This window comes from Neofelis nebulosa, chromosome 2 (genome assembly GCF_028018385.1).
Source record: "Neofelis nebulosa isolate mNeoNeb1 chromosome 2, mNeoNeb1.pri, whole genome shotgun sequence".
Lineage (NCBI taxonomy): Eukaryota > Metazoa > Chordata > Mammalia > Carnivora > Felidae > Neofelis > Neofelis nebulosa.
In genome coordinates, this window is record NC_080783.1 from 198,070,319 (window position 1) to 198,193,447 (window position 123,129).

The following is a 123,129-nucleotide window of genomic DNA, read 5'->3' on the forward strand; positions in this document are numbered from 1 at the left end:
AGGTAATGATCTCGCCGTTCGTGGGATTGAGCCCTGTGTCAGGCTCCAGGCTGGCAGCGCAGAGCCTGCTTGGGATTCTCTCTTCCCCTCTCTCTGCCCTTACCCCACATGTGTGTGCATATGCGACATGGGTACTTACAAAATAAACATTAAACAATCAGATTTAAAAAAGCAGAGAATTTGTCAGATTGTTCCTCAGCTTAGTTACTTGTCTGCCCTTAGGTAATGCTCAAACATTTCAATCTGACACACAGGCTGGTCCTTATTCACTTCTTGGGCTATTCTCCACTAAGCCACCCAGGTTCCATTCATATTTGAGGAACCCCTTTCCCCAAGTATGCATCTTTTGTGCCTTTGCATATGCTGTTTCCCCTGCTTGGAATGCAATGCCCTCCCTTCCCCCTTGACCATAGGGTGAACAAATTCACTTTCAAGATCCAGTTCAACTCTCCCCTCCCTAAAAAAACCCGATTTTTCCAGAGCCTGGGTACCTATCCTCTGCTCCCCAGTGCCCTGGACACACATTTTCCTCAGCACTTAGCACTCTGATTTGCTTACAAGGTATGTTTCTGTCTCCTGGTTGTCTAAGGTACATCTTTCTTTTTATCTGTCTCATGCTTACCTAGTATGAGGCCTTCCTCGACACCAAAAAGTTTTTGTTGCAATATTTGTCTCCCATACACCGCCACAGACTCATCTGCATATCCTGTGGCCAAAAAAGGGTTCAGGAAACGGAGCAGACGAGTGGCTATGACTGTCCTTTTTTCCCAGTGTGAGCCCTCTAGCCTGTCCAGTAAGAGCCAGGTCGTCCTCCAAGCAGCTTTGTTTCCACTCTAGCGCTGGACCTTGCTTACACACCCTCCCTGGCCTAGAACCATTGGTCCACCCTGATCCATCTCCTGCAAAATTTTCCAGCTCTACCCCACCCCCACCCCTTGTTCCCTATCCTTCCTGCTCTAGGAACCATTCTGCTTACCTGCCCCAAATACACCAGAATGTTCCAAATCTCTGTATTACATGTCTCCTTTACTCTGCTTGAAGTGCCTTTCCCCCAGTTTGCCCACCTAGAAAGTGCCTGACAACTCAGACTGTCCCCTCCTTCGAGAAATTTAGAGCATTAAACATGCTCTCTCCTGCGCTGCTGTCTTGTAATTGTTAACACCCATGCCAGTGTAGTGTGACCTGTCTGTTTCTGTCTTGGCGTCCTGTCTACCATAGCACCTGACACAGAGCAGGGTCTCAGTGACTGCATGCTGAGAGAATCAGGACATCACATTTTGAGAGGATAGTGGTGTTGTCTTTTGGGAGGGTTTTTTGGCTGCTGTGTTACCTTCGGCAAGTCACTATAGCTCTCTGAGCTTGTTATTCACCTATAGAATTAGAGTGACAGTACCTACCTCCTAGGGTTGACATAAAAGTTGGATTGAAACAAGGCTTATAATACACATGAGAGTAATGTCTGATACACAGCATTCAGCCAGCGGTAAACACCATGACTTCTGGTGTCTCATTTCCTCTCCACTGGAGCAGGCAGGACCCATGAGGACCCCAGAAGCCACACACAGGGCTTCCTGGCCCAGAATCCTAACCTCTGCTCTCTGCCTGACAGGCAAGAAGGGAAAGAAACACAGGACACACAGGCTTAATGGGAGTATAAAAATAGGACTTTTTTCCCCCCTCATAATCACATCAATTATCAAAGAAAGAAACAGTATGTAACAAAAATACAAAGCTCTGGTCAATTTTTTTGTCTGTTTTTGTGTTTTTTTGCTCCCTCACCCAACCCTCCCCAACAGCCCCTTCCCAGAGAGCTCCTGGCTGAAGCCTGGATGCTGTCCCTGGGGTCACCCTGGGGCTTAGGAGAACCGGTGGTCCAGGTCCCTCTGGGGGCTGGCCGAGTAGGAGTAGGCCTTGCCCAATACCAAGCGGTCCCGCAGCAGCTTGAAGAAGGCATAGTAGTTGCTGAAGAGGATGAGCGCCAGGGAGATCGTCTGGTGCCACTTTTCAGAGGACATTAAGGAGTACAGCTGGTAGACAATGACAGCACCCTCCAGCAGCAGAAGGATGTTGAGGATCCTCAGGGGTTTGCTGAAAAAGAACTGCCCAGGAAAGGGTAGGCAGGGACTGGAAAGTATGTTCGAGGAGCCTGCCTCCCGGATGGGGGTTTGGGGTGGGCCAGGGAAGGGGACAAGCTCTGGGGGACCCATGCAGACTTGGGTGGGGAGGAAGACTGTGAGGTTGGACACGGACTTTGCCACCTCTCCGCCTCTGCCTGTGGTGTTTCTTTTCTGGGAAGCTTTTCTTGAGAGATTTCGCTTACTCCCTCAAACTTTTTCTGGTCTATAATCGACACCTTTTTATATGTGATCCTCCTGGGTATAGTCAGGCCTGAACAAATTAGAATCTTACGACACAGGCATGGAAAGTCATCATAGACTCTACAGTCTGAGAAACCCACTTCTTCATGGGTAGCATCCCGATCTAGGCCAGAAGCTTCTAGGGCATGTGGCGACACCTCACTCTGACCTGGTATTTACAAAGGAAGACAGAGTGTGGGGACTCGAGAAAAATGTTCTCATCCATTCCAAAGTGCAATCAACGTCTTAGGGAATTTCAATTCTGCAGGGACCAAGGTACCTGACCTCAAGAGCTACTTAAAGGATGGGAAGAGAAGTGGCAGGAAATGGGAGTCCAAGAAACCAGCATGCCAGGCTCAGTTCTGAACCTGACAGGCTACAGGACCTTGGGCAAGTCCCTTTCCTGTCGGGGCCTCGGGTTTCTCTACCGTGAAGAGATGACCCAGATCAATGATTCCTCAAACTGTGTTCCTTGGAACTCTGGGTTCTGAGGAGGTCTTTTAGGGGCTATAGCAGTGGTGAGTGGGAACTGAAGGGAGTTCCAACTCTTTCAAATAGAGTAGTGCCAGGAGGTCCTATATACCAGACTTCAGTCTATGACTGTGTTGGAAAAAAGGCTTTTGAGAGTAAAATAAGTAAATAAAATGGAGACCACTAGCCTCAATGATTTTGAGCAACCTTTTCCATAATGCTGAGTCCAGGAGTCATGACCATCAGATCCCAAGTTTCCGAGCAAGGCACCCTTGAACGAGTTAGACCCTCTGAGCCAATTTCAGTCTCGGAAAATGGGGAGAGCCGTGGTGTTTCTCTCACACACAGGCGAGGACTGCACGGAGGCTACATGGCAACTGCTTACCACTGTGACTGGAGCACCATATGGAATGGGGATAGTTCTTATTTTCGCCACTGAGAACCTCTTCTTTTATTGTATCATCCTCCCCGCCTCCACCCGGTGTTTTCGAGGATCAGCCACCAAGTGAGCTGCAGTTATGAAGTCACCACTGGTATGGCTGTCCTTGTGCTGCACAGTGTGTAGTTTCCGCTGGATTTGGGAAATGCGGAAAATAGCTGTCTCTTGCTAGGACATCACCTTCCCGTCAGGGATCCTCCTGCTCTCCAGATCAGGCCCCACCCCTCCTTCCCAGGGGAGGACACTCACGTGGAAGCGGAAGTGGGAGACGTCAGAGGGGATAGCCACGTTGTAGTGGCCCACTGCCTTGTAGACGTTCTTGCTGTGTTTCACCAGCACGCCCTGCGGCCACATGCATTCTTCCGTCCACCTGGAGGCACAGCCCAACAGTGCCCCTTATGCCCAGCTCACCCTCAAAAGGGGGTACCAGAAGCCTGGGCCTGGCGTGATCACCAGGGCCCCCGACTCCCATTTCTATCATTTAGACACAGTGACTTTCCTTTTCTGGGTCTCAGCTGCCTCCTCTGTAAAATGGGGTAACAATCATGAGAAATTGACTGCACTGGGAGGCAGAGGGCCTAGGGTTGTCATTCATGTCTGAGAGACCGTCCAGAAAACCCTTTTCCCTCTTTGGGTGCATTTTCCTCACCTGCTCTTAACCTCTAGCCTCCAGCTGGTCTACTACACAGCTGCCTGAGTGGTCTTTGTAAAACACCAAGCTGAGCCTATTCTCTGCTCGAACCCCCTTAAGTGTTTTCAGTGCTCTCGGAGTCAAGTCCCCAGGGATGTGGTGTTGCCGCTGAGGCCCTTCCGTGACTCCCACCGCACAGCTCAGGCACAAGCCATTCAGAACTGTCTCTAATTCCTCCAGCACAGCTTACCGTTTCATGTCCCTGCGCAAGTCTCTCCCTCCGACTGAACTGCACTTCCTGATGCCGTATCCTTCCGGCAGGCTCTTTCCAAACTCAGGATCCTCCAGAAACCCTTCCTCAAACTCCCCACAGAGTTCAGCATTCTTCAACTGCTCCCTGAATCTCCTGCTACTGGTCCACTTTCCCCAGTGTTTTATCACTTATGTATTTCCCTGTATCCCTCACTAATCTGGGAACCCTTGACGGAAGAGATGGTATCCAATTCATCTCTACGACCTCAGAGCATGACACAAGGCCTGGCACAGAGGGACTTCAATAAGCATGTGATTGAGATGGTGGGATCTTCCAATTCTTCCAGTGTTCTGCCAGATATCACAGGGACTCCTGGGGTCCTGGGCCAGAGGACAGAGAATTGCTGTCTACAAAAAACTCATTCCTACCCTGTTGATTCATTCACTTAAAAACCAGTCATCAGGGCACCTGGATGGCTCAGTTAGTTAAGCGTCCGACTCTTGATTTCAGTTCAGGTCAGGATCTCAGGGTTGTGAGAGCCAGCCCCGCATCAGGCTCCATGCTAGGTATGGAGCCTGCTTGAGATGTTCTCTCTCCCTCTCCCTATGTCCCTTCCCTGCTTGCATGGTACTCTCTCTCAAAAAAAAACCAAACCAAAACAAAAAAACAAAAAGAGGGGCACCTGGGTGGCTCAGTTGATTTAACGTCTGACTTCAGCTCAGGTCATGATCTCACGGCTTGTGGGTTTGAGCCCTGCGTCTGAGCCTGCTTCAGATTCTGCGTCTCCCTCTCTCTCTCTGCCCCCCCCCCCAAAAAAAATAAAAAAATAAAACTTAAAAAAAAGAAAACAAAGAAAAACCAGCTATCACATTATACCTAATAACACAGATGAAACTCACAGGGATGTGCTGAATGAAAAAGAAACTGAACCCAAGATTTCATTTACATGAACTTGTAGAACAGCCAAAACTAACCTGTGGTTAGTTTATTTATTTATTAAAAAAAAGAAATTTTTTTTTTGAGAGAGAGAACACGAGCACGTGTACACGCATGAGTGAGGGAGGACAGAGGGAGAGAGAATCTTTTTTAAAAATGTTTATTTATTTTTATTTTGAGAGAGAAAGTGTGTGCAGGGGAGGGGCAGAGAAAGAATCCCAAGCATGTGGGGCCTGATCTCACGAATCGTGAGATCATGACCTGAGCCAAAATCATGAGTTGGGACACTTAACCAACTGAGCCATCCAGGCACCCCGAGAGAGAGAGAGAATCTTTTTTTTGAGATTTATTTACTTTTGAAAGAGAGAGGGCAAGCGGAGAAGGACAAAGAGGAGGGCAGAAGATCCAAAGCAGGCTCTGTGCTGACAGCAGTGTGCCCAATGGGGGATTCGAACCCATGAGCCGTGAGATCATGACCTGAGCCGAAGTCAGATGCTCAACCAACTGAGCTATTCAGATGCCCCAAGAGAGAGAATCTTAAGCAGGCTCCATGCTCAGCACGGAGCCCGATGCGGGATTTGATCCCACGACCCTGGGATCATGACTGGAGCAGAAATCACGAGTCAGATGCTCAACCAACTGAGCTACTCAGGCACCCCCCCTATGGTTAATTTTGAAAGAATGTAGAAAAATAGTTGTCTGGGTGGTGGTGGTGAGGGGGCGGTCATTGGCAAAAGCTAGGAGGAAATTTTCAGAGGCTGTAAATGTTCTACATCTTGATTCGATGTGGGCTATGTGGGTATATATGACCATCAAAACTCAAAGAATTATACACTTTAAGATCTATGCATTTCACTATATGTAAATTTTACCTTATAAAAAGACTAGACACGAACCACAAAAATTTACTGTGGCCCTATTATAAGCCAGGCACTCTGGGAGTGAGATGGCTGAGTACTTGACAGGCCAAGGACCCTGACGACCAGGAGCTTTACTCCTGGAATAACAGCCAAGTAACTAAGGAAACACAGCAGAGTGTTAGGTGCAATGATCATGATATTATGGGGTTGTGGGAACACAGGGGAGGGGCGCCAAACCCATCCTGGGTGGTGAGGAAAGTGTTCCTGGAGGAAGCAAAGTGCTAAGGAATGCATAAGAATTAATCAGGAAAAGAATTGGAAAGGGTGTTCCAGGCAAAACAAGCATCATATGCAAAACCCTGGATACACACATGCATATAGAATTTGAGGATCTGAAGCAGTTTGGTCTGGCTAAGGCAGAGTATGAGTGGAGGCATGGTAAGAGATGAGGCAGAAAAGGCTGGCAGGACCCAGTGTAGCGGCTGGGAAGCCATGTGCAGGAGCCTGGGTCTTCTCTGTGGACCACGGTGAGCTACAGACAGGTACCTCCCTCATGTTCAGCTATATTCTTATTTTTCTCATTTTATTTTTTTATTTTTTTATTAGTGGGGGGGGAGAGAGAGAGAGAGAGCGCACACACATAAGCAGGGGAGAGGGGCAGAGAGAAAGAGCATCTTAAGCACACTCCACGGTCTGCGTGGAGTCCAATGCTGGGTTCCATCCCATGACCCCACTGAGATCATGACCTGAGCCAAAATCAAGAGTCAGACACTCAACTGACTGAGCCCCCCAGGTGCCCCTTAGCTATATTCTATCTTTCTACTCCTCGCTCCCCTCAGAGGCTATGGCTAAGCCGAGCCCCCTTTGAGCCCATTTGGCAATCTTTATCCCCTTTCCTGGACCACCTGGACAGAGCCTGGGAGGGTCCCTAACTAGCGTTGACAGCCAACATCAGGAAGCTTGGCTTCTGTGGCCTTCCTTTGCATCTCTGCTTCTTGGTGGGCCTACCCCTACAAATCTGTCTGGGGGCCTCTTCTCTGCCACACCTTGTGCTCGGCCCACGGCTCAGATAGGATTCAGGTGGGCCCAGCCTCAAGGAGCTTCCGGTCTACTGGGGGAAAGCAGGCAGGAAAATTAGGGTAACCTGGGCGAAAAGTACTGCGGTAAAGGCACCATGAAGGACGAGCCAGGCTGAGGGGAGGCCGGCCCAGTACCTCAGGGCTCCTGAGCAGGTGACTTCTGCCTCTGCAGGGCCGTCCTGCAGCTGGGCTTCTTTCGGCCCATCACCCTAACGATTTGTGTACGGCTATCACCCCCACCAGACTGTGAATTCCTCAAGGACCTTGTCTCAGTCATTTCCTCCCCGTGGCTCTGCTTCCCTGGCCAGGGCTCACCATAACCACGGTCAGGGCTAACACAGCACATATCCTCTGACCAGACAGATAGAATGGGTTCCTTCACTGTTCAAAACCCCCCCAGCCTCCCTCTGCCTGTAGGTCAAAGTCTAAGCTCCTCTGTCCAATACATAGCACCAGGCTGTTTATGGCTTTGGTAGAGGTAAATGCCTGCTGGAAAGGAGGTGACCTAATGACTGAATGGATGAGTGAGCAAGGGACAGAAGGAGAGAAGCAATGAATGAATGCAAGAGCATATTGGTCAACGAGCTGAATAAAGAACAGTCAGCGAATGAGAAAGTCAACGAGTCTGTGAATTTACTGCCTGGCCTCACATCTCCAGCACACTGCAAGTTACCTAAGGACAGAGGACATGTCTGCCTTGGGTCCTGCCATACCCTCCTCTGGCCACAAGGCCCAGCACACCAGATGTGCTCAACAACCACCTGCTGACTGAATGAATGAGTTGGTGATGGAGGAGGGGACTAACTCCAGACACTGACCAGGAGGGCCGGGGTTGGGCAGAGAAGGGCAGGGCGACTCACGGGTGCTGCAGCACGTTGGAGCACAGCGCTGGGTCCACCTTCTGCCAGCAGCCCAGGTGGGCAGCGGCCTTGTGCAGTAGGTCACAGTAGCTGGCAGGCAGCAGGTGCTGCATGAGGATGACTGAGGTGCTGATGGACACCAGGAGGAAGAGCTCGCAGGACCAGCGCTTGTCATAATAATGCGTGTTCTGGGGGCAGGGGGTGGTGGGTTAAGGCCTGGGATGTCCATAATGGCCTCCCTCCCTCCCCCTTCCCTGATTCTGTCTGCCTCGGAAACCAGGACAGCCCTCAGTGGGGGCCTGAGACCAAGGATCAAATACCTAACGAAGAAGGCTTAATCATGGGCTTAGACCCTGTGCCCACTACTCAGTTCTCCACAAGCTCCTCTTACATAAAAACTGCTCCCGCTGCCTACGACTCTGAGCCAGAGCATAGACTCTGGGGTCCAACAGACATCAGTTCAAATCTTGACTCTGCTGCTTTATTAACTATGTGATGCTGGGCAAACCATTTCACTTCTCTGTGCTCTAGCTGCCTCATCTGTTAAATGCGGATAAGAATAGCTACCAACCACCTATGAGAGGCGTTAGGGGGATTATCACACTCCTGAAAGCTCTAGCACATTGTAGGTGTTCAAGAAATATTATGTCCTCTCAGCCTCAAATCATTCAGCGCAGTCTACCCCTGGAGAAATGTTTCCAGCCTACTGTCAGCTGGGGAGGTACCTTCCCAGAAGGCCAGACGAGCAAGAGAGAAGGCACAGGCTTTTGGAGTCATTCAGGTCTGGATGAATCCTGGCTTTCCTACTTACTGATGAAGCTGGACATTGTGACATGCCTGTGCCAAAACAGCCACAGTGAAATACAACATCACTGCTTTTTGTTATCAATCAAGTATTATGAACAGCAATATCATGTCCCAATCATTGGCTGGGTGACCTTGCGCAGGCCACTCCCTTTCAGGGAGCCTTGTGCTCTCTACTCTAAAATCGAGGTAGCGGTCACTCTAGCCCTCAAGAGAACAGATGGGAATCTTGTCAAAAACGGTCCAGTTATTTACGCAAGGGGCAGGGCTCCTGCGGGGCAGCTCCCCCCCACCCCCACTCCACGGGCTGAGCTACGTACCTTCACAAACCAGACAGGCACAAAGGCCACGTAATAGGCACTCAGCATGGAGCTGACCAGCACTTCCTTCATGCGCCAGTTGAAGTCCATCTTGAGGAATTCTACCTCGCTGCGGATGAGGCTGGGGGACAGGCAGCAGGCGTGGGTGGGCATGGCATCTGGGCCGTACAGCTGTCGCGTGTGCTGCTTCCACGTCTCCCGCAGCGTCAGCAGGTAGTCCCGGCTCCGTGCCAGGCCACTGACCGCCTCCCGGGGACCCACAGAGGCCATGTGGCTGAAGAGGTTTGTCTTGCGCAGGTCACAGTTCAGCTGCAGGAACGGAATGTACATCCCAAACCTGCTGGGGAAGACAGTGGTGAGGGTAGGCCTGCCCATGGGCCACAATCCCAATCTTTACCCACGGAGGGAATCTTCTTTGCTCCCTGGGCCTTAGCTCTCCCGGCTGCTCAGAGGAGAGAATTTACCCATCCTTCTATACAGCCATCCTCCGGTAAGACATTCAACACACGTATTAGCATCGAGTGCAGGCCAAGCATTGTGCCGAGCGTCGGGAACAAAGTAGGAAGTAGGAGACAAGGCCCTGCCTCACAGTCTATTGCTGACCAACAGTGATCCTAACAGCCCACATTCCTTAGGCACACTCCATGCTCTAGACACTGTACTAAGTGCCTCACACACGTTCTCTTCTTGTGTGTCTCCTAAGAACACAATGCATTAGGTACGGTTATTTTGTACCCTTTTGAGAAAGCTGTGGCTCAGAGAAGTGAAGCGGATTCCCAAAATTTACCCAATGATAAGGAAGCAATAGAGCTGGGATTCAAACCCAGAACTGTCTGGTACCAAAGACCGAGACGCATAATCAACAAATACTAAGAGTAATTCATTAGTTAAAAAAAAAGGTACAAGGGGTGCCTGGCTGGCTCAGTCGGTGGAGCATGCAGCGCTTGATCTCAGGGATGTGAGTTCGAGCCCCGCACTCAGCACAGAGCTTACTTAAAACAAAACAAAACAAAACAAAACAAAACAAAACAAAACAAAACAAAACAAAACAAAAAACGGACGCGGTACCACAAGAGCTCTAAGTTGTTATGGCTGCATACATTAAAGGCAGCTCTTCAGCTTGTGGAGGAAAGCAGTTCAGGGACAGTATTTACCGTGTGCCTATTATGTGCCAAGCACTGAAATGGGCCCTTGAACAGTACAAATCCCTTTCCCTGAGTAGTACCCTTAGGGTTGGTGCTACTCAGTGTGGGGTATTTTGAGTGTATGGCTGGTATCTTTTGAGGAGAGAACTAGATAGACCTAAAGGCCAGGAGAGTAGATAATTATAGAAAGTAGCTGAGTGCCAGGGTGCCTGGCTGGCTCAGTTGGTAAAGCATGCAGCTCCTGAACTTGGGGTTGTGAGTTCAAGTACCACATTGGGCATAGAGATTACTTTAAGTATAAATAAATATGTAGGGGGAGAAAAGTAGCTAAGTTAGCCTAGCACGTGTCCATGGAACAGTGCAGTAGGTGCTATTTTGAGGCGTTCCTTTTTTCAGCTTGGGGCTTGTCAATTTCCCCAGGTCCTCAGACACAGTCCCAGAAAGGTCCCTGGGCTGCCCCTACGAGTTAGGGCCAATGAGAATGCTACATTTTCTTCCCCAGAGTAGCGTTTTTCTTCCTTTTCCCTGATGTTCCAAGAAGGAATACATGAGTATCCTTGGGTAAGCAGTTGGCCTTTTTGGGGTTTTGCTTTCTGGTCTATAAAATGGGGATGCTACCATTCTCCCTGGTATAAGGTTAAGTAAGATTACTTTGAGAACTGTGGTCAGCAGCATAACCGTTAGGGTCAAACAGGCCAGGATTAAAATCCCAGCTCTGCTATTGACTAGCATTCTGATTTAGGGCAAGTCATTTCATCTCTATGAGCCTCAGTTTCCTTAATTTGCTTTAAATTACATAGCTTGTACTGATCCTCTACACTCAGGTATTACACCTAGTGTTTTCATAAATACCCTCTTTCAAACCTTGTAACAACACCCAGCATGGTGTTTGACCCAAAGCAGAAGATCCGTAAAATTTTGCTTAGAAAAGAGAGACCAGGGATTCTGTGGGACAGAAAAGAAGACTGTAATGGGACTCCCAAAATATTCTTCAGGATACCCTGTGGGAACGAAGGAGTGGAGCACCAGTGGGATCAGGGTGATACGAGGGATTCCGACTCAAATTTAAGGGCAAGTACTCAAGAATCTCCCTGGTTTTGCCTCTAAGGAGGACTGCAGATACAATTACGTTATTTGGCAACAGCAAGTGACTGCTCCGCGGGTCACAGGTTAGAAGCAGCTTCACTGCAAGATGGCAGATTCCCTCTCACCTTCTCCACTCAAGACGTGACCGTATAAGAGTAGGTAATAAATTCATATCAGCAAAAAGAATGGGAGTGGGGTTATTGGTTCACAAGCGATTTTGACAAATTTAGAAAGCAGCGGGAAACATGTTGGCAGAGGAGGAAGGAAGCCATCAATAGAGCGACGCTGTCCAACAGAGATATAATGAGAATTACGTATGTAATTTGAAATTTTCTGGTAGCCACTTTGAAAAAAAATGAAATTAATGTGAATGCTCTACTTAACCCAATATATGCCACACATTATCATTTCAACATGGCATCATTATTTACCAATGAGATCTTTACTTACTTTCTTTTTTTGTACTAAGCCTTCAGAATCTGATGTGTACTTCACACTTACAACAACACATTTCAATTCAAACGAACTTCTCTCAAATGTTCAATAATAACAGGTAGCTAGAAGCTGCTCAACTGGATGGCGTAGGTCTAGAATATGCTGCGAGGGCTGTACTGGGGGTAGGAGCTTATCTGCCCAGTGACCCAAGAGAGACTCTGGCTTGAAGCAGACACATCTGATAAAGGGTAGAAGTGAGCAGCAGGACTGAACAAATGGGATTAAACAAAGATCTGTATTTATTTATAAGAGTCAGTCCATTTATTCCCTTATTCACCTCACACAATCTACCCTGAAAGATTCTTCTGTAAAGAATGTGAATAGGGGGCGCCTGGGTGGCGCAGTCGGTTAAGCGTCTGACTTCAGCCAGGTCACGATCTCGCGGTCCGTGAGTTCGAGCCCCGCGTCAGGCTCTGGGCTGATGGCTCGGAGCCTGGAGCCTGTTTCCGATTCTGTGTCTCCCTCTCTCTCTGCCCCTCCCCCGTTCATGCTCTGTCTCTCTCTGTCCCAAAAATAAATAAAAAATGTTGAAAAAAAAAAATTTTAAAAAAGAATGTGAATAAACTACCCTGGGGAGAACTGATATCTCTAATGGGGGCATCCTAGGGTAACCCCCTCACCCTGGTTTCTGGCCTATGGGGGCGCACAACTCACTTATCCTAAAGCAAAGTCTGCCAGTCTGTTGTGTCCTGCTCTTATAGTTAGAATCCCTGGCCAAAGCTCCCACTCATATATACAATGGCAGAGGGAGAGGAAGTATGCTCCAACCTACTCAGCCCTTCATTTGTAAGTGTAAAGAGACAACTGAAGAAACTAACGATGCTTAGAAGCCTAGCAGCAGGAAATGAAAGATTGACCCCAGTGGAAAGACAAAATTGAGGGAACATGAGAGATTTTTAAAACAAGAACAGAATGCTATGAGAAAAGGACAATCAGAAAACAAGAAAGAGGTCTGAGAGATAAAAAATTTGACTGCTGAAAAACTCAATAAAAAAGCTGGAAGATAAAGTTGAGAAAATCTCCCTAAAGGCTAAGTAAAAAAAGAGAGAGAGGAGAAAGAGGGGGGAGAGAGACAGAGGGGAAGAAAGACGGGGATGGGGGGGTGGAGAAAGGGAGAGCGATGAAAAATATGAGGGAAAATATAACAGAAACAGATGATCACTCTATGAGGTCTACCACCTTAAGAACAGAAGAATAGAAAAAATGGAAGGGAAGATATTATCAAAGAAATAATAGGAGAAAACTTCCCTGATCTGAAGAAATAGCCAAATCTCCAGGTTAAAAAGTCCTAGAGTACAGATACGATGACTGACGAAGTCCCACACCAGACACCTCCTTATAAAATTTCAACTAATCAAAAGACAAACAGGCTACCTCTAAAAGCTTTTAGAAAGGAAAAAACAAGTCATCTACAAAGTAACTGGAATCAAACTGGCATCAGACTTCTCACTGGATGCTAGACACAATGGAATAAGATCTTCAGACTTCTGGGAGAATATGAATTTGAACTTAGAAATCTACATTTAGCTGAACCATCAATCAAGTATGAAGGCAGAATAAAGACATTTTTAGACATGCAAGGCCTCTAAATGTATATACCTCCCACACCCATTGTTAAGGAAATTACCTGATAACGCACTCCAGCAAAATAAGGGAGAAAACCAAGAAAGAAGACACGGGATCCAGGAAACAGTGGATCCAACCCAGGAGGGCAGCGAAGGGAAGTCCCAGGCTGAGAGCTGTACAGCAGGCCTAAAGAGCAACCACTCCAGACTGGAGCAGGAGGATGGAAGGCTCCAGGAAGGATGTCTTTAGGGGGAAAAATGGACTCCAGGCAACAGGTAGCATGATTGAGAGGCTGGATAAACTTGAGGATATGTTGAAGGCCCATCACTCTTTTGTCAACAAGAAAAAAGAAAGGCAATTAGAACTCCAAGGAAAAAAAAAGAGCCTGTATTAGACAGTTACAATCTAAATACGAAGCAAACTAAAATGTGGCATGATTTAAGCAACTGATGGAATGTAAGAAAAGAGAAACCATTTGACTTTGACATGAAGAACTTTCTTTTTTAAGAGGTCCAAGATTATAACTCAGTAACCACAGAGAAGGAACGTTATCTATGCACACTACTTGGTCCTGAAGTGAACGGTATTTTCATATTCATAATAACATCAAGGCTACTTATTGCTTTTTAGCTTTTAGAATTAACCTTAAACAAAGAATGGAAGACTTAAATGTGGTTATATAGGAGAATGTGAATGTCAAGCTTAACAACATAGGAGTATAGCTGCCAGGAAGTGAGAGGAGGAAGAGGGGAGGAAAAGTGGAAGGGTAGAGTTCCTAACATTATTGTCTACATTAAAGGGATTAAGATACTATTGTTGATGAGATAAAAAATACAGGCATGGTGATATTATTGGAAAAGATAATCAATAGAAAAATAAAAATAATAAGTTATCAAATACTGGGAATAGTATGGATGGAAGGGTGAATTAAGTAAATCTTCACCTGTCATTGAAGGGAATCAATGTATGTATTTGTGTGTGCTTGTATATGCATAAAACATTTATTTCCAGGATATACAAGAAACCAGAAATGGTGGTGGTTACCTCTTGGAAGGGAAACTGGGTAGCTAAGAGACAGGAGCCAAAGAGAGACTTCTTCATTCTATGTTCTTTATACATTTTTACACATATTTATACATTTTGAATTTTAACTATGTAAACCTATTATCCAGCTATAAAATCAATGATAAATTTTTGAAAGGAATAAAGATACTAGAATTATGGAGGTAACTCCTTTTTGAAAGGAATAAAGATACTAGAATTATGGAGGTAACTCAAAAAACACTGAAAGTCAGAAACAGTGAGAGAGATCGCTTTGGAGAAGTGGGACTAAAAAGCTAGTAAGTAGGGCGCCTGGGGGGCTCAGTCAGTTAAACGTGTCTGACTCTTGATTTCAGCTCAACTCATGATCTCATGGTACAGGAGTTCAAGCCCCGCATCGGGCTCCGTGCTGACAGTGCACAGCCTGCTTGGGATTCTCTCTCTCCCTCTTTCTCTGCCCCTCTTCTGCTCGTGCTCATTCTCTCAAAATGAATACACTTAAAAAATAAATAAATAAAAAGCGAAAAAGTGGGGTTGGAGGCTGTTGTTCATCATAAGCTTTTTAGCACTACTGGACTGATTTGTTAGGCTATGTATGTCTTATGTTAATAAAAATTTAAACATTAAATAAAAAATAAAAAAAAAAAAAGGCAAAGTATGAATACTAAATGATACCTGTCCCCAAAGAGAATGGATTCACTGGATAGCAACCAGAAAGTGAGAAAATTAAGGCAACTATTGACGGCTCTAACCATTTGTTATCATCTATCAAAAATGTACTGCACCTTTCAGTACAGTCATTCTACTTCTGGGAACCTGTTGACAGAAATATTGGACAAGTGGGCAAAGATGTATGCAAAAGAATGTTCCCTACCTCACGGTCTCCAATAGGGAAAGCTAGGAACACCTCAAAAGGGCACCAATAGAAGACAAGTACAACTGTGAAACATCTACACAATGGAATACCATAGGCTATTTAAAAAAATGAGGCAGTGCTCGCTTCGGCAGCACATATACTAAAAAAATGAGGCAAACCTGTATGCATCGCCATGGAAAAATACCCAAGTTATATGATGATGCAAAAAAATGCAGTAAATTGTACAATATCATGCATAGTTTAATTCCTTTTTTGTTAAAAAAAAAAAAAGTATATGTGTGTATGCTCGGACAGAAAAATTTGGAAGGATATGCTGCAAATAATGGTTTTCTGGAGGACTGGTGTTCTATAGGACTTTCATTTTCTACATTAAAAGCTTCTGTAAAGTTTAATGTTTTTATATGACACATGTGTCACTCTTATAATTAAACACTAGTTATAACTGAAACAAGTGTGATGGGGCTCCTCCCATGACAGTGCCCTTTTGGTCATGCAAGGTACAGAGGGAGGAGTATCCAGCTCTGAAGCTTCCCGGGACACAGAAATGGCCCAGCCTGAGGAAGTTCATGAACCAGAAAGCCCAGGGGTTGGGAAATGATTGTAAATGCCCAGGCAGCCAGGAGCCTGCCCCAAGAACAGCCAGCATGGACATCTTGCCAAAGCTTTCCCCGGTTCTAGGTCAGAAGGGGGAAGTCCTGGGCTCTTTCCAGACACTGTCTTTCCGTCCTCAATAATCTGGGCTCTGGTGAGATGGAGTGAATGAGCAAAACAAACACAAAGACTGACATACACGCATAGACGTGTAGATATGCACACACACTTCATGCATAGACACCCACACAGAGAGACATGCACACACGCAGGTGCTCGCATGCACACAGACCTGGGGGAGGCACCGAGAGATTACATAAACATTAACACACAAAAAAAGACAGAGAAAGAGAAAGAACCAGAGAGAGAAGAAAGAGAGAGGGAGACAAAGCCCATGCACCCCTATCAGGAACTGTTCCTTTGGCATATACACTCAGATCTGAGTCCCATTCTCACCTCCCCCTTGGTGGCACCTTGGGTAAATTAGGCCTGCTGTCTCAGTTTCTGCTCCTGCAAAAAACTAATCACCTTAGTCTCAGGGGGATGTTCTCAGACAACGTGAGAGGATATTGCTGCTGCCCTGCCATGAGTCTTCCAGGTATGGGGGCCTGCTGACCCAGCCACACTCAGGGCAGATGTCAGGAGCCAGGTGCTAGGCAGTGAGGGGTGGAGTGAGGGGTACTCACGGATAGCAGAGGAACAGGAGGTTCAGGAAGGAGTAGGTCCTGAAGAGGTGGATGAGGGAGCGGCACAGACTCCAGCCTGTTGCCGTGAGAACGGTGAAGCGGGTGAGGAACAGCAGGATGGAGCGAAAGAGGGAGACCTTCCCCCTCTGAGAAGCCTGGGTCAGGGCGAGATAGGACAGGATGGGGCCTTGGATAGGCCACGGGGACTGTGCCCAAATCCCACCCAGCGTGACCTGTGATCCCACCCAGGGAACCATGGGGCAGCAGGCCGGACAGAACCTGGCAAGGTGAATGCTTTTCCTTGGCGCCCAGGAAACTCCAAGAGTAACGGGATGTGAGTAATGTTCTTCAACCAAGTTCAAAGGGAGCCCCAAGGAAAATGCCTTGGGCTTGAAGGGCTAGGCGTGTTTCCTTGGTACCCCCAGGGGAAAGGCGAGTCCCCAAGTCCCCGGTCATCCTCTAGGACCCAATCACCTCCTTCACGATGGACCCAATGAAGCGGCGGCCCAGAACGATGGTGGTCACCATCAGCAAGTTGAAGTCGATCAGGTGGAAATTCTGTCAGGGGGCAGAGGCTGGGGGTCACGTGGGCCCCCTGCCCATATACGGGCTTTTTTCAAACCCACCTCCCCCTGCCCAGTCCTTTCCACAGGGACTATCCCCACTCTCCGACCTTCACAAGTCTCTGAGTCAGGCCAGGAAATTACCTAGAGGAGTAGAACAGGACCCAGAGGAGGGAAGTGGGACAGTCCCTGGAGATAAGAGAGTGGTGTGTGAGCCCTGTTGCTCTGATCACCCATGCTCCGGTCCCTGAACCTCTCTTTCTACATGGAGATCTTTCCACTCCTTAAAATACTCAGGTATGCCTGTGGCTCTTCTCCCCCACAGGACTTAAGATTCTGCCTTCCTTTAGGCAAAATCTATCCGATTTATCTCCACTACCTTTGAACCGCCTAATGCAGTACTGAGCAATTCGGGTGAGTGTTCAGGAATCATTCATTTTCTGTTCCTTCTACATGTTCTATGCCCGGCATGAGGCCAAATGTACAGGGCACTCGGTAAGCTGTGTTAAACTGAAGCCAAACGTCACACACACACACACACACACACACACACACACACACACACACAGCTGGTCCTAGCTGGGCACCTACCAGGGAGGTGTGGGATGGCGGGTGGGAAGGTGGATACCACCACACTGTCTTGTAGATGTTGATGTAATGGACGAAGAGGGCTATGAGCTGGCAGAAGAAGAGCTGCAACTCAAACAGAATGCTGGCCTGGACTGGCAGCTCGGGGATCTTGCAGTGCTGTAGGGGCACGACCGTCTGGGTGGCCAGAGGGGGGCTGGAGAGGCCCGTCCCAGAACTGCTCCTGGGAGGTGGGGAGGGAAAAAAACATCAGGAGCTGTCCTGAAAACCCCACCAAGAAGGGCTTCTGGGGCAAAGGATGGTGAGGTTGGGTCAGAAAAGCAGCACAAGGCAAACACGGAGTCCTAACCCTGCCTGTCGGACAAAGGAGCCGACAGACACTTTTCCTATCCCTAATCTTATTCAGGCTTTCCAACATTCCCCAGGAAGGAAAGAATTACTAGATCCATTTTACAGATGAGGAAAAGGAGGCCCAATGAACGGAGACAACTTGCTGAAGCCACCAGAAAATCAGGAGCAGAATTGTAAGTGGAATCCTGTAACTGGGCTTACTATACTATGTTCCTCTGCATCTGCCCAAGTGACCACCACTCTGGGTCTTTTGCTGCTCACTGCACTCTAAGCCCCCGTCTGGGATCTGGGGTATCACATCCTAGAGCCCAGTGAGAGAGAGCTTTGTTCATACTGCCCCTGTGAGCCCACAGTGAGGGGCAAGACACAGAGGTGGTTTACCTGGTGCGGGAGCGGACACTGGTGACTGATGCGCTGGAAGTATGGCCCCCACCAGAGCCCCCTGACGATCCTGGCTCACACAGTGGATTTCGACAGTAGGATGTCCTGTTGGGACCTCTTCGTCCTCCTGTGGGACTCAACATAAAATAGATCCTCAAGCCGGAGGGCATATATCAAGGATAACAGCAATGATACTGGCTACCAGTTACCTGGTGTCTCGTTTTATCATTCAATCACAGAGACCTCTGATCTGGCCCCTGCCTACGGCTTCAACCTCATCTCCCATTCCCTGCCTGGCCTCCAAGCTTCGGCCATCCTGTCCTTTCTCTCCTTAAGCAAATCAAACTTGTTGCTACCTCTTATCCTTGCTGTATGTCTGGAGAGCCCTCCCCTGACTGCCATTTTTTAAGCATCTGCCCCCATAACCCTCTTATTTCTACTTTTTTCACAATTGAGTCTTAGAATTTATCTTATTCACTTGTTAACATATGTATCGTCTTTCTCACTAGAGCAGGAAGTCAGTGAGGTCATTAACTTTAGCCGTCGTTTTCACTGTGTATCCCCTCCCCCTACCACAGAGCCCAGCATAAAGTTAAGTGCTCTATAAGTCTGTCTTGATGAGTGGCTGAACCCAGCAAAATAGGTTTCCCACAGATTAGGAAACTGAGTTTACACTGTGTCACGGGTAATTGGTGGGTCTGAGGCTTGAGCTCTTAGCTCCGGCGTACGCTGTCCTGTTCAGATACTACAAGCCTCTCTAGGCTTATGATTCTGGGCACCCTTGAGGTCTTTTTCTCAAGAGCCCAAGATCCAGCTCAGTAGGCATCCTGGGGTTTCATGGTCAGGACCAGGACCTGAGCACAGGGTCAAGGATGTGGGTTCTGGAAGAATGCTGTGGTTGTGGACCCAAACCCTATTTCTCTAAGCTTGTCAGTGTAGCCCAAACTCCCAGGCACCATCCTGCACAAAAGCCCTGCACAAAGGTCCTAAGCACCACCCCAGTCCTAATCAAAATTACATCCCTGTTCAAACCACCTCATGGCAACAGAGCCTGCACTCGCCTAGCTTCCCAGCTCAGAAGGTTTTCTCACACGTGTCTCCAAAAAGTACTTGTTCAGCTCTGCCCCCAGTCAGGCTCCAACCCAGAAGCTCTGTTCATACACTATTACACCTGGCTTAAAACATCCCACATATGCACCTTCAGTCCAAAAGCTCTGCCCACACCCACTCTCCTCTCTTTAGAAGCTCTACACCCACGTAAAGCCCCTAGGCCCAGAAGCCCCGCCTACACACAGTTGTCAGCCCAGAATACGCTCCCACAAGCCAATAAAAGCTCTCTTCGCCCAGAAGCGCGGCTCCAGAATGGGCTCCCTAGGTCCGGAAGGTCTTCTCGCCCCGCCGCCCCTCGTGCAAAGCCCGAAAACCCAGAAAGTTCGCCCCCGAACAAACGCCTACAACCCAGGAGCTCCGCCCCAGCAGTAAGGCCCCGCCTACCGCTACGCCCCGTCCCCGCTTCTAACCCAGGTGAGCGGGTCTTCACCAAAGCCCAAGCCCCCACGGGCCCGCTCCCTTTTAGAAGCCCCGCCTACCGCGCCAATGCCCCGCCCCTATAACCGAGGCCCCACCCTGCAAAGCGACAGGAGGGGGCGGGGCCCCTCTGTGCCCCGCATCCCCTCCCCCTTCCCTCGCCGGGATCTTGTCCGCGTGGGGGAGCAATCAGCAGCTTGGCCATCCCGACCCCCACGTCTGCCCGTTCCCCGTCCGAGCCGGACCCGCTCCGCTCACCCATCTCCTCCCCCCGGCGCTCTCCGCTCCGCCGCCGCAGCTCCTGCGGGCAATATGTCGGAGGCGACGGCGGCCGGGAGAGGACTAACCGCCGCAGCCCAGTCCCCGGGTATCAGTCGCGCGCTCCCGCCTGGCCGCCAAATTTGCATACAAGGCGGGCTGGAAGCTGGGAACGCGCTTCTTAAAGGGGCCGCGCGGACAAAGGCGGTGCCTGCAAGCTCTCTTTGTCTCCAGGTCCCCTACGCCCTTGCCGCAGCTGCTGCTCCGGAGACCCCAGAGGGAGGGAAGTCACCTCCTGCTTTCCCTTTGCGTGCCTTCTCCCACCGTCTCTTCAGGCCGGAGGGAGGGGACCGGAACCGTCCCTCGGCTCCTGCGCGAGATGGACTGTATCCTTGAGTGGCCCCCAGGCGGCTCACATTCAACGCGTCCCAAATTGGGCTTTCATTTGTCTTTGGCCTTATTGTTCTCTGGTCCACCCTAGCGAAAACCTGGGAGTCGTTTCCCTCGACCCCCCACACCCACTCTTTCACTTAGTTTTGCTGACCCTAAATCCTAAATATTTCTCCTGCCACCACCTTAATTCAAATCCTGCTTCTGCCAATTCTGAGCCTTGAAATCTTTTTTCTTGCTCTTTACAATGAGGTTCGTAATATTCACCTTATAGGTCTTGGTGAGGATTGAATGAGATAACGCTCACAGAACAGGGTCTGTTTTTAAAAATGTTAGCCATCATTATTATTAGGATGCATGGCAAGCACTTAACACAGGAAACAGTCAGTGAATGAGGTACTGTTACCAAGTGTTATGATTTCTTCCCTCACAAGACCTGTAAACTGTCTTAATCACCTGGTAGCTCCATGGCTTAGCACAGTGCTTGGCAAGTAATAGACATCAATATTCAATTAATTGAATGAATTAGTAGATATTTGATATTCATACTTACAGTTAACTGGGAGGAGATGGACATAAAATTAGTAAATTCTGTAGTATATCAGGAGGGAATAATTGTGGGGGTAAACAGGAGAGGGGTATGGGAGGTTGCAATTTTAAACAGGACAGTCAGAGTAGGCTTCACTGTGAAGGTGACTTTTGACCAAACACTTGAAGGAAATGAGTGAGTCATGTAGATATCCAGAGAAAACGGGTATTCTGGGCAGAGGGAAAAAAAAAAAATCAGGTATGAACCCAGCTAATGTGTTTAAGAAGCGGCAAGGTCAGGGGCACCTGGGTGGCTCAGTTGGTTGAGCATCTGGCTTCGGTTCAGATCGTGATCTCACAGTCTGTGGGTTTGAGCCCTGCATCGGGCTCTGTGCTGACAGCTCAGAACCTGGAGCCTGCTTTGGATTCTGTCTCCCTTTCCGCCCCTCCCCTGCTCACACTGTCTCTCTCTGTCTCAAAAATAAATTAATTTTTTTTTTTTTTTAATTTAAGAAATGGCAAGGTCAGTTTGGCTTGGCTGAAATAGACATGAGAGTGGGATGTGAGAAGGGGTGGACACTATAGGGCTCCTACTTACTCTGAATGGGATGGGGAAGATGGAGGGTTTTAACTTACATTTTATAAGTTTATTTTGAGAGAGAGCATGAGGGTGCGTGTGTGCACGTGGAGGGGAGAAGCAGAGAGAGAGGAAGAGAGCGAATCCCAAGCAGGCTCCGTGCTGTCAGCACAGAGCCCCATACAGGACTTGATCTCAAGAACGGTGAGATCGTGGATGAATTGAGCTGAAATTGAGTGTCGGATGCTTAACTGACTGAGCCACCTAGGCTCCTCTGAACTTACATTAAAAAAATATTTTTTAATGTTTATTTATTTTTGAGAGAGACAGAGTACGAGCAGGGTTGGGGCAGAGAGAGAGGGAGACACAGAATCTGAAGCAGGCTCCAGGCTCTGAGCTGTCAGCACAGAGCCCGACATGGGGCTCGAACCCACGAACCATGAGATCATGACCCGAGCCGAAGTCAGACACTCAACCAACTGAGCCACCCAGGCAACTCTGAACTTACATTTTTAAAGAATCACTCTGGCTGCTGTGTGAGAATAGACTGTAGGGGCACAAAGGTGGAAGCAGGGAGAACAGATAGAGATAGGGCAATGATATTAGCAAGAGATGTTGATGGAATGTACCAGATTGAGTGAGGGAGTGAGACATGTTGGATTCTGGATTTGAAGGTAAAGTGAGCAGGATTTGTGGACAGATTGGATAGGTGTGTGGAAGAAAGAGAAGATCAAGTATTACTCCAACATTTTTACGGATTTATTTTAATGTTTATTTATTTTCGAGACGGGGGGGGAGGGGCAGAGAGAGAGAGAGAGGGAGACAGAGAATCCGAAGCAGGCTCCAAGCTCTGAGCTGTCAGCACACGAACCAGGAGATCATAACCTGAGCAGAAGTTGGTGACTGAGACACTCAGGCGCCCCCTATTGCTCCAAGGGTTTTAGTCTAGGCAAAATGGAAACGTGGTTTAATTCAACTCATAGATATCTATTAAATTACAAATTTTACACCAAGTCAGGCCTTCCCATCTGGGGGAAAAGAGGCCAAGAGAGGGAGAATGACCAGCTCACAAAGTAGAGTAGGAATCAGTGAGATTTCTTGCTTCGGCCAAAGAAATTCTGATAGTAGAGCTGGTTCTGATCTCTTTAGAGTTCTGAGTTTGAAATGTATCTTGTTAATTTCTGAACTGCCAAAGCCTAAACTACCTCCCACCTGATAGGCATTCAAATGTGTATCAGTTCAGTTGAATTCAAGTAGTAGCAAACTGGTTCTTAAAAGGAAAGCCGCGGGGCGCCTGGGTGGTTCAGTCGGTTAAGCGTCCGACTTCGACTCAGGTCACGATCTCACAGTCTGTGAGTTCGAGCCCCGCGTCGGGCTCTGGGCTGATGGCTCAGAGCCTGGAGCCTGCTTCTGATTCTGTGTCTCCCTCTCTCTCTGCCCCTCCCCCATTCATGCTCTGTCTCTCTCTGTCTCAAAAATAAATAAAAACGTTAAAAAAAAATTAAAATAAATAAATAAATAAATAAATAAATAAATAAATAAATAAAAGGAAAGCCAGTTGGGAAGGGAAGCTAAGTGGTTTCAGGAATGGTCCATAAAAGACTGAAGCTGAGCCATTCCTGGGAACTCATTTTAACTCAGGTCAAAAAATGTTTTTGAACATCTATTATACGGTGGGCACTAGGGATACAGAAGTGCCGCTCATCCTTGGGAAAGACAGAAGAATCAATAAATTATGGCACAGTGTGATAACAATAGCAGTATGTACCAAGTTCAGAGGTGGAGGGAAGGTGACTGAGTCTGACAGGGGAGGTAGTCAAGAGAAGGCTTCTTGAAAGATGACATCAGAGCTGGTTTCTGAGAGACGAGTAAGAGTTTGTCTGTTATGCTCCTATGGGAGGAAGCGTAACAGTAATTGCCTTACTGGGGCTGGTGGCAGGGGCAGGTCTTGCTATCCGTCTATTATGTGGAAGGGCGCTGGACCTTGTACGTGGCAAATGCTCAGGAAATGTTTGCTTAATTGATTTGAGGGCACTCGTACGACCCAGTAACCCAGTGTAAGAGGGGAAGGCCATTCAAATGGGCTGCTCTGCATGCAACCCATTACCCGTGTCTCCTGCCCACCTTGTATCAGTTGTCTGTTGATTTTGCCTGCCCAACATCCATTCTCCTTCTGTTTAAAACACTTTGATTTTCCCTTGCGAAACAACCCTCCCTCCCACTCTCTCAGTCCATGTGGTCTGGTGGGGCTGCCTTACTCTGCAGGTTCAGTGTGGGCAGATAACCCTGCCTGGTGAATCAAAGCATTCCATCCTGCCACTCCAGGCTACAGTGACCAATTTTGGAGCAGGGGTGATTCCTGACTCTACTCAGGCCAAATGAGATGCTATCCTAGGACTTTTGCTAGAACAACTGGGAAATACTTCCTTCCCCTGCCCCCCAGGGATGTCAAAGCAAATAGGATATGAACTTGGAGCTTCTGGTGGCTACGTTGCCACCTTTTAGGGAGGGAGAACTCAGGCAATGAAGGAAACACAGAAAAGTAAAAAAAATCAGTTGACACTGTCTTGATAGCATCATTTGAACCCCTGGGTCCAGCCATATCTGAATCCTTTATGGACTTTTCTATTATAAAAAGCCAGTTTGTGTTTGGGGTCTGACAACTGCAACTGAAATAATCCAGAACAACGTACACTTCGATCCCAGCATCTAGCAGAAACATGTAGGGTCCTAGTCTTTTCACATCTGCCTCCTATAGGATCCCTGGGGGAAAGAATCGTAAGATGGCAGGATGTTGGTTAGGTTCTTGTTTTCCAGATCTGTGGCCACGTGTCCCAGCTGTTTTGTGACCCTGAAGCCCTTGCTTCCCTTCTTTGCATCTTCATTTCCTAATAACTTGTTCTCTATTGGCTCCTCCAGGAGTCTCGGTTCTTGAGGAAATGTCACTGGCTCTAGGCCAGTCCCGTGTCATTGAGTCTCTAGAGTTGGGCTCTCTTCCTTGGTCACGTTATTTTGGGGCCATGGCTGGCGATTCTGTCCTCTGGATCAGTAGTTTTCTACCTGGACTATGCAGACCTCTAGCGGTACCCAGTGGGGGTGTGCAACCACAGGATAAAACACAATACTGCTTTCTGGAGTATCCGTTTTATTCATGGAAACGTGAGGCAGTGTTTTCAATATTAAAGTGTAGTTATCCCGAGCACCTTCTCTGCTGTAGTTTAGAATCAAATCCTGGCTCCACCACTTATTAGCTACATGACCTTAGGAAGTTACTTGACCTCTCTGTGGCTCAGTTTTTTCAGTGTAAAAATGAGGGTAGTCTTAGTACCTATCTTCTGAGATTATAATGAAGATTAGTCTGTGTAAAGTACTTAGAACAATGCGTGGTGCACAGTAAGTGCTATTTAAGTATTAGTTACTATTATTATAACACGGATCTATTATGAAGTACAAAGAAAAGTAATGTGAATTTGATTGAAGACTTTGAAGAAATATCACCTGTAGCTCTCCCAGTTTCCCAGGAACTTGCTCTCTCTTCTGCCAGCAAGAATACTTACATCTGATTTTTATTACAAGCTCCACAAGAGAATCCATGTGTCTTCGTGTTCTTCTAATTCCCTGAGCCACTCTTGCTTCCATGTATATGTTAGTCTCTCCATCGAACATTCCACATCTCAGGGCTACTCATGCACCTGTACTCATCCAGACATTTGCTTTCCCATGTCTTATAGTATTACAAAGATAATAAATGCAACTTTAGAAAATACTGCATTTCTTTTAAAAATTATTTTAGAGACAGAGCATGAGTAGGGAAGAGGAGAGGGGCAGAGGGAGGGAGGGAGGGAGGGAGGGGGAGAGAGAGAGAGAGAGAGAGAGGAGAGAGAGAGAGAGAGAGAGAGAATCTCAAGCAGGCTCCATGCTCAGCACAGAGCCTGATGCAGAACTTGATCCCATGACCCTGCGATCATGACCTGAGCTGAAATTAAGAGTCAGATGCTCAACGGGCTGAGCCACCAGGCTCCCGACAATACTGTATTTCTTGTTTAGGTTTTCAAAAATGAATAGGGTTTTGGGAGGTAATGCACTTGGAGGGGGGTGGGGCGTGCAATGTGATACAGAGAACAGCACGAGCAAAGGCCCAGAGGTAAGCTATGTTCCAGAAGAGCAAGTCCATTTCAGCTTGGGACTAACTGAAGATGGAGGTGGAAAAATAGGTTAGGTTCTTGAAAACTACATACAGTGAAGAGTTTGGGACTTGATTATATTTTTCTAAGCCTGTTTCTTCTGTAAAATTAGGATGATTCCTGTCATTGAATTGTTGTGATGATTAATGACATAAGCAAACATGTAGGGGAGATATCCTATATAAGGAATGGAACGATTGTCATTACAAGTGGGGCACAAGGATTCTTCTCTCCTTGGTATAAAGCAAACTATTCCACCTCTCAGGTGGCCTGCAATTTAGCCTATTGAGAGCTTATTTCGCCGCAATGCACCTGTTAACCACCAGGGGGAGCTTGGCACAAAGGAATCAGAGCCCCGGACTCCAGACTCCACAGGAAAATTGTGGTGGGGCCCGTTGGGCAGGGCATGTGGAATCCTGCACCCTATCCAGAGCTGCTTAATGGTATGAATGGGCCATGGATCTAGGTGCCCCCTCTCTGGCTCTTTTCTTCTTTAGACCAATCACAAGATAGATCCACAACCTAGAGTTCAGCAGCTGACCAGATGTAAGCAGGGGGTAGAGGATGAGGGCCTAATCTCATCTGGGGGTCTGAGCATCTATATCTCAAACAAAAAAAGGCTTTCACCAACTTTCCTCCTAAGTCACTGGGCCCAACTCCTTCTTAGAACACCTCGTGCAGGCCAGGTAACCCAGCTAGACCTGGGAACCTTAGAAAAGGAGCTGGAGCTGCAGTGTGAGGAAGCGGAGGAGAGGCAGTGCCCTGACAGCCTTTAATGTTTGTTTCTTTTTGACAAAGACAGAGACAGAATGCGAGTGGGTTAGGGGCAGGGAGAGAGGGAGACACAGAATCCGAAGCAGGCTACAGGCTTCAAGCTGTCAGCACAGAGCTGGACGCGGGGCTTGAACTCACGAACCGGAGATCATGACCTGAGCCGAAGTCAGATGCTCAACCGACTGAGCCACCCAGGCGCCCCTGCCCTAACAGTCTTCAGAGTGGCATCCACACTGCTCTGGGACTCCACCTGTTAAGGTCTATCAAGAGAGGCCTAGCTTCTCCAATCACAACTAACCTCATATTTCATAGGATTTTCATAAAACCTCCTTTTCTTTGTCTTCTCCACTTAACCTGCAGAGAGTTAAGCAAGGACTTTTCTGTTACGGATGTTAAAACGAAGGCCCAGAGACACTTAGCAATTTACTCAAGATCACGTAGTTCTCAAGGGCAGAGCTGGGCCTAGAAGCAGTAGGAGCAGCTTGGAGGGGCCCAGGAAAGGGAAGGCAGGCAGACAGAGCCATAGCCTTCAGAACTGCTGTAGCAAGCACTGGCTCTTGACCAGACTTCATACCCGCCCCTCCAGGGCCAGCTCCGCTGCGAGGCCCCAGGCTGCCAGCCCTGCCTCCACACTCCCACCCCAGTCCCCTGAGAGCCCATCACCCTGGCAACAGCCAGAGAAAGGCCCAGCTAAAATATTTATGGCTCAAAACAGTTCAGAGGCTTCATCTGGGGGGAGGGAGGAAGGCTGATGTCATCCCTTCTCTGCTTGCAGGGCAAGTGACTGACATGAAGGGCAGCTGGGTGGGTGGGCCAAGGCCACTAGGTCAGGGCTCTCAAAGGAAGATCCCTAGGGCTGTAAGTGGTAATGGGAGGAGGCTGTATGTGACGGACGTGACAGGTGACAGGACTCTGGTAAGAATCACAAGCCGGGGAAAAAGGAGGAAGGAAACTTAAGTGTTGAGCAGTATTATGTATAGACCCCCATGTTAGGTATTTCACACACATTCCGTTTGCTTCTCAGAGCCCACTCAGTGGACAGGGATTACTATCCTTTTAGGAGTAAACAGGCCCAGAAAAATATACTGCAAGTGATGAGCTAGGATTTGAATGTAGGATTTGGCTTTAGCTCTTGTGAGCTTTACTGTAATTCCACAGCTCCCAGGTAGACATCCTGTGTCTGGGGGGGGGGGGGGGGGGGGTGCGGGGGTTGAGGGCGTGGCTTCCTAGGAACCTGGTGCTGGCTTTTCAGATAGTGACCCAGGCTCTGTGCCTCCATTTATCACTCAGATGCCAAGTGAATCCCTAACTCCCTGCCCCAAACTCCTCCTCTGCCTGCTGAACTGAAACAAGTCCTCAAATGCTAGATAAAGGAACTCTAGCCACAAGGTGACGCCTAAGAGACCCAGAAGCCAAGGAAAATGCAGCCTCAGTGGCCAGCTCTGGACGGTGTCTCAATGCAAACCTAAGTTGACAAACTCATCTTGGTTTGCCTGGGACTTTCCTTGTTTGGGCACTAAAAGTCTAATATCCCAGGAACCTTCTCAGTCTTAGGTAAACCTGGATAAGGTTGGTCGCCCTATACAAATATCTCACACAAACACAATACTTTACTGTTTCAAGGTACTTGTGGTGGTTAAGAGGTACAAACAGGTGAAAAGCAGGGACTATGAAGTCTGACAGCTCCTTTTTCTTAGCCTTACACAAGTTATTTATCCGTGAGCTTCTGTTTCCTCATCTGTAAAATGAGTATAATGGATCGGAGGATTGAGTGAAATTGTGCATATAAATACTTGACAAGGTGCCTGGTACAGTCTAAGCACTTAATAAATTATTAGCTCTTATTTATAGTAATCAATAATGAAGAGAAAACTGGGCTCAGAGGTTTAATAAGTTGCCCAAAGTAAATCAACTGATTTCAATGTCTGTTTCCCGCTAAGAACGAATCCAAGCTCATTAGAATGTCCTAGGCAATTAAAACGCAGACAGCCTCTCTTTCCAAACCCAGCCCTCTTCCTAGTTCCTTTGTTAGGATAAATGACCATAAGAGTTATTTTATTAAAGGAAGGATGTAGTATTAGAGGTCCCTAACTTCTGAGGTAGCTCAGGATAAAATCGGGCTAGACACAGGCCACTGGAAACTAGAAGGCTATCAAAGGCTGACTTTCTAATCCTTCAAGAGCAAGTGTTAGGCCAAAGAGCTAGCTCAATATAGCTGGAGGAAGAGCGGGAGCTAGACAAGGTGCCTTGGCTCTCTCCCAGAGCTGACAGAAGCTACCAGAGTGGGACCATTCTTCACTTGACCAAACTTTATTGAGCTCCTCGGTGCCAGAGACGTGTCGGGGAAGGGCTAGACAGTACAGAAGTGAAGTAGGAAAAGCCCTGCCTTTTAAGAGCCTTTTGGACAAGGTTAGTAATCAGCAATGAAGAGAAAAACAGGCCCAGAAGTTAAATAACTTGCTCAAAGTAAATGAACCTTCTCACTTGGCTTTCCTCAGACTGTAACAGAGGTGACAACCAGCCTTGGGCACCTCCAGAGGGCTCCCAGGCTGGCACCCATAGCGCAGGTGTGGTATGGCGGGAAACAGGAGGTGGTTCCATCCAGTTTTGCTGGAGGCTAAGGGGGAAGCAGGCAATCTGGGAACGGACACAGTGGGAGTGACCAGTTTATTCAGATCTAGGAAGCTGTGCTTGGGATACTGTTAGTGCCCTTCAGCTCTTTAAAGTCCTAAGCAGGTTTGTTAGCATCACAGTTCCCTGCAGCCCTGAGGACTCCATTCTGGGCCTACAGACTCTCTTAGGGGATCCTGGCTGGCTTTCTGTGGGCAAATCAGACAGATCAAGAGGTGGAGTGGGAAAAGACTGGTGATCTCTCCTGGGTTTCTCTGTGCTCAGCAAATGCCCTCAGGCCAGCCATGACACAGCAGGCAGCTCTCTTGGTTTCCGGAGTCCTCTGATCGCTGCAAAGACACAAGTAGAAAATTAAGAGACATGAAGCTACCCTATCAGGGGGCTTCTGGGCCTCCCATTCGGCCAGGCTGCCTCCCTTACAATCTCCTCATCCCACAGCGCAACTCTAGTTACTTCATTCAGTACAGGTTTCTAGGTGCACAGATGGGCAGGCAGTAGGAGCCCACAGCTTCTAAGAACTGTCTTTTTGCTGTTAGTCAGGCAATGAAGAATGGAGCCCCACTTCATGTACCTCCCATCCTTGGCTATGCCTGAGCTGAGCGATTCAGGGCAGAATCAACTAAACCACTAGGGCCTTTAGCTATACAAGCTTTGAAACCACTAGGCCTTTAGCTATACAAGCTTTGGGGCCTCCAGCTATACAGAGGGGAAAATGGGTTTTGCTTTCCCAGGGATGTGAAAATGATAAAGAGCGTTCTTTAAAGACTTTGGAGGAAAGAGAATGAGGAAAATAGGCATCTTCTTACAGCTATTGTTAGCACCTCGGTCCTAAGCTCAGGGGTCCATCTCTTCTGGCCTCACAGCCCCAAATACCCAGAGTTATCTGCAGGAGAGACACATCCTAAGCTTGGGCCACAGGGCAGGGCCCTGCTCTCATGCCAAAGCCTGTTAGCAGCGCTGCTGTTCTTTTAAAAAAAATGGCACCCCCCCCCCCCCCCCCCCCCCCCGCTCTGTTGGTCGTTCCAGCCAGCAAGTAGGAACCCTCCTTAATCACGTCCTCTTCTCCCACATCTGATCAGGCACCAAACTATGTTTATTGTAGCTCTGGAAAGTCCTTGGATCCATTCGCTTCTCTACATTTTCAGTTATCACCCTATTATAGGTCTTCCTCATTTCTTGTCTGGACTAAAATAAGGTTTCCTAACAGGTCCTCAAAATCCATAATCCACTTTCCACTTAGGAGCAAGTTTTTTTTTTTTTTTTTAAATGTTTATTTATTATTTTTGAGAGATAGAGACAGAGTGCGAGCAGAACAGGGGCACAGAGGGAGAGACAGAATCCACAACAGGCTCTAGGCTCTAGGCTGTCAGCACAGAACCCGACACGGGGCTCAAACCCATGAACCGTGAGGTCATGACCTGAGCCAAAGTCAGATGCTTAACCGACTGAGCCACCCAGGCGCCCCAGCAAGTGATGTTTAAATTTAATCATGTTGCTGCCCACACCTCACTCCTGGATTCAGTGGTCTTCAGTGACGGCCTCAGAATAAGGTCCAGGTTCCTACCTCGCCTCAAACCTGCCCTCTGGGTAGACTGTGCTATGTATCCTTTCCCCAAACCATCTCGCAAACCCAAACCGTCTGCTTAGCTAACCCTTCCTTTAGATGTCAGCTTAAACATCGTTTCTTTAAAGAGAACCCCCAAGCTAGGCTAGTGCGCCTGTTGTCTGTCCTTACAGCACCTTGTTCTTTCCTTTCATAGCCCTTGTCAAAACTGAGATGATGTATGTTATTTAGGAGGTTAATATTTGTTTAGTGTCTGTCTTGAGGACACTCAAGACATATTTGAGAAATATAAGCTCCGTGAAGGCAGGGACCTATTTTATCCTATTTACTTGCCACTGAATCTCCAGTGTCTAGCACATAGTAGGTGTTCTAATGATATATATCAGCCAATGCACTTATTTTATTTTTATTTGAGAGAGAGTGAGAGCGAGTGCACACAAGGCAGGAGAGGGGCAGAGGGAGAGAGAGAGAGAGGATCCCGACACACGGTTTGATCTCATGACCCCACATCATGACCTGAATCGATTATCAAGAGTTGGACGGGGGCGCCTGGGTGGCGCAGTCGGTTAAGCGTCCGACTTCAGCCAGGTCACGATCTCGCGGTCCGTGAGTTCGAGCCCCGCGTCAGGCTCTGGGCTGATGGCTCAGAGCCTGGAGCCTGTTTCCGATTCTGTGTCTCCCTCTCTCTCTGCCCCTCCCCCATTCATGCTCTGCCTCTCTCTGTCCCAAAAATAAATTTAAAAAAAAAAAAAAAAAAAAAAAAGAGTTGGACGGAGGTTCAACCAACTGAGCCACCCAGGCACCCCAGCTAATGCCTTTAATAAAATGAATGAAAGGGGTGGCCATTTATACTGACCTCTGGAAAGAAGCTTATGAAGAATCCTATCAGAGCACAAGGTATTTCTCTTTCTCAAAGGCAGATGCAGAACTTTTTTTCTGAACTCCAACCCCAGAGAGCCTAAGAAATGGAGAGCGTCCATTCTGTACCTAAAGCTTGGCCATGAATGGGAAGCATGAAGGCTGCAGGAGCCAAAAGCCTGAGAGGAATTAGTTGTATCTGAAACCCAAACTCTTCTATCTCAAGTTCTCACACCACAGTGTCTGGAGAGAAGAGACTGAGGTGCTAAGTGGGCTCCAGAGGTTAACAAGGGAACAACAGCTCATACAGGCTTCTTAATGCGGTATTGAGAACAGGAGGATGTCCCAATTTCTTAGCAACGTGTTCTACTTAGGTGATTGATCCGGGCTGATGGCCTGGCTGTGTCTCAGACTCTGCCTGGACACGTCTCAAATGAGCTGGCTTTTTTCAGGAGTCTTCATATCCTCCCCAAGTTTGCCCTGGAAATGACGAGGCCTCCTTGTAGCAACAAGCTCCCTGGGGGTAGGTGGGGAGAAGCACTGGGATAGCTTGTGTCCCTGTCTGAGAAGTTCCTAGCTGCCCATCTCCTGCCTGAGACAGCAGCCAAAGACTCTCACCACAGCAGTATACCCACTGCTGAGAAGCTGCTATGTGCGGTCAGGGAATGTCAAGGACCTGACCCTCAGCAGCATGGTTATGAAATCCAAGTCCCTTCCAGAGACAGTCTCCCTCCTTTTAGAATGGAGAGCTGCAGCTGGCGGAACACTGGATGAGAACATGGCCTCCGCCCTCGTGCCAGCACAGGTTACAGAGGAGACGACTTTCAGCCCAGGGGTCAGAAAATTGCTTTTAGAGGTCAGTGAACTTGTCTGCTCACTACCCACCCCCCCACCTCCCCAGTCCCCACAAGGTTTGGTCTGCTGCCTGAATGCAGCCTCCTTGGAAGCTCAGGGAGCAATCAGGTCACAACAGGACTAGGGTGCAGTGCCCACCATAGATAGGCCTTTGTTCCTAAGGAGCCTACGAGAGCTAGCCCAGGGAACAAAAGAACAAGTAGTTAGGCAGGGCAGTGCACTTCCTCCCCTTCCCCCCAACAGCTGCTGTCTCAGACAGCTGTATCCAGCCTGTCTGCTCAGGCTATTAAATATTCATCAGATGCTTGCTAGCTTTAAACATGCAATGACTATTAATCCAGAGAGCAAGAGATACATGAAGGTTGTGGAGAGAGAAAGGGAAGGCTTAGAAATATTCAATTCTTTTAATTTCACGAATCTGGAAACACAGCACGGGGTATCCATCCTGTACACCAAAGCTGGGAACTACTTTCAGTGTAAGCGGATCTTCTGGTGGCCACTGTAGGTACAGAGAAGAGACCAGGAGGCAGTTAAGTAAGAGCAGAGACATGGGTCTGAACTCCAGCTCTTGGGCCCTTTGGTCATCCTAGCCCGGACTCATCAGTTTCCCAGCCTAATCCCTGCTTCACAGGGTTGTCTGTGAGAATTAAGTGGGTCGCTGCATATGATAATTCCAGTGGAGTTAGCCTAGAATTAAGAGCTTAAAATGGAGGCAGAGACTTCACGCATTCAGGTCCCAGAGTGAGGAAGCAACATTCCTTAAGAGTGAAGTTTCTATCAGAGGGACTGAGTTCTCGTCTCCAATTCACAGGGTGGGTTAAAGGGACAGGATGTGGGAAGCCTCCCATGACATGTGGCAAAGGCCTAACATCCCACCCTCAAATAGCCCAAACGTCTGAGAGGAGACAGGATTCTTCTTTCTGAAAAAGGTTAAGAACCAAAAGGCTTCTGGTAGGAGGAGAGCAGAAGGAAGGCAAGGTGAGGGGACAACATCCCTTCACTCTCTGGCAAAGAAATGGTGCCACTTTACCAAACTCTGCCCTTCTGCTTTCCTTTCTTACCTACCTTGGGCTCAACTGCAAACACAGGTGTGTTCAAGTCACTTTCATGCTCAAGGCCTTTAACAGCTCCCTAACCTTTAGGATGAAGACCAAATTCTTTGCCTAACATTTAGCTTTTCAAAATGGGCAGCAACCTACTCGCCCAGCCTCTATTTATAGTTAACATTTACTGGGTGCTTGCTACAGGTCACGTTGACCGTTCTGCAGGCATTCACTCAATCTTTACAACAATGTTGTTCGATAAACGATAACCTCTCATTTTGCAGATGATGAAAGTGAGACTCAGGGAGGCTAGCTCACCTAAGGCTCCAAAGCTAGTGAAACTACCTCTCGAGGCAGCAGGCACTGACATTAGTCTGTTTAAAGCCATAATAAGGTGCTAGGTGAATCTGTCTGCCTGGCAAATTCTTGGTTATCCTTTAAGACTCGACTTAAATGTCACTCCCCTTCTCCGATGCTCCCTAAGACTCCTCGGACAGCTCCCCCAGCCTCCTTGATATTCAGTTCAGCAACAGAGCACAACCACACACTACGTGACTACTGAAGACTTATTCTCTTCCATTAGACTGAGCTTCTGAAAGGTAGACACCATAAACTGATGGAGACCCGTGACCTGTAACAGCCAGAATAAGGACCTCCGTGGTCTCAGCAATGTTCACTGCAGTAGCAATAATATACCTGCAGAAGCAGCCTCCTTCCAGAGTAGAGAATACTGTATAGGCCGAGATGGTTCTAGCTGACAAGTAAAACTCTTTTTAAAATTCCAGCACAATCTAGTAGTTGAAACTGATCACGGACTCTGAAATCAGACAGCTTGAGCTTGAATTCCAGTTCTGCTACTTAACAGCTGCATGACCTTGGACAAGTTACCTAATTTTTCTGGGCCTCAGTTTCACCATTGTGTAAAAATGGGACAATAATAGCTACTTTATAGGTAGATAAGGTAATACATACACATAGCAAAGAATAAATGTTAGAACTGACAAAATGCAATAGTTAAGATACATTTTCTTTTCGGATTTTAACAGCTGAAATCAGGATGCATCTTACACTTGATATGAAAACAAACTACTGTGTTGGTTTAATTGGCAGTATTTTTTCTTTCTTTGCAGTACTTGATACAGCTTATAAAAAATGGCCTAGTATCAATGAAATATGGTGTCATCTTACAGAAGCAGTGTGCTTTCAGCATAGAGAATTGACTTCAGTATATAAAAATCCTGAGAGGCACACCCCACAACTTGCTACGCAATGATGGTAAATTACTTCACCTCTCCCAGTATCAGCTGCCTCATTTACCAAATAGGGACACACAGGAGGCATTCGAATTAGAATTAAGAGCTCCTCCCTTAGCCAGGAAGAGCTGCTTATTTTCCGTATGTCACTTTCTCCTTCCCTTACCAAGTGGGGTCAAGATCACTGCATGGAAACAGACCAAGGAAAAATTGAATGTTTATTTTTGAGAGAGAGAGCATGAGTGGGGGAGGGGCAGACAGCGAGGGAGACACAGAATCTGAAGCAGGCTCCAGGCTCCAAGCTGTCAGCAGAGTCCAACGTGGGGTTCGAACCCACAAACTGCAAGATCATAACCTGAGCCAAGGTCGGACCCTTGGGCCACCCAGGTGCCCCAGACAGAGGAAAAATTTAAATGACTACTTAACAGTAACACTGCCAGCAAATAGCAGCCTGTACAGGCTCTCACAAGGCACAAGAACAGAGAAAGACGGAGCCCATGAGCCTTGAGGGACATAGAGCTTTGGGGTTTGAGACCAGGCAGGGAGTATTTAAGTTTCAAAAACCTCAGTGAAACATCTACTACCACACCACCCCTACTCCCCTATTCACATGGTACAGTGCAACTCTGTGTTATGTGCAGGCAAGAGGCTTTTGGGTCTTGACTCTCAGGCTGCTGTTCCTAAAACAAAACACAGTCTGAGTCTGTTTCGTGCTTAGTGGCCAGAAAGCCCTAGCAGCTGCTGAGGCATCCTTACCTTCATTCTTGGCTTGGGACACGGGGTTGAAGGGGGTGGGAGAGAAAGCAAGAAGGGACAAACCCTAAGGCTACTTGAATAACTGTAGTATCCCTAGGTAAGAAAGGGTGAGAGTGTTCCTTTAGCAGCAACAGTCATTGCCATGAACACCCTGGAGGTTCCACAGAAACCCTGGAGAGAGATGGGGACAGGAGCAAAGGATGTTGATAGTGGAAGAAAGGGCACTCAGAGCACAGCCTCTAAGCCTCGGAAGAACTACATATAGCCAGGCATGGCAGCTAGAATAGCTAGCCTCCTTTCCCCTTTAGCAGCCAGAAGTATAAATGCAGGGTAAAGACAGGGTTTGGAGATATCCATATGTGGGATCAAATCCTAGCCCCATGACTAACTATTAGCCTTTAGTGATGCCAAAATAATCCAGTCAGCTATTATTTATTGAGTAGCTACTATTTGTCAGAAATTACTCCAATTATATCAGTAACTTTTAGTAATACATATTTTAAAAGGTAGATCTATATCGCTGTGGTCCATTGGTGTGCCAGTATGGACAAGGGTGCCAAGATCATCCAACGGGGAAAAACAGTCTTTTGAATAAATGATGCTGGGACAACTGGATATCCACATGCAAAAGAATGAATATGAGACTCCCACCTCACACCATATGCAAAAGTTAATGCAAAATGGGTGACAGACCTAAACGTATGAAACTAGATGGAAATAGGTATAAATCTTTGGAACTTTGAATGAGACAGTGGCTTCTTATCTATGACAGCCAAAGCACAAGCAACAAAAGAAAATAGTTAATTCGGACTTCCATCAAAATGGTACTTTTGTGGTTCAGAGAATGTAAAGAGAAGGGTGTGTGGCTGGCTCATTTTGTAGAGCATGAGACTCTTGATCTCAGGGTTGTGAGTTCAAGCCCCACTTTGGGCATGGAGCCTACTTAAAACAGAATAAAACAAAAACAACCAAAGAAAATAAAAAGATAACCCATGAAATGGGAGAAAAATACTTGCAAATCACCTATCTGACAAGGGTCTAGCACCAGACCATATAAAGAACTTACAATTTAATAATAAAAAGATAGTCCCATGTGAAAATTGATAGAAGATTTCAACAGACATTTCTCCACAAAAGACCTACAAATAGGGGATCAGCACATGAAAAGATGCTCAACAACATTAGTCATTAAGGAAGGTACAAATCAAAACCACAATGAGATACCAATTCACGGCGAGCAGGATAGTTACAATAAACAGAGCAGAAAATAACTAGTGTAGGTGGAGAAATTTGAAACTTCATACATTGCTGGTGGGAACATGGTGCAGCCTCTGGCAGTCCCTCCAACAGTTAAGCAAAGGGCTGCCGTCTGACCCAGCAATTCCTCTCCTAGGTATACGTGCAAGAAACTGAAAACATATGTCCACATCAGAACTTGTACATTAATGCCCAGAACAGTAGTTTTTTAAAAAATGCTTAGTTTTGAAAGAGAGAGCACGAGCTGGGGAGGGGCAGAGAGAGAAGGGGACAGATGATTTGAAGTGGGCTTAGCGCTGACAGCAGTGAGCCTGATGCAGGGCTCGAACTTATGAACCATGAGATCATGACCTGAGCTGGTCCAATGCTCAACCAACAGAGCCACACAGGTGCCCAGTATTTTTTTGAAGTTTGTTTGTTTATTTATTATTTTTAAATGCTTATTTTTGAGAGAGAGAGAGAGAATGAATGAATCCAAAGCAGGCTCTAGGCTCTGAGCTGTCAGCACAGAGCCCAAAGCAGGACTCGAACCCATGAATGGAAGATCATGACCTGAGCTAAAGTGGATGCTTAACCTATTGCGTCACCCAGGTGCCCCTAAAGTTTATTTATGTTGAAAGAGAGTACACAAGCAGGGTAGGGGCAGAGAGAAAGAGAGACAGAGAGAGAGACAGAGACAGAGACAAAGAGAGAGAAGGAATCCCAAGCATGCTCCACATGCTGCCAAAGCCCAATGCGGGGCCCAAACTCACGAACTGTGATATGACTTGAGCCAAAGTCGGACACATAACCGACTGAGCCACCCAGGAGCCCCACAGAATTTTTCACTATGGCCAAAAAACAGAAACAACCTAGATGTCCATCGGTGGGTGAACTGGATAAATAACAAGTGCAATATACATCCAATGAAACAGCATTTGACATTAGAAGGAATAAAGTACTAATACGTGTTACGACATGGATGGAGCTTGAAGACATTATGCTAAGTGAAAGAAAGAAGCCAGTCAAAAAAGATCCCATGTTGTATGATTCCATTTACACGAAATGTCCAGAACAGGCAAGTCAACAGAGGTAGGAAGTACATGAGTGGTTGCTTAGGGCTGGGGAAGGCAAGTGGATGGGGGAGATGGCTAAGAGGCATGGGAATTCTTTTTGGGGGGTGATAAACATGCTCTAAAACTGAATGTGGTGATGACTGTACAATCCTGTATATATTAAAAACCACTGAATTGTACACTTTAAATGGATGAATGACAACCATGTGATTCTCAACAGGGATCACATCTCCATATGGTATCTCAATAATCCTAACATGTCTTTTAATTTGTATTAATAGAAGCTAACCAGAGGCTGTAAGCTGGTAGGCTTACGGGCAGCATTTGGCTTGCAGCAGAGGTTTTACAGGGACTAATACTGATCTGAGTAAACATTAACTGCCAGTATAGGGGTGCCTGGGTGGCTCAGTCGGTTAAGTGTCTGACTTCAGCTCAGGTCATGATCTCAATGTTCGTGAGTTCGAGCCCCGCATCAGGCTCTGTGCTGACAGATCAGAGCCTGGAGCCTGCTTCGGTTTCTGTGTCTTCCTCTTTCTCGGCCCCTCCCCTACTCACGTTCTCTCTCTCTCTCTCTCTTTCAAAGATAAACATTAAAACAAAAAAACAAAAACAAAATGAAAAAACCCAACAACTGCCAGCACATAAAATCCAAATTACTAGTTCTTGAAAATCAGATCTAGGAAGTCTAACAAAAAAACCTTCTGGAACTGGAAAAGAAACACGAATGAAAAGGATCTTCAAGTGCTTGACAGGCTATTTCTTCAGGTGTCCAAGGTAGAACCAGTATAAGTTACCGGAGTGACTCATTCAAAGTGAGGGAACACTTCTAATACTTGCAGCGGTCTTAAATGAAACGGGTTGCTTTTGGAAGTAGTATGCTTCCTATCACTAGTACAAAGTAATGACACAGGGGCACCTGGGTGGCTCAGTCGGTTAAGCATCGAACTTCAGCTCAGGTCATGATCTCACAGTGAGCTCATGTGAGAGCTCACATGATGACAGTGAGCTCGAGCCCCACGTCGGACTCTGTACTGACAGCTCAGAGCCTGGAGCCTGCTTCACATTCTGTGTCTCCCTCTCTCTCTGCCCCTCCCGTGCTCATGCTCTGTCTCTCTCTGTCTCAAAAATAAATAAAAACATTAAAAAAAAAGAGTAATGATACATGCTGTAATGATACGTGGATGATCCCTGAAAACATTATGCAAAGTGAAAGAAGCCTATCACAAAAGGCACATATTATGTAATTCCATTTATGTGAAACATCCAGAAGAAGCAAATCAGCATATAATCAATATCAGACTTAGGACTTCCTAGGTGCCCAGAACCATGACCAACACACACGGTCTTCTGGAGTCTCCAGATCTCAGAGGCTCCTGCGAGAAGCAGGTCAGGAAGACATGATCTCCCAAGAAGGCAGATATCACCGTCAAAGGCTGTATATGCCTTTGGCCTACTAGTTTGGTCCTTTCCCTTCAGTGCCCTCTTAACCTTAACAACTCTCTTGGGAGCAGAGGGATGAATCATCCACCTAGCTCCTTGACAGCTTCAATCCGCAGGAAGGCTTGCTCAGTTGCCGGAGCCCTCGCCTACCCAAATCAGGGGGTTAACCTTTCTTCCAGAACACCAATATTTACTATATATAGGACACCAAATTGATTGGCCTTATACATACCAAAACTCATTCAGTTTGCCAACCACTCTAAGGTGTACATTATCACCATCTTCCTCCCTAGATTTGGAAATAAGTGGTTTGTGTCCGGTCACTTAACAAAGCTTGGAGATTCAACTCTCTTTGTCATTGTCTCATGCCCTTTCTACTATGCCACACTATCCCTTCTGAGGGATACCTCAGGGTGAGAAATACCTCTTTCCTTAGATTAAAAGCAGTATAATATAGAGAGTTAAGATGTTAGGTTCTGGCAACAAACTTGGGCTCGATTACTAGCCATACTAATTATATGACTCTGGGAAGTACTTAACCTCATTAAGTCTCAGTTACTTCTGTAATATACAAATATCACTGGACAATTGTTTTTTGGCTTCCCAGTACCCGTTCCTTTTTCCTAATAACATTCTGGCTTCCTTTTGCATAGTTAGTTTTTTCTTCCCACATCCTGGTAAAGAATGAACATGTGACTCAAGCTAATACAGTCTGACATTCCCTCCCTAGAACTTGAATCTCAAGGGAGAAAGCAAACAAACACAGCTAGAGTTCATTCATTCTAGCAATAGCACCTAAATAGCTAGTCCTGTCTTCAAGAACATTCCAATGATCTACCACTGCTGTCCCAGTTCTCTGCAATCTGGTTCCCATGCCAGATTTTCTAGCCTTCACACTAAATCTGGAGCCCCTAACACATTTCTAATAAGTGCCCTTTTATTTACATTATCTAGTCACTTTGTTGCTTATAACCAATGAACTCCAAATGAAACACTGCCCCACCTCGTAAGTTATTGACAGGATAGAGTGGGATTTAATAAATAGAAGCTGACACTACGATCATAACAAGTAAATTCAGTATAGATCGTAAACCAACATATAAACATAGTTGTGTTGTAAATAGGATATGGATGACAGGCAAGAAAAGTGTGCCCACTGATCACCTTCCAGGCCACCGCCTGGCAAAACTATTTTATACTTAGGATAAAAGTCCCACATCCTTAGCAGAAATCACCTTAACCTACCTGACATGGGTCTTCACTACCCATTCTACTCCAGGAAATGCCTCAGGAGTTTTCAATCACCTGAAAATGGAGAAGTAAGAGGTCAGTCTTTTGAAGAGGAAGTTTTAAAGACATACAAAATAAAAGATAGAGATCCTGCATGCAGTTTACACATTACAGGAGAGAAACATGCAACTTTAAAGAAATTTTAAGTAACATTTCATTGTGAATATCAATATGGGGACCTATAGGGGCTCATCCTTGTACATTTTTAAATAGCTGAGCAGAAAGCTTGACTTTGGGGAGCAGCAGGTCTAATCTACATTCATTGAAATTTTACAATGTGTCATTTAAGATGTCAGACTTTGTGCCCAGGTTACATTACAGTTCACTTGTGATGGGCAGGATTATTAAGAGTTATGGCTAATTTATGCGGCAGCATATGGTTTTTCTTTTTACAGCTATTTTTATTAAACAAGTTTTGCAAAGTTTTAACATTAAAATTAACAGCTAAAGAATTGTTTATGCAAGTTGCTGTCACAGTTTATGTAAAAGAGAAATATGTGCTATTAAAATCAGACATTTAGGTTACCTTTGGTTTTTTGCGATGCATGTTAGCTTTACACATCCTGATTCTCTTGCGATAATTTTCCTTTAAAAAGGGGGGTATAGAGTGATCTCTTTTCATCAAAACAAGACATAATGCCCTGAAAGCTGACTTCAAACCATGGTTGAAAATTCAGTTATTTACACTTTATCACAATCTACAAATACATTTTTTTGTTGGTGTGTTTTAAAAAGAAAAAAAAAATGTCCATCATGCACTGCTGCAGGCAGCTTGGCACTTCATACAAGAGGATTTTTCACCCCCGAGCAGTTTAGGTGGCTCCCTTAGGGAAGGCATGAGAACCCCGAGAATTAACAGAGGAGTGGAAACAGGGCCAACCAATTCCATCATTTCCTCTCTTGGTCTCTCAGGAGGGAGTTCAGAGCCAGCCTAACATGCCAGATCCTGCCCCAGCCCGGCTGATTTGTCAACAGCATTTCTGGGACTGGAAGGGAAACCCTTAAGGGCACCCAGGGTTTGCTGAACTGTCGTATCTAAAGGCAGGTGCTATCTCTTTCCAAGCTCACAGAGGTTATTTGGTGTCACTCTTAGGGCCACCTGGGGGCTCTACAGAAGGTGCAAGCGAGGGTGGCTGGCACTTTAAATACTGAGGCCTATGTATGGAAACCAATCCAAGTTTCGGCTCAGTTGGGTTTTTTCTCTCCAGAAATTAGAGCTTGTGATATAGGACGGATAAAACTGCTGTCAACAACTTCCAGGGGGTGAAAAAGCTTTGGTTATTTTTAAACTAAAACTTAACAACTCGATAAACTTTTTTTTGGTAAACTTAAAATAAAATCCCCCCCACCACTTTTAAGAATGTCTCCAAATTTTTAACAAGCCCATTAACTTTAGAATTAATTTAAGTTTATTTGAAAGAGAAAACTATTTTATTGTCCACCCAAAAAAAATGACAATTCATCACATTTACTTTGATTAAAAAAGGACTAAACTTTATTGACAAACTGCTGCAGACATTTTGACATAAGTTTAAGCTACCTATTTAGGCAGACTTACACATGTAGCATTTAATCTTCCAAGAACAAAATGGGAGGACGGTACAAATCCAATTAGGACTTTAACTTATGTACAAAGTGGATTTTGATTCCTTTTTCATTCAGCTGCAGTGTCCCTTTTTATATCATGCTAGTGTTGAGACATACTTCACTAACTACCTTGGGAACAGTTCAATATTGACAACTGTCAACTTAAAAAAAATCATCAGCTTGTGGCTCTAAGTGTCCAAGTGAGCTTTACATGGAGTGCAGAATCTCAGATGGACAAAACACTTTGTCTTTTTAAATACTGAAATTTTAATTATTAGTATTACTATTGAAAGGTTTTTCATGGCTAAAAAGCTCTGCATCAAATTCAATCCAGGTGGCCAGCCCCTCTCCCCAAATCAACCTCTTCAAATCGTACTCCCCGCTAAGTATCTCTCAACACTGTATGTCTGGGGCTAGATTTCAAAACCCACATAATGAAAAAGTCAGTTTTACAAACCTAATTTTGTTGTTGCTGTTGTTTTAAATCAATTAACGTTAAAAATTGCATCAACTATTTAATTCATGAGGATCTTTCATATTAAAATTTAACCTTAAGATTCAACCGCCATGTGCTTTTAAAGGAAACATTTTTAGAGACGTCTGAGCTCACTTTTACATGGTGGCACCTACTGCCGTTAACGTTTGTGATTTTAAATCTTAAACAGCCCTGAATTTTGAAATGTAGCCTAGTTTGGGATTCTGCAACTACAACTTTACGGGATGCCTCAAATCAAAACTAAGAGAAAGTTAACAAGCCTTAAACTTCAGAACCTTTAAAGCAAGCAATGTCACTTTTGAAACTAACAGGTTTGTGGTGTTTTTTTTTTTTTTTACTCAACTTCTTTTTTTTATTATAAAAGGTACATTTCTGTTTATATTTAAACAACAAAGAAAAAAAGCATCTACACACTTAAAAAATTAATTCGATATTCCTAAATCTATTTTAACTCATTTTAAAATACTACATACAGAAGCCAGAATGCAGAGTTAAGAATGGAGTAAGGTGGGGAGAAGAAGGGGACCACGAAGAAAAACACTTAGACAATTACTTGTCTGTTGTGGGTAAAGCAACAGGAATCCTGGGAGATACAAGAAATCAGTAACAACTTTGCTCATAACTGATATTTTCCCCTCATGTGTGTTTTTAATAACGTCCATATGGGTGCTCTCTGTATGCTCCCTTCACTGGCCTAGCTGGAGGGGCCTTCAGCGACGGCCTGGTCCCATTCCAGTCGTCTTGGCCTGTGGGGAAAGCAAGAACAGTTTAATAAACCACATGCCACTGGCATCTTGGGATGAGCAGGAGTAGAGTATATGGTAAAGATCACCAGAAACACTGCTTCGCTTCCAGTGTCATGCCACCTCCCAGTGGTCCTTGCTTTTTTGCTCTGCTTGGACCTCCTGAACAGTTTAGTTCATTTTCCAGCTGTAGGGCAATTTGGAGTGGGCAGACGAGAAACAGCTCAGAAAAGACCTGGAGTCATCTACAGCAAAGAGGTTCTCCACAGGCAACATGATCTCTACTCCAGGATAACCTAATACCTGGATAAACCCGACACCTTACTCAAGACAGTAAAACAAAAATCAGTCTCAGTGGGTCCACGACGCCCTTTTTCCTGTTCCCAAAGGAATTTGGCAGAAAGCCTCAGGTAACGTGGCAACTTTGGGAAGTCTTTCAGAATGGAAGTAGGCAGCTCCCTTTCCAACAGCAAGTCAGGTTTCCCTGTTGAGGCGTGTCCTCTGGCTCTCTGGGAGAAGCAAACAAGGGCCACATTTCGTGAGGCCTCCTCACCAACAGAGCTGGTCCACTGCTCTGGTGGAGGGAAGTACAACAGAATGCGTTTATAGCACTGATGAAGAGAATTCACTATTTTCTTTCTTAGGCAATAGCCCAGACAAGCCAGACACCATGGTTGACATCCTCAAATGGTTTTCCTTTGTCACAGGGAAAAGCCCGAGGGAGGTATCACTTACTTCTATAGCTGACCTTTTAGGAAAAAGAGTTGTGTTTATGAGCTTATTCTTCCCACTTGCCCCCATACTTTACCCAAGCCAGTTCATCCCTGAAGTATTTCTCCAGCTGCCTGCATTCACAAATAAGAGCCTCCATCACTATAGGTCTCAAACCTCTATGTGGATCTAAAGTCCCAAAGAATCCTATCTAAGCTTGTTTATACCCTTAGTGTAATAGGTATATTACATCCATCACTTTCCAAGTGGCTTCTGGTACCAACAAGACGGTTTATTTTTCTAATTCTGTTTATAAACGCAGAAATAGTAACAGATTAACTGTGGCAACATCATACCAGGAGCAAAAGAGGCAGCCTGCCTCTTTCAGTCCAGTCTCTTCTCTGGCAAAACAGAAATGTAATTTAGTCAAACACATACAGAGGCCCCATTGTACTGTCTCGCCGATGGAGGGAAATACCCTAGGGCAATCCCACCACCCTTCTAAATAGTGGCATGCGAGCAGAGCGGTGCAGTGTTACCGATGGCAACTGTCCAGTACCATTTAACAAGAACTGGTAAAAAACTATTTCCCTGGGCAAGCAGCTGACTGGCTACTACATACTGTGCTGAGGAATTAAGCTCAGCTGGTCTCAGCTCGAAAAGGCTCCCCACCCCTTCTTTTCAACCAGGGGTAAGGGGAGACTGTTAACTAGTCTGTTAAGATGACCTGTCAACTGAGGAGCCCCTTGCCAAGGACTCTGGAATTCCCTCAGGTATGCTGAAAATACATGCATTTCAAAGGCTGCTCTCTCTGCACCCACTGCCACATGGCACTCCCTATGGGGCCCATTAACCCAGGGCCATAACTGGCTCTTGAGGACACTCTTGAGCAATGTGTTTTCAACTAAACCTCAGGGAAGACAGCTTGGTCCTGCTGCCATTCCAGCCTCTATAGCTCTCTTGGGATCAAGGACTGACCTGACATGTCTCTAAGCCAGTAAGGAGCTTGGTGCCAGTACTGCCCTGACCTGGCTCCAGCCCCTAAGGCCTCAGATCTGAGACTGACAGGCACTATTCTTGCATCCAACCTGCCCTGGCCAGCTACTTGCCATCTAGCTCCCCTTCAACTAACATTTCCTCTACATAGATTCTTTTTGATGAGAGCTAAAACTGTTCTTAAAAAACAAAGCGGGGCTGGAGAATAAAGCTAGATACGATGAAGTTCTTGTTATCTACCAATGTGGCCTAAGCACCAGCAGCAAAGGCCCTGCAACATGACTTAGGCCTAGCCATCTCTCCTGACCTGAAGTAGAAAACGATCAACACTGGCTTAAAAGTCTGTTGTTCCAACCAGGCCAAGCTGGACCTGGGCCCTAGTTTAAGACATCCGCTTAGCTTTCCAAGAGTAACAGTAACCCCATCTCACCTTAAGAGCTCCTCTTTCTATGGCACACCACACAATTTAAGTAAGAGCAGCACTGCTATTGTCACATCTCCAACATCTCAGCTTTCTGAAGTCTTCTCCTTAGGTGGGTGACTGGCGGACCCCCAATAATCCAGTCACCAGCACTCTGCCTGGCACTTACTTGCACATTCTGCCCACCATGGAAATAAAGACATACCATAAGCTTCATAAGAATCTTGAACCTCCCCATGTCCATAGTCATAATATTCTGAATCCCTGAAAGTCAAAGACAGAGTGTTAGAGAGCTCGAGAGTTAAGTCTGTTTTGGTTTCACTTCCCCCACATCTCAGTCATTCTACTACATGTGTAATACAGGAAAACGCTAATTCTGCTCCATCTCCAAACCAGAAAATACTTCCAAAACATGTATGCGCTATGCATTTATAAAAAAATGACAATAGCAGAGAAAAATGGATACCACATAATTTAAAGTGAAAAACCAAAATTCTAAACTGACCATCTTAATCACAGTGCACACAAACACACATTTATAGGGCTCGCTGGAAAAGAATACACAAACATGCTATTCTGTCCCCACTGTAGAATTATGAGACACTTACAATCAATCACAGATACAATGCATATACACAAAAAACGTTATTTAAGAAAAGTGCAGCAAATAACCTCACTTATGGTAGTGGGATTCTAGCTTCCTTTTAAACTTTAATGCACCTTTAATGTGGCTGTGATAGTTTTAAATAATAAATCAAAACAATTTTAAAGGCATTTTCCCTTTATTTCCATGTGGTCATGGCTCAGGAATTTTCCATCTGCTATTTCCAGATTCTACACCATAAGATTCACAGTTATCTAAATGAAACAGATCCGTGTGCCTTACTGACATGGAAAGCAAAGGAGATACCCTCCAACGAGAAGCCACATCGCTCCCTAGATGTGTGCTTCCTAAATCTCTGTTGCTCCAGCTCCCTCCATCCATCCCTAGGACACGAAATGGCACTTCTGTTGCCTGACTCACCCTTGGCTCTGGCTGTAATAGCCCTCGTAGCCTTCATAACTCTGTTCTGCATATGTATCATCATATCCCTAGAACAAATAAAAGGATACCGAAAGTCAGAATCACACAGAGTAGGGGAGGTAATTACATCCCATGGGAGTATGGCAGGCTTCTGGATTAATAGAATGTGGAATTTCCCTCCAAAATTAACACCCACTGTGGAATGGCTGAGAGAGGAAGGGTTATTTTCTTTTTAAATGAAACAAAACTGGACCACCAACCAACCAAACATGTGGGCAGGAAAACAAGGTAAAAAGTTGAACTTCAGCATTATCAGTAGTAACTAGTGAAAAAACCCCTTAGTAAGACACTGTATATATCAAGGCACAGCCTATTTCCTGTTTAATCTATTCACACATAGTAAACCATGCTTAAAATGGAAAAATCTTCTTGTAGTGTAACAGTCACTACAAGAGAGCAGACTCCAGATCTTACAGGCAGTCCCTGCCACCTACGTTAAGGGCCTAGGTCCTGTCATTCAACTGCCTTTGGCAACCTTCTAGGTATTGGGAAATGGCACATTGTTCAAACTTCTTACATATTCTTCATATGTTTCTGGTGCAGGGGGTGGAGGCAAAGGTATTCTCTGGATGCCTGCTGTCCGCGCTCTTGGTGCTGGCGCACCCCTCACTGTAGGTGGAGGTGGCACTCCTCGAGTCACGGTGGCACCTCTGGTGATGGCTCCTCTCACTGGTGTACCACGCACCAGAGCCCCCCGAGGTGGTCCAACACCACGGCCCCTGCAAAGGAGAATTTATTTTTATGTTTTTAAAGGATAAACTTAAAAAAAAAAAAGTATTTATTTTGAGAGAGAGAGAGAGAGAGAGAGAGAGAGAGCGAGCGCACACGTGAGGGCACGAGAGGAGCAGAGAGAGACTGAGAAAGAGAATCCCAAAGCAGGGTCTGTGCTGACAGCACAATATGGGGCCACATGGGGTTCAAGCTCACAAACTGTGAGATCATGACCTGAGCCGAAATCAAGAGTCAGACATTCAATGGACATTCAGTTGGACTGAACCACCCAGGCGCCCTGGAAAATTTACTTTAAATAGAGCTTTTAAAACATAGGTTAGTTTAATGTTCAGATTTCACGATGCCTTAAATCAACTATTATTACAACACACAGGAATGTATGGGTGGGTAAAGGACCCAGTCCCACTGTGGACCTGTGAATGTCTCATCAGCGGACTACCACTTTGGGAAGTCTGAACACTCTATTAAAGGTCAGTCACAGGTAAAATTCTAAAGTCAGAGACCATTTTGAAAATGCTAGAACTGTCCAAAATTAAAAAAGCAAAAGTTTCAACAGGACAGCTGCACTTGACTATGACCAAAGTGCCAACATCTACTATTCCACTCTTGATGGTACAAATCCTGAGGCCCCCTTCTAAGCTGGAGCACCACTAAGAGAGAGATGCTACTGGCAGTCAAATTTATATCCTGTTTCTAGTCACCTCCATTATTTTTACCTGGGAACAGGTGGAGGAGGAGGTGCCGCTCCTCGGCCTCTCACTGGCACCCCACGTCCGCGAGAGGGCTCCGGTACTCCGTTCAAGTAGGAGAGCTCTAGAAACTGCTCCTGGCAGATATCATCCATCATATCCTGCAAATGAAAGATAATGAGGAGTACTGTGCTACATCTCCACCTTCTGCTGAGAAGTCGTCCAGCCCACATAAGCCTTGGATCCTAAGACCAGATCTGAATGCCTGGATGAAGACTCAGGTCATGCACTCTCTGAAGTCAAATGGCACCCTACCTGTCACCTCTTTGAGGAAAGTCCTGATGGCAGACCCCCTCATTATTCAGCTGAAGCTCTTCATCATCGGTCCCTACCTAGCTCTCAAGATCACTTCCATCCACTCTCCATGGACAACCTCCTTTCAAGCCATGTAAAATAACTTGTAGTTCAGAACCTGGCATACTTGTACATCCATTCGTACAAATAGCTTCCTCTTCCTGGAACAGTAAAAGCCACTACCATTAGATAGGCTCTATGCATTGGGCACTTTATAATAAGCTCTCAATAGATTCTGCAGTTTAATCTTCAAGGTAACCCTGAATTAAGTAGGCAGATCTTCCCATTTTACAGTTGGGAAACAGAATCAGGGCATATAAAGCCACCAGCCTAAGGATATAGAGCTAGTAAGTGGCAGACTCAATATGAATTCAGAAATTACCTGTCTCCCAAATCTAGGCTTTGAATCATCAGACTATATTGCCTTTTTTTGTCCACCTGAAACACTCAAACTTACTCTTACAAGACTTAATCTAAAATACTACCCCCACTCCCTCCTCTTTTTCTAGAGCACTGTGTATTTTCCCTACCCAAGCACTTACCACGTCATTTTAGAATTGTCTGTCTTTCTCACTAGATTGTGAGAAAGGAGCCATTTTTGTAACTTCAGACCCAAGCATAGTATTAGGCACCTACCAGATACTTAACAAATGTTTGGGATGAACAAGGAACCTGAGGCTCAGAAAAGTGAAATAATAACTTGTCCAAGATGACGCAGATAAAGGTCCCAGTCCAGTGCTCTTCCTACTGTACCAGGAAGCCTCTCTGGTACAGTTAATGGTTCTAAGGGGAAAACGGAGGCTCTGGTCATGGATGAAAAAATAGGGTCACTTTTTTTGTCTTCACAAGAGAGAAGAACTGAGTCAAATGCCATTTGCATATCTTTTCAATATTTCCTGATGAGAGCCATTCAGTTTTAACACTCCATGCTTTTTTATATATCCCAGGTGGACAGAGCTTCGAGAATAGATGATTCTAGTTACCACAGAGATGCCCCCCGCTTAATCTTCACCTCCTTCCTACCTTACACATTACTGACGCTTGAGACCCACAGAGGAGAGTCAAATGACCAATGACAGCCCCCGTGCCTAGATTCTTCTGGCTGAGGAAACCCAGATCTGCCTGGCAGGCATCTTTTCAGAAGATCCACTTACACGAAAGCCTTGTAAAGCTACGCCTTTTGAGAAATATGCTGAGACTAAGGATCAAGAGGAGACGGGCATTCCCCCTATTCCTTCAGAAACCGGGTGGCTAGGATGCTTCAATAGAACACCTCAAAACGAGTAAAAAGAACTCCATCAAGGGAAAATTTACCGGCTCTTTTTTCTCTCAGATATTTTAAATCGGCTGTTTCGTGTTTAAACATTCTAACGAAGCGGAGGTACTTGGAAGCAAAGCCGCTGCTGAGACATCTGAGACGGGGCTGGACTTCGTGGAGCTCGACATTATAGGTACACACTGCCTGTAAATTTTTGCTCTACTTATTCTCACATCTGCTGACACCACGTTTAGTTCCAACTCCTCACTTGACATACACAAGAAAACCAAGAACTGTATCTCCAACTCCTCTTAGTTTTAGTGATGCAAACGTGATGCTTACCCAATTCTAGTTAATAGTATTTCAATGCTTCCTAAGGTTCCAGATTCATCCTTGGTCATTAAATATTCAACTGTAGTATGTTAACTCTGACAACTAGCAGGACTTGCTGAAAGGCAAGAATCACACCATTTTCTACTTATTCAAAGAATGGACCCTCTGACCAGGTGGTAATAATTATCCAAGACAGGTAACTTGGTCTGTCCCAACTCTTCCTGGGCCTCATTTACATTCCAGAAGGAGATGCACACCCATGTGTTTAATATCATCGATAGTCGAGCCTGTTAACAATCATGCCTCTTTCAAATCAAACTCTATGTAAGTAAATTCCTCCAGGAGAAAGAGTCCTGAATGTACCTAGGTCAAAATTTAATCCATTAACACTGGATGTTAGAAGCTTCTTGCTGTTAGTTAACCCTCTACACTCTCTAGAGTCTAGAACATAATTCCTTGAGTACAGGGGGGTTTACGGCTATCTTAGCCATTTTATCATCATCACCTCCCAGTTCCACACTAGTATCAATACACTTAGCTCAGTGAAGACTCTGTTCAATCTTTTTTAACCAGATGTTAAAATGCCAGACACACTGTGGACTCAAAATACTGACAACAGATACGGCTATATAACTAAAACCATATTAAAGAATAGAGTGGGTTTGGGGCACAGTGCTTTAAGAACTAGGTACAACTAACAGACTACCACAGAAAAGTGAACATAAATGTAGAATTTGATATGCAATTTCAGAGATCATGATTATGCAGAGATCATGATTAAGAACCCCTGCCTTAGCAACAACACTAGATCCCAGTTCTCTCTTGCTCAAAGATACAGAATGTGGGATTCCTTACTGGTACTAGGAACTTCTTGACTTCCTCCATAGCATGGGCCATAAGAGCATAAGCCTCACATGGGGGTCCAAAGACTTCAATGAAGACATGCAGATCCATATTCAAGTGGGCATATTTGGGATCTCCACCTTTGCGCAGCTCTTCTTCCTATGGAAAAAATGCAGAAAAACATCATCACGTGAATGCGAGAAAATGATGCCGTTACCTCCAGTCCAATGAGACGGCAAAAAATAACCTAAACAGGTGAGAGAAATAGTAAAAGTGTAAGAAGAAAGCAAAACAAGGTCTGGAGAACAGTAATTCACACAACATACTAAACCTATAATTGGTCTGCTAAACAGTTAACTGAATTCGGTGCATTGTCCAAGATGACACAGATAAAGGTCCCAGTCCAGTGCTCTTCCTACTGTACCAGGAAGCCTCTCTGGTACAGTTAATGGTTCTAAGGGGAAAACGGAGGCTCTGGTCATGGATGCAAAAATAGGGTCACTTTTTTGTCTTCACAAGAGAGAAGAACTGAGTCAAATGCCATTTGCATATCTTTTCAATATTTGGTCATGAATTCGGTGCATTCACTGGAGCTCTTATTAGATGTATAGAAGAGACTCACTTAATTCCAGTCTCCATTCAGATAATAGCAGTTTGCCAAGCATGCATGCATTCATTCATCCATTCATTGCCAAGCATTTGCTCTTAAATCCCAAGTAGAGCCGTTAAACACCAGCTTTTCTTTTTTTAACTTTTATTTAAAAAAAAAAAGTGGGGCGCCTGGGTGGCGCAGTCGGTTAAGCGTCCGACTTCAGCCAGGTCACGATCTCGCGGTCCGTCAGTTCGAGCCCCGCGTCAGGCTCTGGGCTGATGGCTCGGAGCCTGGAGCCTGTTTCTGATTCTGTGTCTCCCTCTCTCTCTGCCCCTCCCTCGTTCATGCTCTGTCTCTCTCTGTCCCCAAAATAAATAAAAAAATAAATAAATAAAATAAAAAAAATAAAAAAAAAAGTTTTTTTAATGTTTATTTATTTTGAGAAAAAGAGATACAGTGCAAGTGGGGGAGGGGCAGAGAGAGAGGTGAGAGAGAATCCCAGGCAGGCTCCACGCTGTCAGCACAGAGCCCAATGTTGGGCTTGATCTCATGAAACCATGAGATCATGACCTGGGCTAAGATCAAGAGTCGGATGCTTGGGGCGCCTGGGTGGTTCAGTCGGTTGAGCATCTGACTTTGGCTCAGGTCATGATCTCACCGTTCATGCATTCGAGCCCCACATCTGGCTCTGTGCTGACAGCTTAGAGCCTAGAGCCTGCTTCAGATTCTGCATCTCCCTCTCTCTCTGCCCCTCCCCCACTCAAGCTCTGTGTCTCTCCCTCTCAAAAACAAATACACATTAAAAAAAAAAAATCGGATGCTTAATCAACTGAGCCACCCAGCACCACCCCCTCCCCCCGCTCTGTTTTTTAATGTTTATTTATCTATTTTTGAAAGACAGCACAAGCAAGGAAAGGGCGGGGGGATCCCAACCAGGCTCCATGCTGCCAGGCTCTACACTATCAGCTCAGAGCCTGATGCAGGACTCAAACTCACAAACCATGAGATCATGACCTGAGTTAAAACCAAGAGTCGGATGCTTAACTGGTTGAGCCACCCAGGTGCCCCTAACTTTTTTTTATTTATTAAGTCATCTGTAGCCCCAATGTGGGGATTGAACTCACAACCCTGAGATCAAGAGTAGCAAGCTCTACTGACTAAGCAAGCCAGGTGTCCCAGCACAAGCTCTTCTTATTTGCTTATATGGTCTGGGGAGTTCTAAGGGAGGAAGGAAATCAGGATAGAGTGAAGAAATTTCATGTAAATCTCATTAGCTAGAATAACACACTTCAACCGTAACTGTATTCATCTAGTGAGAAATGTGAGGGGACAAAAAGAGGCTCTGAGAAAACAATGTTTGTCAATTCAGGCTACATAAAAGGAGCCCTGAATAACTAAGTTTTAGGCTATACCCTGGTTATGACTCATCCAAACAGCTGACCCTAGAAGATAATACCGTTTTAGTGGGAATTTTTTTTAGCACTTACAAACACAAAGCCTATGGGGCTAGAACATGGAAAAACATATAAGCATTAGGTTCTGTTGTCAGGATTACTCATGGTTCCTTTCCAAATTCTTTTAGTGGGCTTCACATTCCAGCTGGCTAAAAAAAAAAAAAAAAACACAACAGCAAACCCAAACAACCAGTCCTCAGACTCGCCTGCAGACACAACGTTATTGCTCTCACTTTTCCATATTACCGGAAAGGGAATGTGCTGTTCACATTTTAGTGTGTTTAGTCTGGATCAGTTTTAGTACATCCAGTCCCCCTTCCAAGTTTTCACAGACAAGCTTACTAACATGAAAACTGCTACTGCTGCTTCTATTACTACTATACAGTTAAGAACCAGAAGGAAAAAAAAACCACGCAACCAGCAGGGCACACCTAGGCTCTTCCGGGTTCCCAAACAAGTAAATTAACCTGGTCTATAATCTCTTATATCCAAGGCAAATTTAAAGGATTTGCATCCTGTACATATACAAGTGTTGGCTTCCAGAAGGTATGTTTTCTTGCCTCACTCACGTGAGCTTACCTTGGCTTTGTCTCTCATTGAGCCCTTGCCCAGAACAGAGATCTTGGCACCTGTCTCTTCTTGCAGTCTTTTGATTGTATTCCCTTGTGGTCCAAGGATCTTCCCCACAAAATTGAACTGACAGAAAATAAAAACAGATTTCTATTATACTATATGTTAACTAACTAGAATTTAAATAAAAATTTGAAAAAAAAAAAAAAAAAGACTTCTAAATACCCATGTTCCTATAAAGCATTTCCATATATGTTATCTCATTTGGTCTTCAACAACCCTGTAAAATAGGGAGTTACCATTCCCGTTTTACTGAAAGATATACTGAAAAGGTGAATAATCTAAGATTATACAACTAGGAAGTAGCAGTTCCTAGACTTGAACTTGGGTTTCCTAATGTAATCTGGTGCTCTTTCCATATTATCACACTACAACCCTTAGTATTTTAACACACATAAATATTGGTAATGCAGTGACTAACCTCAGAACAGACAAATGACATTCTTTTGTAGTACTTGTTAGGTAAACTAAATATAACTAATCTTTTTCCTTAAAAAGCGGGGGGGGGGGGGGGGGGGGGGGGAGGAGAAGATGTGGTATGTATGTACAATGGAGTACTACTTGGCAATCAAAAAGAATGAAATCTTGCCATTTGCAACTATGTGGATGGAACTGGAGAGTATTATGCTAAGCGAAATTAGTCAGAGAAAGACAAATATATGACTTCACTCATATGAGGAATTTAAGACACAAAACAGATGAACATAAGGGAAGGGAAGCAAAAATAATATAAAAACAGGGAGGCAGACAAAACACACAAGATTCTTAAATATAGAGAACAGAGGGTTGCTGAGGGGTTGTGGGAGGGGAGATGGTCTAAGTGGGGAAGGGGCATTAAGGAATCTACTCTTGAAATCATTGTTGCACCATATGCTAACTAACTTGGATGTAAATTAAACAATAAATAAATTAAAAAATAAAAAATTTTTAAAAAGGGAAAGAGGAGGAGAAAAACAAGAAAGCATTTATATAAAAGCAAAATGTTAAGAAATAAAATTAACTTCATCTTGTCAAGGATTTGTGTTAAATTTCCTATACTTAGATTTCATGTCATTGTATCCCCTGTCAATTTTTTGACAGAGGACAACTCTTCAGTTTTTCTCTTTGAACTTGGAGGATGAACAAACATTTCAGAAAGAAACTCTTTTTGACAATAAAGTTGATTATATTTCCTTCCTGGCTCTAGGTATGCTGTTAGTTTATGGATGTAGATGTTTCAACTGCCAGGAACAAATACTACAAAAAGCAGTATTTGGAAGAGAAGCTTCACAGGCTCAAGTATCTGATGTGTCATAATCTCCAGAAGTCTTTATTGCAGCCCGTGACTCTTACACCTACAAAGATGATGAAGTGAGGCCTTTTCTGTCTTACCTTGGGATACTGCTTGACAGGTATCAGTACCCGCTCCTTCAGCTTCATGTTCTTGTGAGAAAATAAATCCAAGTAATTCTCCTCATCATCCTTTTTTGAATCTCCTTTCTGAATCTTCTCAATTTCTGAATAAGACAAACACAATTTAGTTTTGTTCTGGTAACTAAAGGCAAGTTTCCGAGTCTGCATAAAGCAGTAACAGTCGAAGACCAAACAGTTCAGATGAATGTGTTAATTTCAGAGACTGGCTGAGAGCACCACAAAGCTGTGTGGAGTTGACTAGGAAACCCAAAGCCTGCTTCTCATGAAAGCAGTTTGCTTTTCCACCCCCACCTGAAACCGCTACATCAGAGCCGTTCAAATGTTTCCTTAGAATAAATGGATTTAACAAAACCAATGCACAGAGATGGGGAAAAAGGGATAAATGAACGAAAAAAAGTCTGCATCAAGAAAAAGCACAGTCGTATCTTGATGAAAATACAAGTCAGTAATTTAAACATACAATGGAGAGCGCTGTTAAAGTTTCATTGTGACAGTAAGTAGTTCTTTGGATGATAGTCCTTAGGAGTTTGAAAGACACAGTTCTTAGTCTACCACTCACTAGTTTTGTGAACTTTGAAAAGTTATTCAATTGCTGTAATTTTTGGCTCCTTCATCTGTAAAACAGAAGCAATATCCACCTCATGAGGTTGCTATAAAGACAGAGTAAAATAACATATGTACATATGCTAATTAAAACCCTTGGGGGGGGGGGGAGGGAGGAGGGCGCCTGGGTGGCTCAGAGGTCGAGCATCCATCCAACTTCGGCTCAGGTGGTGATCTTGCGGTTTGTGAGTTCAAGCCCCAGGTCGGGCTCTCTGTGCTGACAGCTCAGAGCCTGGAGCCTGCTTCGGATTCTGTGTCTCCCTCTCTCTCTGACCCTCCCCTGCTCACGTTCTGTCTTCCTCTCTAAAATAAACGTTAAAACAAAAAAACATTTCCTAGGAAGTGCTTAATATACAGTCAACATTAGTCCAAATTCAATGTCCTAAAAGAAAAAATGCACCAAGGCACTTTCAATTCACAGGTCAAGAGAGTTTCATCAGATATGACCTTAGTGTTCAAAAAGATTTCCTATCATTAGGGAACTTCATTCATTCACTCATTCATTCATTCATTCATTCACTCACTCACTGGAAATGTCTGAGTGCTTCCTATAGAGAGGCAGATGAAGGGAGAGATACAGGATGATCATTAACCATTATGGAAGACTTAATAAGGGCCAGACATCTATCCTACAAAATATAGGAGATACAACAGAACAAGTCAGATATGATCCCCACCTTCACTATATTTATACACTGACGTTAGTACAGTCTGTGAAGTTGGCAATGAAGGACAGATAAAGTGCTATGACAGGAGTACTAACAGAGATGGAGTGGTATGCACAGGCAACTAAAAAGTTATGTGGCCCACTGAAAAGAATAAGAAAAAAAAATTATACTTCTTAAAATTATTAGAAAATTCTAAATAACACATAATGTTCTCCTTATATACTATTCTAACACTGTGTTTCTATCTTCCATAATTTTAAGGTAAGGGTTCTCAAACTTCAGTATGCATCAGAATGGCTTCAGAGGGCTTATTAAACTAGATTGCTGGGCCCCAACCCCAGTCTAGGATTTGTGTTAGGAATGTGCATTTCTAGCAAGTTACCAGGTGATGCTGGTATTACTGACCTAGGGACCACACTTTGAAAGTCACTGGTTTAAAATATAAAGACTACTACTTCAGGGCACCTGGCTGGCTCGGTCAGTGGAGTGTGGGGCTCTTGATCTCCGGGTTCTAAGTTCAAATTCCACATTGGGTGTGGAGATTACTCAAGGAAAAAAAAAGATATACTACCTCAAACACATTATTCAAACCCATACCTTTAACAGTTTTGAAAAATACTGTTTAGACTAAGTCCAGCTGTGAAGTATATAGATGAAGAAAAGTCACTTTGACAGACTTCGTAAGAATTCAGAATTTCAAACTAAAGTATTCCGTTTATTAAAAAGCCTAATTTCAGGGGCGCCTGGGTGGCGCAGTCGGTTAAGCGTCCGACTTCAGCCAGGTCACGATCTCGCGGTCCGTGAGTTCGAGCCCCGCGTCAGGCTCTGGGCTGATGGCTCGGAGCCTGGAGCCTGTTTCCGATTCTGTGTCTCCCTCTCTCTCTGCCCCTCCCCCGGTCATGCTCTGTCTCTCTCTGTCCCAAAAATAAATAAAAAGCGTTGGAAAAAAAAAAAATTTTAAAAATAAAATAAAATAAAAAAAAAAAAAAAAAAAAAAAAAAGCCTAATTTCAGATGTTATAGTATGGGGTGAGCTAACCTGCTTATGCCCAAGAACACATACTCTCTTGCTTTCTGACAATTAAAACTGCGAATCATATTGTGAATCTTTTTTTTTTTTTTTAAAGTAGGCTCCATGCTCAACATGGAGCCCAACATGGGACTTGAACTCACGACCCTGAGGATCAAGACCTGAGCTGAGATCAAGAGTTGGACGCTTAACTGACTGAGATACACAGGCACCCCCATACTGTAAATATTAAGTAAACCTTTACTCCTATGGGAAGAACTATAGACAACAGTGCTCTTCACACTCCTATGTTCCATTGCTTGGAAGAGAAAACAAATTTGACCTTACAATTAACAGGCTAAATGCTTCATTCAACACCCTATTTGTTTGTTGTTTTGCTGCTGATATATCCTGACCTCTATTCCCTCCTCCCACTTTCTGCTAATATTAGCTTTTTCTAGCCACTAGTTTTGAGCCTACCATCTTTGAATACTTCTCTTCTTGAATTTCCAAAACTGAAAAACTGGGTACTCAATCCTGAAAAGTCCTAGGAACAAAGACGCCATATTTGTGATCTGAAAACATCACTGAGGAGCTTCTAAAAACGTGGAACAAATTACACGCCTCATTTTATCTATGTCCTAATTGCTACCCTCTAGTAAGGCCCTTCTGCTGTATTTTATACTACTTTCCAGAAACTTTACTTGGCCAGTGCAAGAAGATAAGACTCAAAGCCTGTTGATCTGTTGTATTCCTATAGGAAGCAAGGTTGCAAAAATTGAAACCAGTAGAAAGATTTGTTCTTATGCAATGTAATGCACCCTGAGAATTTCTAACAGGATCTTTCTGTTTTATTTTGTACTAGCCATATCTTAATTAGAATCTCTTTGTCCGATTTATCTCATAGTTTTTAAAAGAATATTAAGGGGGCGCCTGGGTGGCTCAGTCGGTTAAGCGTCTGACTTCAGCTCAGGTCACGATCTCGCGGTCCGTGAGTTCGAGCCCCGCGTCGGGCTCTGGGCTGATGGCTCAGAGCCTGGAGCCTGCTTCCGATTCTGTGTCTCCCTCTCTCTCTGCCCCTCCCCCGTTCATGCTCTGTCTCTCTCTGTCTCAAAACTAAATAAACGTTAAAAAAATTAAAAAAAAAAAAGAATATTAAGGCATTTTTAGAGAATTCTAAGAATTCTTTATAAGAGAATATAAGTTATTTACATAAAACTGAGAACTGAAAAGATAAAAGAGTCAGGGAAGTTTAGCCTTGAAAGAAAAACACAAAGAGGCAACTTTATGTCTTTAAGAGGGGCCATCTTCCATGTTTAGAAGGGGAAGGACTGAATATTAGTTCAGTGTCTACTATGTATCAAATACTGTACAAATACTATCTCATTTATCCTACAAAATAACTCAGTGATGTAGCTGGTACTATCCCCATTTTACAAATGAGGAAACAAACTCAGAGAAGAGTCTCTAAGTCACAAAGCTATTAAAGTATCAGAATATAGTTCAAAACCCAGGCTTTGTCTAACTTCAAACCTCATGCTTTTATTACTGCCTCTCAATGAGGAATTTCTGGAGGGAGCGGGGCACTTTTTTTCCGCAAGGAAGAGTTGATTGTGTAAAATGTTGGGAAGTACAGTTCTACCCTCAGAGACGGTCATGAGGTTAAAGGCAATGAAAGGACTCTGTGGGGGCTTCAGATGTACAGTAGCCTGATCTTGCTTTTCTTTTCCAATTCTGTATTTCTCTCCTTGGCTTCACTTCTCTTGGAGAGCTGGGAGTAGGCCGTATTGGGAAGGAAAAAAAAGTCAAGAAGCTTCCTAAAAATGGTTTAACCCTCAGGCATAAGTATTTTCTAGACAACCTTTCTGAAACTAACTCCTTTAAGTTATCTTCACTTGTGCCTCTGGAGACCTTGGATGTCCCCAGAGCCAAAGAGAGAAAAGTGAAAATGTAAACAACACAGAGAGGTGACCCACTTGTTTTTTAGCCAGGTGCTTACAATAATCACATTCCACCGAGTGCCTCTACACGTCAGAAATTCTGTATTGTTTCATTGTCTTTCAGCCAGGACTATCCCTATTTAGCAGGTGAAAAGAACCTGGGCTCAGAAAAGTTATGTAACTTGTCCAAGATCACAAAACTAGTTAGGGACAGAGCAGGTACTTAAATCCAGGTTACTCCCTTCCAACACTTGAAGCAAATTCAAAATCTTGTGGCATTTCTCTTACTCTAACTTAACCATTCCTTTTTTGGTAGATCTTACCACAATCAGATTGTAAACTCTAAAGGATGAGAACTGTTTCTTAAACGTATGCCTCAGAGGAAAGAACAAGAGTTTTAAAGCCAGACAGAACTGGGTTTGATTCCCAGTTCTGCTACACGCTTGGAATGTGACCTTGAGCAAGTCATTAAACCTCTCTTTTGAGGGCACCTGGGTGGCTCAGTCAGTTCAGCGTCTGACTTCGGCTCAGGTCATGATCTCACAGTCTGTGAGTTCGAGCCCTGCATTGGGCTCTGTCCTAACAGCCTGCAGCCTGCTTCAGATTATGTGTCTCCCTCTCTCTCTGGCCCTTCCCCTCTCGCACTCTGTCTCTATCTCTCTCAAAAATAAATAAATGTTAAAAATTTTTTTTAAAAGCCAACCTCTCTCTTAGTCTTCCCTGCTTACTTTTAAAAAGGAGGAAAAGAAAAAAAGAAAAAAGATTTAATAAATGCAAAAATGTTAATACTAGAGAAGTTTGGGGAAATTATACACAAACTTTATCATCTGGATTGGCTTAAGTAAAAACAGATTACCATGTACATTTCATTAACTGAACATTTGATAAAGGCTGCATAAGCAACGACAATGGTCAACATTTTCTAAGGCATCCAATGATAGTGTTTCTAAGAGGGCAAGATTCATAGAATATCTGCTCCAAAAGGTCAGGGGTCATGCCCTGCTCTCAATTTCTGCTCTTCTAACCACACTACTCCTTCTCTTGTTAATGATTTCCAGACCACTTCCATCACTAAACTGTGTACCTGCCATTTTTAGTAAATTACTTAATACACAATAGGCATCTATAAATATTTACTGAAAGAAACATATGTTAACACCCTCAACTTTCCTTAGAGATTCATGACTTTATTATTCCCAACTTTGTAATTCTCTGCCCTATACCTTTTTTGGTGGTACCACCTTTTGGAATCCCAATTCCAGTATATGCTTACTACCTTTGTATTAAAAAAAAAAAAAAAAAAAAAATCTGTTCTTTTTATTTATCAAATTACTTACTATATTAAGCAAGAGCACAGACCAATAGGTTCTTAATCTTTTTTGGGGTCATGGGCCCCTTTGAGAATCTGATGAAAGCTACAGATTATCTCCCTAGGAAAAGATAACACAGTATTTCACATACAGTACAGACTGAGGGTGGGTACTGGTTCAGAAAAATCCCCCAAAGCCTGAGTTAAGAGCCCTCTAAGGGGCTCAATTCTCACACTCCAAGATAGTGGCAAACCCTATTATGGTGTATTGACCATGGTCTCCTGAATCTCTTTCTTAGGATACATTTTAGAATTTCTAAATTCTTTTTTAAAAAAGCTTTTTGAGATAATTATAGATTTATAAGCAGTTGTGAGAAATAAAAGATCTCATATACCCTTCACCCAGTTTTCTCCATAATACTCTGCGTATATACAAGATAGCATCATAATTAGAAGATTAACATTAATACAATCTACTGACTTTGTTCAGGCCATCAGTTTTACACCTACTTTTGTGTGTTTAGTTCTATGAATTTTAATCAGTCACGTGAACACCACCACAGTCAAGATGCATAGCATGTCTATCACAGGGATTCCTCATGCCACCCTTTTGTAGCCAACTGTCTCTCACCACTGGCAACCACTTGTCTGTTCTCCATCTCTATTGTTTTGTATTTTCAAGAATGTTTAATTAATGGAATTATGTTTCCTTTAGAGATTAGCTCTTTTTACTCAGCCTAATTCTCTTGAGAGCCACTCAAGTTGTTAACATTTATCTCTTTTTACTGCTGAGTAGTATTCCATGGTAGGAATGCACCAGTTTATTCACCTATTGGAGGCATATGGTTTTCAGTTTTTGGCTATTATGAATAGAGCTGCTATGAACATTCAGGCACAGGTCTGTGTGAAACTAAGTTTTAATTTTTCTGGGATAAATGCCCAAGAAACTGCAACTGCTTAGTATGGTAAACATATGCTTAGTTTTGCAGAAAGTTGCTTTATCAGAAAAAAATGTATGCTAACAATATTTTGCTTAATCTTGCTAGTATTATGTTCTGTAAAAATAGTATTGTACTGTATGTATCTAGCCTTATGGGACTTACTTTTCTAACATTAGATTTCCAACATTTCTCCATGTTGTTGCTTGTAGCTGTAAGTTTTCATTTTCACTGCCTTGTAATGATCTCATTTTGAAAATCTCACAGTATTCAATCAATGGTGAAACAAGTCGCACCATTTTGTGAACAAGGTGCACCACTTTATGAATGAGGCATTCATGTGCAAAAGTTTCTATGGGCATATTCCTAGGAATGGTGTTACTGAATTTTAAGAAATTTAAAAGTTCATGGGGCGCCTGGGTGGCGCAGTCGGTTAAGCGTCCGACTTCAGCCAGGTCACGATCTCGCGGTCTGTGAGTTCGAGCCCCGCGTCAGGCTCTGGGCTGATGGCTCGGAGCCTGGAGCCTGTTTCCGATTCTGTGTCTCCCTCTCTCTCTGCCCCTCCCCCGTTCATGCTCTGTCTCTCTCTGTCCCAAAAATAAATAAAAAATCAGGTATTTTTAAAAAAAAAAAAAAAAAAAAAAAAAAAAAAAGAAATTTAAAAGTTCAACTTTCAGATGAAATGCTAAACTGTTATCCAGAGTGTCTGTATCAATTCACACTTCCACCAACAATGTTTAAGAGTTCCTTTAATTAGGGGCGCCTGCATGGCTCAGTCGGTTGAGCATCCGACTTCGGCTCAGGTCACAGCTCGTGAGTTCGAGCTCTGTGCTGACAGCTCAGAGCCTGGACCCTGCTTCTGCGTCTCCCTCTCTCTCTGCCCCTAACCCACTCGCATTCTTTCTCTGTCTCTCTCAAAAATAAATAAACATTAAAAAAAAAAAAAAAAGAGTTCCTTTTAATTCTCATCCTCTCAAGCCCTAAGTCTTGTTTGACCTAGTTAAAAATCAACATGTCCACTTAAAAGTCCTATCATAACACTAGTTCCCCCCATTCCCACAAGCTTCCCAGGACATAAGGCATATTTGTCTTTTCATTCAGATCTTCCTTTATCACCTTCAGTAAAATTTTAAGTTGACAATAAGTGATCACAATATTCTTCTTCTGTAATATTGAGAAAAAAAATTCTTCTTGCCTTACAGAATGGCCAGGAGACAGAATTAATGAGTAGCATATCTCATGGCACATATTACATGCTCTAAATGTTATTTAATGTTATTGTTTACGATTATTCACATACATTTCGAGTGTTTTCTTGCTAATTTCAAGGCAATTGATATTCTTTTAAATTTTTTTTAATTTTTAATTTTTTGGTACTATTCTAAAAATGAGATTTTGTCAATTCTTTTCTAATTGGGTCCTGCTCATGTATCAGAAACCTACTGATTTGTACATCTCTATATTGTAATCAGCCACATCACTGACCACTTTCCTAAGTAAACAACAATGTTGTTGCAAATAGTTGTAACCTCTGCCTTTTTATCCTACTATTGACACTTATAACCATATTCGGTCTAGAATTCCTTTGCAATTCCACTTTCTGATTTTAATAGGTTTTGCTAGCCTTGTAGAATGAAATGGATATATTTCTATGACATATTGTGAATGAAATAAAGGAATTAAGTATTTCGAAGTTTCAACAGACTTTGTCTTTAAATGTCCACTGGGTGCTTTTGAAAGATGGATTTCTAAGTATACTTTCAAGGTCTTCTGGGGACTGTTAATCTCTTCAAAATGTTTACTTACTTCTGAGTCATTTACACTAACTTATATTTTCCTAATTGTACAAAGTAGAATAAAAAACACTGAGACACACAAAAGCATTTTGTTTATTATATAAATATGTAACACAAAATAAATTATTTTTGTTTTAGAAAACAAGCATGGGTAAACTGATTCCTTGCATGTCTGCTAATGCATTTAATTGTCATCACAGCTTGAATATCAACTTGGCTAACACAGAAGTCTATATTCAAAATGTAAATTCCTCAGAACTACGTTGATATTTTTCCATTAGGCAATGAAGATGAATACTCATTCATCAAATATTTAGTAAAAGGCCATTCTGTGCGGCAGTCTTCAAGGAACAAGAGATACAGCAGTGAACAAAGCAGACAAAAGATCCCTGCCCTGGTAGAGCTAACATTCTAGCTGTGATAGAGGTGTGGTTAAATACGTAACTACAATAAATGGTGCATCAGATGCTGGTGAGTGCAAAATAAAGTAAAGCTGGGAAAGGGACAAGAAGAGGTATGTGACTGCTGAAGGAAGAGTGGGGTGGATCTTGAGGCACCTCCTCGGAAATGAGCAGAGGTGCCTGGAGGAGTGTTAATCCCAAGAGCGAGGCTCTGCTCTCTGGGTTTCCTTCTTTTTCTTCTGGCCTTATTATCTTTACTGTCATGTTAGCTACCACTCCAATGCGTTCAAATACATTACAGTATTTTGTACAAGTAGTACAAAATATTTTCAAAGTACAATTTTTTGCAGGTACTATATACAGTAAGGGGTGGGGTGGGTGGGGATGGTTAGGTGTGTGGATCCAGATTCAGATTGACTTCAAATCCTACTTATGCTGCTTACAAATCTTGTTGCTGTAGGCAAATTAATCTCTGTGTGCCTTCATTTCCTCATTGGTAAAAGTGAGGATAAGAGTAACTTCCTCATAGTATTGTCACAAAGACTAAATATTTGATATAAAAAGTGCTCAGACCAGTGCCTAGCACAATGTTAAGTATTATTTTTCTTACATGTATCCTTATCAGACTTTAAATACTACTATTCTGTCTTCTCAGAGTCTCACTTCCTCATAGTTGGTGGACTTCACACTCCCTTTCCCAGATCATTCAAAAATGATCCAGGTCCAACATATATCAAGACTTACCCATGCTAAGAAGCATCCATATACCCTTCTAAGACTGTTCTTTCAATGAGCCGGCATTACCTCAACCCCAATTCTCCAATTAAAATTTCAAATTGATTTTAAAACAGAAAGAAAGAAAGAAAGAAAGAAAGAAAGAAAGAAAGAAAGAAAGAAAGAAAGACACCAAAATGTCCAAGTGAAAAATAAGATTGAAGAGCACTCTCTTGTAACAGAATTTAAGCAGTGAGAGAAGAGTGAAAACTGTAACTGTTTCTAAAAATATTTTTATTTTTAAGGAATCTCTACACCCAATTTACAATCCCAAGATCCAGATTCCCATGCTCTACCGACTGAGCCAGCCAGGCACCCCTGTAAGTAACTTTTAATGATCAACAGTTTTTGATGATCAACCTAAGAAACCATCTTTTACTTAAAAGACAAACATTGTACTAGACATTTGGTGTGGTTAAGCAAAAAATATCTTGCTTTCATACCATATTCAGTACCCTGGATTTACAACTAGAAGAAAACTGTGGTGACAAGTCATTACCTGATTACAGACCAAAGGGAACGGTGCTAGTGCTTTTACAGGTCATTTAATTCTCTCAACTCACCATCCCACTTTACAGATAAAGTTACCGAGGTTCAGAAAGCTTCCCAAGAATAGGTAACTAGTTAAGGGTCAGAATTTCAAACCCAAGCCAACACCTAAAAGTTCGTTATTCTGTTGCATTTAATATGGACTGCTTAAAGACTAGAGAAAATAAAAATTAGACTACCAGTCAACCTTTCAGAATTTAGCCTGACATTCTGAAATCTGCCCATGTGCTTGCTTTCCGATTCAAACACCTGGTGTTTGTTATATGCAAGACAGCATGAAAAATATAAAGATAAAAAAAGGCATTCCTGGCCTTCAGAAAGATTGCCAGAAGCACACAATGAGCAGTAATGTTTCAAACAATCTGTGTTACAAAAACAGCAAAGCATCAAGTTGAAAATGTAAGCAGTTCATCTAAATGTTATTCCTGACCACAGCCAGCTTTGTTCATGGAGTTAAAAAATAAGGACCCCTCACCAATGTAGGGTGCTAGAGAACAAAGGGGAGGGAAATGATCTTTTCATAACTATCTGTTCATTCTATCAGCCTTGCCAAAGAGTCCACCTACTCATTTAGTGTTGAAGACTGCAACTTTCTACTTGATTAATAAAATTCAGGTATCATAAGAAATACTTATTAAAACAACGTTGTAACTAGAAGTGAGGGCGAAACGGACGGCTTTCGGGAGAAACCAGAGGGACCAGGTGATTGGCCAGGGCAGGAAAGGAGCGTGGGTCTACAGACAGCGAACAAAGACTATTATTTCTAATCTATTTCACTACTGAAGCAAAAAATTAAAAATAAAACAAAAGACCCGAGTCTTTCAGGTACAAGCATCCTGCCATTTCTCTCAATTTTGTCCCTCTTGTTGGAAAAAGTCCTGCACACGACCCTTTACCTCCTCCTATCCCATTTCACTAGAGTTATTTTTTCCCCCTTCTGGTGGACACCACGTTGTAAAATAAAGGGGTCCGACCTTCCGGCTCTGTAGCCATCACCACTTTACCGGCCCAAGTGGTAAATCTGATTCGGAAAACCTCAAGCTCCGATTCCCACAGGTTGCTTCTGCCTCCGAGCAACTTAAGCTCCTGTTACCGCTAAGTCCCACCCGGCCCCAGCGACCGCGGCGCGCTGGACAGGGCACTCCGGCCTCACCCCATTTCACCTCGGCCCTCCCTCCCACGGTCCCTCCCCGCTCGGGCCGGCTTCGCCTCCTACACCCTCAGTAGAGGCGTCTACCTCCACCCGCAATGAAAAAACCTTTCCCTTTAGGGTAGGGGGAGGTAAAGGTTCATTTCTGGAAGAATCTGAACACTCGGAGGGCAGGGCAGCTGCAAGAAGTGGGAGGGGGAAGGGTCGGCAAAGGGGCGGGGAGCGCAGCGCTATCCATCAAGATCTTTGCGCTAAGAGATCGCCAAGTCCCCTTCGGGCCTCCACTGCAGCTTAGAAATTCTCCCTCACACCGTGGGCCGGGACAGGTGCGGAATCCAGGATCCCCATCATCCCCCCAGGATGAGGATAAGAGAAGAGGAGTTCACGACTGCCTTGGCCCCGAGGGGGCGGGAAGCGGGAGGAACAAAGCCACTGCCACCCATGCCCCCGAGTGGCCAGGCGACCCAGAGGGACCCGGCTTACCTGCCGTCAGTAGCTGCATGGCGTGAGTGAAGGACGGGTCGAGCGAATCCTTCTCGGCCATGAGTTCGGGCAGGTACTTGTTCTCCGGCTCCATCTTGACGGAGGCAGTGGCTGAGGGGGGCAGCAGCGGGGTCGGCGCTGGACCGCCCACTGTCGCGTCGGGACCGGTGGCCGAGGGCGGCAGCAGCGGTGGTGGCTGCGTGGCGGGCGAGGCCCGGGCGCCCCCCCGGGATCCCCCTCCGCCTCCCCGGGATCGGTGAGGCAGCGGTGGCTGCCGAGACGGCGCCTGACGCACTGAGGGGTGGGCACCGGAGGGGTCCATGGAGCCGCTGCGGCCTGAGGACCGGCTCATGCGCGCGGCGGGGTCGTCCCGGCGCTGCATTGGGGCGGATGTACGATCGAGGGATCGAGGAAGCAACGCGGCAGCGGCAGAGGCCCAAGCGGCGGTTGGCGGGGGTGGGAGAGCGGGAGCGACAGCGACCGAAGCCGACCCGAGCGACCCAGCGAAAGAGAGCACCGGAAATGAGGCGGCGCGCGTGCGCAGTCAGCCACCGGCACCGCCCTTGGGTCTCTCCGCGGAGAACAAAGTCTCCAGTCGGGCCACGGCGCCTGCGCACCGCCGCGGAGCCCGAAGAACTCGCCTCCCCGCTCCCCTTTTCCCTCAGAGCCCGCCAGGCCAGAGCCTTGTGCGCGTGCGCAAGTGGCCGCGGGCTTCGTTCGTTTTCTTTTCCACGTGACTCGGCGCTAGCGGGACACGTGTCTCCTCCCCCTCTGGCCGAGTGCGCGGAGGGGCGGGGGCTGTGGAATGTCTTTGTCTGCGCGCGGGCCCGCGGAGTGTGGGGCGGGAGACCTGTTACTCGCGGGGCCACGCCCCCGCCAACGGCTGAGCTGGGGGCGGGGGGGGTTGTGCTCCGTGGCGGTGGAGTGGGGGGAAAAGTGGGGCGGAGAGGGGGGCTCACTGAAATGTAAGGAGACCCGAGCGGGGGGGTCGCGGGAGGGAAAGGAGAGGGAATGGAGGCGGTCTGGGCAGGAAGAGAGGGGAGAGACTGCCGGAACGGGGACGGGGGAGGGGCGGGGGGAGAGACAGGGCACGGGGGAAACTAGGGGTGAAGAAGGGACGATTCAGGGAGAGTCCTGACTCAGAGATGAGGGGCTTGCAGGAAGGACGGGTCAGTGGGAAGACTGGAGAACTTGAACTAGATTGGAAAACTGAAATCTAGCAAGGAAAAGGGCGCCCGACCGAAACAGGGAACCCCAGAAGTCGTGTCCCGTTTTCCAGTATAGTAGGCTCTAAAATGTTAGCCATTGTTGGTCTGAGAAGTCGCCTTAAAAGACGAAGCATTTTAACTCTTTACATATAGGGCTGCTTTCTGCTGAGTTCAGTGTTTCTTCTGCAAAAAAGTGAGCAAGAGGCCAGGTCCTTAATCCGTGATGGTTGTATCACCTAGGATGGCTCCTTCTATTGATATGAGTGCTAATGCCCTTGCTTCTGTTGGACCCTTCACAGTGGATCTTTCCAGCTTTGCTCAGAAAGACCCTTGCCACTGTTCTCGAGTCCAAGGTGTGTGTGTATATAATATATATATATATATGTATATATATATAATATATAATATATATATAATATATATATGGTGCACCGTCTCCCACAGCAGTCTTCTCATCTTTGGATGCTATATGCAAATGAGCATAGGTCTCTAACATGAACTGGTTCAAAACCTGGTGCTTTCTCTAACCTTTCTTTCCCTCCACAGATTTTTGCTTCCCCCATTCAAAGGACTCTCCTCCCTTTTCCTTTTGGATCAGTTCCCCTAGTAAGACTGTGCTTTTCAAAACCATTTCTGAACATTGTCTTCTGTGTTGCTCAAAACTGTTGATTTTTGGATCTGAAACTTAGAAGCCTTCAAGTAGGGAGCATTTAAGGCCTGACTACTTTCTTGGGGGTGGGGAAAAGAAATTATCCACAGAAATGAGAACAAACACAAATATCTCCATAAACCATCACGTATGTATTCTGTATTTCCCTCTACCGCCAGTATTTAAATTTTAATAAACTTTATACAATTTTAATTGTAATAAAGAATGTAATGTGACCAGTGCCAAAAGATACGTGACTATTAGGTGAGATTGGACTTCAAGGCAGGAGATAGATTTCGGCCAGGAGAGAATGAGTTCCAGGCAAAGGGAAGTATGAACAAATGGAACATTCAAGATGAAAATGTCAGAGATGTGTTTAAGGAAGAGGAGTAAACCAGTTGCAGACTGAAGAAATAGGTTGAGAGAGCAAATGCATGGAGGAGGGGAGAGGGGGCAAGATGGATTTATAGCTCTCTTGCAAGTCATTTCTGCTGCTGTCCTTGAAAATCCTGCTTGGATGGGGGTGGTGTTACAAATGGCTGAAGTGTCCTTGCTTTGTAATGAGATGCCCAGATGGAGGTACCTTGAGCTGAGGCTAATGAAACTTTGATAAAGAAGTGTCTGAGAAGGAGCTGGGTAGTGGTATCTGTGGGTTTCTAAGACGAGAATCACCAGTCTTTCCAGATGGCTGCCAAACCTTTACTTAACTTGAAAAGGGTGGGGTTGAAGGGAGATTTGAACTCTTTTTCCAGGTGAGACATACAAAAGGTAATCTCTGAGGCAATAGGTTGTGAGGCTGTGATGTACTTACAAAGTAAGTGATAACAGCAGCCTTCTACTGGGGTGGGGGGTAGGGCTGGTGGCAGGAGCTTGGGGGGTGGGGGTGGGGTTCTCCGGGGGCCAGAAGGGTAATTCCTGTCCTGAAAGCCCAGAGGTCTGGAGCTGATTTTGTGTCGACCACAATATCACATCGTCCCCCCCGGGTTCACCTGAAGGTACTAACGGTATAGCCTCGTGGAAAGAACTGACTTTGGAGTGAGGCAGACAGATTCAAACCCAGCAATGCCTTGTCCTCACTGTATGTCATTAGGAAAAGCACAACCTGTCTGGGTCTTAGTTTCCTCCTCTGTAAAGTGGAGGTAAGGATATCTACCTTGCAGAATTGTTGGGGGCAAATACCAGTGTAAACCTCCTGACAGCAGAACTTACGAGCGAAAGAACTAATTAACGGCCATTTAGTGCCCAGTGAAGAGTTTGGGGTGCTTCATGTTGGTTGTGGATCTGAAAGGCCTGCTTTCTAGAATCTTGTCTCATTTTCACTGAGTATAACTAGACTGTGTTTTGGAGGGGGAGTTTCCAAACAGACCAAGTAACTTTTACCCTATTGCCTCCCCTGATCCAGTTACTATGGTGTAGGATGCAGGAGTAATTGACAGCGTAGTGATTCAGATGGATTTAGGCTCTTCTTGACTGCTGGATGCTTGAGCACATTACTTACCTTTCCTCAGCCTCTGCTCCCTCCTCTTTGTTTTTTTTTAAATTTTTTTTTTTCAACGTTTTTTATTTATTTATGGGACAGAGAGAGACAGAGCATGAACGGGGGAGGGGCAGAGAGAGAGAGGGAGACACAGAATCGGAAACAGGCTCCAGGCTCCGAGCCATCAGCCCAGAGCCTGACGCGGGGCTCGAACTCACGGACCGCGAGATCGTGACCTGGCTGAAGTCGGACGCTTAACCGACTGCGCCACCCAGGCGCCCCCCTCCTCTTTGATAAAACGGGAGTCTGAACAATGCCTACCTCCAGGCCGTGAGGATTAAAGCACTCAGCCCCTGCTGGCGATTAGTAGGTGCTTGAGAGGTGATAGCGACCATTGTTATTATTACTACACACATTTATTGAGTACCTTATTGATGACTTTCACTTTTGTGTGAGTCTCTAATGGAGATGGGTTGGGAAAGATGGAAGTTTGCCTGTAGCTGCCTGCTGTGTAATCTCCACCAATGGGGGATCTGCAAGCCCTGCCTACCTCCCCTGCTTTGCAGCCAGTGCCTGGGGGAAGGACTCCAGCCCTGAACAGGAGAGTTTCTCTTCCAAGAGTGTAGTTCATCTGTTCAATCTTAAACACCTTACTTGGTGCCTAATATGTGGAGAGTGGAAGAGAAAGAAGGACCAAGATACATTAAAAAACTTTTTTTCTAAGATTTTTTTTTTTTTTTGCTACAAAAATACATGCTCGGAGCACCTGGTTGCCTCGGTTGCTAGGGCATGTGACTCTTGATCTCAGGGTTGTGAGTTGAAGCCCCATGATGGGTGTAAAGATTACTTAAAATCTTAAAAATATACTTTTTAAATATGTGTTTATAGAAATATATAGATTTAAATTTATATATTTAAATTTATATATTTAAATCTATATATTTCTAGTTTTAAGAAAAATCCAACCGTAAGATAGGCATAGTGAAAAGTAAAATTCCCCCCATAACCTTGCCCGTTGCCTTGACTCCCCGTCTCCAAAGGGCATTGTCCAATGGTTGCTTGTGTAGCACTCTAGACATTTTAATACAGCTATATGCAAGTCTATATTTTTTGTTTTATTTTTTTAATTAAAAAAAATGTTCATTTATTTTTGAGAGAGAGAGAGAGAGAGACAGACCATGAGCAGGGGAGGGGCAGAGAGAGAGGGAGACACAGAATCTGAAGCAGGCTCCAGGCCCCGAGCTGTCAGCATGGAGCCCTACGCGGGGCTCAAACTCATGAATTGTGAGATCATGACCTGAGCCGAAGTCAGACACTCAACCGACTGAGCCACCCAGGCACCCCTATTTTTTGTTTTAAACACAAATTACAGCATTCTACATGAACAGTTTTAGTACTTGATTTTAAATATTCTGGTCATCTTCCCTTCTCAGCATATATAAATCTGTTTCACTTTTCATGGCTGCTTCGTATACCATCGATTACCTCTTAAAAAAAAAAAAGAAGAAAGGAACTGGTTAAGTTTTATTTATTTTGAGAGAGAGAAAGCAGGAGGGGGGGGGCAGAAAGAGAGAGAGGGAGGGAGAGAATCCCAAGCAGGCTCCATGCTGTCAGTGCAGAGCATGACGTGGGGTTCAATCTCACAACCATGAGATCATGACCTCAGTCGAAATCAAGAGTTGGACGCTTAACTGACTTAGCCACCCTGGCACCCTTAACCAGTTCCCTTCTGATAGAAATGTAAGTCTGGTGCCTGTATTTGGAAATGTGGAAAGGTGATTCCACCTTTTCAGTATGGCAAATCATAATGCAACGAGCATCATTGGGCAGCATTTTTGTGCACTAGTATCAATATATCTAGAAATATCAATATTTCTAGAAATGGCCTAAAAAGACTGTACCAAGCAGCGGGGGAGGCAGCATTCTCTTCTCCCTTCTCCTCAATCAATTCTGAGTGTCATCCCCCCATATTTTTGGCCTTTGCCTGTGGTAGATGAAAATGGCATGGGACTGAACATGGAATAAGAGAATTCCATGCCCTCAAGGAGCTTGCTGCCGAGTGAAGGAGACAAATAAAACCAAGGTTACTGTGTAGAGTGAGAAGTGTTACAGTAGAGGACTACAAAGAGCTGTAGGAACGCACAGGAAAGGGTGATTGACCAACTACAGACATGAATTAAGGAAGTTGGCTCTTTGGGAAGTTGCCAGGTGGAGTGGGGGCAGGGCATTTAAATGTTGGTTGTTTAGGAGAGCTTGGTCCCTGTGCCTATTCTCCTTTTTGCATGTTCATGGTTCTGGAATGTAGATCTCTAGCCCAAACGTCTGAGTTCCAAATCTAGATAGCCAGTTGCACCCCTGGCACGTCCTTGTCTGGCTGTGTCAGAGACCCCTCCAACCCCACGTGTTCCCGACAGAATTCAAACCGCAGCTCCTAGCAGCTCTGCTTCAGGGCCCAGATGACTTAACGTTAATAAGCTCCTTTTTCCAGGACCAGGCCTGATCCAGCACCTTGGAAGCCCAGGGCCAGAAAATCTTAAGGAGGCATTCCTTCTCAAGGCCATGCTCCTCCTTGCTTGCCTCGTTCTAGTCCCAGGGAGCTCTTGGCATTCCCACAGACGGTGCCTCATTTGGTAAGGACAGTGGGGGATCAGAGCAGGGTTAGTGTGCCCCATAACTTAACCCACTGCTTTATCTGACAGCCACTTGTGAAAAGTCCCTAGAAGTGTCCCAAGAATACTTAAAGGGGACTTTGCAGGGCCAACAATGGGAACTCAGGATGATGATTGCTGTTCCTGTGGCTTTGTTGGAGTCCACAGGCTTGTGAAGCCTATATGATATTTGAATTATAATCATCTTTTTTTTTTCCTACCTGTCCCCCCAACCAGAAGGTTAGCAGCTTATGGGCAGGAAACATTTCTGTCTTTGTATACACCGACAGGGCTGGAACAGAGCAGGCATTGGATAAATGTATGTTGACAAAGTAAATATCTGCAAAATAATTAAACTGCCATTCTCCCCTTGCCTTTCTTTACCACCAACCTACTCCTCCTCCAGTGCCCCCCATCTTCGAGAACAGTGCCCCTAACTTACTGCACAGCTGGAAATCTGGGAGCCATCCATAACTGCTCTCCACTGCCTCACCCCCACCATACACATGCCTAAATATTACCTCAAAAATATTGCAAATCCCATCCTTTTTTCTCTATCTCCACCACCTCTGTCTCCATCTGAGATGCTGTAATGCCTCATTTGAACCAGGCTCGAACTCACGAGCCAGCCGCGAGATCATGACCTGAGCCAAAGTCGGACGCTCAACCAACTGAGCCACCCAGGCGCCCCCCTCATTTGAACTTCTAGATCTTTTCTCTATTCTCTACCCAGAAGCCAGCATAATATTTTCAAAATGCGGATCTGATCATGTCTGCCTGCCTGCCTGTCTGTCTCTCTCCCCTGCCCCCCTTTGTAAAATCTTTTCAGCGACTTCCCATTGCCCTCAGGATTAAAGACCAGAACCCTTAACACGCCTGGCTCCACCCTGCCCACATGGCTAACGCCGCCTGGCTTTCTTGCCTCGTCTCATGCCTTTCTCCTCAGTTCCTGTGCTCAGTGACCCTGGCCTTTTTCAGTTCCTCAGTTCCTGCCTTCCCCAGAATGCACTCTTTCTGGTTCCTTATCCTAAAACTTCAGTCACTGCTCTCCTGCCCCCAACCCAGCCCCTCCCTTCCCTACTACCTCTTTTCCTTGGGTGCTATAATTTCAGATATATGAAAATATCACTTCTTTAAGAAAGCCTTTCCAGATCCCCATGGCAGGTCAGATTAGCCCTTGTTGTTACATGTTCTCATGGCTCATTCCTAAAACCTGTCACGTTTTAAATTTACTTTGTGTGATTGAGTAATGTCTACCTCTGCCGCTTGAATGTAAGCCCCATGACGGCAAGAATTTTGCCTGTGGTGTTTGAGGTTATGTCCCTAGCACCCAGCGGAGTGCTGGGCTGGACTGGCCGATCAATGAAGATTTGTTGGCTCGATAAATAGAAATAGCAACAGCACATACAGAGACATTAAAGCATTACAAACCTTGGCATGGGTCCCTGGTTTAAAGTCACGTCCTATGACCTAGACTGAGCGGGGGAGGGGGAGCGTACATGAAAAATGGCAGATGAGGCTCAAAAGGTGTCTTGACGCTCAAGTGAGAAAATAGAATGCCTACAGAGAGCAGTGAGGTGACGTGGCCACAGATCTAGAGTCCAGAAGGAAACCAGTGACTCACAGGTTACATTTGGCCTGTGCGTATATTTTAATTGGCCTGCCTAATTTTAAAAAATGAAATTTGATCCCGGGTTCCGGCACCACCACCACCACCACCACGACAAATGAAAGAGATGCCGGTACTTAAACATTGGGAGAGTCCACATTTTATTTTTATTTTTATTTTTTTTTTTAATTTTTTTTTTCAACGTTTTTTATTTATTTTTGGGACAGAGAGAGACAGAGCATGAACGGGGGAGGGGCAGAGAGAGAGGCAGACACAGAATCGGAAACAGGCTCCAGGCTCCGAGCCATCAGCCCAGAGCCTGACGCGGGGCTCGAACTCACGGACCGCGAGATCGTGACCTGGCTGAAGTCGGACGCTTAACCGACTGCGCCACCCAGGCGCCCCGGGAGAGTCCACATTTTACAAAAGATTTCTGGGTTTCTAGTTTTTCTTGAAACATCAGATGTTCTAGGAACCTTGGGTTCGTATTTCTTCAAGCAATAATTAGGTTCTGCCTTTAGAGGGCACTGCCTCTAACTTCCTGGGCATTTTTGCTCCCCACCAGACTAAACATTGGAGTTCGTGACCCAGTTCTAGAGGGACTGATTGGTTGAAACAGGTGGGGAAAGAACAGGAGGGAGAGAAGGAAGTTCACATGGGAGTTGGAGACACCTAGACCTAAGGGACATTACGTCCGGATCCAGTCAGTCTGGCCCAGGCTTGGGGTGGGGGAGGGGAATAAACTTCAGAACCTAGAGACTCTCTTCTGCCATCAGCAGTGTTTGGGGACCAAAGGGGAGATAAAAACAAAGCAGGAAATCTACCTTGATCCTGGCTGCGCTGGGAGTAAGTGAATGGAAACTTTGGAATTTTAGCAAGATAAATGATAGCTTCTTCAGGGCTCACCTTTGCCCTGTTCCTGTCAACAAAGAGATAAAAGACGAAGGAGAGTAAGATCCTTACTGCTGAAGAAATTGACAGTCTTGTGGGAGAGAAATAACTAGATGTTATGTGCTAGATAATAGAGAAGCACTCATTCAATTAATATATTTTCAGCACCTACCATGTGTCAGACACCGTGCTAGGTGCTGAGTTAGAATTATGGAGAAGCTCTGACTCAGAGCTTATACCTAGGTGGTTTGGGAGATCAGAGGATGATGGGATTAAATCTGACAGGAGTCTTACAGCTGGAAGAGAATCATTTGAGTTGGGCCCAAAAAGAATAAAATTTTGCTGGGGCTGGGGTGCCTGAGTGGCTCAGTTGATTAAGTGTCCAACTTTGGCTCAGGTCATGATCTCATGGTCTGCAAGTTCAAGTCCCACATTGGGCTCTGTGGTGACGGCTCAGAGCCCGGAGCCTGCTTTGGATTCTGTGTCTTCCTCTCTCTCTGCCCCTCCCCTGCTCCTACTCTGTCTCTCTCTCTCAAAAAATAAACATTAAACATTTTTTTTGCTAGGGCTTGGCTTGGGGCACGAAAGGTCCATTCTAGTCAGAAGAAAGAACAGGAAGCACTGGTGAGAAGGTGTGAGATGTTTGAGGAATAGTGAAATATTGGGTTGGAGAGATTTTTGTAGGAAAGAAGGAAGTGATTTTTTTTAGACCCTAGGCTGCCTTTTAACCTAAAACCCATTGGATTTTTTTCCCCCTAGAAAGACATTCTTTAAAATGGAACTGTTTCAGGGGCGCCTGGGTGGCGCAGTCGGTTAAGCGTCCGACTTCAGCCAGGTCACGATCTCGCGGTCCGTGAGTTCGAGCCCCGCGTCAGGCTCTGGGCTGATGGCTCGGAGCCTGGAGCCTGTTTCCGATTCTGTGTCTCCCTCTCTCTCTGCCCCTCCCCTGTTCATGCTATGTCTCTCTCTGTCCCAAAAATAAATAAAAAACGTTGAAAAAAAAATTAAAAAAAAAAATAAAATGGAACTGTTTCAGAAACAACTAAAATGCAAAACCAATCCAGGGGTGAAAATACTATTGTCCCAGTGTAAAGAGTTTCAATGTAAAATAAGGTCGTCGTTTGAAACCAACACAACATTCTAGAACTTACACATTGAAATGAGAAGTTTTGAATTCCTCTTTTCAAATTTGTCTTCAGAGCCTAAAGTCCATTCTTCGGAATATTTTCAAAGGTGACACCTTTTTATTCTTGAGGATGACTGTAATTTGGGGAAACAAATAATTCAGAGCCAAAGTTACCGAATAAGATAGAAATCAAGTTGGGGAAGGGCCCCTGGCTGGCTCAGTCAGTAAGAGCATGCGACTCTTGATCTCAGGGTCATGAGTTCAAGCCCACTTTGGGCATGGAGCCTACTTTAAAAAAAAGAGAAGAGGGGCAACTGGGTGGCTCAGTCGGCTAAGTGTCTGACTTCGGCTCAGGTCATGATCGCACAGTTCCTGAGTTCGAGCCCTGCATTGGGCTCTGTGCTGACAGCTCACACAGCCTGGAGCCTACTTTGTGGATTCTGTGTCTCCCTCTTTCTCCATCCCTCCCCTGCTCATACTCTGTCTCTCTATCTCTCAAAAATAAATTAAACTCTAAAAAAAAAGAAAAGAAATTGAGTTGGGGAGAAAGATTTTTAAAGAAAAAGGTGTAAAGACAGAGTAGTGAATATGATTTTCTTGTATAACTTTTAAAGTGATCCTGAAGTCAATTCTAAAAGATGACATCTGCAATATTTTTGAGTAATGATGGCTCTATCAGAACAAGGGTAGACACACCCACCCAAAGCAACTCCTTCAAGTATGGAATTTGTGCATAAATGCATTCTTCCATTCAATAAATATTTATTAAATACCTACCTAATAGATGCCAAGCATTGTGTTAAGTGGTGAACAAAATAGACAGATCCCTGCTTTGGTGGTACTTATTTATTCATTTTTTTTAGTAGGCTTCACGCCCAGCACAGAGCCCAATGTGAGGCTTGAACTCACGACCCTGAGACCATGACGAGCTGAGATCAAGATTCAGGCACTTAACCTACTGAGCCACCCAGGGATCTCCAGTAGTACTTCCTAAAGTGGGGAGGCAGATAATCACCAAGTACACTAACCAGGTCAAAATAAGGGTTTTTTATTTTTTTTTTTTTTCAACTTTTTTTTTTATTTATTTTTTTTGGGACAGAGAGAGACAGAGCATGAACGGGGGAGGGGCAGAGAGAGAGGGAGGCACAGAAGCGGAAACAGGCTCCAGGCTCTGAGCCATCAGCCCAGAGCCTGACGCGGGGCTCGAACTCACGGACCGCGAGATCGTGACCTGGCTGAAGTCGGACGCTTAACCGACTGCGCCACCCAGGCGCCCAAAATAAGGGTTTTTTAAAAAAATGTTTATTTATTGGGGCGCCTGGGTGGCGCAGTCGGTTAAGCGGCCAACTTCGGCTCAGGTCATGATCTCACAGTCCGTGAGTTCGAGCCCTGTGTCGGGCTCTGTGCTGACAGCTCAGAGCCTGGAGCCTGTTTCAGATTCTGTGTCTCCCTCTCTCTCTGACCCTCCCCTGCTCATGCTCTGTCTCTCTCTGTCTCAAAAATAAATAAACGTTAAAAAAATTTTTTTTAAAATGTTTATTTATTTATTTTGAGAGAGAGAGAGAGAGAGAGAGCACCAGCAGGGGAGGGGCAGAGAGAGAGGGAGGGAGCGAGAATCCCAAGCAGGCTCTGTGCTGTCAGTGTAGAGCCCGATGCAGGGCTTGATCTCATGAACCGTGAGATCATGACCTCAGTTGAAATCAAGAATCAGATACTTAACTGACTGAGCCACCCAGACGCCCCAAAATACATTTTAGAAAGACAATGGCACCAGATACTGTGCAAGAGTGACTGAGAAGGGGTGGAGTTGGACACTTTATGTGGGGATAGTTCAGGAAGGTCTCTCTGAGAGGGTCCTGATGAGAGAGAAGAAGCTGGCCATCGCAAGTACTGGAGGAAGAACACTCTGGAAAAAAGGAGCAGCAGGTGCAGGGGCCCTGAGTCAGGAACTGGTTGAGTGAATTCTAGGAACAGAAGAAAGGCCATATGGCTGGAGAATAAAGTGGGCACAGACAGTAGTTATAGAAGTGAGATGGGGTGAGGTGGGTGGGATCAGAATCCTGTATAGCTGTGCAGGCTGTGGAGCCAAATTTTCCCTGGCTGTTGTGGAAAAACTGGGGGTTGGGGCGCCTGGGTGGCGTAGTCGGTTGAGCTGCTGACTTCGGCCAGGTCACGATCTCGTAGTTCGTGGGTTCGAGCCCCGCTTCGGGCTCTGTGCTGACAGGTCGGAGCCTGGAGCCTGCTTCTGATTGTGTGTCTCCCTCTTTCTCTGCCACTCCCCTGTTCGTACTCTGTCTCTGTCTCTCTCTCTCAAAACATGAATAAACATTTAAAAAAATGAAAAGAAAAAGAAAAACTGGGGGAAGAACAGAAGTGCAAGACAAAGAGGCTATCACCCTAAATATTCAACAAATAGTTTTTGAGTATCTGCTATATGTCAGGAACTGTGCTAGATGTTAGGGATATAATGGTGAATAAGATTTGGGTTCCTGTCCTCAGGTTGCTGATGATAGTGGGGGACGGACAAGAAAACTGGTGATTGACTATCAGTGTGGTAAATGCTAGAATGGGGTAAGTACAAGATGCCATGAGAACGCAGAGGACAGTCCCCAGTCTGAGGGGTTAAGAATGCTTCCTGGAGGAGATGTCATTTAAGTTGACCTTAAAGGACCTTAGGAGTCAACTAGGTGAAGGGCTATGGAAGGGCATCCCAGGCACTGAGAGGCTTAGAGGAGAGGGAAAACTTAGTGAGTTCAGCATGGCTGGATCTTAGAGGTATGTGTCCTGTAAAAAAGAAATCAGTTTTTTGTTTTGTTTTTGTTTTTTGTAGTACAAGCTTTTTGAATTTGTGTGGGTAAGGTATTCAAAGTTTTTCGGCACAGAATAACATAATTCAGGGGCCTGTCCAACTCTCAACTGCCTCTCCCTAATCTCCTTGGATCAGTCTTAATAATAATCTGTTGAGCTGTAACTCTGAACCTGATAATATATTCAGTGTCGAAAAGCACAAAGCATACTGGTTGAACACCTCTGTTCTCCTCTAACTGGCTGAGAAGGCACAGTGGAGGGAAAAATCACTACTCCCTGAGTAATGGAAAAGACCTACTTGGGAAACTGAGACAACTTAGATCCAACCATCCGTGAGGCCACAGCCCAGGGGGACAGTGTGCTAAAGAAGCTTGGTGCCTGCTTTAAGCATTTTTTTTTTTCGTAGGCTCCACACCCAACGTGGGGCTTGAATTTACAACCCCAGGATCAAGAGTCATATGCTCCACCAACTGACCCAGGCAGGCGCCCCTACCTTAAGCTTTTTTATGGAGTCCTGAAAAATTCTATTAGTCGAAGGATGGGACCAGTCAGTTGATTCTCTGCTCCAATAAGCTGACTTGCTAGGTTTGTCCCTAACCTCTAGGGTAGTCATGAATAAAATGGATTCCTGAGTGGCACAGTTGGTCTGTTTCTTTGGGTAGTGGTTTACTACCTGTGGGATCAGATTTTTCCCTTGACACAAGCTCACTAGAGCACTTATGACTTTCAGATACCTTTTTTGATAGGAGAAACTGTTTTACTTCTCTCCACGATTAACTTCTTACTAGGAACTCAGAATCACAGAAAAAAGGCCATGATAGCCAACAATACATGTGTTCAGTTTATTCTCACAGCAGTTCTATGAAGCTGGTGTTGTTATTCCTATGTTAAAGTTGAAAAAATAAAAGCACAGGGAGGTTATGCCACTTCCTCAAGGTTCTCAGGGATTCGAACCCAGGTAATTAGATTCAAAGTTTTAAGCACTACACCATAAGTGGGACTAATTTAGGAATAAAATACAAGGATATGATCATAAGCCCCTAAAATTATATTTTGCCCTCTAGTTCTATAAACTTGGGCATAATTATATTGAATACTTACTTTTTTGAAGTTTTTATTTGTTTTAAAGGAATCTCTACCCCCAACGTGGGGCTTGAACTCAGGACTCTGAGATCAAGAGTCGCATGCTCCACCTACTGTGCCAGCCAGGTGACCTGGGCGTAATTATATTTAATTCAGTAATTATATGATGGTATTAGCCATCATATATCAATGGCTACAAAAACATTTACAACCCATAAAAACAGAATTTATTTCTGTCATTAAGTTGACCTAAATGAGTTAATTCGTTTTCAAATGATTATATTTTTTAAGTTTTAATTTTAATTTAATTTGAAAATTTTAATTTTTTAAATGTTTATCATTATTTTTTTTTGAGAGACACAGAAAGAGAGAGAGCAGGAGTGGGGCAGAGAGAGAGGAAGACACAGAATCAGAAGCAGGCTCCAGGCTCTGAGCTGTCAGCACAGAGCCTGACAGCAGGCTTGAACTCACAGACTGTGAGATCATGACCTGAGCTGAAGTTGGGGGCTTAACCAACTGAGCCACCCAGGCGCCCCTAATTTTAATTTTAAATTGCTATGATATTAAGTTGCCATGATAACTCTCACGTTAAGCAATTGTGCTTGCTTTTTTTTTTTTTTTTTTTTTTAGAAAGAGAGAGAGAGTGTGCATGGGGGAGAGGGCTCCACGCCTCAGCCCAATGCCAGCCAGACACGGGGCTCAATCCCACGACCCTGGAATCATGACCTGAGCCAGAATCAAGAGTCAGATGCTCAACCAACTGAGCCACCCAGGTACCCCTGTGCTTGCTTTCTTAAAGCTTATCGGGGCGCCTGGGTGGCGCAGTCAGTTAAGCGTCCGACTTCAGCCAGGTCACGATCTCGCGGTCCGTGAGTTCGAGCCCCGCGTCAGGCTCTGGGCTGATGGCTCGGAGCCTGGAGCCTGTTTCCGATTCTGTGTCTCCCTCTCTCTCTGCCCCTCCCCCGTTCATGCTCTGTCTCTCTCTGTCCCCCCAAAAACACAAAAAACAAACGTTGAAAAGCTTATCAAGTCTTTGGGAGTGGGGATAGCAGGAGGAGGGAGGGGAAATGACCTAATCTTCTAAAAAACCAATCAAAAGGAAACTTAGGTTGGAGTCTTTTCCTCTTGGTAAATCTCCCTGTTACACACAGAGACTTCTAAAAGATTTCATTCACCCTAGGGCCCAGCATATAATACCTAATACATTCCTACTACAAATCACAATTACTGAATAACTTAATATATGCCAGGCTCTGTGTAAGCCTTTAAGTCTAAGAGAAAGGACTGTATAGTTATGCTCACTTTACAGAGAGGAAGAAACTGAGGTTAGAGAGTTTAAATAATTTGTCCAGATTACATAAGTGGTGAGTTAAAGTTTTGGAACTTGGGGTTGTCTGATTTTGGAGTCCAAGCTCTTAGACTTATAAACTAGCTGTAGAGACTGACTCCAAGAAACAGATACTTACTTAAATGTATGAGATGATTATTTTTTTTTATAAATTTTTAAAATTTTTTTTTAACATTTATTTATTTTTGAGACAGAGAGAGACAGAGCATGAATGGGGGAGGGGCAGAGAGAGAGGGAGACACAGAATCAGAAGCAGGCTCCAGGCTCTGAGCCATCAGCCCAGAGCCTGACGCGGGGCTCGAACTCACGGACCGCGAGATCGTGACCTGAGCTGAAGTCGGATGCTCAAATGACTGAGCCACCCAGGTGCCCCTGAAATGATTATTATAATGAGGGTGTTTCTCCTACAATTTTGAACAAATCCAAATCTTCCTTTCATCCCAAACTGCTTCTCAGTTTAATCTAAGTTATCAGATCAAAATGTGAAATGGGAAGCACTGGGGGTCATTAGCTTTCTTCCTTGACTTCAACCCCGGGCCTGCTTGACACCTTCTTGATGTGTTACAGAGCATATCACACTTTATGACTGTCACAGAATTACCAGGTTGTCATATCTAAAACATCTCTGTGAAAATGGCTGATATAGGCGTAGTGGACATGTTCTCTAGTAGATGGGGTGAGACAATGAGAGCTGAGATATAAGTGACAACTAAGCACTAAAGAGTGTGGCAAAAGCCAAGTATCTTAGGTGGGATCTGCCTGGAGAATCTAAAAAGATCCTTATAGAACAAGAGCATTCTTTATTTTCTTGGCTTTGTTTGTTTGGGTGAGGAAGATACAAGGTGTTCTCAAATAACCCAAATATCCTTTTCATCAAGAGATGGTAAGACCACCCACCAACAAAAATGTCCAATTCAGATGTCACACCTTAAGACAAATTCTGGATGGCATAGAAATAGCTTAGCAAACCACAGCCAGGTGACTTCTGGGAATGCCATCTAGGAAATAGCAACCTGCGAAGTTAAGGTGATGTCAAAGGAAATGGTATATGCCTTAAATAAGCAACGAATATATGGTGCCACCTTCTTTATGGTCAGAATCCAGGGGTCCAGAGTGGAAATGGGAGTGAGCTTTCTCACATTTATACTTAACAACTCACCCATAGAATTTTTGTTTTTTGGGGGTGCCTGAGTGGCTCAGTCGGTTAAGCCTCTGACTTTGGCTTAGGTCACGATCTCACAATTTGTGGGTTTGAGCCCCGCGTCGGGCTCTGCGCTGACAGCTCGGAGCCTGGAGCCTGCTTTAGATTCTGTGTCTCCCTCTCTCCCTGCCTTTGTCCCGCTTGTGCTCTCTCTCTTTCGCTCTCAAAAATAAATAAACAGGGGCGCCTGGGTGGCGCAGTCGGTTAAGCGTCCGACTTCAGCCAGGTCACGATCTCGCGGTCCGTGAGTTCGAGCCCCGTGTCGGGCTCTGGGCTGATGGCTCGGAGCCTGGAGCCTGTTTCCGATTCTGTGTCTTCCTCTCTCTCTGCCCCTCCCCCGTTCATGCTCTGTCTCTCTCTGTCCCAAAAAAAAAAAAAAAAAAAAAAAAAAAAAAAAAACGTTGAAAAAAAAATAAATAAACATAAAAAAAAAAAGAATTTTTACTTTTTGTTCCTGCAACTTGGATTCACTGGGTTTGGAGGTCCTATTTCGCAAGGAATGCTTCTGTCAGGGAACAGACATTAATCTGGTTGCATTAAATTGGAAGCTGAGACTCCCCCCTGTTCATTTTGGGTTCCTCATCTATTCAGCCAATGGCAGAAAAGGGGTTTACAGTATTGGCTAGGGTGATTGGTCCTGATTATCTAGAGGGAATTAGGTTGCTGCTACCAACAGGGGCAAGGCGAACTCTGTCCACTCCCAGGGGATTCACCAGAATACCTCTTAGTACTTCCATTCCTAATAACCATCAATGTAAAATTGTAGCAAAGTGGTAAAGACAGGAACACTAAACGCTTGAATCCTGTGGAAATGAAGGTGTATGTCATGCCATCAAGCAGAGAATCTCCTCCAGCCAATGTGCTTGCAGAAGTAAGGAACATAGAATAGATAATGGAAGAAGGCAGCCGTGAGTACCATTTAGCCCTCCTGGCCACCTGCTGAGGCAGGGTCTGTAGCTACTATGGATATCTTACATTCATTGTTTCTCCTTCTCCCCTACTTCCTTACCATCTTGCATGAAAAACACTCGTGGTGGCTAACATCACAGTGGAGGTTCCAGTTGGAGAGAGAACTGAGGTGACATGGTTTGACTACAAGGTGGTTGGTAACTGATGGACTTGGTGCCTTGCCTGTGTAGCCCACGCTCATTCATTCTCTGCCCTTGTTTGCTCTGTGCCCTGGGAAGGTAAGCTCCGTGGACTGTATCACCTGGACTCATTGCTCTCTTGGATTCTGCTGGTGGGAGGCACTGGCAAGAGACTGGCATGCAGGGGGAGAGAGAGTTTGAGGTTTTCCTCCGCTCTGTGCTCTATTTTCTTATTTTCTGGCAGTGACTGCTTCCTTCCAAGACAACAGCTCCTGTCAGCAGCCCCTTTGCCATGGCGCAGGGTCTCACTGGATTCACAAAACTCCCATTTCCTTCCCCTTGTCTTTTCTTCTCTTTTTCCGCACCCCCCCCCCCGGTCTTTTTAAGCAAGCATGATAATAACTTGCTTCTGTTGGCAGTTTCCGATGACCTCAACCCCCCTCTTCATTTCCCCCAACTGTGCCCACATCTCATGAATAGTCCCTTCATTGAAGTTTCTTGAATCATCTGAAACTGAGTTTCAGTTTTCTGCTGAGGCCCTGACTGGTAGATCAACCATTTAAAGGTGAGATGCAGAATTTTCAAAGTAAACCTGTTTATTATTGAACAATAAATCAAGGCGCGCCTGGATGGCTCAGTTGGTTAAGTTTCCAACTCTTGGTTTCAGCTCAGGTCATGATCTCGCAGTTTGTGGGATTGAGCCTGGCATGGGGCCCTATGCTGGCAGTGCGGAGACTGCTTGGGATTTCTGTCTTCCTCTCTCTGTGCCCCTCCCCAACTTGTGCTGTCTCTCTCTCTCTCTCTCCAAATAAATAAATTAATTTAAAAAAAAAATTTTTTTTTAAAGCAAATCAGGCCAGGGGCAGCTGGGTGGCTCAGTTGGTTAAGAGCCCAAGTTCGGCTCAGGTCATGATCTCATGGCTTGTGAGTTTGAGCCCGGTGTGTGTCGGGCTCTGTGCTGACAGCTCAGAGCCCGGAGCCTGCTTCCGATTCTGTGTCTCCCTCTCTCTCTCTGTCCCTGCCCACAACTTGCGCTCTGTCTCTCTCTGTCTCTCAAATGTAAATAAACATTTAAAATTTTTGAAAAAAAAAACACACAAAAAAATCAAGCCAAAAAACACAATTAGAAGGATGGGAGATGAGAGGCGCCCCGAAACACACTTATTTTTATTTTTTTATTTTATTTTATTTTTTTAAAATTTTTTTTTCAACGTTTTTTATTTATTTTTGGGACAGAGAGAGACAGAGCATGAACGGGGGAGGGGCAGAGAGAGAGGGAGACACAGAATCGGAAGCAGGCTCCAGGCTCCGAGCCATCGGCCCAGAGCCTGACGCGGGGCTCGAACTCACGGACCGCGAGATCGTGACCTGGCTGAAGTCGGACGCTCAACCGACTGCGCCACCCAGGCGCCCCAACACACTTATTTTTAAAAGCTTATTTTCATATTCTGTCTTAGGCTAGGATATTAATTCTTAGTGCAACAGGAAAAGATCTGGAGGGATACCTAACAAAGTGTTCCCAGTTGTTACCTCTGGGAAATAGGAATAGGAGAATAAAATTTCATCGTCACTTTATTCCTTTCTATGTCATTTACATTGTTTTTCAATTAAACATTAGATTAAAAAATTGGTAAAACTCTATGCAATTAAATACGTAGTATAAGTGAAAGAAAGAGAGGATATAATGCTTATGGCAGATCTCAGAAAAGAGGATATTGATTTGGGTCTTAAGGAATGAGTAGGAGGAATTCATGGAGTAGAGAAAGAGGAGAGAGAGAATAAAACATAATCACAGGGGTGCCTGGGTGCGTCAGTTGGTTAAGCCTCCGACTTCGGCTCAGGTCATGATCTCAGGTTCGTAGGTTCGAGCCCCGCATCGGGCTCTGTGCTGACAGCTCAGAGCCTGGACCCTGCTTTAGATTCTGTGTCTCCCTCTCTCTCTGCTCCTCTCACGCTCTGTCTCTCAAAAATAAATAAACATTTAAAAAAACATAATCACAGAATATCTCATCCTTGTTTCAGATTGTTGTAGTTCTTCCTTCGCACCTGCGCCTGTAAATTAGCTCATTGATAGCATCTTGTCAGAAAGCAAATATATATCTAATCCTTGCTCTTTGCCAGTGTACTAGATATCAAGGCAGCAGGAGAGAGTTTCTGTTCTCAGAGCATTTACAGTCCCGGTGGGGAGTTAAGACATTCTAGAGACAGCCCATGGTTAAGTGCCAACGGGTTTGGCCCATGAAAGCGCAGAAAAAGCTGAGTCCACTGCCAACGTTGGAGTCTGGGAGAGACTTTGGAAGAGTGGTGCCATTTATAAAAATGGAAAGTTGGAAAAAGAGAGCTGTTTTGAAAGCAGATATACCTATAGTAAAATATCACAGTCTATGGAAATTCCTGTTTGGCTATGCAAATGAGCAGGGCTGCATAAGTAATGTTGGGACTGCAGGGTGCCAGGGACTATAATAATCTCTACCTTTTATTGAATGTAGACTGGGTGCCAGGCACTGTGCAAAGCCATGTGCACACATTCTCATTTAATCTCTCCGATAACTCTATGAGGCCACTGTGACCTCTGCTTTTCAGATGAGGAAAGCGAGACTTGAAGAGGTTGGGTCACCTGCTAAGGCCTTGCAACCAGTGGGAAAGATTAGGATTTGAACACAAGCCCGTCCAACTCCAAACCACTGTGACACGGTGACACTATGCTGTGTTATTCAGGAGGATGTGGGAGATAGCAAATCTGCCCTTAGGTCCAAGGTGAAGAAGGTATAGGCAGGAGTGTGGCAGGCAATTGACCAGCTCCTCCCACCCGCGGCCCTCCATGCCCACCACCACATCATCATCCAAAGAAACTTGGAGGAAGCGATAACCTTGGACCGGAGTGGGCGGGGATGGCCTCAGGAATGAGTTGAGTTTTGAGCCAGACCCTAGAGGATGGATTGAATCTGAATAGAGGAGGGAACGGAGGAAATGGTGTTCCAGGGGGAGGTAGCAGAAAAGGCAAAGAGGAGATGGGTGTGGGTGAGGCATGCATGGAATGAAAGTCAAATCTAGAAAATGATATTGGGGGGGGGGGGGCCCTGGGTGGCTCAGTCAGTTAAGCATCTGACTTCGGCTCAGGTCATGATCTTACGGTTCGTGGGTTTGAGCCCCACGTTGGGCTCTGTGCTGACAGCTTGGAGCCTGGAGGCTGCCTCGGATTCTGTGTCTCCCTCTCTCTCTGCCCCTCCCTCGCTTACACTCTGTCCGTCTCTCTCAAAGATAAATAAACTTAAAAAATAAATAAATAAAAAATAAAATGAGATGGAAGGCCTTGAATGTCCTCAACATCTCACAGAACAGGCCTTAAAGGGACTTTGAAGGAGATGGGAGCAGGTGGAAGGAGCACATCTGGCATGCTTAAAAAGTGATCTTTTTTTACATGGGCTGCAGTATTCACGATGGATTGGAATTAGCCATTAAACCTGGATCAGACCTGGTCTAGAGTGACAAGAGGAAAGATGGGAAAGAAGAAGGAGGTGGAAGTGAGAAATGTTTTGAAGAAAAAAATAGAGATGCTTGGCAATTGATTGGACTCAGAAAGAGAGGGAAAGAAATAGACCAGCATCTCGAATTTGGTGTGTGGGTGGCCAGGAGCTTTGAGATCGGGAGCCAGAACAGACTGAGTTTGCTTTTGGTGACTGTGTTGTGGCCTTTCTCTGGGGACAAGCAGGTAGAATGTGGAGAGCAAAGGACAGAGAAATAATCTGAGGAGGATGAAAAGCCTGGGAAAGAGGGGGGAGAGAGGGAGGGAGGGGCAGATGGTGGGGAGAGAGAGAGGCCGAGTGATCCATCAATCAGGGGATCAAAGAGTCAAGAAGACCACTGGGGAGAGGGAGGAGGTCTCAGAAAAAGGCAGAGGTGAAGACCAGGGTCAAGTAGTACACAGATGGCAAGAAGAATCACAACAGGCAAGAGACCACTGGCTTTGAGAAAATCAATACGCTCTCCCAAAGTAAATCACTGTGAGCAGACTTTCCTCTCAGTAAAAACTACCAGACAAGGTGAAGGATGCTGGAAGAGGGTGATGAGTCTATACCAATGCAGCTAATATTTCCTGAGGACCTTCTGTGTGCTCGGGCTCGGGGGTTGGCTGACTCTATCCCGTGGATCAGGCCAGTATTATCGGTGTCTTCTTAGAGCGGGAGACCGAAGCTCAGAGCAGTTAATTAACTCTCCCAAGGCCACGTAATGGAAGGAATCGAACTAGGATCTCAAATCAGGGCTGCATGGTCCTAAAGGTCCCACCCTTTCTGCCTCACCACAGTGTCTGTGCTGGAGTGAGCGCTGATGGCTCTATAATTGTAGTAGTATGATCGTCTACCATTGAATGAGCACTTCCTGGGCACTAAGTACTGTGCTAAGTAGTTTATATATATTTATTTTATTTTATGACACCCTTTGAAGTAGGTATACTTAATTCTATTTTGCAGATGGGGAAAATGAAGCTCAGAGAGGTGAAGTGATATGACCAAAGTTACACAGCTAGAAATTAAAAAAAATTTTTTTTTTAATGTTTATTTATTTTTGAGAGAGACAGACAGACAGAATCCGAAGCAGGCTCCAGGCTCTGAGCTGTCAGCACAGAGCCCAGTGCGGGGCTCGAACCCACAAACCCTGAGATCATGACCTGAGCCAAAGTCAGACGCTTAACCGACTGAGCCACCCAGGCGCCCCTGCCTTTCAAGAATTTCTTTTTTTTTTTTTTTTTAACGTTTTATTTATTTTTGAGACAGAGAGAGACAGAACATGAACGGCGGAGGGGCAGAGAGAGAGGGAGATACAGAATCGGAAGCACGCTCCAGGCTCTGAACCATCAGCCTAGAGCCTGACGCGGGGCTCGAACTCACGGACCGCGAGATCGTGACCTGACCTGAAGTTAGACACTTAACCGACTGAGCCACCCAGGCGCCCCTCAAGAATTTCTTAAAGAAAATTTCTTCTTGGGGCCCAATAGTGCTCAGAAGCTTTAGAAGTCATTAATTGGATAAAGCCAGTATCACATACTTCCTGGGTGATTTTCAGTGGCTGGAATGCTGAGCTTCTCTGGTGGCCGACTCCCTGTGTGGCGTCGGCATCACTCAAGGCGGCTCTATTGAGTTACAATGCTTTCTCTTTATCACATTCTTTCCTCACCCCAGGGGTTGCGGACAGTATGTGGCTTTTGAACTTGCTTTCCATCAGGGATGGAGAAAGCATGAGAGTTCATGGCTGCCTTAATTGTCAGAAGTGTTCGGGCAGAATCAGGCACTTGTGGCTGGCCGGTGCCTCCCCCTGCAGTTCCGGTGGCCGGCATCACTTTTCCTGTCTGAACTCGGCAGGAAGAGACTGGCTGGGTCAATGGAGGCATCCGCCTGGCAGTCGGGGGGCCTGTGAGCCAGAGCTCCAATTCTCTCTCGGCAACATTACCCGTGGCCTGGCCAAGACCTGCTGAAGGCTTGGTCTTAGTGACAGCAGCCTGGATGGGGAGGGGGCACAGAGATTTGCCTGCGGGGTTCTGGGCAGAAATGAGCAGGAGCTCCCCTGACACTGGTTGGTAGGCCAGAGCAGGGAGGGAATATTAGGCCAAGTGCCTTTCTTCCCCTTGGTCGTTAGTCAGAGGGCCTCGGGGAAAATGTCAGCCTTCCTGATCTGATCTAATTTCGGCCCCCCTGCTGTATAACTGAGTGATCCTCTCTGTACATAATCAGCAGCAGATTTTTCTCAAGGTGAAAACAATTAGGCCTTCGTCCCCTCCTCCCTCTACTGCTGGAAAGAAAAGGAACACGGAAGGGAAGCTGTCCCTGCTTCCACCAAGGTCAGCCAGGGTGCCCTGGCCTGTTCCAGTAATTGGCTACCCCACCTAGTCCCACCTGTCACAAGTTGTCGTGGTCTCAGGCATCCTGTTGTCCCTGAGGGCTGAGGCAGCAGAAGAGGGCTGGAGCTGCTTCTACGCTTCCCTTCAGGAACAAGAGACAGGGCATCTCACCCTGCCCTAGGCAGGGAATGAGCCCGGACTGGGCGGCACTCACGGGTGGGGTTGAGCTGTTCACTCTTCTCTCTGAGAGATTCAAAGCCAGGCAGGAGAGAACTCTTTATTATTATTATTATTATTATTAAGTGTTTTATTTTATATTCAAGAGAGAGACACACACACACATACAGAGAGCGAGCAGGGGAGGTGCAGAGAGAGGTGGAGACAGAATCTGAAGCAGGCTCCAGGCTCCGAGCTGTCAGCACAAAGCCCGTCGGGGGGCTCGAACTCACGAGCAGTGAGATCATGACTCGAGTGGAAGTCAGATGCTTAACCGACTGAGCCTCCAGGCACCGTAGGAGAGAACTCTTTGGAAGAAGAATTCATTCATTCTGATTAGCCACTATAGCAAGCTCTCTGCTAGGAGTTTCTGGTCTCTGTGAGCCTAGGGTGGGGGGGGGGGGAGGGGGCGGGGGGGACGGGCTAGGAGAGGTTGTGAAGGAGCAAATAGAAAGGTGCTAAATGTCACAGTGGAGGAGGGGAGGATACCCTGAGGATCTACCTGATCTAGTCAGGGAAGACTGCTTGAGGAAGAGACTTTTGAAAAAGGGATACAATCCCCTGATAAAATGTTTAAAGGTTAAGGGGCACCTGGCTGGTTCAGTTAGCGGAGCATGCGACTCTTGATCTCAGGGTCCTGAGTTCAAGCCCCACATTGGGCATGGAGCCTACTGAATAATAATAATAATAATAATAATAATAATAATAATAAAGTGTGTAAAGATAAAAAGATAAAAGTGCTTAAAGATGAAAGGTAAAAACTGAAAAAAGAAGCTTCTGATGATCCCCTACCACCCTCCATAGTGGTAACAGCTGCTAGTTTGGTGTTATATACTTTTTTTTTTAAATCTTTTTTAATGTTTATTTACTTTTGAGACAGAGAGAGACACAGCATGAGCAGGGAAGGGGCAGAGAGAGAGGGAGACACAGAATGTGAAGCAGGCTCCAGGCTCCAAGCTGTCAGCAGAGCCCGACGCGGGGCTCGAACTCACAAACTGTGAGATCATGCCCCGAGCCGAAGTCGGACACTTAACCGACTGAGCCACCCAGGCGCCCCTGGTGTTATACACTTTTTAAGGAATTTTCCGTATGTAGCCAAGTGTCAATGCATATACGTAGTGCTCCTTTTAAAAAATGGGACTGTCTGAGGCTCCTGGGTGGCTCAGTGGGTCGAGCAACCAACTTCAGCTCACATCATGATCTCATAAAAAATGGGACTGTATTATGCACTTATTCTGCTGGTTACTTTTTTTCGCTTCACAATCTATCCAGTGCTTTTTTTCATGTCAGTAGAGAGAGCTTTGCCTCATTCTTTTTGAAGGCTGGGTGTGGTATGAGGAAGTGATTTTTGAAAAGTACAACCTGGAGAATGAGTGAGTAGTGGTTCCCTGAGGAGCAGAGTCCCTAATGTGCAAAGCAATTCAACTCCCTTTGTCTTGCCCTCGCCCTGGGGAGATTCATTCTTCAAGCCGAAGCAACTTATTAAGTATTTTCCTAAACAAAGAGCCATCTACCTAGAGAAAAATTATGCCATTCCCCTAACAGACAAAAGTAGCTGCAGGCAGTTGTGGTTTTAAATAGCAATTAAGAGGGGAAAAAATCTGTTCTGCTGTAAAGCACCCGGCAGTTCAGAAATGGTAGTTGTTTGTTACTATTATTATTTTACAGGTGCCGATGGATGAACTGGCTGCTGCAGGAACCCCTCCTTCATCCTGCGGCACCCACCTCTTGGCTGGCAGGCTTGAAGGGCAGGGATGGTGTTTTCCATTCTCCCTGCTCTCAGCACAGGGCCTGGCACAGGGCAGATACGCAGGAAACGAGTGTTGAGTTGAACAAGGGCTAGAGTGTGCTGCTCTGAACAGACACTGGGTCATGGCTGCTGTGAGCCTGCTGTGATCTTAACCCCAGTATGCTTTAGAACAGGAGAGCTAAAAATCAAAACAAGACTTCTGGCCCTGGGAAACTTCACTATCCAGCTGGGCCTCTTGAACTGTCATAACGTATCATGAAACTAAAATATCGATAAACCCTGGATTGGAGCTTTGTTTTTTGTTTTTTGTTTTTTTGTTTTTGCCTTGTGGGGGGAGGGGATAAGCTTCCCCCCCCCCCCGCTCTTTAGATGCAAAATAGACACAGTAATGTGCACAAATCTTAAGTGAGCAACTGCATGAATTTTTATACATGTATTTGGCTTTATAGCCACCGCTTAGATCAAGATACAAAAAAGCATTTCCAGCACCCTAGCAGACTCTCTTGGCTCCCTTTCAGGTATACCCCCTCCCATAAGAGAAACCACTATTTTTGACCTGTATCACCATTAACCAGTCACATCTGTTTTTGAGCTTTTCATGAACGGAATCACACAGTATGATTCTTTTAGGTCCGGCTTTTCTTATTCAACATTATACCTGTAAGATTCATCCATATCAGTACTTCATTTAGGTCCGGCTTTTCTTATTCAACATTATACCTGTAAGATTCATCCATATCAGTACTTCATTCTTTTTGTAAGAATGGTGTAGTGTTGTATTGAATGAACATATAACAATGGACTTGGGTTGGTTTCCTGCTTTTGCCTCTTCTGAAGAGTGCTGTTACGGACATTGTTTACACATCTTTTGGTGGAACCAAGCGCAAATTTCTCTTGGCTATATAGTATAGGTGAGTAGAATTGCTAGGTCGTGGAGGATACATTTGTTTCGTTTCAGTGAATACTGCCAGTTTCCCAAAGTAGTTTGTCATTTACCCTCCTGTCAGCGGTGTATGGGAGTTCCATTTGTTCTACATCCTTGCTAACACTTGATGGTGTCAATCCTTTTTTTTTTTTTTTTTTTTTAAACGCTTATTTATTTTTCAGACAGAGAGAGACACAGCATGAGCGGGGGAGGGGCAGAGAGAGAGGGAAACACAGAATCGGAAGCAGGCTCCAGGCTCTGAGCTCTGAGCCATCAGCCCAGAGCCCGACGCAGGGCTCCAACCCGCGGACCGCGAGATCGTGACCTGAGCCGAAGTCGGACGCTCAACCGACTGAGCCACCCAGGCGCCCCAGTGTCAATCCTTTTAATTTCAGCCCTTCTGCCGGATGGGTAGGGGCCTCTCACTCTTTTCCTATCTCTACCCTAATAAGTAATGATGTTGTTTTCATATGCTTATTTCATGTGTTTTTGGCCTTTTCATATGTTTATTGGCCAGTTGGCTGTTCTTTTCCAAGATTCTGTTCAATCTTGATCCTCTCACCCAGAGATGTCCCCCTGGGGGGATTAATGACCATCCTTGTGTGGGTCACTCATGTGCTGCCTCCAGAGTCCCTGTTCCTAAACTCCACACCCACATATCCTGCTGGCTCTTTGATAACCTCTAACAGGATGACCCACATGCCCCTCAAGATCAAAATCCCAAACTGAATCTCCTTTAGTCCCAAATCCATTTTTCGTCCTTTCTGCTCAGGCCGACTCATAATCTGGTCCATCATCTTCATTTTAACTGTCCCTGTTAAGGTTTGGGCCAAGGGGCACCTGGGTGGCTCAGGTTGAGCATCCGACTCTTTTTTTTTTTTTTTTTTTTAATGTTTATTTTTGAGACAGAGCGTGAGTGGGGCAGGGGCAGAAAGAGAGGGGGACAGAGGATGGGAAGTGCTGAGAGCAGAGAGCCAAATGTGGGGCTTGAACTCATAAACCCTGAGATCATGATCTGAGCCAAAGTCAGATGCTTAAGCAGCTGAGCCACCCAGATGCCCAGAGTGTCAGACTCGATTTCAGCTCAGGTCATGATCCCAGGGTCATGGGATTGAGCTTTGTGTTGGGCTCACTCTGAGCGTAGAGTCTGCTTAAGATTCTCTTTCTGTCTCTCCCTCTCTCTGCCCTTCTCCCTCTCTTGTTCTCTCTCTCAAAAAAAAAAAAAAATGTTCAGGCCACAATCTCAAGAAATTTGCATGACCTGTTTCCTTTTCTCACCCCATGCCCCTCCTCCTGCGCCCAAGACCTCCTCTCAAGTCTCAGCTTGCATGCACTTCCTCAGGGTTAGGCGTTTCCTATGTGCCCCTCTAGCGCCAGTTCCTCCCCTTTGTGTCATTTACCACACTGGGTTGTAAATATCATTGCCTGAATCTCTGGATCAGACATCTGCTGTTTCGCTTACAAAGCAGAACTTCCCTGCTTCTTGATACGCCCGTGGCCTGGGGGCCGTGCCTGCACTTCTCAATCCGTGTGGTCCAGCTGGGGCTGCACAGAGGGGTGTGTATATCACCCAGGCCTGGCTAGTCCGCACGGTCCATCCTTCAGCCCCATTACTTGCTCTTTTTTTTTTTTTTTTTTTAATTTTTTTTTTTTTTCAACGTTTTTTATTTTTATTTTTGGGACAGAGAGAGACAGAGCATGAACGGGGGAGGGGCAGAGAGAGAGGGAGGCACAGAAGCGGAAACAGGCTCCAGGCTCTGAGCCATCAGCCCAGAGCCTGACGCGGGGCTCGAACTCACGGACCGCGAGATCGTGACCTGGCTGAAGTCGGACGCTTAACCGACTGCGCCACCCAGGCGCCCCCCCATTACTTGCTCTTAACAGGGAATCAAAGTAGTTGATGGGAGCCAATCTTAGATTCTTACTGGAACAACTGGGAAAGAAACATTCTTTTCCTGAGGGGGTTACTCACAGGCCAAGAGGAAAAGAGCCAGTGAGAAAGAAAAGAGCCAAGAGGAAAGAGCCAAGGAGAAAGCCTGCCTGAGAATGGAGAAAGCCCAGAGGAGAGCAAGGTCAGGGTGGGAAGAGATGGACTCCCACTGACAGTTTTGAGCCCGGGAACAACCAGCCTGAAGCCCATCCTGCCACTTGCCTTTTCAAGTAAATTCTCCTTTGTTTAAGCCCATTTGAATTGGTTTCAATCACTTGCAACCAGAAATGTGCCAAATAATATGCTCCGTCACTAGACTGCAAACTTTGTGAAGGCAGGAGGGACTGGCACGTCACAGGAATTCAGCAATAGGAGTTTAAGGAAGGAAAGATGGAAGGGTTCCTCCTCTTCCCTTTGCTGGGTCCTTCCTTCTGACTCTCCCTGCCAGTCCTCCCTCCAGCCCTCCATCCTCAGGTGAGCCCTTGCTGGTCTAAGGGCTGTTCACACATTCTCAGCCATGGATCTCTGCTCCCTGATTCCTTGTTAAGCTCACCTGCCTCTCCCACCAAAGGCTCCAATGGATGGTTATTTTTAGCTCACTGTGCCCCGGAGTTTCTTTCTTGGTCAGTCCAACCAGCCACGTGTTCTAGGTAGGAGATCTGTCTTCCACGTTACTGGAACACATAGATTCTACAAAAAAAAGGGACTCCTCCACAGTCCTTTTTGCATGTTTAGTACTTTGATGGATTTTCTAATTATCTTCATTTAGCTTTATGTCAAACTAAAGAGTCGCAGCTGCTAAAAGCACAAATTCGGGAGGCCGATTCAAGGGTTCAAATCCCAGCACTTCCACTTACCAGCTGTGTGACTTTCAGGAAGTTAACCTCTTCGTGCCTCACTTTCCTCCTATGTAAAATGAACATGGGAGTGGCACTCACTTTATACTATTGCCGTGAGCATTAAATGAGTTGATTAACATAAAAACACTTGTTTACACTGGGTGGGGGGAAATACCACACGGGACATTTCACAAAGGAAGTGAAAGCAAGGCCAGGTTTCCAAGTGACTATAGACGGCTTTATCGGTGGTGGGAAATGCAGCCTGAGTGTCTTACCAGTAACTTCTAGAAAGTTCCTTTGTTTTCTGTATTTTGTCTGTAACGTGTTCTTGATCTCACACTGACATTACTAATGAAATTATTTCAAGTGTTTGGCATCTTACTGGGGCTCGAGAGTCAGAGTGGAGGCCAAGTGGGCTAACCATAACAAGATGATCGTGGTGTTTGTTGCAAAATCTGGGGAGATTGCATCGTTTACACTGAACAGGGATGTATTTCCTGTGCATAACAAACGGGGGTCACTGTGATTCCAGCACACACACGCATCCGTGTTACAGAGAAGGCTCGGGAACTCCTTCAGCCACTGCTTACCTCTGGGACACCGTCAAACAGCGCAATTTGAAGACGATGGGCTCTGTGGTCGGCCATCCCTGGGTTTCGGTCCCACCTCTGCCTCTTGCTTGCTTGTGTGAACTTAAAGTAGTAATTTATCTGCTCTGAGCCTCAGTGGTCTCTTCTGTAGAAATGAATAAAGTAATTGCCCCTCAGATTGCCTCATGGCACAATCCCGGGGGGTGCCGATCACAACATAGCCTATACTGATAGCACCTGCTGTATAAGGTGGTCGTGAGGATTACACGAGCTGGTTTCTGTATGGCAGTTAGCTCAGTGGGCACACAGAACGCACTCAGTAAATATGAGTTGCTCTTCTTAGTTATATTACGTGCAGAAGTACTTCGGATAGCCATCCTAATAGCAGAAGAGTGCACAGTCAGGCAAATTAATGAGAAAAGCTTTCTGAGGAGATTCAGAGGTTTTAGCCGGATTTGAGAGGTAGAGAGGAATCTATTTTGGCAAAGAAGACGGGGGTGAATGTTTTGGGAAGGAAGAAGAGGGAACAGGTGTCTGTGTGACCAAAATGAGATACTTGGACGCAGCTCAGGCCTGTCCTCAGGGCACTGTTGGGCCCCTGCCAGTAGTGGGGAATCCCAGAAGCTTCTCAGGCTTGGCTGCAGAAGGAAACAGACATCTCCCATGGAGAGAAAGGGAAATCACAGAGCCGCTGTCTGGTGGTGCCTGAGATTGGGGCCAAACCAGCCAGCAGACAGATTTCTAAGGGGTCAAGGGAGCTGGCAGGGTAATGGCTTGAGGGTCAGCTCAGGACTCTCTGGCCATGTGGGAAGCTGAGCTGGAGGCTTTTTGCTCCCAAGTTAGCAGGGCTAGTTCAGTGACTTCTTCCCAGATGTTCAAAGTACTTGTCCCCTATATGCCATCTTTTGGGGTTGCCTCCGTGGAAGGACGGAGAGTGCTATGCAGGAAAGACCAAAGCAAACCATGAGAGTTTTAAAACCGGTCTGAGCTTCCAAAAGATGATCATGGGATTGTGGGAAAGACAGCCAGACCAGGCTGTGCTGCTTCCTTGTTGGGCCCCCTATTTCCTGTCTGTCCCTCCAGCTCCACGCTTCACTCTGTTCCGGGTCTGACTTGTTTTTTGATGCGTTGGCAGACTCCTTTACCTTCTGGCTTCTGGCTGGGCTCAGCCGATGGTAGTCTGTTGATGAGAGACAAGCAGAGAGAGAAGTCGGGGTATTTATTCCCCTGGCTCCCTCCACAGACCAGTAATATGATTGAGAGTCCCTGCTCTTCTTGAGGAGGTCCCTTTTCCAAAGCTCTCTCTCTCCTGGTTCAGATGACTATCTTCTCTGTCCATTCAGGCCTAGGGGTGGTGATACCTCCTCAGTTGTTAGTAGCCCCTGGTCCCCATGCTGTCTCCCGTGGTTCTCCTACACCACCTATACCATTAGATAGATGGTATCTTCAAATTACTCTAATTTGGGGCACCTCGGGGGCTCAGTCGGTTAAGCATCCGACTTGGGCTCAGGTCATGGTCTGATAGTTCGTGAGTTCAAGTTCCGCACTGGGCTCTGTGCTGACAGCTCAGAGCCTGGAGCCTGCTTCGGATTCTGTGTCTCCATCTCTCTTCGCCCCTCCCCTGCTTGCGCGCGTGCTCTCTCTCTCTCTCTCTCTCTCTCTCTCTCAAAGTAAATAGACAAACATTAAAAAAATTCAAATTACTCTAATTTGAGCGTTCCATCTGTTTTCAGTTGGGACCCTGATGGAGACATTTGCCAAATAATGATTCTTTGGGTGGGCTTCAGGAGAGAGAGAGAATGTGAATTATTGTCTTGTGTGCCTAAAGCCTGAAGTATAGACTTTAGACATATCTGTCCAAGCACTTAGGCAAGAGCTCCGAGTGTACACGCTCAGCCCCATTCCACCCTTCCGCTCTATTTCTTTTGGATTTGCTTTGCACACAGGCATGTTCTCCACCTGGCAACCCCCAGCAGTCCCAAGCTTCTCTCCACCTGATGTCAAGTCCAAAGGCAGGTTCATCTGTTTCCCAATGGACTCAACAAACTTCCAGGATTCTCATTGACTCGGCATGAGTTACAAGTCTAATCTCAAACCATTCCCTGTGACCAGAGGGATAGAGTAAGGAACTTGCCAGACCTGAGTCACATATCCGCCCCTGGAGCTTGAAATAGAGGTGTCAACCCCACCCAAATCACGCGGACTGAGAGTGGGGGAGGGCTGTTGCCAAAAGACAGTGAAGGTACTCTAACCAAAAGAGTAGGATGGCTGCCCAGGAAGCAAAACTACAGGAGTCTATAACGCCTGGCTGTGTGAATTCCGATACATGACCCACCCTCTGGAACTTTGGTGTCCTGTCCTCCGAGAGCACTAAAAATAGCTAATGAATATTGAGCAGCTATTGTACACAAGGCCCTAGGCCAAGGGTTTTAAATGAATTTTTGTTTGTCAGGTACCATTATTTCCCCCACTTTATCGATGAGCAAACCAAGAGTTGGAAAAGTAAAGTCACGTTTCCGGGATCACAAAAGCCTAGATGCAGCTAGAATTTGAACCCAGATTTGTCTGACCCAAGAGCACGCACCATTACAACAGACTGCCTCTCATTTTGGAGCCCAGCTTGCAGGGGTGTTGGAGGATTCAAAGAGATATGATAAAAATAACGTATCCATCATTTATTGTACTCTTACTGGGCTCTACATGGATTCATATTCATATTCCCTGCCACAGGTCTCTCAGCCCTGAAAGCACCTGGCACAGCCCCTGGCCTGGTAGGAGCTCAGAGTGGCTTCTCTCTCCTCCTCCTGCCTGCCTTTTCTTTTCACGTTGGTTCAAGTATCTCTGCAGCGTTGACCATTCTTGGTTCTTTGATGTTGCACAGGGTCTCTGAGCCATTTCCCCGGTTGCCCAGAAGCTGAGAAGAACCAGGTTCAGGGCCTCAAGATATTGGAGAAGTCCTGATCGGGGGACAGGGCCCAACCAGAGGAGAGCAGGAGGGAAAAGGGATATAGGGATGTGATGTGATGTGATGTGATGTGATGTGATGTGATGTGATGTGATGTGATGTGATGTGATGTGATGTAACGTCACCGCATCAGTGTTTTCCCCCTGAGCAGCTTTGGACACTTCTCTGGAGGACTGGGGTTTTCCCCTATTGGGGAAGTGAGAGGCAGAGGCCTGATGAGTTCAAGGTTTCCCAGCTAGCTGGTGTGAAGACAGATATACATTCTGGTTTGCTCTCCAATCCCCCGCATTGCTTCTTTCTGAGGCTGGTTGTCCATTATCTTTGATTCTTCCTCTATTCTCTTTGTCCAGTCAGGTGCCAGGCCTTGGTGTTTCCCCCAGAGGACTGTTGTTACCTGAGAGATCGTTTGTTGAGAACTTTGGTTGAGTTTTCTCCATTCGGGGTTGAGGGTAGAGGCTGTATCTTTCTTTTTTCTGTTTCTAGCCACTGCCGCATGTTTAATTGAACTTAATCATAGTGATGATTTATTCAAAGCCTCCCATGAACCAGTTACTTTACTGTCAAATTTGATCCTCACAATGACCTTGTGTTATAGCTACTGCTTTTTTTTTTTTTTTAAAGAAGTTTATTTATTTTGAGAGGGGTGAGGGGCAGAGAGAAGGAGACAGAGAATCCCAAGCAGGCTCCGCACTGTCAGTGTGGAGCCCGACGTGGGGCTCGAACTCACAAACTGTGAGATCATAACTTGAGCCGAAACCGAGAATCAGATGCTTAACCGACTGAGCCACCCAGGTGCCCCAGCTGCTACTGTTTTATTCCTATTTGACAGAAGGGTCAAGTGCAGCTCTGGGAAGTTAGGTGACTTGTCTAGGGTCACAAGGCTAGCAAGTAGCTGAATGGTAAGCTAGTGAGTAGTTTGGGCCTCTCTCTTGAACTCCAGACTTACGTGTCCCAACTGCCTATTCGACACATCCTCTTGAATGTTCAATGGGCCTCTGAGAATGAACATGCCCAAGACTGAGTTCCTGATGTCCACTCCCTCCTATCCGCTCAGCTAATTGCAACTACATCTTTCTTTTTGTTTTTTTTTTCTTTAAAGAAAAATTTTTTTTAATGTTTATTTATTTTTGAGACAGAGAGAGACAGAGCATGAACGGGAGAGGGGCAGAGAGAGAGGGAGACACAGAATCGGAAGCAGGCTCCAGGCTCTGAGCCGTCAGCCCAGAGCCCGACGCGGGGCTCGAACTCACGGACTGCGAGATCGTGACCTGAGCTGAAGTCGGACGCTTAACCGACTGAGCCACCCAGGCGCCCCTGCAACTACATCTTTCAATTGCTCAGGACGAAAACTTTGAGTTATCTTTAACTTCTTTCTCATACGTCGTAGCTCTAATCCCTCAACACATTCTGCCGGCTCCTCCTTCAAAATCCCGACAGAATTGACCACTTCTCACTCTCTCTACTGCTCCCTGTCTGGTCCAACCTATCATCATTAGCCGCTGGTTTCCCTGCTTCTTTCTGCCTTTGCCTTCTTTAATCTGTTCTCAGCAGAGTCAGATGTCACCCTTCTGCTCAAAACCCTTCAGTGGGTAAGTTGATGAGTAAAAGTCAAAGTCCTTACTCTGAGCTGTGGGGGATTATCTGAGCTGGTTTCCTGAGACTTCTCTTACCTCATTTCCGGTCTCCCCTCCCCACCATCACTCTGCTACCGGTGCTTTTCTATGCATTCTTACTTGACAGCTTTTGCACGTGCTGGCACCCTGCCTGGGGGAATCTCTTCCCCAAGATTCTCAACATGACTTGCTTCCGGATCTCTTTTAGGTCTTTCCTCCAATGCCATCTTCCTGGCGGGGCTTGTCCTGGTCACTCTATCCAAAATGTCACACCCTCCGATAATATTTCCTGTTCTCTTTCCCTATGTTATATATATTTTTCTCCTTAGGACTTACCATCATCTAAGATAACACATATCCTGGTTTATTGTCAGTCTTCCCACTAAAATATTTGCTCCATTATACCAGGGTTTTGGTCACTTTTTTTTCACTGTTGAACCCCCAGCTCCTTTAGCAATGCCTGGCACACACTGGGTGCTTAAATATCTGTTGAATAAATGTATGAATGAATGGAATGAGAGGGAGAGATGAGGGCTGTTGACTTACTCCATTGCTCCATGCTACCTCTCCAAACTCAATGGCTCTGTGATATACAAGTAGTTATTGGATGGAATTCATACTAGGCTGGGTTCTTGGGGAGTCAATTAAATAGCACCCCCCATGCTTCAAAATGTTCTGAGCCACTTGAGAAATAAGATGAGGGAATGAGGCGTATGAAAACCAAAGCAGCAGTGTCGGTAAAGCTGATATTGGAGTTTGTGGATAGGTGCTTCCTAATAGTGACCCCAGAACTGGACCACCTTAACCACCCACTCACAGGCAATGGCTGATATTGCAGAATTTAAGGCATACAGAAAGAGGGAGAATGCCTCCTCCAGGAAGAGAGGAGTGTGCAGAACTGCATGCATCAGTTCTTTATTCCAAACACACAGATCAATTAAATAGCTTCTTTCTAAATTTTTTTTTTTCCAATGTTTTTTATTTATTTTTGGGACAGAGAGACACAGAGCATGAACGGGGGAGGGGCAGAGAGAGAGGGAGACACAGAATTGGAAACAGGCTCCAGGCTCCGAGCTGTCAGCACAGAGCCCAACGCGGGGCTCGAACTCACAGACGCGAGATCGTGACCTGGCTGAAGTCGGCCGCTTAACCGACTGCGCCACCCAGGCGCCCCAAATAGCTTCTTTCTTTTAGGGGAGGAGTGAGTCGCAGGCAGAAAGAAGCCAGGAGGACCACACTAATGGCTGCCTTTCCCGTGGAAGGGAAACCTCAGGAGGAGGCTATGTGTATTTCACATATAACAATCCCCAATTAAAAAAAATAATAGTAGCTTTATTGGTATACAATTCACACACTGTACAATTCACTCTTCTAAAGTATGTAAGTCAGCGGTGTTTAGCATGTTCACAGTTGTGCAACCATCACCACCCTCTGATTCCAGAATATTTTCATGGCTCCCAAAGAAACCCCATACTTACTAGCAGTCACTCCCCAACCCCCACCAACCCTTGGCAGCCGCCAATCTACTTTCTGTTTCTATGGGTTTGACTCTTCTGGCTGTTTTCTGTACATGGGATCATAAAAGATGTGACTTTTGTGATCGGTTTCTTTCGTTGAGCATAATGTCTTCGAGGTTCATTCCTTTTGTAGCATGTGTCAGTATTTCGTTCCTTTTTATTACAAATAATATTCTATTGTACGGACACGCCACATTTTGTTTATCTATTCACTAGCTGATGGACATTTGGGTTGTTTCCACTTCTTGACTATTGTGAATACTGTTGCTATTAACATTCATATACACATTTTTGTGTGGCTATGTTTTCATTTCTCCTGGTTATATACCTAGGGGTGTAATTCTATGTGTAACATTTTGAGGAGATGTCAAATTATTTTCCAAAGTGGCTGCACTATTTTACATTCCCGCCAACAGTGTACAGGATTATGAAGGCTCTAATTTCTCCACATCTTCACCAACACTTATTATCTTTTTTTTTTTTTAATTGTAGCCATCTTAGTGGGCGTGAAGTGGTATCTATCTCATTGTAATTTTGATTTTGTGCATCTTTTCATGCGCTTATTGGCCATTTGTGTATCTCCTTTGGAGAAACGTTTTTTTTCAAATTATTTGCTTGTTTTTAAATTGAACTCTTCTTGGGGCGCCTGGGTGGCGCAGTCGGTTAAGCGTCCGACTTCAGCCGGGTCACGATCTCGCGGTCCGTGAGTTCGAGCCCCGCGTCGGGCTCTGGGCTGATGGCTCAGAGCCTGGAGCCTGCTTCCGATTCTGTGTCTCCCTCTCTCTCTGCCCCTCCCCCGTTCATGCTCTGTCTCTCTCTGTCCCAAAAATAAATTAAAAAACGTTGAAAAAAAAATTAAAAAAAAATAAATAAATTGAACTATTCTTACTGTTGAGTTTTAAGTGTTCTTTATGCATTCTAAATACAAGTCCCCTTATTTGGCATATGGTTTGCAAGTGTTTTCTCCCATTCTGCGGGGTGTCTTTTCACCATCAAGAGATGGTGTCCATTGAAACACAAAAACTTTTAGTGTTTGGGAAGTCCGATTTATCTAATTTTTTCTTTTGTTGCTCATTCTTTTGGTTTCATATCTAAGAAATGATTACCTGACCCAATGTCATGAGGGTTTACTCCTATTTTTTTTTTTTAAGAGTTTTTGGTTTTAGCTCTTACATTTAGGTCTATGATGCATTTTTTTCCTATGATGCATTTTGAATTAATTTTTTTTTTTGGCACGAATAGGGGCCCAACTTCATTCTTTTACATATGGATGTCCAGTTGTTGTCTTCATATTTTTGTCTAAAATTCATTGACCATAAATATAAAAAAAAAGACTGACTTGTATACTTTAGAAGAGTGAATTGTATAGTATGTGAATTGTATATCAATAAAGCTATTATTATTATTTTTTTTAATATGGGGATTGTTACATGTGAAATACTCATAGCCTCCTCCTGATGTTTCCCTACCATGGAAAAGGCATCCGTTAGTGTCATACTCTTGGCTTCTCTCTGCCTGCATAAATATAAGTTTATTTCTAGACTCTTATTTCTATTCCATTAATCTGTATGTTTATTTAAAAAAATTTTTTTAATGTTTTTATTTATTTTTGAGACAGAGAGAGACAGAGCATGAGCAGGGGAGGGGCAGAGAGAGAGGGAACACAGAATCTGAAGCAGGCTCCAGGCTCTGAGCTGTCAGCACAGAGCCCGACGCGGGGCTCGAACTCACAGATTGTGAGATCATGACCTGAGCTGAAGTCAGATGCTAACCGTCTGAGCCACCCAGGTGCCCCTGTATGTTTATTTTTATATCAGTATCACACATTATTTCAGCTATGTAATAGGCTATATAATACGTTTTGAAATTTTTTTTTTGGCTATTCTGTGTCCCTTGCATTTCCATACAAATTTTAGGGTCAGCTTGTCAATTTCTACAAAAAAAGACCAGCTGAGATTTTGACGAGCATTGATCGCATTGGAGATGTCGATCAGTTTGGGAGCCGTTATCATCTTACTCCTCACAATGCTCTGTTTATTTCCATCCATGAACCTAAGATTCCACACCCCTGCCCCGATTTACCTGTATTCAGTTTTTCTTTAAATTTCTTCAGTGTTTTATAGTTTTCAGTGTACACGTTTTGTACCTCTTTTGTTAAATTTATTCCTAAATATAATATTCTTCTTGTTGCTGTTTTAAATGAAATTATTTTCTCAATTTCTAGATTGTTCATGGCTAGTGATTATGGGCTGAATGCTTTGTCCCTACCAAATTATCATGTTGAAATCCTAAAACCCACTGCGACGGTATTAGGAAGGGAGGGGGCCCTTTTAGAGCGTAATTAAGTCCCACCCTCATGAATGGGATTAGAGCTCCTATGAAAGGGACCCCAGAGAAAATCGCCAACTGCAGCCTGGAAGAGGGCTTTTACCAGACCCCAAATATGGTGCCCCAACTCTGATTTCAGATTTCCCACCTCCAGAACTGTGAGGAATAAATTTTTGGGTTTTGTGTCACCCAGTCTATGGTATTCTATGACAGCAGCCTGGATGGACTAAGACACTAGCACATAGAAATTCAACTGATTTTTGCGTGTTGATCTTGTGTCCTGAAAACTCGGTCAACTTATTTATTAGGTCTAATTGTGCGTGTGTGTGTGTGTGTGTGTGTGTGTGTATTCCGTAGGATGTTCTATATGTAAGATCACGTTATCTGCAAATAGAAAGAGTGTTACTTCTTACCTTCGAACCTAGGTGCCTGATCTCCGACTCTTATCCTTATCCTTATCCTTATGTCTTTCTTCTCACACATAGCCTTTAGCTAATCCCCCTCGTGTTTTGCTTTTAATTGGGAGTAGGAATTTGGAGACCTATGTCCTGAGCCACCTCTGGCTGCTGATCTATTCCTGTTTCTGTAGGTACAAAATTCTTTGAAGAAATGACAAATTAAACTGAAATTACACATGAAAATTGTAAGTTTTTCTCCCTGTATCTACCACATACCAGGCCCCATATTCAGCAGGGCCATCACAATGTTCATCTCTAGAGGGTGCCCATCATATAAAAGGTAACATGAATAATGCCCCCTGGAGGTGTGTGGCAAGATTGTCCTGATACTAAATGCTTATTTTTAATCCTCACAACAATGCCATGAGACTGATGTTACTAATACCATTGTAGATGTAAGAAAATTGGGGTTCAGAGTCGCTAAGTGGTTTACTCAAGGTCATGTAATTGGTAAATCTCAGAGTCTAGCTTTGAACCCAAGCCTTTCTGATGCCATTATATCAAACTTTCTTTTGGGAAATATTATTTTAAAATTTAAAAATTAATTGAAAAAGCCATACATGTATGTGGTGAAGAATTTAACATTATACAAAGATATAGCGAAAGTAGTTCTCTTTCCTATTGCCATGATCCTCAGTCCTTCCTTCCCTAGAGGCAGTCATTATTATTTGTTTCTGCTGTTTCCTTCTGATTGTATATCTAGAAACTTATTTCTCCAGTTACATAGATCCTTATTTAAGACACATACACTCACACTTCTTGACTCTTACACATCTTTCTTTTTTTTTTTTTTTAACTTAATGAATCTTGGAAATCATTCTATAACAGCACATACTGATCCACCTTATTTTTTTTTAAATTTTTTTTTTAACGTTTTATTTATTTTTGAGACAGAGAGAGACAGAGCATGAACGGGGGAGGGGCAGAGAGAGAGGGAGACACAGAATCGGAAGCAGGCTCCAGGCTCCGAGCCATCGGCCCAGAGCCCGACGCGGGGCTCGAACCCACGGACCGCGAGATCGTGACCTGAGCTGAAGTCGGACGCTTAACCGACTGAGCCACCCAGGCGCCCCTAATCCACCTTATTTTTTTAAGTTTATTCATTTGTTTATTTTTAAGTAATCTCTACACCCAAAGTGGGGCTCAAACTCAAACCCTGACATCAAGAGTCGCATGCTCTTCTGGGGGCACCTGGGTGGCTCAGTTGGTTAAGCGTCTGACTCCAGCTCAGGTCACGATCTTGAGGTTTGGGAGTTCGAGCCCTGCATTGGGCTCTGTGCTGACAGCATGGAGCCTGGAGTGTGCTTTGAGTTCTGTGTCTCCCTCTCTCTCTCTGCCCCTCCCCGGCTCATTCTCGGTCTGTCTGTCTCTCAAAAATAAGTAAAAAAAAAAAAAAGAGTCGCATGTCCTTCCAACTGAGCCAATCAGGTGCCCCCGGATCCACCTCGTTTTCGAAACGGCTATATACTATTCCATTTTGTCCAAATATTCCCACACAGAGGGATATTTAGATTGTTTCAGTCTTTTGCTGATACAAGCAATTCTGCAGCAGACATCTTTATATGAATTTATCTGTACATGTCAAACTACTTTGGAAAGACCTTAAAACGTGAAAGGAACCATACAAAGACAAGGGCTTTCGTGATAGGGGTGATTGCAGTTGTCTTCCTGCAACACGGTCTTCTACTCTCTCGAGGCCCAAGTCCTGACCGTCAGCGCTTTCTGGTTGACAGGAAAGCTCTCCACCACTTGCTCTAGCAGTTGGAATAGAGCATCTCCCAGGATTCTCCCCCGTGGAGTGGACAGCACTGTCCAGATGGGTTTGCAGGCATGGTTAAGCCTGGGTCTTGGTCTGTTCTGGGAAGAGGCGCCGAGCTACTGATACTGGGATGCAGTACACCGAGGACTGCAGGGGTAGCCGGATATCACACCTCCGGAGATGACCTTGGAGGGTGCACTGGGTGCAGTTTAGCTACATCAGGCTCTGACTTGTTTTCACCAGAAGAGGGCAGTAGTGAGCTGCCTAGCACGGAAGGCTGTCTTCCCTGTGCAAGTCACTTCTGTCTCCCGCAGCTCCACAGAGGACTGAGCAGGTAAGCCTCTCTATTCTTGACGGAGGAAGATGTGTTAGAGGAAATCTGGTAGAACATGCATCTTGGACAATAGAAGACAAAATAAAATCAAGCTAACCTCCCCTGCCCCATGAAAATAGTTTTTTTCTTTTCTTTTTAAATGTTTTATTCATTTTCTGAGAGAGGGGGGGTGGGCGAGAAGGGGCAGAGAGAGAAAGAGGGAGACACAGAATCCGAAGCAGCCTCCACGGCCCGGAGCCTGACGTGGGGCTCGAACTCACGAACCATGAGATCATGACCTGAGCTGTAGTCAGACGTTTGACTGACTGAGCCACCCAGGCACCCCCGTTTTATTTTTTCTCATAAATATAATACACACACATTATAAAAACGTCAAACAATATATGAGTATAAAGAAGAAAAAAAACTGCCTGAAATCCCATGGCATGAAGTAACCACTATTCTTTTAGGATTTTTTTTTAAAGTTTATTTATTTTGAGAGAGAGAACACAGTGGGGAAGGTGCAGAGGGAGAGAGAGGGAGAGACAGTGAATCCCAGGCAGGCTCCACACTCCCAGAGCAGGGCCCAATGCGGGGCTCAAACTCACAGACTCTGAGATCATGACCTGAACCGAAGTCAGACGCTTAACAGACTGAGTCACCCAGGCACCCTGTAACCTGTCTTTCCTGTAACTTGGAAAATGTTGTGGACATCTATCTTTGTCAATACCTTTAATGTTAGAGGCCTCAGGACTTGTACTTACATAAATGCTTCTTAAAATTTTCCACCCAAGTTACCCCAAAGGCAGAGAAGATGAATGAACGCGTTGCTGGGTGGTTGGTGTGTGAGACGGTGTGAGGTGCTGGAATGTAAGAAATATTGGGCTCCTACCTTAAAACTCAGACAAATGTCGCATTAAATCCCATAACATCCTTCATCCCACCCCCTTGTTTATTTTTTATTTATAAATATTGTGGTTTTTTTCTCTCCCCAATCTTCATAATATTCTATTGTGTGTATATACGTAGCATCATCTATTAAACAAAACACAGTGATGGACATTTAAGTCACTTCCAGTTTTTCTCTAATATAAACACTACTGCACTTATGCATATATATTTTCTTTTGTTTGACTATATTATTAGAACACAGTTCCAGAATGGGCACGTTTAAAAATAACGATAGGGGTAGGGGTGCCTGGGTGGCTCGGTTGGTTGAGCATCCGACTTCGGCTCAGGTCATGATCTCGCGGTCTGTGAGTTCAACCCCCGCGTCAGGCTCTGTGCTGACAGCTCACAGCCTGGAGCCTGCTTTAAATTCTGTATCCCTCTCTCTCTGCCCCTCCCCTGCTCATGCTGTCTCTCTCTCTCTCTCTCTCTCAAAAATAAATCAACATTAAAAAAATAATAAATCTTAAAAAAAAAAAATAACGATGGGGTGCCTGGGTGGCTCAGTCAGTTAAGCATCAGATTCTTGATTTCTGCCCAGGCCATGACCTCATGGTTCATGACAGCATGGAGTCTGCTTGGGATTCTCTCTCTCCTCTCTCTCTCTGCCCCTCCCCCTGCTCGCGCTTTCTCTCTCGAAAGAAATAAAAACTAAAAAAATACAAATAAAAATAAAGATATTCCTTTCCTCCTCAATGCTTTTGAAAAATCGGTGCAAATGAGATGAAAAGGGTGCCGATAGGGACAGAGCTTGTATCTTTAAGCTTCCTTTGCTCGTCCTATGTGGGACCCACCAACGGACTGGTTCTAGGCTGGTACCCAGTCTCTCTCCTGCATTCAGCTCACACCGATTATAATGGGTTCTTGGGGCCCCCAAGTGTGCTAAGCTCGTCTTTCCATCTTATCTCAGTCTTCACAATAACCCAGTTGGGTAGGCATTAGTATTCCCATTTTCCAGAGGAGGAAGCCAGTTCGATGAATCCAGGGGTTTTGGCCACGATTACAGTTAGTACTGGGATGTGAGGGTGTCCTGATTCAGGAAGCCAGGGTCTTCGTCAGCCTAGAGAACAGGACACTTAGCAGCAGACTTGTTCCTGGGCCGGTTGTCTAAAAGCCATTTAGTTACAAGTAAAAACAATGCAAAACAAAACACCACTCGAGCTATTTTAAGTTATAAAAAAAAAAACAACAACCAAAAAACAAAACAGGGGAGGGTGATGGCAGGGGAGGGCATTATGTGAATCCTGAGAAATCTCATGGAACCCAAGAGGAGAAGTAATTAGTCTCGGGAGGGACGAGGAGGCCGCCTGTACTCGCTCGCTCTCTTTCTTCTCTCTGTCTCTCTGGGAAAACATGGCCTCCAGCCTCTGCTTCCCTGTGCGCGGCAGCCTCATTCTTGTCCTTCGGCAGATCAGCTTCCCTGCCGCTCTGTGCCTGTGACCTTCTCCCAGCTCCCAATTTTACATCCCTCAGTTTAAGGACGCGGCTCTGTCGCTAACAGAACAGTTAAGGGCTTGGCTGCAGGCACAGCTAGACCCACTTGCTCAAAAAATACCGTTAGGAACCCATCTCTTTCCATTTCTCAGACCTTTTTCTGTGTTATTCCTAGGTAGGCTTTCCTCTCATGGTGGTAACATTACCACTAGCAGTGCTAGCCTTGTAGTCTCGTGACCTAGCTTCGGGTGTGGAAAGCGAATGTCTCCTTTCCAAAAGTTTCAGCTCTGATTGGCTTTGATTGAGTTATAAGCCCATCCTGAGCCAATCGCAATACTCAGGGGGTAGCTATCTCTGATTGGCTAGCCCTGAGAGTCACATGACCATCCCTACAGCTGAGGGGGGGGTGGTCAACCACAAGGGACAAGGGGGTGGGGAGGACAGTTCCCCAAAGGAAAAATAGGGTTATTAACAGACATTCCAGAACCTACTGTTTTAAAACAGTGGATTGAGATTTGTACCAGTAACCTCCAAGGGTATGTTAAAGAATCCTGGGGGTGCCTGGGTGGCTCAGTCGGTTGAGCGTGCGACTTCAGCTCAGGTCATGATCTCCACCTCGTGGGGTTCGGTGGGTTAGAGCGAGTTGGGCTCTGTGCTGACAGCTCAGAGCTCGGAGCCTGCTTGGGATTCTGTGTCTCCTTCTCTCTCTCTCTGCACCTCCCCTGCTGGCACTCTGTCTCTGTCTCTCTCCTTTAGAAATAAACATTAAAAAAATTAAAAAAAAAAAAAAAAAAAAAAAGAATCCTGGTGGAAGGGGGCGCCTGGGTGGCTCAGTCGGTTAAGTGTCCAACCTTGGTTTTCGGGTCATGGTCTCATAGTTCATGAGTTCGAGCCCGCGACGGGCTCTGTGCTGACAGCTCAGAGCCTGGAGCCTGCTTCCGATCCTGTGTCTCCCTCTCTCTCTGCCCCTTCCCCACTCACACTCTGTCTCTCGCACGTTAAAAAAAAAAAAGAAAAAAAAAAAAAAAAAGAATCCCGGTGGAAGGCAAAGAGATGCCTTTCATTTTTTTATTCAGTATCCATGAGTTAAGGGTCTTACTACCTGTGCTCAGCACCGTGTGAGGCACGGGATACACGAGCGAGTCAGATAGACAAGGTCCTTATTTTCACGGAGACTAAATTCCAGTAGTGTACCAACAAATAGATGTTTCTTGAGCGCCTACCAGGTACAAAACACACACTTCCTTTCTAAAGAGAGATAAAATGTGGTTTTACGATATATCAAGGCAGATAAAATAGCGATCCGTCAGAAGAGCAAATGGTAAATGCCCAGAGAGTTACACGAACAAGAAAGTGTTCTGAGAGAGAAGGCTGGGCTGAGACCGAACGCTACTACTGATGACAGAAATGACAGCAATGGTTAATGTTCATTCAGTGCGTTGCTGGGTGTCAGGCTAAGAGCTTTCTCAGCAATATCTCCTTTAATCCCAGTAACAACCCTATTAAAAATGTACCCCATGTTGCAGAGGAAGGAACTGAGGTTCATAGAGGTGAAGTGACTTGCTCACCGTCACTCAGCTGAGGAGTCGTAGACTCGGCCCTTGAACCCAGGTCTGTCTGACTTCAGGGCCTGTAACTTTATCAAAAAACCCTGGGCCTGGGAGGAAGAACAGGAGATGAGATGCTAGGCCAGAAGATGTGGGCAAGGACCACATATCCCTGGGGGGACAAGGAGCCAGCAGGATCAGGCTTTGTTCTCTCTGTGCAGAGGGTTTTCTCCGCTTCTCCATACACGCGGCAGAAAGTGGCCGTCCCCAGCTTTGGGTCCGGTGCTTAAACCCTACTCCCTGGTGCTGACTACAAACTGACAGCCCTGTATGTCAGATATGATGCACAAGATCTGCTTAGCTGGTGGCATTTAAAAGAATGAGTTAGTGCCCAAAATTCGAAAATTGGTAAATTTCACATAAAAAAAAAAAAAAACCTGGAAAATCGGAATATGCGACAAGCCTGGGCTTATATTCCCATGGCAACCATCTGCTGTCTTTAGACGAGGCACATACTCTCCGTTTGCTTGGGCTCTTTCACGCGTTTTTATTACTGACGTAACCCTTGGGGGGCATTTGGACTAGAGTGGCCGTATCCCAGTTTCATAGTCCCAGGAGATAGAATTCAGCTCAGCGTGGGTCGGATGTGCACCTCTGGTTCAAGACATCCTGGGGATAGCAGGGCAGGCTTCGGTGAGGTCAACATGGGCATCTCGGGGACAGTCTTCAGCAAGGTCTGTGGGTAACAGTGGGTCTTCAGGAAGAGGACTGTAGCTGGGCAGACACTCGAAGACAGGTCCAGTCAAAGCGGGGGGAAGACTGAAGGCCTAGAGCCCACTTATAATAAGCTGCGCGGTGATCTAGGCTTCAGGTCATGATGAAGGCAGAAACCAGGGGGATGGGAGGAAAAAGGGGAGACTGAGAAGATGTGAAAAGCATGGTGGTTTTGTATGCAGGGCGGGGGGTGGGGAGGCAGGGTGACGTTTGAGCCTCTGGCTTGGGTAACACGGTGAAAAGGTGGTGTTGGTAGGCAGGTGACATTTGGAGGAGAGATCGGGGCTGGAGATACAGTGTGGGAAGTCGCCAGCAAAGAGGTGGAGTTAAAGACTCCGGACACAGGTTAACCCTGCAAGGGGAATGCAGACCGGGAGGGGAAAGGGCTAAGAGCAGAACCGGGGAGCAACCTCTAAGGAAGGGAGAGAAACCCATATCCCATACCAAAAAGTGCTGGCTGCAGAGGGAGGAGGACAACCGGTTGGCTGTGGCCTCAGAGAAACCCAGGAAGGAGACTTTAAAGACTAGGGTGGGGTCAGTGCTGGGTGTTTAGAGAGGGCGGGAAGGAAAGGCCTGGAGGCAGTCTTTGTCAATTAAGAGGTCATCGATGAGCGATGAGCGTGATGGTGTTGGAGTGGCTGGGTTAAGTTGCTGGAGGCTGAGAAATTAGTGGGTGGGGAGGCTGGGAGGCAGGGTGTCCACTCTCCCTAGGACTGGGGTGTGGAGGGACGGAGAAAGTTTGTCCAAGAGCTCGTGTCAAACAAGATTCCGTGGGAAGGCCTGGCGGCAGGCTGCTAATGTCTTGTTCCCAGCACCCACCCGGGAGGGCCTGGGGTCAGGTGCCGGCTTGTTTGTGGCACCTGCATGAAAGTTCAGCCTAGGGACCAAGAGAGGGAATTGCCCTGAGAGGAGAGCAACCTAACTTTGTGGCTGGGTTTTCCCCATTCTGCATCTGGTTTCCTTGACCCCACCGATTGTCTTGGGCTGGTTTTGCTGAATGACTCAGGAGTTTGAGCAAGCTTTGCTACCCGGTTTCACAGCTCTGGGGGAGGGGAGGTCAGATTCTTTCCTGATAACTGGGAAACAGTCATTAGATATTGAAAGAAGGACAATTGGGCCCCAGCTTCAGAGAAAAAAAAAATGTCCTCTAAGCACTAGAGAATTCTAGTGCTTGGATCTGGGAGCAAACAGCTGATGCTGAGATGCTTTTCCTCTCTGCCTCCCCACCCCCTCCAGGTCTGAATAAAAATAACAATATCTAACAGTCATTGAGTGCTTTTACTCACAGGGCCCTGCACTGTCTGTGGGCCTATAGGCTTTATCTCTGAAGTCGACTACTCTCATTATCCTGTTTGACAAGAGGAAGTTGAGAGTGAGAGACAGGAAGTGGCTGGCCTGGGGCATCCAGCCAGTAGCTGCAAGAGCTGAGAATTGACTGCCAAAAGCCATGTTCTTTACCACTAGGCACCACTGCCCTTCTTAGGATGTCTCTAGGTGACCCAGCAAGGCTGAGGGTTTGGTGAGGGGCCCCCCCAGATGAAGATCCTGCACAAGTGATAGGAAAACAAACTTCTTTCCAGCTAGGATTTCTACTGGGGAGGAAGGGACAGGATCCTCTGAGCTTGTTCAGAGGCTCCATGTCACCTGAGGCCCCTTCCCGTGGCTCCCTCCCCACAAGCTTCCAGGTTCAGGGATAAAAGGCCTATTCATCGGGACTCAGAGAGCTGGGTCTAGAAGTTGGCCCTGGCATCGGCCAGGGATTAGTCCCTCCCTCCCGGAGCCTGCCTTCCCTGCCCCTCCCTCTGGCCTCACACCTGGTATCTTTTTCTGGTGTCCCGGAGCCAGGGCACACGAGGCCCAGGTGGGCACAATGTAGCTTTGTCACACAATTTCATATGCTACGTGGCCCTGTTGTCAGCGCACACTTGCAAGGGTTCCTGTGGAATCCAGCCTCCGGTAAACACCCAAAGAGGAGGAAGTTGGCCAAGCAATGAGCCTGTGATTGCATCAGGACTGACGCACTCCCTGCCTCTCCCCACCTCACTCGCAGGGGAGCCAATGGGGCCAGGCCCAGGCCCTCTCCCCTTCATTCAGCCTGGGAGAGAGGCTAACAAGGCCAAGGTGATAAAGGGGATGCTGGGGAGGGAGGGATGTAGACCTCAAGCTGCACCTTCCTCTCCTGGGAGAGAAATAGCCAACACTGTTGAAATCTAGAGAAGGCACAGAGGGAGTGTGGCTAGAGGAAAGGCTCCAAAAAGGCTGGGAAAGTAATGTTTACAGAATGTGAGCCAGGTGCCATGTGACAATAGCAGTAATATCTGACTTAGGACACATCAGGAACAGGAGCTCTACTTCTGTAATAAATAACTAGAATTTTGCTATCGGCTGGTGCTATGTGGTTTACGCACATTATCTCATGTAATTCTAGCACACTCTTATGAGTTACTATGATTATGATTACTAATTTTTTTAATGTTGTTTATTTCTGAGAGAGAGAGAGAGAGAGAGAGAAAGAGAGAGCATGAGCAAGGGAGGGGCAGAGAGAGAGGGAGACACAGAATCCGAAGCAGGCTCCAGGCTCCGAGCTGTCAGCACAGAGCCCGACGCGGGGCTCAAACTCATGAACTGCGAGATCATGACCTGAGCCGAAGTTGGACGCTTAACCAACACTAAAATATTTTTTTAGTGTTTATTTTTGAAGGAGAGAGAGACAGAGGAGGAGTGGGGCAGAGAGTGAGGGAGACACAGAATCTTCTGAAGCAGGCTTCAGGCTCTGAGCTATTAGCACAGAGCCTGATGTAGGGTTCAAACTCAGGACTTGTGAGATCACGACCTGAGCTGAAGTTTGAAGCTTAACTGACTGAGCCACCCAGGTGCCCCTATCGTGATTACCCTTTTAAGGTGAGGAAACTGGCTCAGAAGGGCTAGTGTTCGGAATTCTCCAGAGTCACTCAGTTGAGCATTGGAGAGTTGAGCTTTGAATCTGGGCCTATCTGTTTTTTGCTTCATCATTATATACTAATGAATGTAACTTTTCTCAACAAGAGGTAAGGTAGTTATCATTAGCTTTGGTTTACAGATGGGGAAAGTGAGGCACAGGACAGTGAATTAATTTGCCTGGGGTCATAGTGCAAGTCTCAATTCTTGTCACCCTTAATCTGATGCCTTCATGCTCAAGGCAAAGGAATCCTGGGGCGCCTGGGTACCTCAGTCGGTTAAGCGTCCGACTTTGGCTCAGGTCATGATCTCACGGTTTGTTAGTTCGAGTCCTATGTCAGGCTCTGTGCTAATAGCTCAGAGCTTGGAGCCTGCTTTGGATTCTGTGCCTCCCTCTCTCTCTGCGCCACCCCCCCAAATAAATAAACATGAAAAAAAAAAAAAAAAGGAATGGGGGAAGGAATCCTTGCTCCAGCGTTTCTAAGAGTCCTTCTCAGTGCAGTGTGGGTTTCATATAGTTTCTTTCCTCCCTGGAAGGTCACCTCTCTGGGCAGTGATAGAACCAGCACCTGCCTCTGCAAAGTCACTTATACTGGCTCTGCTGACCCAGCTTTCCCTCTGGACTACCACCTGTCTGAGAGTCAACTCTGGCTGTTAAGTCTTCTCTTTGTACCTGCTAGTGCTGGCCCAGACGAGGGTTTGTTTGAATGAATGGATTCGCCGAGGAGCTGGGATTTTAACCTAGGCCTTTTGGGCTCTGCCAGAGCCATTTCTGTTCCCTTGCTGCAGACCCCTCTTACCCAGGGAGGACTTTAGCTACACAAGCTCAAAAGCAAATAGCCAAGGCAGCAGACAAGCTAGCTTAGAATCCTTCCCTTGCCTCCCCTTTCCTTCTCCAGAAGCCAAGGAGAAACACGAAAGCTTAAATGTGCCCTGAACCAGTCTCAACCCCCAAGTCAAAGAATGCAAAAGGTGAGGAGTCGCCATGGAAACAGCAGTGCCCGGTGTGGTGGTGAATACTTACTCAGTTCCTGCAGCATCACTGAGGAAGGCCTGCCCAGTGCCTGTCTGTCTGAGGGTTTGCATTTTCTGGCTACAGGGGAGCTGCATTTCATTTGTTCCTCTTAATGGGACGTTACAGGAGACTTTTGCTTTTCATTGCTTCCATTTTCTTATAAGTGGAAGGGGAGGGGGGAAAAAAAACCAACAACAAATATTTTCCTCTCCTCCCAAGCCACTCAGAGAAATGCCAAAAAAACACCTGCATCCCCATCCGAGGCTCTGTCGCCACTGGTCACAAAACCCCATCATCACCTAAATTGCTCTATTTTAAAGGTTTGTGAAAACTGCATCAAATTGATTTTTCCCATATCACCCCTATCTGTTATTTCTGCGGTTTTTCTTCTCGAGTGCTGTATTTCCTGGGAACAGGAGAGCAAGTCTATATGAAAACTTGAGGCACTCTTATGTGGTTTGGGAACCACAAACTAAAGGTGTGTGAGAGAAGACCAAATTGTTTTTCTTTCTTTTACTTATTCAGGTATTTATGTATTTATTTTTACCTTGGGTCTGTTGAAAAAGATTTGATTCACAGATTCCAAACTTAATTTAGCTTTAGGACTTAACCAGTATTGAGCAGAGAATCTTATACAGGGACGGAAAGAACCTTAGGAGTCACTTGGCTCAGATATAACACTGTATGTTAGTTATAGTTCAATAATAATAATTTTTAAAAAATAAATCACTTGAAAAAAAAAATCACCTGGCTCAGACTTTTAGATGTCAGTTATAGTCAAAAATTTAAAAAATGAGGAGGGGGACCTAGAATTGGTTGCCAGCTTTTAGTTTGGCCAGACAAGAACATTAAAGAAAGATAACTGCCATGGACTACAACCACTGCTTCATAAAAGGACATTTTCATACCAAAAAAAGTAGAAAAGATATATTCTCAGAATGAAAGACTGTCCTTTAAACTGAACAAGTGTAGCATATAAAAATTCACCACTTTATTTTACTTATTTATTAAAAAATTTTTAGTGTTTATTTATTTTTTGAGAGAGAGAGAGAGAGAGAGAGAGAGAGAGAGAGAGAGAAAGAGAGAGAGCATGAGCAGGGAAGGGGCAGAGAGGGAGACCAGAATCCAAAGTAGATTCCAGGCTCTGAGCTGTCACCACAGAGTCCGACACGGGGCTCGAACTCACGAACCGCGAGATCATGACCTGAGCTGTAGTCGGACGCTTAACCGACTGAGCCACCCAGATGCCCCCAAAACTCACCACTTTATTTTCCTCCTTTCCCCATGAGCGAGTCTGAGGATGGCCGTTTGAGAACCAAATTTGGTTTATGGTTCCTACCAGTATTTCTTGGGGGTGGTGCCTTGGCCTTTGCTTGGATACCTCTGGTGGCTGGGGCACTGACTGCCTTACGTCTTTGGATAATTGAAGCTATGACTTCTTTCTCATCATTCCCGCCCTTCTTCAGGCTGCTTAGTGTCCCTCCTACATGCTCCCTTATCTCCCCTGAGGTTACCACTTTTGTGGTACTTATCTCAGAGGTGTTGTAATTGCCAGTTGACACATTCCTCCACAAGAGATTGTCAACTTCTGGAGGGCAGGATCCACCTCTGTTCACAGTTGGCTCCTCGGGCCCATCCCATGGCAGAAGTTCATCAATAATTGTTGACTGAAGGAATGAATTTCTTGGCACCAGACCGATGATTGTGTGACATAAAGGTAAGAATAATCATGAAAACAACTAAAATGTATTCAATGTGCACTATATCCTAAGCAGTTGATGTGATTTTGATCAGGAACAGGCTTTTATGTCAAGGCGTTTGGAATTAGACGAAAACGATACTTTATGAAGCGTGGTGTTTTAAAAGGAATAGTTTCTCTGGGAATTTATCATTCAGAATTCCCCTAAAAGGGCTCCAAGATCTATGTGCAAAAATGTCCCTTGCAGTACTGTTTGTAATAGCAAAATATTGGAAGCAATCCAAATATCTATCACTAGGGAACCGGTTAAGTAAATTATAGTTTATCCATACTACGTAGGCAGCCTTTCAAAGAATAAAGTAGATCTATATGCACTGACATGGAAAACTGTCCGAGACATATTGTTAAGAGAAACAATCCCATTTTTGTTAAACATACACATGCGCGGGAGTGTGTGCATTCATGCATAAATGAATACACAGAAAAAAATCTGAATGTACAGAGAGAAAAGTCTAGAGAAACAATATAATACAACTTTTTTTTCAGAGAGGGAAAGGGAGTGAGAAAGAGAATCTGAGCCCAACCCTGAGATCATGACCTGAGCCAAAATCAAGAGTCAGACGCTTAACTGACTGAACCACCCAGGCGCCCCTAACACAAAATGTTAATAGTGGTTCCTTTTCTGGGAATGATTGTGGAGGACTTTTACTTTATTAAATATTCATCCCTATAATTAAAAAATATTTATAAGAAGCATGTCTTATTTTTTAACAGCTTTATTAAAGCATAATTTACATACCATAAAATGCATATATTATTTTTAAGGCTAGGGGGAGAACAGATTTTTTATTTTTTATTTATTTTTTGAAAGAGAGAGAGAGGAGAGAGAGCAAGTGGGGGAGCGGCAGAGAGAGAGAGAGAGAAAAAAAAAAAATCCTAAGTAGGCTCCACGCAGATGTGGTGGGGCTAGATCTTACTACCCTTGAGATCATGACCTGAGTCGAAATCAAGAGTCAGATGCTTAACCAACTGAGTTACCCAGGTGCCCTGGGAGAACAGATTATTTATTTATTTATTTATTTATTTATCTATTTATTTATTTATTTTTTTTTCTTTTGAGAACAGATTTTTTTAAAACACCATTGGAGGGGCACCTGGCTGGCTTAGTCGGTGAAGCACGTGACTCTTGGTCTCTTGGTTGTGAGTTCAAGCCTCACACTGGACATGGAGCTTGCTTGAAACAAAACAAAACAAAACACCCACCACTGGAAGGAAAGGCTTCTGACATTGAGGCTAATCTAGTCTTTTGTCCCTTTGCCTATAGGTCTGTTCCCTTCCCCACAGTGGGTCCCCTTACCCCTTCTCAGGCTCTCAATATCTCTGAGTGGCTGGGACATTCTTTTTCTTTAGCTGGGCTCATAAAAGGAGGCATTGCACTGGGTGACTTCTGCCATTCTTTCAGACATTAATTCAGGGAGGTTCATAGTCCAGCTCTCTCTCTCCCACCAAAACTCATTTTTAGGGAGGCTCTCATAATCTTGTTCTCATTACATGAAAATGGCTGGTGAAATCCAGTTAATTTTTTTCCCCTTGTAATGTTTGCATTTTAACAAAAGATGAACTCTATTTTGGCTTGAAACCAAGAAAGAAACCTCCAATTCTGTAGTTTATAGGCACACAAGCTAAGGATGGCGTAGGGGATATATTTTGGGTGGGGGGCAGGGTAACATTTTCAGCACCTTTGAAAACATACCAGTAGTCAAATTAGGATCACTGGTGGGGAGATGGGTACTCCAGGTTACCAGTAGGTATGATGGAGCCCACTGTGGCTGGGGTGGGATTGGGGCGGGGGGGAAGTCAACATTCTGGCCATAGCACTGGAGAGAATTAAGACAACTGTGTACCATTGGGGAATGCATCTTCTCAATTTCACAATGTGACCTTGACTGCCCCATTTAACCCAGTGCTTTGATGTCTCAGTGTGTAGAAACATTATCACAGTCAGAGAGCACATATTAAACATTTATGCTCACACAGATAATCTAAGTCACTCTGAAAGAGGTTGCCATGATGAAAAGAGCTTACACTGTTAAACCAATGTGCAGGTGGGTAGGCTGTGACCACATTCTCATTAGGAGAGGCAGATGGCATTATGGTTGAGGGTGTGAGGCCCTGGAAAAATACTACTCCCTGGGTTCAAATCCTGCCTCCATCATATACTAGCTGGGAGACTTTGGTCAAGTGGCTTTGCTGTTATCACACTTTCCCCATATTCTATATGGGGATAATAAAATGTTCCATCTCCTAGCATATTGAGAAATTTAAGTTAGTTAATACATATAAAATGCTTAGAACAGTACTTGGCTCAGTACGTGTTAGTTGTGAACATCATTACCTCCAAAACCCTTTGTTGTGTCAGGAGATGAGTTACATTTCCAACAGCTCTTGTTTCAGTTATAAATTCTTTTTTATTTCCCGACTGCCAAATGGGGAAACTAAGTCTCGAGGTTATCAGAGAATGCTGCGAACGGAACCCAGAAGGCGGGGCAGCTCCAGAGGTTCAAGTTCTGGGGAGTCCACCGCTGACTCTCCGTACCGCTTGGAGCAGATCCCCACCTTTTCCCGGAGCAGTTGCCCCTATCCTTAGGAGGGTCCAAAAAGGTGGCTGAGCTACCTTTCTACAAAGTTTCTAAACTTTTCCCACTCCTTCGCCGCCAGGTCCTGAAGTCGTTTTCTCTTTGGTTTCCTGGTTGAAATCCAGCTACACCTGACTGCGGTGGAGATGGGGATCCTGAGAGCTGATTGGCCTCGGGAAGGTTCCTGAAGGAGGCCGCGGCCTTCCAGCGCACTCAGGCCTCAGCCGGGATTCAGCTCCAGCTCTCCAGCTTCTACCGGCTAGAGGCGAAGGAATTCTCTCCACCCGGAGACCCACCCGGAGCGAGCCTGGCCGTCGGTCGCAATTCACAGTTCCTCTCCCCCACCGCGGGGCTCCCCTCCAACAGCACGCACCGCAGGGAGCAAACTGCACGGGTCGGTGCTTGAATCCCCAGGCTTCCCGCAGCAGCTGATTGGCAGGGTGTGTGTGTGCGCGGAGGGGAAGGGGGGGGCGGGTTTCTGCTGCCGGCCTTAACTGGGGCCCTGCCCCCTCCGCCTCCGCCGGAGTACAAGAGGGCTGTAAAATTCCGGAAGAGAGATTAGAAGCAGGGGATGGGTGGGGCGGTGAATCAGTACATTCCTTCCTCCCCCTGCCTCCTCCTCCCCGGTTATCACTTTGGGAGGGGGTGGGTCCTCTCTTGGCCTTCTCCGGACCGGTCCTTGGGGTCCAGACAAGCTAAGCCGTGCTGGGCGGGCACCTCCCAAGCTCCGCTGAACTTTGTAGAGGCTGGATCGTTTATTTTGCAGCTCATGACCGCATCTGGTGTCGGGTTGGGGAATTTTGGTCGTTGCTTCCAACTGGGTCCTTTTCATAAGAGTAGTTCATAGGTCTGTCAGTACATTGGTTAGTAGTTCCCATTTATTGAGCAAGCCCCTCCTCTGAGGCAAGGTCTGTGCTTGGTCAATCAGTCTTGTTTTCCTAAAACTGCAACGTAGACATACCTTATCTCTTATTAGAGGCAAGGAATCTGAAAGCTCAGAGAGGTTAGATAACTTGCCCAAGGCCACACGGTGGCAAGAATAATCCCAGCTCTATTATTGGTCTTATACATTTCCCACCACATCCTGCAGCTTCCTTTACTTTAGGACGTTGAAAAGCAACACTCGTTGGGGGTTAGGGAAGTAACATGTATGGCCCACCTCCACCGTGCTAGGCACTAGAATATATCGCCTTTAATCATTTAATGTTTTTCCCCACGACCCCCTGAGAGCGATTTGATCCCCATCCCATATTACACATGAAGGAACTTTACAGGTCAGGGATTTCAGGGGCAGAACTGGGATTCCTGTACCATCATAGCACAAAACCACGGTTCGTGTCTACACAGTGCTTGACCGTTTACAAAGCACCTTCAGGATCTTCATTTCAGAACTGTCTCATTTCACAGATGAAGACAGCGATTCATTCATGAAGTGAAGCCCCGTGTCCAAGGTCGCAAAGCTAGTAATAAGGAACAGAGCCTGCAATTTTGAAATAGACTCTGAGAACCAGGGGTAACAAAACTTATTCCATTTATTCATTCCACAGTGCCCAGTACCATTCTCATAGTTGTAATAGTAGCTAATATTTATTGAACACTTTTTTTTTTTGCGTTTTATTTATCTAAGTAATTTTTGGACTCAATGTGAGGCACGAGCTCATGACCCCAAGACCAAGGGTTGCTCACTCTATTGGCTGAGCCAGCCAGGCGCCCCTATCGAACACTCACTATGTGACTGGTGTTGGTGTGGTTCTACCTGAGTTATATACGCTGGTTCCCGTGATGCTCAAAACTACCTTTGGAGGTAAGCACTGTTACCATTTCAATTTTACAGATGAGGAGATTGAGACTAGATGAAGTAACTTCCCAAGGCCACCCAGGAACTACATGGCAATGCAAAGATGCCACAGGAAACAGCCTAGAGTCCTGGGGTGGGAACCAGGCACCTGGGTTGTGTCCCCACCTCTATCTAAAACCACTTCTCCAAGGGTCTCAGTTTCTTTGCCACATCACCATTATGTCTAACTCCTGTGTGTGGCAGGCCCACACAGCTTCTGCTCTTAAGAAGCTAACACTCTATAAAATCAGCCAAGAATAATGCCAGCTTTGCCTCACAGGGGCACTGGGTAGATTAATAAGCTAATGGCACTTGGAAGGTTTCAGCAAAGGCAGTGGATGAAGTCAGGGCACTCATTATGTGTGAAACTCACTGCCAAGGGTGGTTTATAACTATAATAAGGCGCCTGCAGCCCAGTTCCTGATCTGTTTGAGGTGTGCAGCCTTCCTTGGGAAACCGTTTGGACAAGGTCATTCATGTTAGGGGTTAGAGCATTCCCCTGCTGTCCTGGGGGTATGGTGGCATCATGGTCTCAGGCCTTTCACTCTCGGAGGCCAGTGTTTCTAACACTTCAGAAGGGTTTCCAGCTTACTCTGAGGGACACACATTATTGATTGGAGTCAGAGACTAATATGCTAATTTGGGCTTCAGAGGCAGATGCCTGGGTTGAGTCCTGGTTCTGCCACTTCATCTCTCTGAAATTCCAATTGCCCCTTAAAAAAATATTCTTTAAATGTTTATTTATTTTTGAGGGGGGGGGGACAGAGAGAGTCAGACGTGCGCAGGGGAAGGGGAGAGAGGAAGGGAGACACAGAATCCAAAGCAGGCTGCAGGCTCTGAGCTGTCAGCACAGAGCCCAACGTGGGACTCGAACCTGCAAACTACGAGATCATCACCTGAGCTGAAGTCCGATGCTCAACCGACTGAGCCACCCAGGCACCCCTAATCCCTTTTAAAATGAGAATAATAGGGGTGCCGGGGTGGCTCAGCTGGTTAAGCATCTGGCTTTTTGATTTCGGCTCAGGTCATGATCTCATGGTTTGTGAGATTGAACCCCAAGTCGGGCCTGGCGCTCAGTGAAGAGCCTGTTTGGGATTTTCTCTTTCCTCTCTCTCTCTGCCCCTCCCCCCCCTCTTTCTCTCTCAAAATAGATAAATAAACTTAAAAAAATTAAAAAAAAAGGGGCGCCTGGGTGGCTCAGTAGGTTGAGCATCCGACTTCGGCTCAGGTCATGATCTCGCGGTCTGTGGGTTCGAGCCCCGTGTCGGCCTCTGTGCTGACAGCTCAGAGCCTGGAGACTGCTTCAGATTCTGTCTCCTTCTCTCTCTGCCCCTCCCCCGCTCATGCTCTGTCTCTCTCTCTCTCTGTGTCAAAAATAAAAATAAACATTAAAAAATTAAAAAAAAAGACAAAATAAGAATGATACCTTCCTTATAGTATTATTTTGAAGAGTAAACTTGATAATATATTTAAAAACAATTTACCTGGGGCTTAGAATACTGTACATGTGGGGCACCTGGGTGTCTCAGTGGGCTAAGCACCCGGCTTCGGC

General features: G+C 45.4%; 2 protein-coding genes across 8 annotated transcripts; both read right to left on the reverse strand.

Annotated features, from left to right (window-relative positions):
* Nucleotides 1-1,642: 1,642 nt before the first annotated feature.
* Nucleotides 1,643-20,329, reverse strand: TMEM39B (transmembrane protein 39B). 4 transcript variants are annotated; one of them, XM_058718245.1, is made up of 9 exons: nt 20,166-20,329; nt 18,381-18,515; nt 17,652-17,871; nt 16,972-17,055; nt 16,498-16,652; nt 9,011-9,347; nt 7,887-8,074; nt 3,517-3,637; nt 1,643-2,099 (listed from the first exon to the last, which is right to left on the reverse strand). In XM_058718245.1, the coding sequence occupies exons 1-9, from the start codon at nt 20,312-20,314 to the stop codon at nt 1,857-1,859; spliced, it is 1,632 nt and encodes a 543-aa protein (XP_058574228.1). In that variant the 5' UTR covers nt 20,315-20,329; the 3' UTR covers nt 1,643-1,856. The 4 variants fall into 4 exon arrangements, with proteins under 4 accessions (XP_058574228.1, XP_058574229.1, XP_058574230.1 ...); XM_058718246.1 differs by having other exon boundaries at nt 18,381-18,507; nt 20,166-20,286; XM_058718247.1 differs by lacking the exons at nt 16,498-16,652; nt 16,972-17,055; nt 17,652-17,871 and having other exon boundaries at nt 20,166-20,287.
* An 8,939-nt stretch (nt 20,330-29,268) lies between these two features.
* KHDRBS1 (KH RNA binding domain containing, signal transduction associated 1) lies at nt 29,269-67,091 on the reverse strand. 4 transcript variants are annotated; one of them, XM_058718256.1, is made up of 12 exons: nt 66,576-67,091; nt 54,915-55,039; nt 53,493-53,609; nt 50,880-51,026; nt 48,107-48,240; nt 47,176-47,377; nt 46,599-46,666; nt 45,780-45,838; nt 43,257-43,449; nt 40,576-40,635; nt 39,563-39,619; nt 29,269-29,578 (listed from the first exon to the last, which is right to left on the reverse strand). In XM_058718256.1, exons 1-9 carry the CDS (start codon nt 66,955-66,957, stop codon nt 43,352-43,354), a joined length of 1,332 nt encoding a protein of 443 aa, XP_058574239.1. In that variant the 5' UTR covers nt 66,958-67,091; the 3' UTR covers nt 29,269-29,578; nt 39,563-39,619; nt 40,576-40,635; nt 43,257-43,351. The 4 variants fall into 4 exon arrangements, with proteins under 4 accessions (XP_058574239.1, XP_058574237.1, XP_058574238.1 ...); XM_058718254.1 differs by having other exon boundaries at nt 41,147-43,449; XM_058718255.1 differs by lacking the exon at nt 39,563-39,619.
* Between the last annotated feature and the right edge of the window lie 56,038 nt (nt 67,092-123,129).

Excerpts from the sequence above, each read along its gene's own strand:
- TMEM39B (XM_058718245.1), bottom strand. The coding sequence starts at position 20,314 with ATGCAAATTTGGCGGCCAGGCGGGAGCGCGCGACTGATACCCGGGGAC. Across the intron at positions 18,516-20,165 it reads GCGCCGGGGGGAGGAGATGG|TCCCACAGGAGGACGAAGAG; the intron begins GTGAGCGGAGCG and ends TTTTATGTTGAG. Across the intron at positions 2,100-3,516 it reads TCTCCCACTTCCGCTTCCAC|TTCTTTTTCAGCAAACCCCT; the intron begins GTGAGTGTCCTC and ends TTTCCTGGGCAG.
- KHDRBS1 (XM_058718255.1), bottom strand. The coding sequence starts at position 66,957 with ATGCAGCGCCGGGACGACCCCGCCGCGCGCATGAGCCGGTCCTCAGGC. Across the intron at positions 55,040-66,575 it reads CATGCAGCTACTGACGGCAG|AAATTGAGAAGATTCAGAAA; the intron begins GTAAGCCGGGTC and ends TGTCTTATTCAG. Across the intron at positions 43,450-45,779 it reads AGATTCTTATGAAGCTTATG|GCCAAGACGACTGGAATGGG; the intron begins GTATGTCTTTAT and ends CTTTCCCCACAG.